This window comes from Coregonus lavaretus (genome assembly GCF_964263955.1).
Source record: "Coregonus lavaretus genome assembly, chromosome: 2".
Lineage (NCBI taxonomy): Eukaryota > Metazoa > Chordata > Actinopteri > Salmoniformes > Salmonidae > Coregonus > Coregonus lavaretus.
Window position 1 is genome coordinate 31,483,200 of NC_139989.1, and position 144,179 is coordinate 31,627,378.

Below are 144,179 nucleotides of genomic sequence, written 5' to 3' on the forward strand. Positions count from 1 at the left end.
GCATTGAAGCTCGTTTGGAGGTTTGTTAACACAGTGTCCAATGAAGGGCCAGATGTATACAAAATGGTGTCGTCTGCGTAGAGGTGGATCTGAGAGTCACCAGCAGCAAGAGCGACATCATTGATATACATGGAGAAAAGAGTCGGCCCAAGAATTGAACCCTGTGGCACCCCCATAGAGACTGCCATAGGTCCAGACAACAGGCCCTCCGATTTGACACATTGAACTCTATCTGAGAAGTAGTTGGTGAACCAGGCGAGGCAGTCATTTGAGAAACCAAGGCTATTTAGTCTGCCAATAAGAATGCGGTGGTTGACAGAGTCGAAAGCCTTGGCCAGGTCGATGAAGACGGCTGCACAGTACTATCTATTATCGATCGCGGTTATAATATTGTTTAGGACCTTGAGCGTGGCTGAGGTGCACCCATGACCAGTTCGGAAACCGGATTGCATAGCGGAGATAGACGGTGGGATTCGAAATGGTCGGTGATCTGTTTATTAACTTGGCTTTCAAAAACTTTCGAAAGGAAGGGCAGGATGGATATAGGTCTGTAACAGTTTGGATCTAGAGTGTCACCCCCTTTGAAGAGGGGGATGACCGCGGCAGCTTTCCAATCTCTGGGGATCTCAGACGTTACGAAAGAGAGGTTGAACAGGCTAGTAATAGGGGTTGCGACAATTTCGGCGGCTAATTTTAGAAAGAAAGGGTCCAGATTGTCTATCCCAGATGATTTGTAGGGGTCCATATTTGCAGCTCTTTCAGAACATCAGCTGTCTGAATTTGTGTGAAGGAGAAGTGGGATAGACAAGTGCTTGTTGAAATTCTCGATTATTGTAGATTTATCGGTGGTGATAGTGTTTCCTAGCCTCAGTGCAGTGGGCAGCTGGGAGGAGGTGCTCTTATTCTCCATGGACTTTACAGTGTCCCAAAACTTTTTGGAGTTAGTGCTACAGGATGCAAATTTCTGTTTGAAAAAGTTAGCCTTTGCTTTCCTAACTGCTTGTGTATATTGGTTCCTAACTTCCCTGAAAAGTTGCATATCGCAGGGGCTATTTGATGCTAATGCAGTACGCCACAGGATGTTTTTGTGCTGGTCAAGGGCAGTCAAGTCTGAGGAGAACCAGGGGCTATATCTGTTCTTAGTTCTGTATTTTTTGAATGGGGCATGTTTATTTAAGATTGAGAGGAAATTACTTTTAAAGAACAACCAGGCATCCTCTACTGACGGAATGAGATCTATATCCATCCAGGATACCTGGGCCAGGTCAATTAGGAAGGCATGCTCGCCTAAAGTGTTTTAGGGAGCGTTTGACAGTGATGAGGGGTGGTCGTTTGACCACGGACCCGTTACGGACGCAGGCAATAAGGCAGTGATCACTGATATCCTGGTTGAAGACAGCGGAGGTGTATTTGGAGGGTAAGTTAGTCAGTATGATATCTATAAGGGTACCCATGTTTACGGATTTAGGGTTGTACCTGGTAGGTTCGTTGATAATTTGTGTGAGATTGAGGGCATCTAGTTTGGATTGTAGGATGGCCGGGGTGTTAAGCATATCCCAATTTAGGTCACCAAGCAGTACGAAGTCTGAGGATAAATGGGGGGCAATCAATTCACATATGGTGTCAAGGGCACAGCTGGGGGCTGAGGGGGGTCTGTAGCAAGTGGCAACAGTGAGAGACTTATTTCTGGAAAGGTGGATTTTTAGAAGTAGAAGCTCACACTGTTTGGGCACAGACCTGGATAGTATGATAGAGCTCTACAGGCTATCTCTACAGTAGATTGCAACTCCACCCCCTTTGGCAGTTCTATCTAGATGGAAAATGTAGTTGGGGATGGAAATTTCAGAATTTTTGGTGGCCTTCCTAAGCCAAGATTCAAACACTGCTAGAACATCAGGGTTGGCGGAGTGTGCTAACGCAGTGAATAACTCAAACTTAGGAAGGAGGCTTCTGATGTTAACGTGCAGAAAACCAAGGCTTTTACGGTTACAGAAGTCAACAAATGATAGCTTCTGGGGAGTAGGAGTGATACTGGGGGCTGCAGGGCCTGGGTTAGCCTCTACATCACCAGAGGAACCGAGGAGGCCTAGAATAAGGATACGGCTAAAGGCTTTAAGAACTGGTCTTCTAGTGCGTTGGGTACAGAGACTAAAGGGAGCAGATTTCCGGGCGTTGTAGAAAAGATTCAGGGCATTATGTACAGACAAGGATATGGAAGGATATGAGTACAGTGGAGGTAAACCTAAGCGTTGGGTAACAATGAAAGAGATAGCATCACTGGAGCCGGTCTCGGGGTGTATGGGGGGTGGAACAAAGGAACTATTTGAGGCAGTTTGAGAGGGACTTGGGGATCTACAGTGAAATTGTATAATAAGAACTAACTGGAACAGCAATAGGCAAGGCATATTGACATGGGAAAGAGGCATAAAGCAATCACAGGTGTTATTAGAGAGAGCTAAGACAACAACTGGTAATGGCGATAAAGTTTGGGCTGAGGCTAAACAGAATAAACAGGACAGGGTACCATTTAAAGGAACAGTCCAGCAGGCATCAGCTGTGCAGCTGAGTGATCATAAGGTCCAGTGAACAGCAATATGTGAGTCTGAGAGCAGTTCAAATTGGTGCTTCAGCACAGCGAGCAGGAAGCACGGTTGTAGTTTGCGTGTGCTAGCGGGCCGGGGCTAGCAGATGGATCTTCGTGGTCGTCGCAACGGGAAACCTGTTGAAACCACAGACGATTACGTCGGCAGATCAGTCGTGATGGATCGGCAGGGCTCCATGTCGACTCTAGGAGGTCCGGGAGATGTGCCTGACTCAAGGCTAGCTCAAGGCTGATTAGCCAACAACAACGTTCATTTGGTTGCAGCTAGCTAGTTGCGATTATCCAGTGTTAAAGGTCCAGTGATTCAGTGATTCCGGCAGAAAATTCGATAGGTTCTGGGTTGATAACTCGCTGTGCAGATAGTGCAGACTGGCCGATAATAGTCCAGGCTAGAGCTGGCTGGTAGGTAGTGCAGGCCACGGACAATGGAGAAAAGCCGCTAAAGGTGGCTAATAGCAAGTAGCTAGTTAGCTGGTTAGCTGGCTACTCCCGTCCGGTAGACAGAGAGGTAGATAGCTGGGGCTAGCTCAAGGCTCAAGGCTAACTGGTGATACGGGGGCAGTGGTGATTAACCTACAGCAACATCCATTCGACATCCATTCGGTTGCGGCTAGCTAGATCCGTTGTTAAGGTTCAGTGATTCAGTTATTCCGGCAGAAAATCCTATGTTCTGGGTGAAAACCGCTAACGGTGGCTAATAGCAAGTAGCTAGTTAGCTAGTTAGCTGGCTGGCTAGTTTCAACTGGAGATTCTAGATAAAGGTGAGTAAATAATAGAATCCGTTCCACATTGAGTGAGGCGGGTTGCAGGAAAGTATATTTAGTAGAAGGATGAAAAGTGTGATAGGGAAATATATACGTAAAATACAAAAAAAATACAAAAAAACAGGCTATTTACATGGACACACAAGCGAACACGACCGCACTGCTACGCTGTCTCTGCTGCAGAGGATAAGTTCAATAGAGTTACCAGCATCAGAAATTGCAGCCCAAATAAATGCTTCACAGTTCAAGTAACAGACACATCTCAACATCAACTGTTCAGAGGAGACTGCGTGAATCAGGCCTTCATGGTCGAATTGCTGCAAAGAAACCACAACTAAAGGACAACACCAAGAAGAAAAGACTTGCTTGGGCCAAGAAACATGAGCAATGGACATTAGACCGGTGGAAATCTGTCCATTGGTCTGATGAGTCCAAATATGAGATTTTAGGTTCCAACCGCCGTGTCTTTGTGAGACGCAGAGTAGGTGAACGGATTATCTCTGCATGTGTGGTTCCCACCGTGAAGCATGGAGGAGGAGGTGTGATGGCATGGGGGTGCTTTGCTGGTGACACTGTCAGTGATTTATTTAAAATTTAAGGCACACTTAATCAGCATGGCTACCACAGCATTCTGCAGCGATACACCATCCCTTCTGGTTTGCGCTTAGTGGGACTATCATTTGTTTTTCAACAGGACAATGACCCAACACACCTCCAGGCTGTGTAAGGGCCATTTGACCAAGAAGGAGAGTGATGGAGTGCTGCATCAGATGATCTTGCCCCCAAAATCACCCGACCTCAACCCAATTGAGATGGTTTGGGATGAGTTGGACCGCACAGTGAAGGACAATCCATAGAAATGACATTTCGTATCCAGTCGTAACACAACTGGAGATTGGGTTTTGTAAGACAATAACTGACACATTTTATACGGGCTTGTTAACGGTGTGGGAAGATTAATGCTTTTTAGGGGACTAGCTAAAAAGCTAATGTCTGTATATTTTGCAGAAGCAAAGTTGGACAGGAAGTTAACGATAAGGTCTTCCCACATGACTGTCTGTCAGGCAGGGATTAGCGTACAATCACAATCTATCTCCTGCTGTAAGTGAGGATCAGTTTCTATTAGAATGTTATTTTTAAGTAACACTGCATACTCCATAACCCCTGAGCGGGCATTGACTGACTGGTCCGTTGTGACAAAGATCTTAAAAGAAAAGGAGACAAAACGAGAATGGACTCTACCTACCTCTACCTGTGTTTATCCTACTGTTTTTACCAAACAAATGTCAATTATTTAACACTTTTTTTTATTCTACAATGTAGAAAATAGTACAAATAAAGAAAAACTCTTGAATGAGTAGGTGTGTCCAAACCTTTGACTGGTACTGTACAGAACAGCGCAAACCAAAATAGAAAGAGGAGTGGGAGGCCCCGGTGCACAACTGAGCAAGAGGACAAATACATTAGAGTGTCTAGTTTGAGAAACAGACGCCTCACAGGTCCTCAACTGGCAGCTTCATTAAATAGTACCCGCAAAACACCAGTCTCAACGTCAACAGTGAAGAGGCGACTCCGGGATGCTGACCTTCTAGGCAGAGTTGCAAAGAAAAAGCCATGTCTCAGACTGGCCAATAAAAAGAAAAGATTAAGATGGGCAAAATAACACAGACACTGGACTTTTTCTTTGCAACTCTGCCAATGTCAGCATTGGCAGAGTTGCAAGTCGCCTCTTCACTGTTGACGTTGAGACTGGTGTTTTGCGGGTACTATTTAATGAAGCTGCCAGTTGATAACCTGTGAGGCAAGGCCCAAATCCCCATCATTCGCATTAGAAAGAGACGGAGATATCGGGGACGTAGGTCGGGGTGCCTTGTAAGGATCCGACGGCGAGCGAGTAAACTGCCTCTTCCATCAATCCTATTAGCCAATGTTCAATCATTTGAAAATAAATTGGACGACCTAAGATTAAAAACTGTAAGTCGTGGCTGAACGACGACATGGATAAGATACAGCTGGCGGGATATATGCTACATCGGCAGGATAGAACGGCTGACTCCGGTATGTCAAGGGGTGGCGGTCTGTGTATATTTGTAAACAACAGCTGGTGCATAAAATCTAATACTAAGGAAGTCTCTAGGTTTTGCTCGCCTGAGGTAGAGTATCTCATGATAAGCTGTAGGCCACACTATTTACCAAGCTGTCTATTTACCACCACAAACCGATGCTGGCACTAAGATTGCACTCAATGAGCTGTATAAGGCCATAAGTAAACAGGAAAACGCTCATCCAGAGGCAGCGCTCCTAGTGGCCGGGGACTTTAATGCAGGGAAACTTAAATCCGTTCTACCTAATTTCTACCAGCATGTTAAATGTGCAACCAGAGGAAAGAAAACTCTAGACCACATTTACTCCACACACAGAGACGCGTACAAAGCTCTCCCTCGCCCTCCATTTGGCAAATGTGACCATAACTCTATCCTCCTGATTCCTGCTTATAAGCAAAAACTAAAGCAGGAAGCAGCAGTGACTCGGTTAAAAAGGAAGTGGTCAGATGACGCAGATGCTAAGCTACAGGACTGTTTTGCTAGCACAGACTGGAATATGTCAATACAGGACTAAGATTGAATCATACTACACCGTCTCCGACGCTCGTCGGATGTGGCAGGGCTTGAAAACTATTACAGACTACAAAGGGAAGCACAGCCGCAAGCTGCCCAGTGACACAAGCCTATCAGACGAGCTAAATCACTTCTATGCTCGCTTTGAGGCAAGCAACACTGAAGCATGCATGAGAGCATCAGCTATCCCGGATGACTATGTGATCACCCTCTCCGTAGCCGATGTGAGTAAGACTTTTAAGCAGGTCAACATTCACAAGGCCACAGGGCCAGACGGATTACCAGGACGTGTACTCCGAACATGCGCTGACCAACTGGCAAGTGTCTTTACTGACATTTTCAACATGCCCCTGACTGAGTCTGTAATACCAACATGTTTCAAGCAGACCACCATAGTCCCTGTACCCAAGAACACTAAGATAACCTGCCTAAATGACAACCGACCCGTAGCACTCACGTCTGTAGCCATGAAGTGCTTTGAAAGGCTAGTCATGGCTCACATCAACACCATTATCCCAGAAACCCTAGACCCACTCCAATTTGCATACCGCCCCAACAGATCCACAGATGATGCAATCTCTATTGCACTCCACACTGCCCTTTCCCACCTGGACAAGAGGAACACCTACGTGAGAATGCTATTCATTGACTACAGCTCAGCGTTCAACACCATAGTGCCATCAAAGCTCATCACTAAGCTAATGACCCTGGGACTAAACACCTCCCTCTGCAACTGGATCCTGGACTTCCTGACGGGCCCGCCCCCAGGTTGTAAGGGTAGGTAACAACACATCTGCCACGCTGATCCTAAACACGGGGGCCCCTCAGGGGTGAGTGCTCAGTCCCCCCCTGTACTCCCTGTTCACCCATGACTGCATAGCCAGGCACGACTCCAACACCATCATTAAGTTTACCGACGACACAACAGTGGTAGGCCTGATCACCGACAACGATGAGACAGGCTATAGGGAGGAGGTCAGAGACCTGGCCGTGTGGTGCCAGGATATCAACCTCTCCCTCAACGTGATCAAGACAAAGGAGATGATTGTGGACTACAGAGGACTGAGCACGCCCCCATTCTCATCGACAGGGCTATAGTGGAACAGGCTGAGAGCTTCAAGTTCCTTGGTGTCCACATCACCAACAAGCTATCATGGTCCAAACACACCAAGACAGTCGTGAAGAGGGCACGACAAAGTCTATTCCCCCTCGGGAGACTGAAAAGATTTAGCATGGGTCCTCAGATCCTCAAAAAGTTATACAGCTGCACCATCGAGAGCATCCTGACTGGTTGCATCACCGCCTGGTATGGCAACTGCTCGGCCTCCGACCACAAGGCACTACAGAGGGTAGTGCGTACGGCCCAGTACATCACTGGGGCCAAGCTTCCTTCCATCCACGACCTCTATACCAGGCGGTGTCAGAGGAAGGCCCCAGTCTAGGTCAAAAAGGATTCTTAACAGCTTCTACCCCCATGCCATAAGACTCCTGAACAGCTAATCATGGCTACCCGGACTAGTTGCATTGCCCCCTCACCCTACCCCAACCCACCCCATCCCCACACCCTCTTTTACGCTGCTGCCACTCTGTTTATTAGCTATGCATAGTCACTTTAACTTTACCCACATGTACATATTACCTCAATTACCTCAATTAACCGGTGCCCCCGCACATTGACTGTACCAGTACCCCCTGTATATAGCCTCCCTACTGTTATATTATTTTACTGCTGCTCTTTAATTTTTTATCTATTTTTTACTTAACACTTTTTGTTCTTAAAACTGCATTGTTGGTTAAGGGCTTGTAAGTAAGCATTTCACTGTAAGGTCTACACCTGTTGTATTCGGCGCATGTGGCAAATAACATTTGATTTGATTAGATTTTTTCACATTTTGTTACGTTACAGCCTTAATCTCAAATGGATTAAATAAATAAAAATCCTCAGCAATCTACACACAATACCCCATTGTCACGCTCTGGCTCCGGGACTTTGTATGTTGAGCCAGGGTGTGTTCGTTTCGTTGTGTTCTGTTTGGTTGGGTTGTCTATGTGGTTGTTTCCTTGTTTGGTCGTGTGACTCCCAATCAGTGGTAACGAGTGTCAGCTGTCGGCTCGTTATCTCTGATTGGGAGCCATATTTAAACTGTGTGTTTTCACCTTGTGTTTGTGGGTTTTTGTTCCTGTACAGTCATTGTCACTGTGGACTTCACGTATCGTCATTTGTTTTGTGGTTTTCGTGTTAGGCTTTAATTAAATAAAGTCATGTTCGCTCAACGCGCTGCGCTTTGGTCTCCCTCATTAGACGATCGTGACAGAAAAACCCACCAAAAAAGGACCAAGCAGCGTGTCCAGGAGCCAAGGGTCTGGACATGGGAGGAGATGTTGGATGGTAAAGGGTCTTGGACTTGGGAGGAAATCCTGGATGGGATGGATCGCCGGCCATGGAGTAAAACAGTGGAGAGGCGACGGAGAGAGGAGCAACGACGTCAGCAGGGCCATCGTCGGAAGGACGAGAGGCAACCCCAAAAAGTTTTTTGGGGGGGGCACATGGCTTGGGCGGCTGGGCAGCAGGAGGCTGCCACAGGGAGACGTGGAGAGAAGGCTACCGGATTACGGGAGCCATTGGCGAGTAGAGGGAGGGAAGTAGTTGAGGCACGGCGTGAGAGACTGAGGTGTGTTACCAGTCCGGTCCGGCCCGTTCCTGATCCCCGGTTAAGGCCAGTGGTGTGTGTTCCCAGTACGGACCGGCCTGTTCCTACTCCACGCACCAAGCCCACGGTGTGCGTCGCCAGCCCTGCCCGGCCTGTCCCTGCTCCACGCACTAAGTTAATGGTGCGCGTCGTCAGCCCAGCTCGTCCTGTCCCTGCTTCATGCACCAGGCCCACGGTGTGCGTCGCCAGCCCTGCCCGGCCTGTCCCTGCTCCACGCACTAAGTTAATGGTGCGCGTCGCCAGCCCAGCCCGGCCTGTTCCTGCTCCACGCACCAAGCCTACGGGGTGCGTCGCCAGCCCAGCCCGTCCTGTCCCTGCTTCACGCACCAGGCCCACGGTGTGCGTCGTCAGCCCAGCCCAGCCGGTCCCTGCTCCACGCACCAGGCCCACGGTGTGCGTCGCCAGCCCTGCCCGGCCTGTCCCTGCTCCACGCACTAAGTTAATGGTGCGCGTCGCCAGCCTGGTCCGGCCTGTCCCTGCTCCTCGCACTAAGCCTACGGTGTGCGTCGCCAGCCCAGCCCGGCCTGTTCCTGCTCCACGCACAAAACCTACGGTGTGCGTCGCCAGCCCAGCCCGGCCTGTTCCTGTTCCACGCACCAAGCCTACGGGGTGCGTCGCCAGCCCAGCCCGGCCTGTTCCTGCTCCACGCACAAAACCTACGGTGTGCGTCGCCAGCCCAGCCCGGCCTGTTCCTGTTCCACGCACCAAGCCTACGGGGTGCGTCGCCAGCCCAGCCCGGCCTGTTCCTGCTCCACGCACAAAACCTACGGTGTGCGTCGCCAGCCCAGCCCGGCCTGTTCCTGCTCCACGCACAAAGCCTACGGGGTGCGTCGCCAGCCCAGCCCGGCCTGTTCCTGCTCCACGCACAAAACCTACGGTGTGCGTCGCCAGCCCAGCCCGGCCTGTTCCTGCTCCACGCACAAAGCCTACGGCGTGCGTCGCCAGCCCGACCCGGCCTGTTCTTGCCACTCGCACCAAACCAGGGGTGCGAGTCGCCAGCCTGGTCCAGCCCGTTCCTGCTACTCGCACCAAGCCAAGGGTGCGAGTCGTCAGCCTGGTCCAGCCCGTTCCTGCTACTCGCACCAAGCCAGGGGTACGAGTCGTCGGCCTGGTCCAGCCCGTTCCTGCTACTCGCACCAAGCCAAGGGTGCGAGTCGTCAGCCTGGTTCAGCTCGTCCCTGCTACTCGCACCAAGCCAAGGGTGCGAGTCGTCAGCCTGGTTCAGCTCGTCCCTGCTACTCGCACCAAGCCAAGGGTGCGAGCCGTCAGCCTGATCCAGCCCACTCCTGCTACTCGCACCAAGCCAGGGATGCGAGTCGTCAGCCTGGTGAGGCCCGTTCCGGCTCCACGCATCAAGCCTAGGGTGCGTATCGTCAGCCAGGTCCGGTCCGTTCCTGCCTCACGCGCCAAGCCAGGGGTGCGCGTCGTCAGTCCAGATCCTACCAGCTGGGTCAGATCGGACCGGGGGCGCTACGGGGGGATTGAAGAAGGGTGGTGGTCAAGCCCGGAGCCGGAGCCGCCTCCGAGGAGTAATGCCCACCCAGCCCTCCCCTGTTTGGGGGTTTTGAGGCGCGGTCGCAGTCCGCGCCTTTAGGGGGGGGTACTGTCACGCTCTGGCTCCGGGACTTTGTATGTTGAGCCAGGGTGTGTTCGTTTCGTTGTGTTCTGTTTGGTTGGGTTGTCTATGTGGTTGTTTCCTTGTTTGGTCGTGTGACTCCCAATCAGTGGTAACGAGTGTCAGCTGTCGGCTCGTTATCTCTGATTGGGAGCCATATTTAAACTGTGTGTTTTCACCTTGTGTTTGTGGGTTTTTGTTCCTGTACAGTCATTGTCACTGTGGACTTCACGTATCGTCATTTGTTTTGTGGTTTTCGTGTTAGGCTTTAATTAAATAAAGTCATGTTCGCTCAACGCGCTGCGCTTTGGTCTACTCATTTCGTAGATGATCGTGACACCATAATGACAAAGCAAAAACAGGTTTTTAGATTTGTTTTCAAATGTATTAAAAATAAAAACAGAAATACCTTATTTACATAAGTATTCAGACCCTTTGCTATGAGACTAGAAATTGAGCTCAGGTGCATCCTGTTTCCATTGATCATCCTTGAGATGTTTCTACAACTTGATTGGAGTCCACCTGTGGTAAATTCAGTTGGTTGGACATGATTTGGAAAGGCACACACCTGTCTATATAAGGTCCCTTAGTTGACAGTGCATGTCAGAGCAAAAACCAAGCCATGAGGTCGAAGGAATTGTCCGTAGAGCTCCGAGACAGGATTGTGTCGAGGCACAGATCTGGGAAAGGGTACCAAAATATGTCTGCAGCATTGAAGGTCCCCAAGAACACAGTGGCCTCCATCATTCTTAAATGGAAGAAGTTTGGAACCACCAAGACTATTCATAGAGCTGGCCGCCCGGCCAAACTGAGCAATCGGGAGAGAAAGGCCTTGGTCAGGGAGGTGACCAAGAACCCGATGGTCACTCTGACAGAGCTCTAGAGTTCCTCTGTGGAGATGGGTAGAACATTCCAGAAGGACAACCAGCTCTGCAGCACTCCACCAATCAGGCCTTTATGGTAGAGTGGCCAGACAGAAGCCACTCCTCAGTAAAAGGCACATGACAGCCTTCTTGGAGTTTGCCAAAAGGAACCTAAAGAGTCTCAGACCATGAGAAACAAGATTATCTGGTCTGATGAAACCAAGATTAAACTCTTTGGCCTGAATGCCAAGCATCACATCTGGAGGAAACCTGGCACCATCCTTACGGGGAAACATGGTGGTGGCAGCATCATGCTGTGGGGAAGTTTTTCAGCGGCAGGGACTGGGAGACTAGTCTGGATCGAGGCAAAGATGAATGGAGCAAAGTACAGAGAGATCCTTGATGAAAACCTGCTCCAGAGCTCTCAGGACCGCAGACTGGGCGAAGGTTCACCTTCCAACAGGACAACGACCCTAAGCACACAGCCAAGACAACGCAGGAGTGGCTTCGGGACACGTCTCTGAATGTTCTTGAGTGGCCCAGCCAGAGCCCGGACTTGAAATAGTTGTGCAGCGACGCTCCCCATCCAACCTGACAGAGCTTGAGAGGATCTGCAGAGAATGGGAGAAACTCCCCAAATACATGTGTTCCAAGCTTGTAGCGTCATACCCAAGAAGGCTCGAGGCTGTAATAGCTGCCAAAGGTGCTTCAACAAAGTACTGAGTAAAGGGTCAGATTACTTATGTAAATGTGATATTTCAGGGTTGTTGGTTTTTAAATAGCTAAAATTTCAAAAAAACTGTTTTTGCTCTGTCATTATGGGCTTTTGTGTGTAGATTGATGAGGGGAAAAAACATTTTTTTCAATTTTAAAATAAGGCTGTAACCGAACAAAATGTGGAAAAAGTCAAGGGGTCTGAATACTTTCCAAAGGCACTGTAGCAAGCCACAGCCACGTGACTCACTGTCTGTAGGAGCGATCAATTTTTGTGAACGGGGTGGTGTACCTAATAAACTGTCCGGTGAGTGTAGATATACAGTAGGTACATTATATATGTATAGATATGCAGTACATACAGTATAAATATATAGGCCTGGTTATGACTAGCTATGACATACAGAGTGGCCATTCCATTCATGTCTGCTGATGATCCCTATCTTTTCAGATATTCATCTCCCTATACCGCTCTCTTTCTCCTACACACTCATCCTTTTCATTCATCTATCCTCCTCTACTAGAAATCACTCTTTCTCTGTTTCTTTCTTTTCCCGTTCAACCTATTGCCCTCTACTGACCCCACAAGACGACAAGGCCCGACCTTTCACCTCAGACTGACACACACACATACAAACACACACACACACACACACTATCCTCTCTCCGCCTCCCTCCCCGACTCCCTGGGATAAGAATAGGTTCCATCAAGTTCATATGTGATTTGCCTTAACACAATTATATCCCTCCTTCTCTCCCATCACTCCTTCTCTCTCTCTCCCTCTATTCCCTGAGTGCTTTATGTGGGCCTATAAAGAGCAGGTAATTAACCGCGAAGGGCAGTTTTATTAATTAGCTTTTAACGAGAGATGAGTGAAGAGAGGAGATAAGGGGGAGGAGGAGAGGGGTTAAAGCTATCTTAAGGATATTGTTAGCTCTAGATATGGGAATAGACGGGATGGAGTCGTTTCTGTCAGGAATCGCTTCCCTCTCTCTCTCTCTCTCGTTCTTTCCATCTCTCTCTTTTTCTTCTCATAGGGTGTGCTCATTTGATTGTCTCACCTTTGTTCTCTGGGTTTGAGACAGTTCTCTATTCTCTTTCTCTGTTCTTCTTTCATTCTCTATCTCTCACTTTCTCGGTGTCTCTGCCTCTCTCTCTCTCTCTCTCTAGCCTCGTTTATACCTGGCGCTAACCTGGTGCCTGATCCTGTGTCCAGATCTTGTCCACATTCGGATTGTGCGTCTACACATGTTATTAAAATGTGTCTCTTATCCGTCCACTGTGTCCACATTTTGTGGCCAGATTTCCTGGTCACTCCTTGTATGCAAATTATTTCACAGATATTCTTTCAAAATAATATTTATTTATGTATTTAAATTCTTGATGCCATAAGTCAAGGGTGCCACCAGTCAATTATTTTAGAGGATAGGAAAATTATTTTTTAAATGGGTTCACTGTCCAGATCTGTCTACACTTGTAAGGGCATGTCTACACTTGACACTTACATGCGACTTCTGCTATCAGAATACGATGATCACATTGAAAAGACAGGTCTAGATGCACAAAAGTCGCATTGTGGTCTAATTGTGTTCAGATCTGGCTGACCACTTCAGGAGGTGGTTATGGACGCATTGTGTGCGTACTTCTCCTCAGTCTGGACGCAATCACGCTACCAAAAGTGCATACAGTGATCGGCGTCATCAGCACTCCGCCCACAAGTCGAGAGGCATCTTTTCATTATAACGTTGGAGGAAAAACGTTCCTAGCGTATGATGAAAGTATTTTCTGGTCTCATAAATACTAGTCAGCTAGCTAACATTTAGAAAAACAAATGTTTGTTTGGCTAGAGTTATGCTAACCGTTTGCAATCCCTTTAGCTTTGCTAGCAAGCTTGCTAGTTAGCTACAAGCTAGCTACAATCATCAAGTTGTTGTTGTATTATTATCATATTTTGCCAGAATGCATACTGGCATTTGAATATAGCGAGGGTGTCACGTTGCTGTGGATTGGTGTGGTGTAGAATCAGGCGCAGGAAGCAGAGGATAAGTCCAACAAGACTTTACTAGAGCACACAAAAAATAATCCAAACAGCCCGGAGGCAAAAAGACGCACACAGGCGTAAAATAGCGAGCGCACACACAGGTGCGAAAATACTCTCCTAACACAAGGAGGAAGCTATGAAAATAGCGTACCGACACGGGTAGCGCAACAACACGACACGAACAATTACACACAACACTAAACTAACAACAAGGAAACTAAATAGGGTGCTAAATGAGACATAACACAAAACAGGTGTGACTAACAGACAAAACCAATCAAACAAGAAACATAGAGCGGTGGCAGCTAGTACTCCGGAGACGACGACCGGCGAAACCTGCCCGAACAAGGAGGAGGAGCCGCCTCGGCCGAAACCGTGACAGTACCCCCCCCCTCCGGCCTCGTGGACGACCAGGAGGACGCGGAGCAGGGCGCGTAGGATAACCACGATGGAATTCGGTCATCAGGGACGGATCCAGAATGTCCCTCCTCGGCACCCAGAACCGCTCCTCCGGACCGTACCCCTCCCACTCCACGAGATATTGGAGACCCCCCATCCGGCGTCTCGAATCCAGGATGGTCCGAACAGTGTACGCCGGAGCCCCCTCGATGTCCAACGGGGGCGGAGGAGTCTCCTCAATTTCAAAGTCCTGGAGTGGACCAGCTACCACCGGCCTGAGGAGAGACACATGGAACGAGGGGTTAATATTCTTGTAATCAATAGGTAGTTCTAACCTGTAACACACCTCGTTCAATCTCCTCAGGACTTTAAAAGGCCCCACAAACCGCCGACCCAGCTTCCGGCAGGGCAGGCGGAGGGGCAGGTTTCTGGTTGAGAGCCAGACTCGATCTCCAGGTGCGTACACTGGCCCCTCACTGCGGTGTAGGTCGGCGCTCGTCTTCTGTCGACGTATGGCACGCTGCAGATGGACGTGTGCAGCGTTCCACGTCTCCTCCGAGCGCCGCACCCACTCATCCACAGCGGGGGCCTCGATCTGGCTCTCATGCCACGGTGCCAGAACCGGCTGGTACCCTAACACACACTGGAAAGGGGTTAGTCTCGTGGAGGAGTGGCGGAGAGAGTTCTGTGCCATCTCGGCCCAGGGCACATATCTCGCCCACTCCTCCGGCCGGCCCTGACAATATGACCTCAGAAACCTACCCACATCCTGGTTGACTCGTTCAACCTGCCCATTACTCTCCGGGTGGTAACCCGAGGTAAGGCTCACCGAGACCCCCAAACGTTCCATAAATGCTCTCCAGACTCTGGAGGTAAACTGGGGGCCTCGATCGGACACTATATCCTCGGGCACCCCGTAATGCCGGAAGACGTGAGTAAATAGAGCCTCAGCGGTCTGTAGGGCAGTAGGAAGACCCGGCATGGGAAGGAGACGACAGGCCTTCGAGAACCGATCCACAACGACCAGGATGGTGGTATTCCCCTGTGAGGAGGGAAGATCGGTAACAAAATCCACCGAGAGGTGAGACCAGGGTCGTTGTGGAACGGGCAGGGGCTGTAATTTACCCCTGGGCAAGTGTCTGGGTGCCTTACACTGGGCACACACTGAGCAGGAGGAGACATAAACCCTCACATCCCTGGCTAACGTTGGCCACCAGTACTTCGTACTAAGGCAGTGCACTGTCCGGCCAACACCTGGATGTCCAGAGGAGGGGGACGTGTGAGCCCAATAAATCAGCCGATCCCGGACCTCGAGCGGGACGTACGCCCGACCCACCGGACACTGTGGAGGACTAGGGTCGGTGCGTAACGCCCGCTCGATCTCCGCATCGACCTCCCACACCACCGGTGCCACCAGACAAGACTCCGGTAGTATGGGGATGGACTCCACGCACCTCTCCTCCGTGTCATACCGACGGGACAGAGCATCTGCCTTCCCGTTCTGGGACCCAGGGATGTAAGTGATCTTGAACACAAACAGGGCGAGAAACATAGTCCATCGAGCCTGGCGAGGATTCAGTCTCCTAGCTGCCCGAATGTATTCCAGGTTACGATGGTCGGTCAGAATGAGGAAAGGGTGCTGAGCCCCCTCAAGCCAATGCCTCCACACCTTTAGGGCCTGTACTACGGCTAACAGCTCCCTGTCCCCTACGTCATAATTCCGCTCCGCCGGACTGAGCTTCTTAGAATAAAAAGCACAGGGGCGGAGCTTAGGTGGTGTACCGGATCGTTGAGAAAGAACTGCCCCGATACCGGCCTCAGACGCGTCCACCTCAACTTGGAAGGGTAAAGTGGGATCCGGGTGCGCCAACACCGGAGCCGAGGTAAACAGGTCCTTCAGTCTCCCAAAGGCCCTGTCCGCCTCAGCCGACCACTGCAAGCGCACCGGACCCCCCTTCAGAAGAGACGTTATGGGAGCTGCCACCTGTCCAAAACCCCGGATAAACCTCCGGTAGTAATTCGCAAAACCCAAGAACCGCTGCACCTCTTTAACCGTAGTTGGGGTTTGCCAATTACGCACGGCTGCCACTCGGTCCACCTCCATTCTCACCCCTGACGCAGACAACTGGTAACCCAAAAAGGAAACTGACTCCTGAAAGAACAGACATTTCTCAGCTTTGACATACAGGTCATGCTCCAACAGTCTCCTCAATACCCTGCGCACCAGGGCTACATGCTCGGCCCGAGTAGAACTGTACACAAGAATATCATCTATGTACACCACTACTCCCTGCGCCTGCATGTCCCGGAAAATTTCATCTACAAACGATTGGAAGACTGATGGAGCATTCATTAACCCATATGGCATGACGAGATACTCGTAATGGCCGGAGGTAGTACTAAATGCTGTCTTCCACTCATCGCCCTCCCTAATGCGCACCAAGTTATATGCGCTCCTGAGGTCCAATTTTGTGAAGAACCGTGCCCCGTGTAATGACTCCGTCATGGTCCCAATCAGCGGGAGTGGATAACTATATTTCACAGTTACCTGATTGAGACCGCGGTAATCAATACACGGACGCAAACCTCCATCCTTTTTCTTCACAAAAAAGAAGCTCGAGGACGCGGGAGAAGTGGAGGACCGTATGTATCCCTGTCTCAGAGACTCGGCAATGTAAGTTTCCATTGCCCTTTTCTCCTCCTGTGACAAAGGATACACATGGCTCCGCGGAAGCGCGGCTCCTGTCTGGAGGTCTATCGCACAATCCCCCTGTCTATGAGGTGGCAACCGTGCCGCTCTGGTCTTACTAAACACGAGCGCCAAATCCTCATACTCAGGAGGAATGTGCAGTGCTGGCATCTGGTTCGGACTCTCCACCGAGGTCGCCCCTACGGAAACACCCAGACATAACCCCTCACACTGAGCAGACCACCCTTTAAGAGCCTTCTCTCGCCACGAAATAGTAGGATCATGGGTAATCAACCAGGGAAGCCCCAGTACCACCGGATACGCAGGAGAGTCGATCAGATAGAGTTGAATCGTCTCCTCATGACCCCCCTGCGTCATCATCCTAAGTGGCGCTGTGACCTCCCCAATCAACCCAGATCCTAACGGACGACTATCTAAGGCATGTACAGGAAAGGGCTTTTCGACTGGAAGGAGGGGAATCCCTAACTTAACACAGAATTTCCGATCTACAAAATTCCCAGCTGCGCCTGAATCGACTAGCGCCTTATGCTGGGAACGAGGTGCAACCTGTGGGAAACAAACAGGTAATGTAATGTGTACGACAGAAAGCTCTGGGTAAGTAGGGCGCCTACTCACCTGGGAGGACTCCCCACTGTATGACCTGCCATCTCCCTCACCAGGGGACCCTCCCCAGCACCTAGCCGCGGTGTGCCCTCCGCGGCCACACTTGGTGCAGGAGACTGCCCCCCTCGGGCTCCTACCTCTTCTCCCTCTAGCGCCAGCACCTCCAAGCTCCATCGGACTCTGCTCGGAGGCGCTGGAGGGTGGAATGGGAGGCCCCCACCTGGGACGTCCGTGGGTCGCAAGCAGGGTGTCCAGTCGAATGGCCATGTCCACCAGCTGGTCAAATGTTAGTGTAGTGTCCCTGCATGCTAACTCCCTGCGGACGTCCTCCCGAAGGCTACATCTAAAGTGGTCTATGAGGGCCCTCTCATTCCACCCAGCATCAGCCGCTAGAGTCCGGAACTCCAGCGCAAACTCTTGAGCGCTCCTCATCCCCTGTCGGAGGTGGAATAGACGCTCCCCCGCCGCCTTCCCCTCTGGTGGATGGTCGAAGACTGCACGGAAGCGGCGGGAGAACTCCGCATAGGTGACTGTGGCGGCGTCTATTCCCCTCCATTCGGCGTTGGCCCACTCCAACGCCTTGCCGGTGAGACAGGAGATGAGGGCGGAAACGCTCTCGTATCCCGAGGGCGCCGGGTGTATGGTGGCAAGGTAGAGCTCCACTTGTAAGAGGAACCCCTGACACCCGGCAGCGGTGCCGTCGTACGCCCTCGGGAGCGAGAGCCGAATCCCACTGGGTTCCGGTCGATGGACGGGCTGGCTGTCCGGTGGTGATGGTGCGATAGGTGGGGCTGTGGGAACCCCGCTGGTTTCCCATCGACGAAGGGTGTCCATGACGCCCTCCAAGGCGTGCCCGATCTGGTTGATCCGGTGCTCTTGACCAAGGAGACGCTCCTCCATGATGTCGACGGGTGCTCCTGCTGATTCCATGTAAGGTGTGTAATTCTGTCACGTTGCTGTGGATTGGTGTGGTGTAGAATCAGGCGCAGGAAGCAGAGGATAAGTCCAACAAGACTTTACTAGAGCACACAAAAAATAATCCAAACAGCCCGGAGGCAAAAAGACGCACACAGGCGTAAAATAGCGAGCGCACACACAGGTGCGAAAATACTCTCCTAACACAAGGAGGAAGCTATGAAAATAGCGTACCGACACGGGTAGCGCAACAACACGACACGAACAATTACACACAACACTAAACTAACAACAAGGAAACTAAATAGGGTGCTAAATGAGACATAACACAAAACAGGTGTGACTAACAGACAAAACCAATCAAACAAGAAACATAGAGCGGTGGCAGCTAGTACTCCGGAGACGACGACCGGCGAAACCTGCCCGAACAAGGAGGAGGAGCCGCCTCGGCCGAAACCGTGACAGAGGGAAAAGAGTATCCTGACACAATGTGGACACAATGGACACATTTAATCGGAATTCCATGATCAGAACTCCATGATCAGAATACAAAAACTGCATTAACTGTCAAGTCTAACACGGCTTGAGATATCCGGACACAATGCATCCCTGACTATCTCCGGAGGTGGTCAGGAAGATCTGATCACCATCAGATCACAATACGTATTTTAATCGTCTACATCAGTCTAAAAATGTGGGTAAAATCAGAATGTGGACAAGATCAGGACAAAATATGCATGTTAGCACCAGATATAAACAGGGCTTCTGTCGTTCATTTGGGGTCTTTCTGTACCTGAGGGTCACTGAGGAGGGCAGGTCATTGGTGATTGGCTCAAAGACAGAGGTCAAACCACTAACCTTCAGGGTCTACTGTACTCCCTGTGTGTGTACTGTGTGTGTGTGTGTGTGTGCGTGTGTGTGTGTGCGTGTGCGTGTGCGTGCACGCAAGCCCTGTGTGTGTGCACAGCAAAATCAATGGTGTACTTTTAACTCGGAAAGTATCAAATGTACACTATTTTCAGTGAACATATGAGTCCCACTGTACTGGTGTTAAAATAAAATGTGTTAAAAATTTAACTCTGTTGTAGTGTTCCCCATTCAACTCTTAAAGTGTTCAAATAAACTTGATTGTGGTGTTTGTATAGCTCTACTGTACAGTAATACACAACACCTACAGTGAAAAACATAACACTTGATTTAGAATAATCTGGACTCACTTTTCTTAGTGCTGACGCTGTTACACTTTCTCAGTGTAGTGTTACAGTAAATCATTTTTGGGTGTTGTTTTAACACTGTATGGTCTAAAGGCTAATTTGCATATTTCCGAGGGTACTTTTCTTTTCGAGTCAATTGTAGAGTTAACACCCATGACTATTTGTTAGTGACAGAGACATGGTTATTGAATTCTTTCCTTTTAAAGGCCTGTGGCTAGGCGAATGCTATCATTATAATTGAACTCTATGACAATACAATACATACACTAAGTATACCAGACATTAGGAACACCGTTTTGCCCTCAGAACAGCCACAATTTGTCGGGGCATGGACTCTACAAGGTGTCGAAAGCGTTCCACAGAGATACTGGCCCATGTTGACTCCAATGCTTCCCACAGTTGTGTCAAGTTGGCTGGATGTCCTTTGGGTGGTGGACCATTCATGATACACATGGGAAACTGTTGAGGGTGAAAACCCCAGCAGCGTTGTAGTTCTTGACCCTGTTCAAAGGCACTTCAATATTTTGTTTTGCCTATTCACTCTCTGAATGGCACACATACACAATCCATGTCTCAATTGTTTCAAGTCTTAACCTGTCTCCTCCCCTTCATCTACACTGATTGGAGTGGATTTAACAAGTGACATCAATAAGGGATCATAACTTTCACCTGGATTCACCTGGTCAGTCTATGTCATGAAAAGAACATACTCAGTGTATATCATGTTTTCCATAGTCAGTGTGTATCATAAGGCTTTACTTTGATGGCTTAGTTTTACCCTAACACAGAGGTGTTAGGAAAATCCTGGTTTACAGGCCACATCAGGCCTGCAAGTCACATTATACTGGCTTGGAAAGTAATGTGTAATTCCTATTGGAATCCAGCATGAGTTAGGATATTCAACAGTTGGCATTTTTATTCACCCACAACCTGCATTCAGAATGACTGTCAGGGTTAGGAAAGTTGATAAGAAGACTACCTAACTAATAAACTCAGCAAAAAAAGAAACGTCCTCTCACTGTCAACTGTGTTTATTTTCAGCAAACTATTTGTATGAACATAACAAGATTCAACAACTGAGACATAAACTGAACAAGTTCTACAGACATGTGGCTAACAGAAATTGAATAATGTGTCCCTGAACAAAGGGGGGGGGGGGGTCAAAATCTAAAGTAACAGTCAGTATCTGGTGTGGCCACCAGCTGCATTAAGTACTGCAGTGCATCTCCTCCTCATGGACCATATTTGCCAGTTCTTGCTGTGAGATGTTACCCCACTCTTCCACCAAGGCACCTGCAAGTTCCCAGACATTTCTGTGGGGAATGGCCCTAGCCCTCACCCTCCAACAGGTCCCAGACGTGCTCAATGGGATTGAGATCCGGGCTCTTCGCTGGCCATGGCAGAACACTGACATTCCTGTCTTGCAGGAAATCACACACAGAACGAGCAGTATGGCTGGTGGCATTGTCATGCTGGATGGTCATGTCAGGATGAGCCTGCAGGAAGGGTACCACATGAGGGAGGATTATGTTTTCCCTGTAACGCACAGCGTTGAGATTGCCTGCAATGACAACAAGCTCTGTCCGATGATGCTGTGACACACCGCCCCAGACCATGACGGACCCTCCACCTTCAAATCATTCCCGCTCCAGAGTACAGGCCTCGGTGTAACGCTCATTCCTTCGACGATAAACGCGAATCCGACCATCACCCCTGGTGAGACAAAACCGCGACTCGTCAGTGAAGCGCACTTTTTGCCAATCCTGTCTGGTCCAGCGATGGTGGGTTTGTGCCCATAGGCGGCGTTGTTGCCGGTGATGTCTGGTGAGGACCTGCCTTACAACAAACCTACAAGCACTCAGTCCAGCCTCTCTCAGCCTATTGTGGACAGTCTGAGCACTGATGGAGGGATTGTGCGTTCCTGGTGTAACTCGGGCAGTTGTTGTTGCCATCCTGTACCTGTCCCGCAGGTGTGATGTTCGGATGTACCGATCCTGTGCAGATGTTGTTACATGTGGTCTGCCACTGCAAGGACGATCAGCTGTCCGTCCTGTCTCCCTGTAGCGCTGTCTTAGGCGTCTCACAGTACGGACATTGCAATTTATTTCCCTGGCCACATCTGCAGTCCTCATGCCTCCTTGCAGCATTCCACGTTCACGCAGATGAGCAGGGACCCTGGGCATCTTTCTTTTGGTGTTTGGTGAGTCAGTAGAAAGGCCTCTTTAGTGTCCTATGTTTTCATAACTGTGACCTTAATTGCCTACCGTCTGTAAGCTGTTAGTGTCTTAACGACCGTTCCACAGGTGCATGTTCATTAATTGTTTATGGTTCATTGAACAAGCATAGGAAACAGTGTTTAAACCCTTACAATGAAGATCTGTGAAGTTATTTGGATGTTTACGAATTATCTTTGAAAGACAGGGTCCTGAAAAAGGGACGCTTCTTTTTTTGCTGAGTTTAAATGTTATCTATCTTTGTGTGGCATAAGATCAATGTATCGATCAATCACTCAAAGTACATGCAAAAACACAAAGATTAAAAACAATCCTAGAAAATAAGCTTCAGTATAGCATGCTGGAAAGTATGATAATGATGGGTGTTGTTTTGATGGGACTGTTTTACTCTTCGAAGTGCAAAACAATAATTATGGTTATTAACACCAACACTGGGGGTTCTTTTACAGCACTGAGTGTTAATTTCAATCTTAACGAGTGAATTTAACTCCTGAATCAACACTAGAAATGTCACACTGAAAAATCAACACTGGCCAATTTGCTGTGTGAAGGAGTGTGTGTGCTGTGTGTGTGTGTGCTGTGTGTGCGTGTGAGTAGTTTCTCTCCACCACAGCAGTACCCCTAGTCTTAAGGTGATTCATGCCTACTGTCGAGGAGCCGGTGTGAGCGCCTGTGGCGCTCGTCTGTGTGTGTGTCTCTGTTCGTCTCTCTCTCTATTCTCTCCCTCTGTTTATTATTCATCCCTACCTGTCTCCCTCCACCCCTCCTTCTTTCCCCACACCCCTCCCTCTCTCACCCATCCCTACCTCTCTCCCCCATCCCTACCTCTCTCCCCCATCCCTACCTCTCTCCCCCATCCCTACCTCTCTCCCCCATCCCTACCTCTCTCCCACTGGTCTCGGCTGTTCATTCGTTATAACTGGGCCTGCTGACACACACACACACACACACACACACACACACACACACACACACACACACACACACACACACACGAGGTAGGGTGCAGAGTAGAATTCTTCATGCAGTACCAGTTAACAGGTCATCAAAGAACAATGACAACCCTTTATTTTTTATGAGACAGACAGAGAGCGAGAGAGAGAGAGGGAGAGGAAGAGAGAGGGAGAGAGAGGGAGAGAGAGGGAGAGGAAGAGAGAGGGAGAGAGAGGGAGAGAGAGAGAGAGAGGGAGAGAGAGAGAGAGAGGGAGAGAGAGAGAGAGAGGGAGAGAGAGAGAGAGAGAGAGAGAGAGAGAGAGAGAGAGAGAGAGGGGAGAGAGGGAGAGAGAGGGAGAGAGAGAGGGAGAGAGAGGGAGAGAGAGGGAGAGAGAGAGGGAGGTAGATTTAAAAGCATACCAACATGGCAGCTAAAAAGCACTCTAAGCATACAATAGAGTGAAAGCCAGAGACAGATGGATAAACCAGCAGTACACTGCACCGAGAAAGAGGGGAGAGAAAGAGAACGAGATGGGGGGAGAAAGGGGGGGGGACTGCAGCATTTTGTCAGCCCGTAGTACCCCAGTGTGTCCTCTAGATGTCTCCTGTACACCACAGTGAGGGAGATGCAGGCAGAGATAAGGAGAGAGGCACTGCACTGTAGAGAGAGAGAGAGATGCAGATACACTACAGTGCATAAAAGCCAGCCACATACTGAGACGGTTGGGTAGATCTCTCTCTCCCTCCAGCTCTCTCTTTCGCTCTCTCTCTGTCAGCACTGTGTCTCCCCAGAGGTACTCATATTTATATGTGGTATTCAATATCTGCATACTTCCCCTTTGAATCCTCCTCCTCTCCTCTCTTTTGCTGTATTCCACCTCTTATTTTGCTGTCTCACACACACTCTCTCTCTTCTCTTCCTTTCCCTCTCTCTCACTTCCTCTCTGGTAATCCCACCCTCTCAGAACCAGTGCATTTTTCTCTCTCTCCTCTCTCTACTATAATCACCTCATCCAGCCATCTTTCTGTCTCATCTCCCTTTTTTCTTGTTCTCTCTCTCCATCTTTTTCGCTTGCTTCTTATACTCTCATTCTTCTCGGCTCACTTTTATCTCTGGGTCTATTCTGATGTTGTCGCATCCCACCATCTCTCTCTCTCTCACACACACACACACACACACACACAGCAAGGATTTTCCTGTTTTCCAGTAGAAGCCTTGTTTTGCTCAGTCAGCACACCTCCCTCCCTCCCTCTCTCTCTCTCTCTCTCTCCCCCCTCTCTCTCTATCTCTCTTTCTGCATCCCCTGTCTCTCTCCATCTCTCTCTCTTCCTCCCTCCCTCCCTCCCTCCCTCCATCCCTCCCTTTCACCCTCCTCTCTCTCTCTAAGCCATTTGTGTTTCTTGCTTTTTACTTCACAATCATTTATTCCTCTACTAATCTCTCTCTTCTTGCTCACACTCCCATTCCCTTCCACACTCTCTTCCTCCCTCCTTCCACCACCCCTCTCTCCCGGTGCAGTGTCTGTACTGATCCTAGTCTCTGGGTTGTTAGTTCAGTCATTGTATTAACCTCTCCCGACTGTGGGCTACTGTGTGTGTGATCCCTGCCTGCTCCCCCCTATCACTCTCATACAGTGCAGGCCTATGCACCTCCTTACTCAGCATGTTAACTTAATTCATATTGTGTGTGTGTGTGTGTGTGTGTGTGTGTGTGTGTGTGTGTGTGTGTGTGTGTGTGTGTGTGTGTGTGTGTGTGTGTGTGTGTGAATGAGTGTACAACCATAGGTGTATCTGAATGGTTGTGACATAGACCTGTAACCTTTTCATCATTTTGTACGGTAGGTGCTGTCCATGGTGCTGAAATGATGTCCCAAGTCTTGATGTGATCATAATCTCTATATTCATGTAGATATGAATATGTTATGATTTAAGTTATTATGGGGAGATGTTTGTTGGCTGTAACATGGTATGCTCTTAGAATGGTCTATTGACCGCAACATTGTTTTGTAAAATATATTTAAAGGGGCAATCTGCAGTTGCTACATCCATATTTTGACTTATAAATTAATGATTTTCAATGACCCATTGATTCTTGAAGAATATAACTTATAAATGCATCATGAGCTTAGTTCAACTGTCGTACCTCATCAGAACCCAAAATATTAGCTTGTTTTACTCCTTTGTTTGTAAACAATGTAATTGTAAACAAACACGGTATAGCCTCAAAACATGGTTAAACAATAATTTTGATATCATGGATGGTTAGTCCATTGCATCCATAGCTGTCTCTATGACTTTGAGAGTGGTTAAATTTATTTTGCCCCATTCCTCTGCTGTTTTCCTGAAAAAGTTGTTATTTTTCGAACTGCAGATTGCCCCTTTACTACTGTTATAATTTAAGTAATTATGGCAACCTGATGTGGGTACATTTTAGTCATTTAGCAGACTCTCTTATCCAGAGCGACTTACAGTTAGTGAGTGCATACAATTTTTTAGATTATGGATTTGTTTCGATAGAGAAAATGATATATATGTTGGTAACATATGGGAAACTGCATTGGTAAACTCTATTGACGGCAGCATAGGTTTTTATGATCTATTAGAATGTGGAACATCCAGTATATTGGAGTTTCCTTTTCAAACACAATGGTGACGAGGCTATGATGAAGTATTTGATCAAGCTTATTTGTTCAGTGTATTCATTTGTTGATAACATCTTTAACAGGGGTCTCCAACCTTTTCTAGCATGAGAGATGCTTTAAAAAAATTAAATATGTCGAGAGCTACTCATTTTTCTCTAGCTTTCAAATAGGCTGCCGAGTGGCGCAGAGTTGGCATTTAATTGAGAAGGTTTTGGGGAAAGTATTTCTGTCAACCCACAAACAAGATGTTTACCACATCAACTGTCTACACACGGAGTGATAGACAAACGCGCACACCACACAGACAGACGGGCAATATTCCTAGAAATTAATTGGCAGATATTGTGTTAGGTTTGGCTTTTTATGCCAATAGTGGTTAACCAGAGGCGGGATAATGTCAATGTTGTGTTGATTAAAAATAAGCTGGGCGCTTGCCGTGGCTGATACTTGTGAGATTTGTTTGACAGTTTGCGATGTAACACGTGAAATTGCATGTACTTTCAGAATTGTTTGGTGAGATACTCATAGGCGGGCTGCAAGCTACTGGTAGCTCGCGATCCACCTGTTGGAGAATCCTGATCTATAACATTGGTGTTTACATTGATACACGCTTTCTGATGTAGTAATTAGCTATTAGGTTAGACCTTTTTCTTATTTAAATGTATTTGTATTGATAGCCTAATGGTTTTTGGAGACATTGCAACAACAGACACATATTAAGGGCATGGTATATTATCTGGAATGTACTCTGTCATTACAGTAACATTCCAACAGAAATCACTGCAAGTCTCGCCCTCGGGTTTCCTTCCTTTACTAGCTCAACTTTATTTCTTCTAAATTTCCGGCCCCGTCCGGAAATAGCCGAAGGTGTCACGTGTTTTCACTGACGAGCGGTATGCACGGTGTCCATGGTGGTGAAACGGACAACCGCGGCAGCTATAGCATTCCCGTGCAGCACTATAGGACAATTCAGCTCACATTTCAATCCCCTTCTCCCACTCCAATAATCTACTATGCAGTCATTTATTCAGAGATGATGTGTGCTGACCATTGTTGACGTGTTTGTATACAGCAAATTAAATGTCATCGTTGTAGAATAGTTTTCAAATCATTTTTTTTTTTTGTATCTCTCCATATCAATTTTCCTTCACATTCCTCAGTTTTCATATATTTTATTATGAAAGATATGAAAACCCCTTCCCCAATACAAAATATGACCGTCCCATTCTTCAACACAATTTGAATCTACAAATTTTACTTGGAGGTTTGTAGCCCCCCCCCCCCATCTCTCTCTCTCTCTCTCTCTCTCTCCACCTTCTCTCTCTCTCTGACTGTGGTTCCCTCCTTCCTCTCAGGGGGACTGTGGTCCGGTCCGTGGCAGTTTGCCTGGACTTAATGAAGCGATAGCATGAGGTAGCATCACAGAGGACATCTGGAGAGGAGGGGAGTGGGGGGGCTTTCAACTCAGAGATGGAGAGCGGGAGAGAGGAGAGGAGGAGGGGGGTTTCAAACAGCACCGCCAGCAAAGTAACGGTCCTGCGGAAGTGAATAGCCAAAAGACAAAAGAACAGAAAGAGAGAAAGAGAGAGAGAGGTGCAGGGATGGAGGGAGAAGGACATACAGAGGGGAGAGGAGGAAAGGAGAGAGGGGTGTGTGAAAGAGAGAGAGAGGGATGGAGGGAGGTAGTAAATGTGATGAGTGCAGTACCTTTACTAAGATGGCGGAAACAGAGATGGAACGATAGAGAGAGAGAGAGAGAGAGAGAGAGAGAGAGAGAGAGAGAGAGAGAGAGAGAGAGAGAGAGAGAGAGAGAGAGAGAGAGAGAGCGGCTAAAAAGAGCATGGGAAGGGCAGGAACATAAAGGAATGGTAAGAGGAGAAAGCGAGGGAAGGAAGGAAAGCAGAGGACGGTTAAGAGGACGGGTTCTGATTCGCCCAGCGAAATCTGATTATTTTATGCGGAACATGAGTGAGCCAGGGGAGGGAAGCAAGGAAGAGAGAAAGAGGGAGAGGGGAAGAGGAGTAGGAGAGAAGAGAGCAGAGCTGAAGTGGATGGATTACTTTGAGTAGGTAAAGGACAAAATGTGACTACATAAGATTGACAGGGCCTTTCAGAAAGAGAGAGAGAGAGAGAGAGAGAGAGAGTGGAGAGAGAGATATAGTGTGAGAGAGAGAGAGAGAGAGAGAGAGAGAGAGAGGAAGCCTCATTCTTGTTTTCACTGCAGCAAAAGATCATTCACTTTTCCAGCATGGACCCGGTCCCCGCTCGCAGTGCAGCTCTACCAGTGTGTGTGCGTGCGTGAGAGAGTGTGTGTGTGCGGATACAGATCCATGTAGCTGTGTGTTAACCCTCCATGTGTGTTGTTACCTCCCTCCTCTGAATCTCCCTCTCCATCCAGACTAATATCACTCCATACACTCTGTAGTGTATCACCGTTCAATAAAGGGCACATACAATGGGATAATGCCGAGACGAATTTCTGCAACTCAGTCATTTGCTTCCTTCTCTCTTCTTCCGTCGTCTCCTTTTCTCATCTCCTTCGCTCGTCTCCTACTCTCGTCCCCTTTCGTCACCTTCTTTCCTTCATCCCCTCTGATCTGTAAGAGCAGGAATAGTGAAAGCCAGTCCTCCTGTAGGCTTTACTAGTGTGCTTCCCTCCACCCTCTCTTTACAGATCAGTGCAGACGAAGGAAGGGAGACTATTGAGATGCACCCCTCATTGTACAAGGGCACTGCATAGCCTTCTACAGTGTACACACACAAACACACACACACACTGACTCTGCAAACACAGCGACGATGTGAATAGGGCTCTGCTTACATACTATAACAGCAGTGTATCAGCTATATTAAGACTTTGCAGTAAAGAGACCCTGTGCTTGTATGTGAAGGTGCTGTATAGCTACACACACACATTCCAACCACTGCACCAAAGGAGGAATGTAGCCACATGCTAAACTAATCCAGTGTAATCAATGACATTGCATCGCCGCAGTAAGGGTTAATACAGTATAATGAGAATGTACTCAGTCGACTACACGGCACATTAGCTTTGCACTGAGAATGAGAGAGGGAGAGGGGAGAGGAAGAGGGAGAGAGGAGAGAGGGGAGGGAGGGAGAGGAGAGAGGGGAGGGAGGGAGAGAGATGGGTGAGAGAGAGGGAGAGAGCGTGTAAGAGTGAGAACGTGAGAGAGAGGAGAGCAATAGAGAGGTAGAGAGAACAGGGTGCATTAATGGTCTGCAGTCTTTTCTCCCCATTTTGTGCAGCTCAGCAAATAATTGTTCTGCCTCTAGCTCTCCTCTCCCCCCTCCTCACACTCTGTCTCTTTCCCACTCTACTCTCCCCTCTCTCCAATTGGATAAGCTTGAAGCTTGGAGAGAGCGAGAGAAGGAGGGATGGAGAGAGAGAGAGACGGCGGGAAGGAGGGGGCGTGAAACACAGTCGTATTCATCTCACTCCTCTCTAATTGAAGAAAGTGTTTTAGTGAATTGAAAGACAGGAGGACGGGACGAGTGGGGCCATGCAGGGGGGAGGGGGGAGAGAGGGGGAGAATAGAGAGAAGAGAGGGACCCATTAGTTATGTAATATCACATTAAAACGTTACCTCTCTCCAATTCAACATTGCCCTACCGGTGTGTCTGTGTGTACGTGTGTATGTGTGTGTGCACATGTGTGTGTTTCTTCACTATTCCTCACGTGTCCACTACGGACCACGCACTAATGATAACACAAGCTTTCTCATGCAGTGCCCCTTATGTCATGCTCCATCTCATCAGTGTATGGTCACCTGCTGTCGCCATAGTAACCTGCACCTGCACCTCTATTGAAAAGGAAACACCTCCCTGCCTCACCTCCTAACCTCCCCTCACCTGTCTCAGGTTCATATGCTGTTGTTGACTAGCCTATAGAACTGGTGAATTAGCCTGTTAATTAGCTGTGGTTTCAGTCACTATTGGGTGAATGGTTTCTCTAACTAGCCTGTAGGTTTAGGTGTATATATGTATGATGCAGTCAGTGCACACATGATAAGCTGTGGTCTATTTATATTTCAAAGATTTGACCCTGATCTGTAGATTTTGCCCTCATGTTAAAAAATCAAAACCATACTCCATCCTTTTCCACTAAATATTCTACCCCTCTCTCTTTCCCTCTCCACAGACTCCTCCTTCCCCCCTCCCCCTTGTGTTCTATCTCCCTTCCTCTCCCTTTCACCCTATGCTCAGTTCGGTGTGTGTCTCCTCTTTCAAAGGACGCAAGGGTGGGAACAAGTCGCCCAACAAAGCATGTTACAGTGCAGACATGACTTGTCAGTCAGACAGCGAGAAAATCGTAATAAACTGCGGTGGGGTGCGACACGAGACTTACCGCAGCACCCTCAAGACGTTGCCCGGTACCCGCTTATCTTGGCTTACCGATCCGGACGCGTTTAGCAACTTCGACTACGACCCCAAAATCGACGAGTTCTTCTTCGACCGCCACCCCGGCACATTCACATTCATCCTCAACTACTACCGCACAGGCAAGCTTCACTGTCCCAACGATGTGTGCGGCCCACTGTTCGAGGAAGAACTCGCCTTCTGGGGCATCGACGAGACGGACGTGGAGGCGTGCTGCTGGATGAACTACCGTCAACACAGGGATGCCGAAGAGGCGCTGGACAGCTTCGAGCAGCCGGAGCCAGAGGAGCCGGAAGACGACCTGGAGCTGACTGCGGACGGAGAGCTCAAGAGGCTGTGCCTGCATGAAGACGGGCGCAAGAGGAGTTGGTGGAGTGTGTGGCAACCCTATTTCTGGAATCTTTTTGAGGATCCGTATTCTTCCAAGAATGCCAAGGTGAGTCCTCCCTCCAACACGATACATAGGTTACATGCTGTTGCGATGCTTGTATTGCGCGCGCTCTCTCGTTGTGACATTTCCTCTTGAAAAAATGTTGCCGTCCCACAAAAGTCTATTGCTGGTGCACTGGAATGTTAAACTGGATTTAGAAGAGGGAGATCACGCATAGCCTACTGCTTATTTAGTCTATGTATTGAATATCCCTGACGTATTTTATAATGGACGTCATGTGTACAGACTGCAGTCTATGAAAGTTGGCTGCTATGTCCAAAGTTAATACGATGATGAGGGAGGGTGTGTTGGAATTGTGTTCTTGTCAGAATGATGGTGATGTTCGCTTTGATAGTCAAGGAAAATTAGTTGGAAAAACAGTGACTGTCATAAACATCGGTTAGGGATTTCCAAAAAGCAGCAAACTCAGACTAGTGCTGGTGTGCCTACAAATGATGTTGCCGATTGGAAATGGACTGTTGTGGCCTATGGTGTGTTATTTTCTCTAATTTTCTAAATGATTTAATTTAGCACCACAGCACGCTATTAAAGTTGTGTGGGGAGACCCTCTCCCATGTACCTCGTTCCCTCTCACGCAGTCACTTGGTCGGTCCTCTATCCCTATACGCTTCTCTCCTCGTCCCTCTCTCCTTCTCCATTTTTACGCATTATTTCCCCGTTACCACTGCGTCTCGAGCGTACTGCACCCCCCCCCCCCCACCCACCCACCCACACACAAGCTTTCCCACGCTTGATTAAACTGTATTTCTTTGTGGACCTCTAGCGCCCGACTTCGTCGTTGTCATCGAGCGCATCATTCAATCTCGATTAGCACAATATCTCTCCTCGCTCACTCTTGTCTTCCACACTGTCCACTCCCCAGTTGCGCATCTCTCTCTGTCTCCTTGCCTTTCACTCTCTCCATCCCACTTTCAACCCTCTCTTTACCTCCTCTCCATTTATCTCTTCACACCAATAACCTTTTGGTTTTAACAAGCCTTCTCATGCTGCTTCCCTCTCCAGTCTATAGGCTACCCGCGTTTTGCGCACCCTGGCAGTGATTTTGGCGCATTTTAAGCAGCTAGTTTTGTAAACTAGTCTAGTGTCCACTTATCTAACTCAAATAAGGTTAAAACCTAAATAAATGAATCGTTAATGAATGGAACCTTTGCCATGTTTGTGCCCTCCACAGAAATTACTTAATTAACTCACCACTTTTCATTCTAATCTAGACCTAAACCTTTGACCATGGTCTCCTGCTATTTGACCAACCTACCTGTCACCAACCTACCTGTTACCATTGCACCTGTCCTTCCCGCCAATCAACGTCTCCATCTCGTCTCCCACAGTCTCAATTTATACAAGTGAAGGGTTATTTCAGGTTTAGTTAGTTTAGGGTTTTGTTTCCAACCAACATTTTGAATGAATGCTTTGCTTGCCTCTATATGTTGACTGACCAATTTTTTTACAGTTGCCTATCAATTGCCTATCTCACTTTGCTTGTGGTGACATACACTAATGGAAAACTGTAAATGATACAGTAATTGTGTGTATTATCAACAGTAAAATACTTTGAAATGTTTTACTGCAGCATACTGTAAATTATGGTCATTGTGGGAAATTGTTGTGAGCGGGAAAAAATTGCTGTATTTCGAACGGTACTGTAATTCTAATATTTGTTTAGGCTATATTTGTTGCACCCGTGAGTGAGAATGCTGTACCGATTTCACTTGTATGTAGTTATAGTGCCCCATCAACTTAAAATGTATAGGGGAGTGGCAGCAAGTCTTAAACCTTAATGGTTAAGCATTTTGCCATGTCCTTTTGGTCTGTTTTGCCCTTTAGTCGCTGACAGTTTGGAAGCCTTTGTTAAGGCCTCTAGAAGTGCAAGTGATATAAGACACAAAATATTCATTAATATGCTGTAATGTTTGTAAACACTTTACCTAGCAGCCAAACTGCTTGCACCAATCCCTTGTAATTACAGTAAAATACTGTGAAATACAAACTCCTAAACTAATTTAATTCATTCATTCATTTATTCACTCAGATTACGGTAGCATTACCTTTTTAAAAGTATAAACAGTCAATTTTACGGTATTGTACTGTGTGTCATTACGCAGTACTTGCTTTGATACTGTGTACTGTAATATGAAATACAGAATTTTACTTGCCACTGAGCTGCCTGTAAGCTACTAACAAATTCACAGTAACCCCTTTACAGTGTAGGCCTAGTCAGCCATGTGGGTGACATACAGTAGGCCTATGTCACATGTGGCCCTGTAGATATGAAGCCCCAGCGGTTGGTTATTCCCCTTCTATAAACATTAATCTCTTCAACATGACAAACCAAATAGCCCATTATCTTCAGTGTGGTGGCCTTTTTATGTAAGGGACATCAACAGGCCTGCACCTGTGACAAATGAACAAAGACACTTCTGTATGAGTATTCAGTTAGGACTACGCATCTGCGGAGATGAGAGAGCATTCATAACCAGGAACTGTTGGCTGAAATGTGTTGACTTTTGAGGATATGCAGGCCAGGCCAGGCCTGTAACCTTACCTGTTACAACGGCTCACTTGTGGACACCTGCACCCAAACACAAATTAACACCTTCACGCGGGTGACACTGAATGCATGTGGTACCCTGGCAACAGGATACAGTGAGGGAAAAAAGTATTTGATCCCCTGCTGATTTTGTACGTTTGCCCACTGACAAAGACATGCTCAGTCTATAATTTTAATGGTAGGTTTATTTGAACAGTGAGAGACAGAAATGTTATAAATTGCGACCCATTTTGAATGCCCTGGCTGAGGGAAGGAGGTTCTCACCCAAGATTTGACGGTACATGGCCCCGTCCATCGTCCCTTTGATGCGGTGAAGTTGTCCTGTCCCCTTAGCAGAAAAACACCCCCAAAGCATTATGTTTCCACCTCCATGTTTGACGGTGGGGATGATGTTCTTGGGGTCATAGGCAGCATTCCTCCTCCTCCAAACACGGCGAGTTGAGTTGATGCCAAAGAGCTCCATTTTGGTCTCATCTGACCACAACACTTTCACCCAGTTCTCCTCTGAATCATTCAGATGTTCATTGGCAAACTTCAGACGGCCCTGTATATGTGCTTTCTTGAGCAGGGGGACCTTGCGGGCGCTGCAGGATTTCAGTCCTTCACGGCGTAGTGTGTTACCAATTGTTTTCTTGGTGACTATGGTCCCAGCTGCCTTGAGATCATTGACAAGATCCTCCCGTGTAGTTCTGGGCTGATTCCTCACCATTCTCATGATCATTGCAACTCCACAAGGTGAGATCTTGCATGGAGCCCCAGGCCGAGGGAGATTTACAGTTATTTTGTGTTTCTTCCATTTGCGAATAAGCTCACCAACTGTTGTCACCTTCTCACCAAGCTGCTTGGCGGTCTTGTAGCCCATTCCAGCCTTGTGTAGGTCTACAATCTTGTCCCTGACATCCTTGGAGAGCTCTTTAATCTTGGCCATGGTGGAGAGTTTGGAATCTGATTGATTGATTGCTTCTGTGGACAGGTGTCTTTTATACAGGTAACAAACTGAGATTAGGAGCACTCCCTTTAAGAGTGTGCTCCTAATCTCAGCTCGTTACCTGTATAAAAGACACATGGGAGCCAGAAATCCTTCTGATTGAGAGGGGGTCAAATACGTATTTCCCTCATTAAAATGCAAATCAATTTATAACATTTTTGACATGTGTTTTTATGGATTCTGTCTCTCACTGTTCATATAAACCTACCATTAAAATTATAGACTGATCATTTCTTTGTCAGTGGGCAAACGTACAAAATCAGCAGGGGATCAAATACCTTTTTCCCTCACTGTATATGCTATGCTGTATTCTGGCCCAGGCTACAGTAGGCTATCACAGGTAAAGGTTTGACATAGAAATATAATTAGTAGAACCAAGGCGTTCTATAGAGAACACAAAGACCTATTTAAGGTGTAAGGTAAGGTGTCAAGAGAAGGCAACTAAGGAATTCCGCTCTTGATTAAAAATGGGATAATCATCAATGGTCTGTATAGGGCTGATTGCTTCAGTTTAAGCCTGAGATCTTCGTACATGGAGTGACACTAGAATATTCACTGGCACACAACAGGAGTAATTTATATCAAAAGTCGTCCTGCGGGCGGCTAAAACTCCTTGTCCTTCTAAACACATGTCCTTGGTAGAATGGACATTCTATCTATGCAATGTGGTGGGTTTTTAGAGCTGTGTATCTGTTCTTCTAAGTCTAACTCTATGAGATTAACTCACCTGATGTTGTGGCCCTCTACCTGACCTCCAAGGATGCTGTCTTCATGGGAACACAATACTGCAGGCTTTTGTTTCCTGGGGGTTTGTGTTAGAGGGCGCAACGGCCTCATAATCAAAGTCTACGTCCTAAAAGGCACATTATTCCCTATAATAGTGCACTGCTTTTGACCAGAGTCCTATTTGTTTGGTCAAAAGTAGTGCACTATAGGGAATAGGATGCCATTTGGGACATGGCCAGTGTGACAGCTCCAGGTATAGAAGTTGCCCTCAGAAGCAGATCTAGGATCAGTTTACTCTCCTCCAATGCTAACCTAACCCAATAGGAGGAGGGAATGCAAATCTAACCTTAGATCAGTGTATAGGGCCAATGTCACCCTACCCCAGAGAGAAATTACAGCTAGGTCTCTTCCCAGGCTTACTCAGCAGGTAGTGTTGCCAAAATAACCCTCCTGGTTTGGGCGTTGAATTTTCCACATTTGGCGTTTATCCCCTCAGACTATAAAGTTAAGTTATTTCAGCTGAATTTTCGAATGCTTGAATGAAATTAATAAATGCAATTGATGTAAGTAGCCTAATGTCAAATTACTTTTATAATCACTTAAAATTAGTTTGGTTTTGTCATTGAAGCCAGGAGAGGGAAAACACTGGATAGACCTATTGCTGCTCAGTACCCCTCTGCTCTATCATCTAAACAACTATCGGGGGCTACTCATAGAAGTATGTACATCATTGGGGCTAGTACTACTACTTTCACAGATGAGGGAGTTTACAGTGTGATGTGCATGGAGAAAATGGCTGGTAAGCTGAAATAACCACTCCATGATTGAGCTTGCATGGTCCTGTCCTGTAGGCTACAATGCTATAGGCCTACTGTGGGCTGATCCAAAACAAGCTGATGCTTCTGAATGGACTTTTGCTTTGCACTGCGTGGTTGATTAGTAACATAGTAAAAAACAGGGGTAAGGTTTCTTGCTCTATAACCAGTGGTTTAAAGTAACTAAGTAAACATACTTTGAAGTAATACTTAAGTAGTCTTTTGGGGGGTATCTGTACTTTACTATTTATATTTTTGACAACTTTTACTTTTACTCCCATTACATTCCTAAAGAAAAAAATTATATTTTTACTCCCATACATTTTCCCTGACATCCAAAGTACTTGTTACATTTCGAATGCTCAGGCAGATCAGCAATATGGTCAAATTCACACACCCATCAATATAACACATTGTCATCCCTACTGCCTCTGATCTGGTGGACTAACTAAACACAAATACTGCATTTGTAAATGATGTCTGAGTGTTGGAGTGTGCCCCTGGCTGTCCGTAAATAAAAAATAAGAAAATCGTGCCATCTGGTTTGCTTATTAATGTAAGGAATTTGATGTATAGCATTTACTTGTGCTTTTTACTTTTACTCAAGTATGACAATTGAGTACTCTTTCCACCACTGTACTTAAGTACATTTAAAACCAGATACTTTTAGACTTTTACTCAAGTAGTATTTTACTGGATGACTTTCACATTTACTTGAATCATTTTCTATTAAGGTATCTTTACTTTTACTCAATGAAAATATGAAAATCAAGTGCTTTCCCCACCGCTGTTTATAACAAAACAGAAGTAAACCAATCACAGATGAGCTTGTGTTGTTTGGGATGGTCACATTTTGAACATCATATTGCAAGACATTGTGAAGAGAATAAAGGGGGTTATCCCAAGTGGGACGTGACACCTGTGCCAATATGATGAATCCACTCGGTAGAGGCTGTACTAAATGTAACTATAGCAGGGTCGCTACCACAATAGTCCTGTTCTCTCCTTCTCTCTCTCGCCCCTCCTCATGCTTAGTTGTCTCTAAAGATCCATATCCATTTACTGAGACAAAGCTGTGCCGTGTCCCAGATTATTGTGTGTTAAGAGTATTTTCTGTCAACTGGACACATCAAGACAGTGTATTGACTGGGCTGCGCCTGCATGCCTGGTCCCTGGTTTGGCCTGTATGAAGAGACTGCATGCAGGGGGAAAAACATTAAAAACCGTTCATAGCCCTAAATATCTCAGATAAACCACCCACTTGGTCCTCCTGCCATCATTCAGTGACTGGATGTTGTAGATGCTTGTGTTGCTGTCTCTTGCAGGCTTCCTTTGTAACAGAGATGTTAACAGAGCCGGGAATTAATGACTGAAGAATGAAAGCATGGTGAATCCTTGGTTTTAAGTGGAGTGAAATCTAGCTGAATGGCATAGTTTGCTGGCCTATAAGTTAGTGAGGGCACAAGTGACCTTGCCTGCCAGGTTCCTAAACAGATGCATTTGCTGTTGATAAGATCGCTAGCAGCATGTCGCCTAATATATTTATTTTACTTGTATTATATAAGCCTAAATCATAATCATGTTGCAGGGCATGTTTCTCTCTTTCTGACATGACTGGATTTATTCCCGCTACACAACAAATATTAATCTACTATTTATCCATCGCTATTAGTAAATAGTCTGGGAGCCTATGACAGTATTAGTAGGCTACAGTGATATTGTGCGATAGGAGCTCGACATAATAACCTGTTTAATCTCAGAGCCTATAGCATGTATTTATCATATATTGATAAACTAAATATTGAACAACAATTCTTATTTTGTGTGGGCTGTAGGCAGCATTTACTTTTAAATTGTTCAATAGACAATCAATCTTGCAGAATGCGCAACCAGTGTTTGGCACTTGCTATAGGCGGCATGCGTTTTTTGTTTGAAAAAGTCACTGCAAAAGATTAAAACATTCTGCCCACAACCCTACATAAATTGCCATTGGCTTTAGAAACTATCATGGCCCAGTTCCAACATCTCCTAATCACACAGCAAATGAGGGTGTTTTTGTTACCATAAAAGGTGAATGAAGGGCGCTTTCCAGCTGGGGTTGTAGCGCTTGTTTTTACATTTACATTTTAGTCATTTAGCAGACGCTCTTATCCAGAGCGACTTACAGTTAGTGAGTGCATACATTATATTTTTTTCATACTGGCCCCCCGTGGGAATCGAACCCACAACCCTGGCGTTGCAAACGCCGTGCTCTACTAACATCCCTGCCGGCCATTCCCTCCCCTACCCTGGACGACGCTGGGCCAATTGTGCGCCGCCCCATGGGTCTCCCGGTCGCGGCCGGCTACGACAGAGCCTGGATTCGAACCAGGATCTCTAGTGGCACAGCTAGCACTGCGATGCACAGTGCCTTAGACCATGAACGCACAAATATAGTATGGCTCTGATTTATATGTCTGTATGCGTATATGTTTGATAAATCCCAATAATTTGTTGCACATGCAAATTGATTGATAATTGAGACCCCTGACCTGTTTGTAACATAATACATGCTGGGGTCCTGTACGGCTCAGTTGGTAGAGCATGGCGCGTGCAACGCCAGGATTGGGGTTTTAAATCCCGGCGCCACCCATGCGTAAAATGTGTGCGCACATGACTGTAAATCGCTTTGGATAAAAACGTCTTTAATATATTATGAAATAATGGAATATGGTGTTGCACGGAGAGGAAAAAAGGACTATAACACAGCATCGATTAGGCTACATAATTGACAACTGAGTCCCCCCTGATAGTGAGAAACAGCATCTCAGTTGGTGGTGGTTTATTCTTCGCACGGTGGGTGAATGTCGTCATCGCTCTGCGGTGCGGACAGTGTATCCCTCAACTCTTTATCATATATGACAAACGACTTGTTTTATTATCACGGATGCAGGGGTGTGCACTGGTTGCTTATTATCACCTTCTAGCCCACTCCCACCCACCCTCCCACCCCCCCCCCCCCCCTCTCCCTCTCTCCTACTCTCTCTCTCGTTGTGCTATAGCGTAGCACTGCGGTGCGGATACTAGCTGACTGCGCGCCGATTTCTGCTGCAGCGCAGCACACGAAGCAGCGGTGGAAAAGGAGAGAAAAAGGGAAAGAGAGAAGAGGAGAGGGGGAGGCGGAGAGATCGGGGGCTGTTTGTGCTAGCCTTTTTAAGACTTCGATCGAGAATAAAAGCACTACAACTATTTTTTTTTTGCTTTGCAAGCTTGGATGTGCGTATCCGCTTATTGATTAATCCATATGTCTCCGTCTGCACCATTCACGTGGCTGTCTCCACCAAATGGTGTTCTTTGTAAAGCGAAGCCCCCACTTTACGCATCGAGTTGCGCTGGCTTTCCAAACCCCCCCCCCCCCCCCCCCCCAAACAACACACACAGACACTGAGTGGGGGGAGGGGTGTAATGCGGGTAGGCGATAGCCGAGTGCCTGCTGTTAGTGGCACTACCTGTCAAGCTCTAGAATGGCTGACTAGTCTCCTTTTTCACATCATGCCGGTAAAGGTTATGTTTTTGTCATTTCTGACCTCCTTTCGTGTACTACGCTTGCGCTGTTTGGTCAGTTTTAATTATTCTGCCATATATTGTGTGTCTGTGTGTGTGTGTGTGCAGACGGACGGGCGCTCAATATCACACCTCTAGAGAGAAATGTCCACCTTGTAAACTTCACGAAGGACCCTGGTCCAGTTTCACTCGTGTTACAATTACGACACACACACACACACACACACACACACACACACACACACTGTGCTTTTGAGAATGTGCTGCTACAGAGGTTTCCCTAGATATCAGAGGGAGCGTGTGATATTTGATGACATGTCAGGAAAAAATCAGTTTAACCTCTGTGTGATCCAGCTCTGTCCATGTCACGCGCCTCCTCACTCCTCTTGGCTGATGACACAGTCGGTCGGTCATAGCTGTGTTCCCCTCTCAGATAGACCAGCGCTCGTGAGGAAGAATAAATGACATCACAAAAAAAAAGAATGTAAATGACTCTCTTTAAGGACTAGGCCAAATATACAGCTGATCTGCTTATAGACCTACCGGTATGTAGTTCTTTGACCCCGGCACCATATTTCCTATAGGCACCTATTAGTACACAACACCAACAACATCCTGCAGGTGAACAGTTAGCCTATTCGTTCTCCCATATGGATGAGCAAGTGTTAAATGGACTTCATTAAATTAAGGTAATAGGCTAACTATTAAATACAACTCATTCGAGTCCCAATTTATCACACAAAGCCCTTAGTAGTAGGCCTACAGTCTTCCCCCAGATGTAAGTGGCCACATTTCTAGGCCTATGGTACTTATAGGTTATTAGTGCTTATTGTTTCACATTGGTTCGCTTTTTTAACTGACATATTGTCCATGATTTATCCCGTTCTGTATATTATGTAGGCTACATGGAATGCTATGGCTGTTTTGGTCAAACGATATGAGTAGAGCCTGTCATTTGAGTCCAAATGAGCAGGTAGAAAGGTGAGTAGGTAAAGTAGTAGAGGCGAGAAACGATGGAGACTAGCAGGCCTAGGCAGAGCTGTCCTCTGAAATGCAGGCCTCTAGAACAGGGGCAACTCCAGTCCTCTGGGGCCTGGTTGGTGTCACACTTCAGCCCCAGCTAACACACCTGACTCCAATAATCAACGAATCATGATTTCCAGTTTAGAATGCAATTAGTTTAATCAGCTGTGTTTGCTAGGGATGGGGGGAAAGTTTGGCACAACTCCAACCTCTGCGGACTGACTTTTTCCATCCCTGCTCTAGAACCGGACAGCTCCACCCACACCTTCTGTATTTCAGCACCAGACAGCGGCAGTCTGTAGCCCTATTTCAGCACCGGACAACGGCATTCTGTAGCTCGATTATAGAACCGGACAGAGGCATACTGTAGGCCTGTTTCAGCACTGGACAGCGCCTAGGCATTTTTACTACTTTACTCTCCTTTCTACTCTTGTGCATTAAAGTGTCTGACTGTATAATGTCTGCTCTTGCAATCTTACTTTGCAGCGACCTATTGTGTTACAACAATGCGACCAGGCAAGTTGGTGTCACTGATAGCCTAGGCCTACTCAATGTGTTGATTGTCCAGGACACGTTATGTCACTGAGTTATATCATTCAGTTCATACCCCTGGTCTCCAAAGTGTTTGAACTTCACTGACTGACTCAACTCTCTCAGGTCTCATTGGCTCCGTAAGATAAGTCACTGAGCGTCAAGGGAACAACTCAGCCAGGTTTATTTTCAAACCACGTGGATCACTTTGTGTAGCCTAGACCAGTGTTTCCCAACTCCAGTCCTCGAGTACCCCCAACAGACTATAGGCCTAAAATAAACAGTATAGCCTATTATAAGTTTAGGGTTATCAGTTTTCCCAATGTTAATGGGCACTCCCCCGAAACTGCATAGCTTGCGAAATCTTTATTTTCTTTCTATCCATAGTGTAGAAATAGGCTAGCCTACTGCGTGGCACATGAACAATACTATTCACCCAGGAATCAACTCATTGGTGACATGGCCATAGAGCTCAAGAGCAAAAATTTATTGGATGGCTTTGATGTTGCGTGTTCCACTTTTTAAATGGGGCTAAATCGTCCTTGTCTCGGTGTTTAGTTATCGGTTGTCTCTTTCTCTCCCCAGGTGTTTGTAAACAATCTGTGAATAGGAGACACGGGTGCCGAAAATAAACCGTCGCGTGTGTGAACTAGAACTAGATTCCTTTGTACTGTATACTTCAAAAGTGTGTCGTGCGCACTCTGACAGACTTACCCGCGCGCATGCTCGAGCCGGCAGGGATCTCACCTTTCCCCGTCAGCAGTTTTATTTATCACCAACCGGTATTTGTAGTGGGTTCTCTGTGGAGGCATTGACCACTGGGAAACCTTTCATTTCCAGGCCGTATTGGTCTGTCTGTGGCCGATTTAAATGTTGCTGCTGCTGCTGCGGATTGGCATTTCTGTGTTGTTCTTTAGTAAATGTAATGGGAAACGCATGTGACAGAGTAGCCTATTTGGAGTGTGGCTGACATTGCGTGAAAAAACTGTCTCAAATATCCCTGCGCATACAAATGTTGCACTCCCCTCCGTTTACACCACCTTGCCGTTTTTCTGCTAAGGTTTCTGTTTGGCTGGATCCTATTTGTGATTCTACCCCCCCCCCCCCCCCCCCATTCCCTCTCTCCTCTTCTACCTCTAAATATAGAAAGAAAAAGGGGAGATGGGCTGCATCTCTCCTCCTCTTCCCCATACTGACACGCACACCTCCCTCCGGTGGTTTTCCCTGGACGTTACTGCACCTCCGTTGCACATTCCCATGCAGCCGAGTGCTTTTCAGAAGCAACCCGCCACCGTGTGCATCATAACCGCCCGTGGTTCTCTCCCATTTCTCTTTTATTTTACCAATGTGCGTGCTGCCCACCCGTGGCCCGCCCTCAGCGGCCGGTTACTTGGCTTCCCTTACACAGTGCTGGCTGGTTTGCAGCGTGTAGCCCAGCCACATCGTTTTCGCCCTTGTATTCGTCGATTGTACCAGCGCCGAGTGTTTCGTGTGAACTGCATCCACTGCGGTGGCAGCGGGGCCCCTCTGCTGGGAGAGATGCGACAAACGTCGGGGGAACTGAAGGATTTCAGCGCCGGTGTTCGCACATGGGGCCCAGTCAAGGGGGCTTTTGAATTCAGTCGGATAAAAAAAGCGTAGTTATTTTGTTAATTATTTATACAGGTTTTTTTTAACATGCGTGAGAGGTAATCTACCAACAGGTGACATGACTTTATGTGTAGCCTGTTTTTGAATGATCTAATAAATTCAATCAATGTAATTTATTTACAGGCAGAATGCAGACCATGGACTGTATGTAGGTTTATGTTTAGAGGTATGAATCATATAGGTTACAGGCCCTGTGTTTCCCATAACAAGATTATGTTGTATAGAGTCCAGGCAACAGTGTGCTATGGTGCTGCACCATATAACTTGTATTTATTCTCTTCCTGAATTGAGTAGCAGCAGGGACCACCTCCTATAGCCTTTCTGTCACACACACACACACACACACACACACACACACACACACACACACACACACACACACACACACACACACACACACACACACACACACACACACACACACACACACACACACACACACACACACATACACACACTTTCTCTCTCTGTCAATCCCTGCATCATCTAATTTTGTATCAACCCTTATGTTCCGCCCACAGATCCTGTTCCTCAGTGTCCTTTCAGTTCATAAGGGATTGTCCCCATTCAAACATTTTAAACATGCATCCTTCCATCCTTCCTTCAGTAAGTTAGTGACTGGCCCCGTTCAAAAACTCTAAACATGCATCCTTTCTTCCTTCCTTCAGTTAGTGAGTGACTGGCCCCATTCTTATACTTTAAACATGCATCCTTCTGTCATCCAATCATACACATCAGTAATAACCTTGAGAAACAGTTGAAAGGAAGGATGCAGTCTGAAAGTATTCGAACCGTGCCCTGTGTGTGCCCTGGAGTCAATGTCATGATAGCTGTGCTAGCCCACTGAGCTAAAGACTTGGAGTTTGCCTCTGGGAGCCAAGTGCCAGGCAAGGTGACTTGTGTCACGTGAGTTTAGTTTGGCAAAGCACCACCTCTCCATTAGCCTGATAGGGGACAGACAGAGGAGAGCAGAGTGCCACGGGGTGCTGCAGTGCAGATGGATCTTCCCACTGGGCACACACTGGATGAATCAACGTTGTTTCAACGTAATTGTCAACGAATTGTGAGGTGGAATTAACGTGGAAAATACATTGGATTTGAAAAAAGTCATCAACCAGTACTGTTTTCATCTAATTTCAACCAGTGTTGTAAACATTGAAATTAGAGTAAAACTTGTACTTAAATACATTGTCTTAACCTGACTAACAGGTTGTTACATCAATCTAATTTCAACATAATCATTAGAACTATGTATACGTTGAAATTGCGTTGAAAATTCCATATAGAAATATATTCAATATATATTGGGTGGTTGAAATGATGTTGAATTTCATCTTTGATAAGACATATGTTATTTGATCTTGTTTCAATGTTGATAGTAAAATGGTGTGTTTGAATTAACGTCATTGTTTAAGTATCATGCCATCAACCGAAATAGAGGTATATTGAAATAAAATGTGATGCCACAGTCAACGATTCCTGCCTGAACAGTGACACCTACTGGTGCATGAGGGGTAATGCACTTCAGTGAGAACAAGTCTACCATCCAGATGCCTACCTCTATGTACCCTGCTTAGCTTTGGAAACAAACTGTGTTTGATTCAGCTGAGCTATAATGTCAACACAGTTAGACATTGATCAGCTTCCATACTCATTTGCGTAGACTACCTAAATAACATTGAATAGTTAAAAGTAACTCCTCTAACTTTTCTTACACAAGCTGTATGTGAAAGTAAATTCAGAGTGAGGTTGGGTTTATGTAGGCTACATTAACATCTGATTTGCCCAAAGGACACCAGGTTGAAGTTTTACCCTAATTTCAATGTTTACAACGCTGGTTGAAACGAGATGAAAACAGTACTGGTTGATAACTGGCGGGGCGGCAGGTAGTTTAGTGGTTAAGAGCGTTGTGCCAGTAACCGAAAGGTCGCTGGTTCTAATCCCCGAGCCGACTAGGTGAAAAAAATCTGTCGATGTCCCCTTGAGCAAGGCACTTACCCCTAATTGCTCCTGTAACTCGCTCTGGATAAGAGCGTCTGCTAAATGTAAAAACTTTTTTCAAATCCAATGTATTTTCCATGTTAATCCGATATCACAATACGTTGACAAATTACATTGAAACAACGTTGATTCAACCAGTGTGTGCCCAGTGGGTTGGCTCTGGTCACTTTATGCCTCTAACAGCTGTGCCTCTATTTATCTCAGTGCTAACCAGCACCAGTTAGAGCAAAAATTATTAAAAGAGGCCTGGGATCAGTTGAGGTATAACGTATAACGTAAAACATAGCCACAAGTAGTTGTTAGGAAAGGATTTCAGGCCAAGGGTCGAGCCAGTCATACAGGCTAGACCCTTGGCCTGAAATCCTTTCCTAACAAGGGTTAGGGTTGGGAAGGTGCCTTTCCTCTTGGCCCTGAGGGAACACAAATTGCTAATTTGGCACAGGACTGGGGGCGAAAAACCCCCAACACCTAAACACCCTCTTTCCCTCTTCCCTTCTCCTCTTCCAATTATCTCTTTCTCTCCCCTCCTCCACTTCCCTTCCAATCCCCTCTTCCAATCCAGTCTCCCCCATTTCCCCCCTCTTCCGTTCATTCCCTCCCTTCTTGCTCTCCTCTCTTCCCTTTTTCTCCCATCCTCCACTCTCGTCTTCCCCTCTTCCCCTCTTCTCCTGGTTATAGGATGATGGGTTGATTCTCGTCCTCCGGAGAGAGAAAACTTGACGCTTTTGGAGATTTGTGGGATTTGTCAGGCAGACGTCAAATTCTCCTTACTTACGGCCCTGTATTAGCCTCTTCACATAGACCTACAGGGCCCAGTTCAATCAAAACTGCTAACCAGGTTTCTGCGGTAAAGCAATGATGTGGCGAGAATACTTTGTATTGATTTGACACTTGAATTGTATATGTGTATTGATACACTCAGTAAAACAATGTTTAGGCCTACATTAGAAACAACATTAATCTTTAGAACGTATCAATGAACGTCAATAGGCCGTATCAAACACAACTGCCTCCCATTTACCACAAAATGGTGGAAAGTATTACCCCAGTTTCCCCTATACAACGTAAAGCACCTTGAGTTTGAGGAAACTGTTGTGTAATCTGTTCTGTACTGTAAACACAAATCATGACCATTATAATGCAGCTGTAATTTCCTGGAAGTGTACTATGTGAGGTGCTGCTGAAAAAGCCAGTGGAGATAAGTGAATGGCACTTGGATTGCCAGTGGAGAAATGACACAGGGTTAGAGAATAATAGTTGTACTAGTTCCCATACTGACAGACACCTCGTTAAGTTCGCTGATGACACTGCCTTGATCAGCCTGTTGCATGATGACGAGGAACATCATGGCCCGGTCCTAGATGACTTTGTAGAGTGGTGTGAGGAATCACACTTGGTCCTCAATACTAACAAGACCAAAGAGATGTGCATAGACTTCAGGAAGCGTACAACACCTACCTCTGCAACATCTATCAGAGGCCAGAATATAGAAATTGTAGAGGAATATAAATATCTGGGTGTCTTTTTGGACAGTAAGCTTCAGTGGAGTAAATGTACAGACCAGATCTACAAAAAGAGCCAACAGAGACTGTACTTTCTAAAAAAGTTGGGTTCTTTTAATATAGACTGTACTATATTGACTCTGTTTTACAAATCCTTTATTGAGAGTATTTTAACTTTTTGTATTGTTTGTTGGTTTGGCAATGCCACTGTCAGTCAGAGAAACATGCTGAGAAGGATTATTACCACAGCAAGTAAGGTACTTGGAGTCAAACAGACAGGCCTGGATGAGATCTTTAAGGTCAGGGCCCTCCGTAAGGCTCACAAAATCATTTTAGACCCAAGTCACCCCCTGTACCTGGACTTTGAATTACTCCCCTCTGGGCGTAGGTATAGGGCACCCCTCAGCAGGAAAAATAGAACGAGACAATCATTTGTGCCAGGTGTGATATCCCTCTTAAATAGCTCGGGCAAATGTTCCCATTGACCCCGTAAGGCCAGCAGGCTAGTCTTTGTTTTAAATGTTTTAAATGTTTTATTTCTTATTTCTTACTTTTATTGGTGCGTGACTGTTATTGAAAGTTGTATTGTCAATCTTGTTTTGTATTTAACGCCACTTTAAATGTGTACATGACACTGCAACAAAATTTCCCCATGGGGACAATAAAGTAAGTAAGTAAGTAAGAATAGTTATTGTAGCCAAGCCATTTAGGTGTGAGGCCCACCTAGTCGAATCGAACATTGCCTAAGGTGCAATGAATTGACAAGTAATATATTTCACACACATAATAAACCTCTCCGTCAATCTCTGTGCACCACGTCGATAACGTGATGATTTCTGTAAACCCTCTCAGTGTGTTCACAATCTTGAAATCCCTCGTGGCACTTTCCAGACAAAAACAGATTTGGTGTGTGTGCATGTATATGTGTGTGTGTGTGTGTGTGTGTGTGTGTGTGTGTGTGTGTGTGTGTGCGCGTGCGCACTGCAGAGAAGAGGTGTGTGAGAGGAAGGGGACTCATGAAATTATGATGACGGTAATGCTGCAGAGCTCCGTATAGGGGAGGGAGAATGAGAGAGAGAGGGGGATGAGAGTGGAGAGAGGCTGGCGGGAAGGAGGAAGAGAGAGAGAGAGTTGCGGCAGAGCAAGAAGGAAGAGGAGGAGGAGGAGGTGGCGAGGGGCCGTTGCTGCCTGGGAATGAAAGAGGGAGGATTTGAGAGAGGAATGAAGGAGAGAGCAGCAATGGAGGGACGATCCTGGGCTTAGCAGTATCAAAGCACCTCAGGCAATGGACTGCTGGGGGAAACAGCCTACATGTGCAGAATAAAGGCGAATGGACAGACAGGAATACAAGACAGGACAGAACAAAGTAGAGAGAGAGAAAGAAGAGAGAGAGATTTGCAAAGAGGGATGTAAAGAGACATATAGCAAAGTTCTGCATTTTAACCAAATCTCTCTCTCTCTCTCACACTCACACTCACACACACACACACACACACACACACACACACACACACACACACACACACACACACACACACACACACACACACACACACACACACACACACATTTTAACCAAATCTCTCTCTCTCTCTCTCTCTCACACTCACACACACACACACACACACACACACACACACACACACACACACACACACACACACACACACACACACACACACACACACACACACACACACACACACACAGTCACTCACTCACTCACTCACTCACTCACTCACTCACTCACTCACTCACTCACTCACTCACTCACTCACTCACTCACTCACTCACACACACACACACACACACACACACACACACACACACACACACACACACACACACACACACACACACACACACACACACACACACACACACACACACACACACACACACACACACACACACACACACACACACACACACACAGTCTGTGAAGCCAGGGTACATTTACCAGCCAACCCAGTCAATCTCCGGGTGGCCCTGTCTCTGACGGTTTGGACACAGTTGGCCCGTGTGTGTGTTGTATTTAATGATGGAGAAGATTCCAGTGTGTCTTTGTGGAATAGCGGCTGCTCCGCTCTCTGCTGACTGTTCCTGTACAAATACAGACGCAATGACTCAGTGCCCAGAGCCTGTGTGTGTTTATTCTCTAGGACAAGTATGCTTTTCTCCCATGCAGTGTGGGTGCTTTACTACAGAACATATGTGTGTGGAGTGGTTGATAAAGTGTTGGAGATAAACAAGGTGGAGGGGGAGGGAGAGAGCGAGAGAGAGAGGAAGTGAGATAGAGAAGGAGAGCGAGGGAGAGAGGTACAATGAGGGAGAAAATGGTAAAAGAATGAGTGATATGAGGGCACAGAGAGAGAAGAGAGACTGACAGAGGGAAATAAGGAGGGAGGGAGAGCAGGAGAGGAGAGGAACATTTGCAAGGACAAACATGCATAGTGCACTGCAGTGATCAGGATTGAATACTAAGCAGAAAAAAATGCAATGCCTTCTCTTTATCTGGTTTCACCTCAATGGACAGGGTGTGTGTGTGTGTGCCTGCCAGAGAGGGAGTGTGTGTGTGGGTGTCTGTGTCTGTGTCTGTTTGCATGTGTGTGTGCAAGAGTAAGGACCAGTTGATGTGTGTGTGTTTGCGTGTGTGTTCTTACGTGTGTGTATTCCTGCATGTTTATGGCTTCCTATTGCACTTACTGTACTTTCCACAGTCTAATGCACGGGAATACAATGTACACGATAAGCACTCTCCAAGATTTAGGGGTTAGTGCTTTACTTACCTGAAGCTAACATTACCCTCTATACTTCACTGTTCTTCAAGAGTTAGTGCTCTACCTACCTGAAGCTAACATTACTTCACTGTTCCACTTTCCTTTCAATAGAATTCCTATGGTGTTCCCATCCCTCCATCCTTCCAACCCTCCATCTGTAAGATGTCCTATTTTCCACAATTATTCCCAAGGCTGCTGGGCGTTTTCTGTTCCCAGTCCCACATGGGAGCATCTCCCTCCTCTTTCTGTCCTTCTTTCTATTCATTTGTCTCTTCTTCTTCTTCTTCTTCTTCTTCTTCTTCTTCTTCTTCTTCTTCTTCTTCTTCTTCTTCTTCTTCTTCTTCTTCTTCTTCTTCTTCTTCCTCCTCGTCGTCCTCCTGCCTTTTCTTCTTAAACTATCTTTCTTTCTGTCTGTCTTCATCTCTCTATCTGTCACCTAGACTCTCTTTCCCAGTGGAAACGCATGTCCACTTCTAAGGGCTCTTAATGTTCCCTCCTTAGGGAAGATAGGAAGTAATGTCTACTCTGGTGCTAAGATGTCTCCACTGACTTCTCTTCAGGAATGAAGTCCGTTTAGGACACAGGGACACGCAGACCTAACGGGATATGTGAGAGTTCATTCCACTCTTTGGTAGCATCAATGCACACTCCTAAGGGCATGGGGATGTTCCCTCCCTATGTAGGGTACACTTTAGTCCCAGGTTTGTGAGGACTGAGCAGTAGTGTCATTACTGTTGAATGAGCTGGTTATATAAATGGCCTGGATGCGTGGGACTGTCTCAACATCTATATGTCTCAATGGGTATGGGCAAAATACAGTATATGGATCAGAGAGAGGGAGGGAGGGAGGGAGAAAGAGAATGGGGGGAGAGAGAGGGGGTGGGGGAGAGAAGAGAGAGGGGGAAAGAAGAGAGAGACAGGAGGGAGAGAGAGAGGTAGAAAAGAGAGAGGGGGATAGAAGAGAGAGCTGGAAGAGAGAGAGAGAGTGGAAAGAGGGTTTGCTTGTCATTAGGGATGGTTCGAAATTTACAGAATGGGGACCAGGAGGGAAATGGGGGAGGGTCATGCTTTTTCAATTTCAGTCATGGGGTGGGTTTAGTATTTTTTTAATCTAGTCCAGGGGAGAGTCATGTAATTTGTAATTGATGCAAGTTCAATATTTCTCAGTGTTTTAGAATTAGTTGCTTATTAGGCTATATATCGATGTATGCCTGATGCTGCCCCTCATCTCTGATTCTCCACTGGGCGGCAATGTAAAGTGTACCTATAGGCTATTTAGTGTGGTCTCAATCAAATGGGATAGGCTATAGAAGCACAGAGCAAAGTTATAATTCTATGAAAATTAACTTCCTTATTTTGAGCGCTGCTATGATCTTGCTGATCAAAACCTTTTTTGTGCTGCCTAACCAATAGCTGTGCTGTGTAGCTCTACGTTGGCAGTTCAGGAAGAGAGTCAAAGGCTTCTTCCGAAATTGTATTTTATTTATAGTCCCCAAAAATTCTATATCGTGGGTGCGGACTAGTTTAGTTTGAGAGGGTGAGAAGGAGGACCGGAAGTCAACTTTGATAGCTCGCTACTACTATAATTGATTTTAATACAAACAATATGTTTCTTGGCCATGATGGAACTATACTGAACAAAAATATAAACGCAACATGCAACAATTTCAAAGATTTTACTGAGTTACAGTTCATATAAGGAAATCAGTCAATTGAATTAAATTCATTAGGCCCTAATCTATGGATTTCCCATGACTGGGAATACAGATATGCATCTGTTGGTCACAGAAACTTTAGAAAAGGAAGTAGGGGCGTGGATCAGAAAACCAGTCAGTATCTGGTGTGACCACCATTTTCCTCATGCAGCGCGACACATCTCCTTCGCATAGAGTTGATCAGGCTGTTGATTGTGGCCTGTGGAAATGTTGTCCCACTCCTCTTCAATGGCTGTGTGAAGTTGCTGGATATTGGCGGGAACTGGAACATGCCGTCGTACACGTCGATCCAGAGCATCCCAAACATGCTCAATGGCTGACATGTCTGTTGAGTATGCAGGCCATGAAAGAACTGGGACATTTTCAGCTTCCAGGAATTGTGTACAGATCCTTGTGACATGGGGCCGTGCATTATCATGCTGAAACATGAGGTGATGGCGGCGGAAGAATGGTATGACAATGGGCCTCAGTATCTCGTTACGGTATCTCTGTGCATTCAAATTGCCATTGATAAAATGCAATTGTGTTCATTGTCCGTAGCTTATGCCTGTCCATACCATAACACCACGCCACCATGGTGCAATCTGTTCACAACGTTGACATCAGCAAACCGCTCGCCCAAACAACGCCATACATGTGGTCTACGGTTGTGAGGCCGATTGGACGTACTACCAAATTCTCTAAAATGACGTTGGAGGCGGCTTATGGTAGAGAAATTATCATTAAATTCTCTGGCAACAGCTCTGGTGGACATTCCTGCAGTCAGCATGCCAATTGCATGCACCATAAAAACTTGAGACATCTGTGACATTGTGTTGTGAGTGGCCTTTTATTGGCCCCAGCACAAGGCTGGGGACAATAAGGCTCACCTGTGTAATGATCATGCTGTTTAATCAGCTTCTTGATATGCCACATCTGTCAGGTGGATGGATTATCTTGGCAAAGGAGAAATGCTCACTAACATGGATGTAAACAAATGTGTGCACAAAATCTGAGCTAAATAAGCTTTTTGTGCATATGGAACATTTTGGGGATATTTTATTTCAGCTCATGAAACATGGGACAAAACACTTTAGATGTTGCGTTTATATTTTTGTTTAGTGTATTTATCAGAGATATTGACCTCGCGATAAGCCAGAATTGAGTAACATGCATTGTGGTGCTGAAACATGAAGCAGTATCCGCGGCACAATCAATTGGACAGCTCATGGTGCTGCAACATGCAATCTAAATAGCCTACCTCCGTGTCAGTGAAGTTAAAACCAAGACTCGAATTGAGGGGGTATGAGAGTGTATGTGTGTGCAATAAGCCTACCCTTTGTTAAAGAAAATGGCAAAAAACATAGGCCCACACCTTGTTAGCTTAAAGGGATACTTCAAGATTTTGGCAATATGGCCCATTATCTACTTCCCCAGAGTCAGATGAACTCGTGCATACCATGTTTATGTATCTGTGTCCAGTATGAAGGAAGTTAAAGGTAGTTTCACCAGCCAACGCTAGCGCTATTTAGTAACTTTCTTCAAACTGCAGGCAGAGACATAAAAATGGTATCCACAAGTTCATCTGATTCTGGGGAAGTAGATAAAGGGCCATATTCCCAAAATCCCAAAGTATCCCTTTAAGATTTTGAAGAAAATAAAACGGATCCGATTATATAATCTATTACAGTGCTTTGGTCCTCGATGCTTTATGCTAGAAACAAGCTGTAAAAAACCTGGGAAAGGCGTGACTCTGATTGCATATGGGGATATATTTCTTTAATTTCTATGACAATCATTGGCTGAGCTACAACCTTCTATAGCCGAGGAGCCAAAAAATTGACTTTGCTTGGGAAGTAATCTAATTCTGTCACTATCAATTGATTGAGCTATTCACTTTCTGGAAAATAGAAGATGTTTAAACCCAGCTTTTAGGGAAACACTTGTGACCTTCTCTCGTTGGGTTAAGCCATGTAAGAAGAGTAGCCAGCAGTTAAAGCTGACAGTTTTCTGCGTCTGTAGGCCTGCTCTGTCTGAGGTGGAAAGGTAGGCCTAACTTTTGAAAGTACCCTGCTCAGATTCATAATGAAGTCTCCGATTTATTTATTTGCAAACAGGGACAGTTTCGTTGCAAACAAGACACACAGATTTGGCATTGGAGAAATATGATGAGATGAACACATAGCCCTATCTCTCTGTCCATTCTTAGCCTGTCATTTTGGTAATTTGTGTGGTATTCAAAAATATTCTGCTAATGTCTCCAGTCATGTAAAATGATGTAGAACTGCATGAAATGTTTATAAAAGGCTTATTTTTCTCAGACCTGCAAATACGATGATAGATTAATGCAATGCTTTTACTATAAAGGAGATCTTTCCACCCCTACTCTTGTCTACGGAGGTTTGCAAACCCACAGCCTTCTGGGCCGCAGCCCTGTGCTATCAAAATGTCTGCATTGCCATGTAATGCTTACAGGATGAAGAACCATTTCTAAAACTGCATATCTAAGTCTCTGGTCCGTGAGGGTAAACGGTAGACATGTTCTCTGCTATCCACTTTGTTTTAATTATTATTTTGGGTATAGGGGAGGATCACTTGTTTCTTTTCAAACGTTCAAGGAGGGGTGGTTTAGTTAAAATATATTTTGCTGAAGGGAGAGCCATCCATTTTTATTTCAGAGAGGCTTGATTTAGTAGAGATAGGTTATACAATTTGCCACTAAGTAATGTTTTTATATAAACTCCTGTATATTTTTCCTGGTCCAGTCACATGGTCAGAAGAGATATATTACTGGCTATAACTGTCCGGGCTCAGAGTTTTCCCTGGCCCTAGACTCTAAAGTTCTGGCCATAGCCTCATTTGATCCATACACCCATCCATCCAACCCCTCCCCCACTCTCTCTCTGGCCCAGGATAGGGACCAGCTGCTGGGCCGCTGGGGTTCTCCAGGCCCCTGGCCCCTGTGGCGCCAACACTCTGTAGCTCTGGCCAGTTCCCACTCCCTCTGGTTTGCTGCCAGGGATGGAGAGAGACAGAGACAGAGACAGAGAGAGAGAGAGAGAGAGAGAGAGAGAGAGAGAGAGAGAGAGAGAGAGAGAGAGAGAGAGAGAGAGAGAGAGCGAGAGAGAGAGAGAGAAGAGTGAGGGGGGAGCAAGAGAGAATGAGAGAAGCATGGAAAGAGTGAAATACAGAGAGACAGAATGAGAGAGCGAGAGAGAGAGTGTGTGGGAGAGATCTTTTTTATTTATTTAACTAGCTTTTATTGGCACTATTCAAATCACACGGGAAACGGAATGAGCAAGAAGCTGAGAGAGAGTAAAATGGGAGAATAAGAGAGGGAATGAGACAGACAGATAAATAGAGAGATAGAGAGAGACAGAGAGACAGAGAAATAGAAAGAAAGCGAGAGAGATAAATATATAGTCAGAGAGAGAGAGAGAGAAAAATAGAGAGACAGGGAGGGACAGAGAGCTGGCTGGTATGGTGCACAGAATGTCCTGTCCTAACCTCCTCCCTCCTCCAGATGGCTCTGATGCTGCTACTGATGATGGTGTGACTGGTCCCTGCGTCTACCGCTTCCTCTCTCTCTCTCTCTCTCTCTCTCTCTCTCTCTCTCTCTCTCTCTCTCTCTTCTTTTCTCTCTCTATTTTCTTTTCTTTCAATCTCTCTCTTTCTATCTCTCTTGCTCGATCTTACCCTGCTCTCTCTTTTGCTCTCTCTCTCTCTTTCTCTCAATCAAATTCAAATTTAAAGGGCTTTATTGGCATGGGAAACATATGTTTACATTACCAAAGCAAGTGAAAGATAATAAACTTCCTCCTGTTCCTTTCACACACTGATGCTATTCACATTATCCCCCCCTCTCGCTCTTTCCTCTTTCTCTCACACACTCTGGCTCTCGTTCCTCGCTCCCCCCCTCTTGCAGGGTCTTTGTATTTAACACACCATCTCTATGCTTTAGTGGGATTCTCTCTCACGTAAACACACTCAAACACACACTTCTCTGCTTGGTGTGGTGCATTCAAACACACACACACACACACACACACACACTGACTGACTGATTGCTGATCAATAGAGAATGGCTTGATGATCTCATCCACATTAAAGTGTCAATAAGAGAGAGGTGGCCGGAGCCTTGCTGTCAATCATCTCAGTACCTGCTCACCGGTCACATCCCACACTAACACAGCCTCTCCCACCACATATGCCTGTACCTCACAGTAGGTGGGTCACAGTAGGTGGAAGTTACCCAGGGTCAGATTTTCTTACATCTCTCTTGTGGTTGGGATTAGAGTTAGTGGTCAGAAAATCTGATCCTAGATCTGTGTTTGTTTGTTAGATTAACTTAGAATCCAATACTGTCCAAAATATATTGTTTTAAAACTACTACTACATGGATATCCCTCTACACATACTGGACACAGAGCTGTGTTGCTTTCGTATTATGATGGGCAAAATAAAGCAGATTATTTCATAGTGGTTGAAGCAGAACAGATGATGTCACAGGGGACTACAGCCCAACCCACAATGCATGGTTTACACCCCACACATGCCTCTCTCTCTCGCTCTCGCTCTCGCTCTGTTAGTACATAGCCCTTTGTACAGGGGCATTATTCGAGTTGTGACTGATACTGCTCCCTATGGTATTCTCCATTCATGCAGCTCTAAAGACCTTTAGCGAACTCTTTCTGGCAGCGCTTCCTTTTGGTTATGGCTGTGTTGTGTAGAAGCCCGGAGCAGCATTTGGCAGGTGGCTGTTCTTGCCGTTCAGAGCAGTAACAGTCATTGTATTAGGCCAACCTCTGCCTTGTACATAGCATTGCACCAATCTCTAACCACTAGCAGAGCTGGAGTGAGCACATTTTCATTCTCTCTCTCCTTTCCTTTTTGCCTCCTCTTCTCCGATCCACATCCTGCCTCTCTTCTCCTTTCATCTCCTTCTTTCCTTTTCTTCTCCCCCTCTTCCTCTGTTTTAGAATAGTTACTCTAATGTTCCTTTTGTTAGCCGCTATCAATATCCTCAGACACAACACACACACGCACGTTCACACATACGCACACATTATGCAGGTTTGCACCGTGGCTTGGGGGTGTTTGCACTTCTATGTACTGTAGCTACTGTACGGATGGATGCTCTCTGTGCTATAGCCCTGACTATGCCACTGCTTCTCTCTCTCTCTCATTTCCCTCTCCTGCCTCTCCTCCCTCCCTGTTCCACCTTGGGTATCCATTGGTCCGTGTCATTATGGTGCAGTAAAGAGAGAGAGAGAGAGATGGAGAGAGCGAGAGACGGGGGAGAGAGAGAGAGAGAGGCAAAGCGCTCAAGGCAATATATTAGCGTGAAGCTAGAGTGCTCCCCCTCCTCCTCCTGTCCCTCTCCCCCTCCCTCCCTCCCTCTCAATCTTTTAGAGATACAAACAAGCTTGCTTAGTAGATTAAATGAGCAGAAAATATGACTTTCCCCCCAATAAACCCTGTGTTTTCTGTTTTTGTCCTCTATGATCGATGGAATAGGATGCTTTTAGTTGATGGCTTTAATCTATTGATTAATAATTAAAGACTTCTCCACCACTCTTTGTTTTTCATCCAAATTATCCTATTGATTTTTGACGTGCTGATTCAGTGCAGCGATCCCGCTTACGCGCTGCTTATGGCCCAAAGCAATTAAAATTTGAGTGCTAGTGGTGGTTGTAGGTCTTTCTTCTGCTTTAATATTTACTTGTCCCTCTGAGGTTTTGAAGGATGGATGTGTAGCTAACAGAAAAAAAAAATCCTGATTTTGCGCTGTTGGAAGGGAACCCTTGTCATATGACTGGTGTGAATGTGGAAGTATAGACCGCTTCAGTGGTGGCTGGTGGCACTTTAAATCGCAGGATGGGCTCATATAATTTCTAGATTCCATGTGATTGATACCATTCCATTCATTCCATTCAAGCCATTACTATGAGCTGTCCTCCCCTCACCAGCCTCCATTTGACCATATAGGCCTATATAGGCTTGTCACGTTCGTTGAAGGACGGGTCAGACCAAGGCGCAGCGTGATATGCATACATGTTTATTTGGACCGAATAAACAACGACAAAACAACAAACTAACGAAACGTGAAGTCCTAAGGTAGACACCAACAACATACCTCACACGGAACAAGATCCCACAACTCAATAGTGCCCATAGGCTGCCTAAGTATGGTCCCCAATCAGAGACAACGAGCGACAGCTGCCTCTGATTGGGAACCACACAGGCCAACATAGAAATACACATACTAGAATATAAACATAGAAAATCACACCCTGACTCAACAAATAAGAGTCAGGGCGTGACAGTACCCCCCCCCACCCCCCCCCCCCCCCCCCAAAGGTGCGGACTCCGACTGCACAACCTTTACTTAACAGGATAGGGGCCGGGTGGGCATTCCGCCTCGGAGGCGGATCCGGCTCCGGGCGTGACAACCACCTATTCTCCGCCTCCCTGTTGCGCCCATGGTCTGGTCTGGACCTCGGCGCGCTGCTTCCCCTCTCCTTCCTCCCACTATACTCCAAGCCCTGTCTGGACCCTGGTGTGGGAGACCCCGAACCTGGAGAGGGGCTGACGTCTGGGTCTGGACTGGAGCCGCTGACCGGAGCTGGACTCGGCACCGGTGGAGCGGACTGCTCTGGCTCCGGAGTGGAGCCGCTGACCGGATCTGGACTGGACCCCGGTGGAGCGGACTGCTCTGGCTCCGGAGTGGAGCCGCTGACCGGAGCTGGATCAGGCACCGGTGGAGCGGACTGCTCTGGCTCCGGAGTGGAACCGCTGACCGGAGCTGGACTTGACACCGGTGGAGTGGACTGCTCTGGCTCCGGAGTGGAGCAGCTGACCGGAGCTGGATCAGGCACCGGTGGAGCGGACTGCTCTGGCTCTGGACCAGGTATGGGGAGTTGGCTCTGCTCTAACACTAGGCTCCGCCAACCACCCTTTTAGCCCCCCCAAATTGTTTTCTTGGGGCTGTCTCTCGGTCTTCTTCCTCGACCGGCGTCCTCTGTGTTGCCGTTGCTCCTCTCCTGCCTGGGCATCTACCTTCGCCCATGGCCCTTTCCCCGCAAATATCTCCTCCCATGACCACCAATTGCCCACCTGTGACATGGCTACTCTCTCCGCCTGGGCACGCTGCTTGGTCCGTGTTTGGTGGGATCTTCTGTCTCGTTCGTTCATAGACGGGTCAGACCAAGGCGCAGCGTGATATGCATACATATTTATTTGAACCGAATAAACAACGACAAAACAACAAACTAAACGAAACGTGAAGTCCAAGGTACACAAACAACATACCTCACACGGAACAAGATCCCACAACTCATTAGAGCCCATAGGCTGCCTAAGTATGGTCCCTAATCAGAGACAATGAGCGACAGCTGCCTCTGATTGGGAACCACACCGGCCAACATAGAAATACACATACTAGAATATAAACATAGATATACACCACATAGAAAATCACACCCTGACTCAACAAATAAGAGTCCCCTGAGTCAGGGCGTGACAAGGCTACTGTAGCGTAATGGCAGTTTTCCCTCCAATTGAGCTGTTATTTGCGAGCTCAGTGGAAGGTTTTGGAAGTCTGTTCAAAACCAGAGGTAAACTTCTCCCTGTCAGAAGCCTCTCTGTCAGGTAAAGGCCGAATGCAGCCGTTTTTATATCAAATCATTTCTGGGTAACAATTTAAGTATCTTACTGTAATAGATTGCCATAATTTAAGAAAAAAACTATTTCTCAAGCAAGAATTGTGCTAGGACTGTCTGGGAGTGGTCTGAGTAGGGAGGGGAAAACTGAAAACAAGCTGTTATTGGCAGAGAGGTTTGGAACTCTCTTTGTTATTGGTCTATTAACCAACTTACCACATGGTGATGTCACCATGGAAAGCCGAAACTCCCGCCCATGCAAACCTGCTGATTAGAAGGTCTTGTGTAGATTGTATTTTCAATCAGTAACTATCAGGAAATAACACTGATCAAATTTATTCAGACTTTTACAGTGTTAGTTTCATCAGCTGTTATCATGCAATATGATACGAAACACAGGAAAACTGAATTTTGTCTACACTGGGCCTTTAAAGGCCATCATCCTCTGTAGCTCAGCTGGTAGAGCACGGCGCTTGTAACGCCAAGGTAGTGGGTTCGATCCCCGGGACCACCCATACACAAAAATGTATGCACGCATGACTGTAAGTCGCTTTGGATAAAAGCGTCTGCTAAATGGCATATTATTATTATTATTATCATACTCAATGCTTTCTAACAATTACAATTCAGAAATTCAAATCTGCCCAGACTGCTGCTATTAGTTCTTCATTTGATCCCACCCTTGAGACGCCCATACTGGGAAGAGGCAATCACAGCACTCTTGTCTGTTTTGAATTGTATGACTTTAAATGTCTGTAAAAATGACCAAGGGCATTTTGATGGTATATAATAGTAGTAGTAGCATATAGTGGTAGTATACACTGAGTGTACAAAACATTAGGAACTGCTCTTTCTATGACATAGACTGACCAGGTGAAAGTTATGATACCTTATTGATGTCACTTGTTAAATCCACTTCAAATCAGTGTAGATGAAGGGGAGGAGACTGGTTAAAGAATGATTTTTAAGCCTTGAGATAGAGACATGGATTGTGTATGTGTGCCATTCAGAGGGTGAATGGGCAAGACAAAAGTTTTAAGTGCCCTTGAACGGGTATGTTTAGTAGGTGCCAGGCGCACCAGTTTGAGTGTGTCAAGAACTGCAACGCTGCTGGGTTTTTCACGCTCAACCGTTTCTCGTGTGTATCAAGAATGGTCCACCACTCAAAGGACATCCGGCCAACTTGACACAACTGTGGGAAGCATTGGAGTCAACATGGGCCAGCATCCCTGTGGAACGCTTTCAACACCTTGTAGAGTCCATGCTCCGAATAATTCAGGCTGTCGTGAGGGCAAAAGGGGGTGCAACTCAATATTAGGAAGGTGTTCCTAATGTTTGTACACTCGGTGTATAGTGCTAATAGTATATAGTAGTATTGACCAGGTTTGGGTTACAGTATATTACATCATACTTATAGCCTAAAATGATTCAGCAGAATATGAACTGTAGTGGGTCTAATGCACAGAATGTCAGTGTCCCCTCCCCAGTTCAAAAGGAGCTGATGTCATGACCGTGTCCTTACAGTGGGGTGAGGCTGACTGGAGCGTCATGGAGGTGACCTGACTACAAATAGCTTCTCTTAACATTTGTATCAGTTATTCCCCATGAGGTGTCAATAAATGCTGTGCCCTGCCTGGGCCTGGCTGTCCTCTGTCCTCTAGTCTATGCTCTATGTTTTATGCTTTGGCCTCAATTGCACACCGGCTGTTGGGTTGGGTCAAGGTGTGTGTGTTTTGTGTGTGTGCATTATGATTGGTTCGATTTTTGTCTGTTTTGTCTCTACACTCTTAGGAAAAAAAAGTGCTATCTAGAACTTAAAAGGGTTCTTTGGCTATCCCTATAGGAAAACCTTTTGAAGAACCCTTGTTGGTTCCAGGTAGAACCCTTTTGGTTCCAATTAGAACCGTTTTGGATTCCATTTAGAACCCTTTCCACAGAGGGTTCTACATGGAACCCAAAATGATTCTACCTGGAACCAAAAAGGGTTCTCCTATGGGGACAGGTGAAGAACCCTTTCGGAACCCTTTATTCTAAGAGTGTACTGCGTCTCTTCACATTACGACTTTCCGCGCTTGTGTGCATGTGTGTGTTTGTTTTACCCTGCCTCCACTTCTTGCTCATGAACTGTAGTTGCGTGTTATGTTGTCTATTCAGACAGGAGGAGGTGGTGCAGTGCATTAGTGTTTAGCAGGCTGGGTTGTTTTAGGTAGCAACTCTAGTCACTCTCTCTCTCTCTCTCTCTCTCTCTCTCTCTCTCTGACTCAGTGCTACCACTCTGGAGAGCCCCTCCACAGCTCTGGAGCTGTCTAAGGTCTGGGATATGAATAGAGCGCAGTGCTAATGCACGACACACTGAAAAAAGGGATGGCGAGAGAGAGAGAGAGAGAGAGAGAGAGAGAGAGAGAGAGAGAGAGAGAGAGAGAGAGAGAGAGAGAGAGAGAGAGAGAGAGAGAGAGAGAGAGAGAGAGAGAGACATGCCTCCTATGCACCCCACACTACAGTACCACCGTAGGAAAATGAGAGGACTAGTCCCGCAACACACAGATAGAGGGCAGTGTTTGTAAGTCTCTTGCTGTTTCTGTTCAATTATAAGAATAACTTCTGCACACGTGTTTAGATGTGCACATACACACACACACACACACACATCAGGCCCTCATTCCTCCTCCCTCTCCACACCTCTTCTCCCTGTATTCAGGCTCTGGGCTAGCCCATGTGTTGTATTGTACTGCAATATTTATATAACTGCAATATTAAGCCCATGTTCTTTCTTTGTTTACATAGAGAGCAAAGTTTTCTGCTCCTCTGTACCGCGGTGTACTGGAGTGTTAGTGACCAGTCAGCGGCTAGTCAAAACTCTTCATTTGGGACACTTCAGCCAACTACAATGACATGTAGTTTTGGAGGGGTTGGGATAAAGCAGAAGTCAAATTTCGGTTGGAACTTGTGTACAACTGACAAATAAAGTAATCATAAAGTACCAGTATAAATAGATAGCTAGATGGTCTCTAGAGCTGTTCACATTCAGTAAGTGATGAGTTTAGTTTAATGGAACACCCTTCTATATGACAGTGCACCCTAGATTACCAGCATTCACATGGTTAGGGTGCACTTAAACCCTGCGTCTCTCTTGCTACCTCTCTTGACTTTCTCTCTCTAGTCTAACCTGATCCCTCTCTCTCGCTCTCTCGCTCTCTCTCTCTCTCTCTCTCTCTCTCTCTCTCTCTCTCTCTCTCTCTCTCTCTCTCTCTCTCTCTCTCTCTCTCTCTCTCTCTCTCTCTCTCTCTCTCTCTCTCTCTCTCTCTCTCTCTCTCTCTATGTCTCGCTCTCGGTTTCCCTCCCCCGTCAGTGATGTTAGGTCAGTGCTGTGCTCTGCTGTGCTGTATGATCTGACTGTGATGACTTGTGAGCGGGGCTCGTCTCCATACAGCCTAATTGATGCTAATAGTCTGTTGTGATCTGCAGTCCCAAGCTCTCTTTCTCTCTCCCTTTACACCTCACTACCTCTTCTTCTTCTCCTCTCCTACCCTTCTCTCATCACAACCTCCTTTCCTGCTGCCTTTCTTTTCCTTTATCCTGTATCTCTCTCTCGTCTATCTTTCTCTCTCTCCCTCTTTCACTCTCTGCCTATTTTTCTGTCTCCCCCTCTCGTTCACGCGCTCTCTCTCAGTCCTTCTCTCTTTCTTTTTCCCACTCTCTCTTTCACTATCTCTCTTTCTCTCTCACCCCCCTTTTTTCAGTACACTGAAGTTATTAACTGAGAGACCATTCATGAGAATGTTGTTAATATCCACTTGTATGTCTTCTTTTGTGCACAAGCAGACCTGTGTGTGTGTGTGTGTGTGTGTGTGTTTGTGTGTATGAACTTCTTGATCCTGAGACCACTTAGTTGCTTCCAAGTAGCCATAAAGGCTTGTATTTTTGTTAAAAGGCATTTTTGAGGGGTGAACACAAGTTTGCCTAATGGCCAGTGTGCATGTCAGCGAACTGTTTCCAAGCGCATGTATTATTCAAACTAAACAATGGAAGGGTTAGAGAGGATAGAGGGAGAAATGAGAGGAGAAAGACAGAAAGAAAGAGGAGGAAAACAAGGTGGAAGCACTAAGAGATCAAAAGGAGAGGCAGAGTTACCATGACGAGGGACGAGAGAACAATGAAAAGAGACAGAGGAAGAGATGGCCGTCCTACTTTAAACAAACAACTTTGGAGCTCATGACCTTTTCTTATAAATGATTTGTGAAGCATCTATGGAGGCTTATAAAGGTTTTATGAAGTTGTTCAATTAAAGTGCGCCAGAGATGGCAAAACAGAAAGGAAAATCAGTGTGAGGAAGATAAGAGCAGAGGAAGAGAAGGAGAGGAGAGGAAGAGAAGGATATGAGAGGAAGAGAAGAGGAGGAGAGGAAGAGAAGAAGAGGAGAGGAAGAGAAGGATATGAGAGGAAGAGAAGAGGAGGAGAGGAAGAGAAGGATATGAGAGGAAGAGAAGAGGAGGAGAGGAAGAGAAGGATATGAGAGGAAGAGAAGAGAAGGATATGAGAGGAAGAGAAGAGGAGGAGAGGAAGAGAAGAAGAGGAGAGGAAGAGAAGGATATGAGAGGAAGAGAAGAGGAGAGGAAGAGAAGAAGAGGAGAGGAAGAGAAGGATATGAGAGGAAGAGAAGAGGAGGAGAGGAAGAGAAGGATATGAGAGGAAGAGAAGAGAAGGATATGAGAGGAAGAGAAGAGGAGGAGAGGAAGAGAAGGATATGAGAGGAAGAGAAGAGGAGAGGAAGAGAAGAGGAGAGGAAGCTATAGGAGAGCTGTGAGATTGAGGAGGCATTAATGAAAATTAGGTCACTTTGACTTGAGTGAGCGGTGATTTAGGGAGAGGGCTAGATTGGAGGGGAGAGGAGAGGAGAGAAAACAGAGCGAGAGATTAACTTTGAGAGAGTAGAGAGAGAGCGAGACGGAGAGAGGGAGGGAGGGCAAAACAGAGAGAGCTATGGGGATGATGATGATGATGATGAAGCCTGTGCTTGTTCCAGATTTAGATTATAAATAGTTTAGGTAAGAAAGTTGGTCAAATTAGACATTGGGGGTAGGCTTGGGTGGTATACCGTATATAACAAATACCGGGGTATTTGGAAATAGCCACAGATGTTTTTTTCAATACTGTCAATACCGTTGAAACTATTTCTTTGAAGTTTTTTTTAAATACATTTGAATATTTGTAGCTACTTTTTAAGTAAATGCCTGCGGTCAACATGTGCAATACGTTAGGAGATAAAGCACATTGCGTTCTTCATTTCACCTGTCACATTATTTTCCATTATGAAGCTTACCGGTAGTCCCCAGTCACATGGTGTTGTTTACAAGCACACAACAACGAGAGACCGGAGCCTTGTGAGTCAATCACTGTTGTGCAGTAAACGCCAGGTGATCTAGTTACAGTATGGAATTCACAACTAAATGTTTGGCAGCTAGATACAGTATCGTATAACTATTAAGTTAATTGTCTAAAATGTGCTAAATGCTCTGCAGTTGTGCATTTGGTTTGCTAATTTAGTAGCCAGTTATCTAGATAAGTGGTGAGCTCCTTGCAAAATCAAGCTTCTCTTGATAACAGCAGAGAATCCCCTCCTGAAACAAGAGCCTTGCTGTCTAATATTTGTTTTGTGTGTGCAGCAAACTGTGAGTAGCATTTTTGAGTTAATTTTATAAATTTATGGGCTGGGATGTCTGTCCTGCAAATAGTTTTGTCAGAGACTGTATAAAATGTTTGCAATGCGATGGTGCAAGGTTGGTGTGAAGCACAGGAGGTTGGTGGCACCTTAATTGGGAAGAATGGTGGAATGGTATCAAAGACATCAAACACATGGTCTCCAGGTGCTTGATGCCATTCCATTTGCTCCGTTCCGGCCATTATTATGAGCCATTCTCCCCTCAGCAGCCTCATGTGGTATGAGGGTATGACAATCTGGATACCGCCCAAACCTGATAAGGGGTCTTAGAAAGGATCACATTGTCTTTCCAAATACTCCTAGCTGTCTCACCTCTCCTGCAATGATAATATATTTCCGATAAGGTCTTTCTGAGCAGTTAATAGTGATTTTAACATTATTAAAATCAATAACTGTTTAGAAACCCCCGTGTCCCGGGAGACCCATGGGGCGGCGCGCAATTGGCCCAGCGTTGTCCAGGGTAGGGGAGGGAATGGCCAGCAGGGATGTAGCTCAGTTGATAGAGCACGGCGTTTGCAACGCCAGGGTTGTGGGTTCGATTCCCACAGTGGGTATGAATAATGTATGCACTAACTGTAAGTCGCTCTGGATAAGAGCGTCTGCTAAATGACTAAAATGTAAATGTAATGTCCATTGACAAACCTAAGACCTTTCAAATGTAATTTCTAATTCTTAAGTATTCCTGCTGGTCACTTTTCCAGGCAGACAGATCTACTCATATCACACGTTCATTTATAAAACTTAAGCACTGTAAATAATCACTTATTTATGAAAACAATCATTTATTTATCAGTGCCGCCTTCATCCTATGTTTTAATTTAATTCCTACTCTCTCTTAGACATCAGTCCAGTCATTTCCCTCTACTTCTCTCTTGCTCTATCTTTTGCTCTCTGTCCCCCTCTCTTTCTTTTTCTCTCTCTCTCTTTCTCTCTCTCACAGTACCCCCCCCCCCTCTCTCTCTCTCTCTCTCTCCCCCTCTCGATCTCTCTCATAGTCTCTTCCTCCCCCCTTCTTTCCCCTTCTCTCTCTCTATCCCTCCTCCTCCTCACCCCACCTCTCTTTTTCTCCCCCTCATCTCTCTCCCTCTACCTCTCTCCTCTCTCTGTTCTCTTCCCCCCTCCTCCTCTACTCTGCTGCAATGTCGAGGGTTTTCATATTGGTGCAGTGTTTAAAGATGTCCTCAGACCATTGCAGTGTTGATGCTCAGATCATCATTCATAATGCTATGTGTGTAGTACTATAGCACTGTTTCGGAAGTCATATTATGATATGTCTTTGTGTCATAGTGGGCTGTTTGTATGGCGATGTGCTCTGTATTCTGATTTGGAAACAGAAGAGGTCTGTGTGTGTGTCTGGGTCTGTCTGTGTGTATGTGTATGTGTGTGTGTGTGTGTGTGTGTGTGTGTCTGGGTCTGTCTGTGTGTGTCTGGGTCTGTCTGTGTGTGTGTGTGTGTGTGTGTGTGTGTGTGTGTTAGAGCTCAGAACAATATAGCCTTCAAGACAACCCCATTGCCTCAGTGTGACTGAAAACCAACTACTAAGTGTTCTCCTCACAGCACTACCCTCGTCACTGTCACTGTCACGTTTACATCTGGTCAGGTAGACCAGGGCTGTGTCTGAAATGGAACCCTATTCTCTATGTAGTGCACACATTTTAAGCAGGGCCCATGCATCCCCATTCTCCACCCTTCTCCCTAAGTGTGCACTTGCACACTTCCCTGCATAAATTTAAAAGCATTGGATTGGTGTAAGCATTGGCTGGAGGAGAGTTTCCACCATTGTTAAACACATACACTTCAGGAGAAGGGTGGAGGTAGAGATTTGGCCATCCCTTTGATTTGACCTCTACCAGAGGGGCTGTCTGCCAGTCCATCTCCATCAGTAGGTGTGTTGTTAGTCTGACTGGGTCCCAAATGGCACCCTATTCCCTATATAGTGCACTACCTTTGACCAGGACCCTGCACCCTATTCCCCTACATGGTGCACTACTTTTGACCAGAGCCTTATGGGTCCTGGTCAACAGTAGTGCACTATCTAGAGAATAGAGTGCCATTTGGGACACAGCCATACTGTATCATCTCAGGAACTCCCTAGGGAGCTTTAATATGCGTTAAGACGTGATGTGATGAATTAACCTACAGGGTTCTCTCCTGTGTCCCCAAAAGTGTCCCCAAAAGTGGAGCTTGAGTGCTTCAGGATGGCGAGGCAGGTGACATCACAGGCGATGGGCGGCGGTGTCTCTAGTCGGCACAGAAACGGGTCTCCTCATCATCAGCGTTTCCAGGCCACAGTGAGATGAGATGAGGCTTGTTAAATGAGTTCATGTTAATAGGCTGGGGGAATTAAGCAGTTCTCCCAGGAGCATCCAGACCACTCATTTGGGCTGTGTTTTTTAAAATTAATCTGTCATGAGAAGATTGACCCGACTGCTGCTATTTGAGACGCATCCTCAAAGACATCTATAATATAATGTACTGTAGTAAAGGTATATATACACTGGAGCCAATGTCGGTTGAGTGTGTGTAGGTTTTTTTATTTTTGGAAATTAGAGGGATGCGTGTGCATGCGTGCCTGTATGTTTAAAATGTGCATAATATGAAATGCAAGCTCCCTATCTGGATATACATGTTTCTCTCTATACTGAGATCTGAGCAGGCATTTTGCAAGACGACTGCTACTCTGCAGCCAGGGCTCTGGAAGGACCCCGATACATTCAGGCAGCTTACTGCATAGACCAGAGAGAGAGGGAAAGGGAGAAAGAGAGAGAGAGACGGAGGAGGAGGAGGAGTGTGGAGGTATGGGAGAGCTAAAGATCGAGAGAGAGAGAGAGAGAGAGAGAGAGAGATTTCTGTGAGAAAGAAAGGGGAGGAGGAAGAGGATAGCGAGGGAACAGAGAGGAGGGGAGGGGAACGCTGCAGAGGGGGAAACAGCAGCAGCACCACACACACACGTATATAAGTGACTGTAATGACGTGTTACATAAAGGGAATTCATTGGGTGGCAGGGACAGAGAAAGAGAGGCAGAGAGAAAGAGGGGCAGAGACAGAGGGTCAGTGAAAGAGAGGCAGAGAGAGGCAGAAAGAGAGGCAGAGATGCAGAGAGAGGCAGAGAGGCAGAGGGAGAGGTAGAGAAAGAGAGGCTGGGCGATATGGCCTAAAAATCATACCTCGATTTCTTTCAAACTTCACAATATGTATCTTGATTTTTTAAAAATGATTTCTCTAAATAAGCTTTGTTGTACAATTAAAGGTAAAATACACTGCATTTGGAACAGTCAGCAACAATTTAATGAATTCAGGGGTTGTGAAATTATACCTTGGCGACCTAGGCCACAATAATAAGACCCACTAATAATGTAATTATTTTATCAAAATAGTTTAACTGTCTATGAAAATGCCCTTTTTGTTACACATTTTACCAGAACCATTCATAATGCACATTCACTAATAATGATCAACTTCTTGTAGCAGGCATTATAGAAAATTAACACAGGTCTCATAAACAATCTCTGAAGTACAAGGCCATGTGCTAGTGAGTAGCCAGCTAATCTTTATATTTAAAGTCTAGCCAACTTGGATCTATTTGCTAACTAACAAGGTAGAACAGTTGAATTGTTATGAACACACCCTTCTGTCCATCTCCTACTGTTTGAACAGCATGCTAGCCTGTCCACTTTGTTCTTAAGTTTTGGTGTTTGCGTCTTTTACTTTTGGTTTTGTACACCAGCTTCAAACAGCTTAAAATACCCCAAAAATTGTTAATGATGGTACAATGATTCTCTACACTATACTTGCTTGTTTTGTCACATAAACTGAAATTAGGCGAACTATTAGAGTTTTAGCAACCAGGAAATGGCGGAGCGATTTCTGCATAGTGCATCTTTTAAGTTTTCCTCTATTACTTTAAAATAATGTCTCAATGTGTTTCGGTGTCCATATGAGCGATTCTGTTGGACCAAACCACAAATGCAAATGGCGAGTTGAAACCGCATGTTGTCAGAGAGGAAGAAGTGATTTCCCCTATTTGTTGTTCTCAGTGGCAGGGGGAGGAGTTTGGTGTTTGTGTGTAAATTGGAAGGTGCACAGTCACAGCAGAAGGAGCGAGACCAAAAAGAGAACACGGTTAGGTTTGGTTGAGGCTGGCCTGAAGTTGGGTTATGTTGAGTTGAAGCTGGATTGAGGTTGGGTTAGGTTGTGTTGAGGTTGGGTTATGTTGGGTTGGGTTGGGTTGAGTTGAAGCTGGGTTGGGTCGGGTTAGGTTGGGTTTAGGTCGGTTGTGTGAGAGAGAGTGAGGTTTCGTGTGCCTGAGATGAACAGATACTATTGATCCAGAGGGGCCGATAGGAGAAAAGGCCTGGTGCTTTAAACAGGCACGCCGGCTCAATCGATAGACATTTATCTATGTGAGCGAACATGACATCTCTGTTTTCATAATGGTGGCCGCGTATTGCCCACAGCGTCGTAACTCACTAACCCCCATCTCTCTCTCTCTCTCTCCCTCTCTTTCTCTCCCTCGCTCTCTATTCATCTCCCTCTTCCTCTTTCCACCTCTCTCTGTCTCTACTGTACAGTCACTCTCCATCTTGAACCCCCCTCTCTCACCGTTTTCTACCTCCGCCTCTCTTTTCCCCCAGCTCTTTCTCTCTCTCCCTCTCTCTCTTTCTGTCTCAGTGCAGTGTCAATGAGATTGCAGCATTCAGTATGCTCATACTGTATTAGCTGCATCCCTCCCTCCCCCCTCTCTCTCTCTCTCTCTCTGGTGTGTATTTTTGGTCTGTTGTTCGTGGTCTCTGGCGCCACCTATCTTCCGTATATTATCAGAAGCACAGGTCTGAATGCACACTACGGTACCACTGCAATGACCCAAAACGCAGCACAGCACAGCCACCCTTCACTGTATATAGCTACCTATCAGAGAACATTAATTTAGCTTTCAGCAAATGTTTATTTACATTCACTGTCAGCTGATAGGCCAAAGCTATGGGTCTATTCTCATTGAAGAGAATTAAGGAGAATTCAGAGAGATTCTAGAGGTATCTATTCTCGAGAGACATTACTGTAATGTGAACTTGCGTATTTCTCACGTCTCGAATGCTACCTCCGGAGGTCACGCACGACACTCGTCCGACAGTTGCCCCCCTCTAATCAGGGGAGTGTAAACAGAATTGACTCCTTGAGCCCAACATTCATACAGGAAAAATACTAATAGCAGAGCAATGTTTTTGAAACAGCTGAAATGTACAGACATTTTCATTATATTTTAAACTAGTTTTATGGCGTTTTCACCTGAAATTGCATTAACAACCTGTTACATTCTGAAATTGTCGCCGTAGCTTTAAAAAAGGGAAGCTCAACTTTGTTGACTTACATGATACTAATAAAAATGTACTTTTATATTCCTATGAAAGGGGTGAACGTTCATGTTTGATATGCTAACATTACTAGCTAGCTAGCCCAATAATGTCTGAAAGGAGCCAAGGACCTTACGTGTTCTGTTTAAAGGGGAATTAGCTCTGGAAGCCAAAACAGCCTAACACTCCATCTCAATTGCGGTACGGTTCTAGAAACATAAATCCCTCTACTTTCATATCACATCAAAATAATTTCACAAATGCAAAGGTTTTAACACAGTTGCAGCAGACAGTATTTTCCAGTGACAACACGTTTGTGGTGTCCATCTTCCGTTTACACACAGGTATTCAGAGATGCAGATAAATAATTAGCACAGGTAGTCCACTATTTCTTCCGTCTGTTTTCCGTAAACATGCGCTGTAACATGGAAATATGGCTGTGTGTGAACCTTAACCCTATTAAGGTGTGTAGTAATTGAACTTATTATTATTTTATGTTTTCCGCTGATATGAAAGATATGTTACTTATGTTTCCAAAACCGTACTGCAAGCGATGCATGTTAATTTTTAGAGGAAGCGTCGGACCTCATAACAAAACTCCCCTGGTCAGAAGATACTATCGTCAATAGGCGATAAATCAGTTACCGTCTATGAATGGGGTACTAGCTAGTTAGCTGTGTTATTGTCTTGCAAGCTACATTTAATGCGTGTACTAACGAGAAAATAAACCCTTTAATTGTCTGCACATGCGTGTGAATTTTTGCATTATTCAAGAGTAATATGGTTTGGTTGCATTATTCAAGAGCGTAGCTAATACGTTTTTGCCACAAAGTCATAAAATCTTAATTTAAACCTAACCCACACTGCTAACCCTAATGCCTAACCCTAACCTTAAATAACCCTAACCTTAACCACACTGCTAACCCTAATGGCTAAACCAATATAGCAGCTCAGTGAAAACAATTAGGCTAATCTATATTTCCATAGCTAGGCCTATTTCCTATTTTTGAAGATCAATGGGTATTAAATTAATTGGAATGACAGAAAATCTGACAGACTCTGTTGTTCAATTTTTATGTAAAGATATAGCCTAATCGTATTATTATCTGTAGTAGAAAGCAATGGGTTAGAAGAAGCCTACATAACCAACCCATGAAGTAAAAATGCAACATCTCTTGATGGCCAGCAATGTAAACTCTAACATTGATTTATCTTGCAAAAGATGTTCAATTGTTAATATAAATGTTTGTCTTCTTCTAATGCCTCTTAAGCAGGTTGACGTTTATGAGTCTTGTCCTTGAGGCAGAACGGAGTGATTTCAGCTAATTTGGTGTGTCATCATATTGGTCTCCGACTTGTGGTCAGACTCGCTTAGGCGGAACAAACTTACATTTGCACCTTTATTCAATGCTGATTTGAATGTCATTGAAAAAACAGAAAGGTGTCAAATAATTTTTTTGAACTTATTTTCTGAATGTAAAAGTAATCCTAGAAGTAATCATCTAGTTTTTCAAAAGTATCTGTAATCTGATTACGATATCTTTGCTGGTAACATAACGAATTACAGTCACAGTTTTTTTTATAATCCATGTAATCCGTTACTCCCCAATCCTGACTGCATGGTTGTTATGTGGTTTGTTCAGTTGGACTATGAAGTTCATCAGAGTTTCTGTGTAATTGTTGGCTTTAGACCTAAAACTGTCTAAAACAGATCAATTCATGCAAAGTGGAAACCATTGGTGTTTTTTAGCAGTTTAGGTTAACCTCTGTTGCTGCATGTTTTCTGTGATACAGTATGTGAATTACATTCATCTGTAAATCGATGTGATCCTTTGGGCTAGGCTTCTGTGAGAATTCAATGAGCCCAAGAAACATAATCCTGTAACAGGCAACTAAGTAAACAAACTTGAACCTAACCGTTTTTCTCTGTCCTTCTCTCTACCTCTCTCCTCTCCTCCAGTACTGTGCGTTCCTCTCACTCCTGTTCATCCTCATCTCCATCACCACCTTCTGCCTGGAGACGCATGAGGCCTTCAACACCATCTACAACAAGACGGAGAACGTGACGGTGGGCAATGTGACGCGCGAGGAGATAGTCTACGAGGTGGTGACCGACGGCTGGCTCACCTATGTGGAGGGAACGTGCGTCATCTGGTTCACCATTGAGGTCATGATGCGCGTGATCTTCTGCCCCTGCAAGAAGGAGTTCTTCAGTAGCACCCTCAACATCATTGACTTTATTGCTATCATGCCCTTCTACCTGGAGGTGGCACTGAGTGGTCTGGATTCCAAAGCTGCCAAAGACGTGTTGGGCTTCCTGCGAGTGGTGCGCTTCGTCCGGATCCTGCGTATCTTCAAGTTGACGCGTCACTTCGTGGGCCTGCGGGTGCTGGGCCACACGCTCCGCGCCAGTACCAACGAGTTCCTCCTCCTCATCATCTTCCTCGCCCTCGGAGTGCTCATCTTCGCCACCATGATCTACTACGCCGAGCGCATCGGCGCCGACCCTGACGATCCTACGGCCGCCAAACACACAAACTTCAAGAACATCCCCATTGGCTTCTGGTGGGCCGTGGTCACCATGACCACTCTGGGCTATGGGGACATGTACCCCGAGACGTGGTCGGGGATGCTGGTGGGGGCGCTGTGCGCCCTGGCGGGGGTACTGACCATCGCCATGCCTGTTCCCGTCATCGTCAACAACTTTGGCATGTACTACTCACTGGCCATGGCCAAGCAGAAGCTGCCCAAGAGGAAGGGCAAGCACATCCCTCGGCCCACCATGCCGGGCTCGCCCAACTACTGCAAGCCAGACGCCCTGGCCATGGCCACCGCCGGGCCGGGTATGGTGGGCTCAGGAAGCCTGGGGGGAGGGGACTGCCCTCTGGCCCAGGAGGAGATCATCGAGATCAACAGGACAGGTGAGTAAAGCAGGGGAGGGAGGAGAGGGATGGAGGGAGGGAGAGAAGGGGAGGAGAGGCGTGCGTGCGTGCGCCTGTGTGTGTGTGTGTGTGTTTGTGTGTGTGTGTGTGTGTGCTGATGCAGTATATTTGAAATCTATCTAGAGTGACTGACTGCTGGTGACCTGCAGCATCCCTCACACTAATATTACAATATTATGATCAAATTACCCCGATCACTCTCTCGACATGATGTGGTGTCTCTGCTTGTCTCTGAGTCCCATATAACTAACCCAAAGTACCAAAACATATACCCCATGTCTGAATCCCTGTACTGTACTTTAACTGATAAAGAAAACCCATAACATACTGGGACAGTCTTAAATAGCACTCTGTCAGATTATGGTTCCCAACCATCAGAATCCTCCCTTTCTACCATGACCGCATGTGTGGGTATGTGGTGTGTGTGTGTGTGTGTGTGTGTGTGTGTGTGTGTGTGTGTGTTTCCATCGCTCTCCAGTCTGTAGAATTAACCCGATTTAGAGAGTGTGGGGAGAAATGAAGTGGATCTGTAACCATGTTAAATAGGGAAGCTGAGGCCGCGCACACACACACACACACACACACACACACACACACACACACACACACACACAAGCTGATGAAGTCATATAGACTCCGTAACTCTGTATAGAGCAGGGTGATCCCATAATCTAACCCCCTCCACCCTCATCCTTCTCTCTCTGCTGGGGAGCTCTCAACACGTCGGCTTTAACGTTTATAAATATTTGGTTAGGAAGATTGGCCTGTCAAAACGCTGTTTGACAGTGGACAGAAATGTAATTAAACTTGAAGAGTAGAGTGGGGGTGGTGGGGGGTGATGGGTGGAGGGGTGGGGGGGGTGGATTGGGAGAAGGATTAGTTATGACAAGAGAGTTGAGAAGCATGTAAAATGGCATTAGAGAGGGCCCTTCAATTTACACACGTAGGCTACTCAGATCCTGATACATACACGCTCGCACGCGTGCACTCACGCGCACACACAGGTGCATGTGCACACACACACACTAGGGATGGGCACGAGTACTCAAGTACTGGATTCGGTGTTTTGTATTCAATTTAATAATTGAGTATTCAAAATGTTCAAATGTAACTATTTAGCAGCTTACATTTAAAAGCGCTGACAAAATGTCTGTAAGATGTGAGTATGTCAAGGGCAGTGAATGTTAAAGTTGTGTATCAGAACAACCAGTAGTTGGAACAACCGATGGCATACCGCAAGCTTTTTTTGCCTTCAACCATGTTTAACGCAAAAATGCAACAGACACACACACACACACACACACACACACACACACACACACACACACACACACACACACACACACACACACACACACACACACACACACACACACACACACAGTCTTGTACAGCTAACCTTGTGGGGACACACAATTCAGTCCCATTCAAAATCCTATTTTCCCTAAACCTAACCCTAACCCGTACTCTTACCCTAACCCTAACCCTAACACTAACCGTAACCCAAAAACCTAACCTTAACCCTAAACCTAACCCTAACCCGTACTCTTACCCTAACCCTAACCCTAACCCTAACACTAACCTTAACCCAAAAACCTAACCTTAACCCTAAACCTAACCCTAACCCGTACTCTTACCCTAACCCTAACACTAACCTTAACCCAAAAACCTAACCTTAACCCTAAACCTAACCCTAGCTCGTAACCCTAACCCTAAAACTAACCCTAGCTCCTAACCCTAACCCTACACACACACACACACACACACACACACACACACACACACACACACACACACACACACACACACACACACATTTGTACATCATATAGGCCTATTTCCCTCTTGCACTAGCAACCCCCTACACTAGTAATAAATAGGCTTTTTTTTGTGTGTGTTTGTGTTTGTAGGGACATGTCAGTGCCGAAAGAGCTCCTTCTGTCAGCACTGCTTACAGCCCAGGAGAGGAGACAAGTGTAGCTCAGTTGGTAGTCCCGTGTAGATCAGTTGGTAGAGCAGGGTTGTAGGTTCGATTCCCACGGGGGACCAGTACCAAAAAAGTATTAAAATGTATGCACTCACCACTGTAAGTTGCTCTGGATAAGAGCATCTGCTAAATGACTAAAATGAGAAGAGGGTGTGGAGGAAGGGAGGATTGGAGGGGAGGATGTAGAGGTAAAGAGGGGATAAGAGAGGATTGGAGGGGTGGGTGTGGAGGAGAAGAGGGGATAAGAGAGGATTGGAGGGGTGGGTGTGGAGGTAAAGAGGGGATAAGAGAGGATTGGAGGGGTGGGTGTGGAGGAGAAGAGGGGATAAGAGAGGATTGGAGGTGTGGGTGTGGAGGGGATGTAGCTCAGTTGGTAGAGCATGGCGTTTGCAACGCCAGGGTTGTGGGTTCGATAAAAAAATAATGTATGCACTAACTGTAAGTCGCTCTGGATAAGAGCGTCTGCTAAATGACTAAAATGTAAATGTAAAATGAGGAGAAGAGGGGATAAGAGAGGATTGGAGGGGTGGGTGTGGAGGAGAAGAGGGGATAAGAGAGGATTGGAGGGGTGGGTGTGGAGGAGAAGAGGGGATAAGAGAGGATTGGAGGGGTGGGTGTGGAGGAGAAGAGGGGATAAGAGAGGATTGGAGGGGTGGGTGTGGAGGAGAAGAGGGCGCTACAAAACGTAACAAATACAAAAAGAATGGCAAGGCTTTGACCCTCATCTCTTTCCTGTTAATCTACCTTTCAATCTCAGTTTCTTTCTTTCTTTCTTTCTTTCTTTCTTTCTTTCTTTCTTTCTTTCTTTCTTTCTTTCTTTCTTTCTTTCTTTCTTTCTTTCTTTCTTTCTTTCTTTCTTTCTTTCTTTCTTTCTTTCTTTCTTTCTTTCTTTCTTTCTTTCTTTCTTTCTTTCTTTCTTTTACTCTATCTAGGCTCAGTCTGTTTGAAAGTTGTAGGGCCGGTTTCCGGGAAACAGATTAAGCCTAGTCCTAGACTAAAAAACTATTTCAATCAAGAATTTCCATTGAACATGCTTTTTAGTCTAGGACTAAGCTTAATCTGTGTCTGGGAAACTGGCCCCTGAAGTCTAAGGCCGTGTCCGAATACCCATACTTAGTCCTAAATAGTATCAAATAAAATAAACTTTTATTTGTCCCATGTGCCGAATACAACAGGTGTAGACCTTACCATGAAATGTCCTTAACAAACAATGCAGTTCAAGAAATAGAGTTAAGAAAATATAGACTAAATAAACTAAAGTAAAAAATTAAATAAAAAGTAACACAATAAAATAATAATAACGAGGCTATATACAGGGGGTACCGGTACGGAGTCAATGTGCAGGGGTACAGGTTAGTCGAGGTAATTTGTACATGTAGGTAGGGGTAAAGTGACTATGCATAGATAATAAACAGCGAGTAGCAGCAGTGTCAATGTAAATAGTCCGGGTGGTCATTTGATTAATTGTTCAGCAGTCTTATGGCTTGGGGGTAGAAGCTGTTAAGGAGCCTTTTGGACTTAGACTTGCCGTGCGGTAGCAGAGAGAACAGTCTATGACTTGGGTAACTGGAGTCTTTGAAAAATGTTTTGGCCTTCCTCTGACACGCCTAGTATATAGGAAGCTTGGCCCCAGTGATGTACTGGGCCGTACACACTACCCTCTGTAGTGCCTTACAGTCGGATGCCAAGCAGTTGCCATACCAGGAGGTGATGCAACAGGTCAGGATGCTCTCGATGGTGCAGCTGTATAACTTGTTGAGGATCTGGAGACCCATGCCAAATCTTTTCAGTCTCCTGAGGGGGAGTAGGCCATTTTGATTATGTGAAAAAAAAAAAAATTATACTATGTGAATTTTCAGAAATCGATTATACATTAAATGCCAGATGTCATACTCATTTTGTTTTTTTTTCTAGTAGAATTCGCTGCACACTATTGAGGAAGAGAATCATATTTTCACACCCACGTGTGTTCGACAACAGCTGAAAATGAATGATTAGAAATAAGAACACGAGAAAGTAAGTAAACTATATACAGGGTCAGTTCCAGGGTCAATGCCAATAACAAATTTACAATTGAAAATATAGCCTGACATGTTGCTCTTGTATTGTTTTGACTGTCACAACAGTTTATGCTGCTGAGGCATCTGGTCTCCATGTTGCCTCCTGACAAAAGCTAGTCAGATGTACTAAACCTGCCATCAAAAACAACAGCATCAAGGAAGATAAAAGATGGCATTTTCTTTTTTTCTAATTTGCTCTGCTTGGCTGTCAACTGGTGCGTGGCTGTATACTTTTGATAAATAATGCAGGTATAAACAGGTAAATACAACAAATGTTTCCAGATTCATCCAGAATATCACAGTGTTCAAACATGTAGCTATTTGGACATGAGAGGGCGGAAGGTAAGAAGAGGTAGACAGGGGGAGAGAAAGTGGTGGAGGGGGAAAGAGGGAGGGAGGTAAGAAGAGGTAAGGAGGGACAGAGTGTATAGTGATCTTCATGAAGCCTCTTACTTTAATGAATATTTGACCTCTTAATGTTCCGACGCCCCCTGGCTCCACTACCAGGTGTTGCAACAGCATCGTGTTATACGCCTGTTTGAACACACACACATGCTCACAGACATATGCACGCACGCAAGCACACACACACGCTCAATGACATCTACTGCACACACACACACACGCTCACAAATACACACACACCTCTCTCCCTCTCTCACCCCTCTCCCTCTCTCTGTAATATGCTATTTACTGAATTTCTCTCTCTTTCTCTCTCACACTCCGTCTCTCTCCAGCTCTCTTTCTCATTTACTCTCTGCAATCTCAGTTCCTTTCTCTCAGTCTCTCTCTCTGTCTCTCTCTCTTTCTCTTTCTCTCTCTTCTCTCCCCCCCCCTCCCTCTCGCTGTCTCTCTGCATCTCTCTGTGTGTCGTTGTGAGGTTTGGCCCTCTGGGTTATTTCTGTAAATTGTTGAGCAGTAACTCACGTCAAATTAGATTTGACAGCTGTGTCGGAAGCTATAAGCACAAGTTACCCCGCAGCATCTCCCCGTGAGTGTGCGCGCGCGCGCGTGTGTGTGATTATCTACTCTGTATAGTATCTCTCAGTTCCCCCTCTCTTTCTCTCCCTCCTCCCCTTCTCTTTCTCTTGCTCTCCCTCTCTCTCTTTTGCTGTGTGTGTGTTAATGTAATGATGCTCAGCTCAGTGTGTGTGTGTGTCAGTGTGTGTGTGGACCTGGAGAGGCTGGGCTCCTGCCTCCCCTCCTCCACTGCAGTGTTTTGGTCACACCTTCTATACACTCTTGCATTTAACAATCTCATCCCCTCTCTTCTATTCATTTCACCCTTTATCTTCCTGCCCCTCTCTCGCTCTTACACATCACCCTCTTCTATTTCTCCTTCTTCATTCCTGTCCTTCTCTACTTCCTTGTTCTTACTCACACCTTAAACCTAATTGATCTTGTTGTCATACCTTTCCCCATCCCCCCCCTTTTCCTGCTACTTATTTATTTCTCTGCCTTCTCTCCTCTCCATTTATCCCCCTCTTCTTACACATTCTTCCTCCTCCCCTTCTCTTCCTTTCTCTTTCTACCTCCCCACTTTATCTTTCTCCTGCCATCAACATATTTTCTCTCTTCCTCCTCTCCATCCTTTTATCTCTCTCCCACCCTTCTCCTTCCCCTTTCCCTTACACCCCACCCCTCCACCTTCTCTTTCTTCCTCCCTACTTATTTCTCCCTCTGTCCTTCCCTACCTCTTCTCCCTTCCACCCCTCTCTCCCACCTCCTCACCCTTCTCTGTCGACCCTCCTTACCTCTTCTTACACGCCTCCTTGTCTCCCCCCTCCCTCCAACTCCTCCCTCCCCTATCTCTCTCCTCCTTCCCCTCTCGCCCCTCTCTTCTTCCCCCTCCCCTTGTCCCCTCCAGATTCCAAGCAGAATGGCGACGCGGCCAACGCAGCCCTGGCTAACGAGGACTGCCCCACCATAGACATGGTGCTTGGGGAGGAGAGAAGTCCTGCCACTGGGGGTCTGGGCACCGGCGGGAGCCGCGAGCGCTATCCCCATGACCGAGCCTGCTTCCTCCTCAGTACCGGAGAGTTCCGTGCCACAGACGGCAACGTGAGGAAAGGTACGCCCGGGTCAGGCTCAGGGTCAGGGCCAGGGTCAGAGCTGGGGTCAGAGTCAGGGCCGGCGCTCCGCCATACCCAAAGGTTCAGTAGCTCGACACTCAGCAGCTCAACACTCACTGTGTGCTCATGACACTCCCATACACACATGTACACATACACATACACACACACACATACACAACTATACACTTCAGAGCTGGTTCAAGTACCTTAGGTCAAATACTTTCATTAAACTTAACAGTATTTGAGGTGTGCTTGATTCAGCTTGGGGTTTGCACTTTTGGAACTATTCCATTGGTTCCATCGTACCAGGCAAACGTAATCAATTGCAGCTCTTGGAATAATCTGACTTCCAATTCACACATACATATACACGCACGCACGCACGCACGCACGCACACACACACACACACACTAAGTAAACACCTCCTCTCCTCTCCCCTGACCCTCCCCCTCCTCATATTTCTCATAATCATTTTGACTGACAGTCACAGACCCTGCCCACAATATCCACAGGCAGTTTTGAGCTGTCTCACTCTCCAGACCTTCCTATATGAACTGGGTTATGCCACATTATGGCATAAGTGAAATATCAATGGATTGATATTTTGTCGGACCAGTTCCCACATGCTGTTTTCAATAACATTGGCACCACACGTCTACTACTGTATATCTAAATGTGCTGTGGTGCTTTCTATTACCATTTTGGACACTGGAGTTATAAAATAACAAATAGGTATTATTGTCTGAGTTTGGTACATATCAATACAATATCAATACATATCAGTACATATCAATAGTGGTCCATTGTAGCTCAGTTGGTTGAGGTTTAATGCACATTTTCACAGCCTGTTCTGAAACGAGATCAGTACAGTACGATCACTGACTGAATAGCTATCACACTGCATCTGGCTGTCAATCTGTCTTCTACTGCCTGTAGTCATTCTTTCTATCTATCTATCTATCTATCTATCTATCTATCTATCTATCTATCTATCTATCTATCTATCTATCTATCTATCTATCTATCTATCTATCTATCTATCTATCTATCTATCTATCTATCTATCTATCTATCTATCTATCTATCTATCTATCTATCTATCTATCTATCTATCTATCTATCTATCTATCTATCTATCTATCTATCTATCTATCTATCTATCTATCTATCTATCTATCTATCTATCTATCTATCTATCTAATCTATCTTATCTATCTTATCTCATTCTGGCTCTCATTTATTGGTCACGCTTTCTTTCTCTTTGTCTCTCTCTCCTCTCCACACCCTGTCTGCTTGCAATTGCTCCACCAATCCATTCCTCCTCCCCTCCATTTCTCCATGCTTTCTCACTGGACATGCATGCTCTTTTTCATTTAACTTTTATCACTCACCTGCTTCTTCTTTCACCTGACATCCCCATGGTTCTACCTCCAACAATCCAACCCCTTCCACCCAACATTTTGTACCTCAACCTAAAACTAACCCCCCGCCCGGCCTTCCCCTGACGTCCCCGGTCACAAATACACTCCTCTACAAACCCCACTCCAACACTCCCCTCACAACAAACACCAGACGCTGCAGCGGCCAGCCCGGCATCCCCCCCAGGAGAGGAGTGGTTCAAGCCAGAGGGGCCTCTGCTACAGCAGGACCTCAATGCAAACTCCGCCTCCTCCTGGATCAAACCATAGCGATACAGAGGTAACACAAAAGACACATACAGAAGTTTGGTTGAAAGCACAATGAGGAAACACACAGTAACACACAGTAACATGGCAAGCGTGCGCACGCACACACATACACACATGCACATGCACACACACACGCACACAAACCACAGCAAAGCACACACACACATGAAGCAACATGGCACCCCCCCCCCCCCCCCCACACACACACACACACACACACTGAAAGGTTGTATGTTTAAGAATGCATGACAGTTAATTGCTTGTTACAGTAAAGCTTTCAAGTTTGGTTCAGCATTTTTATGGTGGATTATGGTCCTAAGTGTAGGGTGGGAGGGTAAATGTATGTGTGTGTTTGTGCCCGGGTGCGTGTGTGCGCGTGCATATTTGTGTGTGTTCGTGCACGGGTGCGTGTGTGTGCGTACTCTATGTGTGTTTGTGTGTGTGTGCATACTGTGCCCTCCTGAATTATTGGCACCCTAGGTAAATACTGTATGAACAAAAAAAGGCTGTGAAAAAATGTAATCGTTGTGTATCAGCCTGATCTTACACTCAATGTATCATATGAATCTAACCTTTAATTGAGTTAAAATTGTTCCAAAAAATAATAATAGTCATCAAGAAATAAATATTTTATTCAAAAACATGCATGTCACAATAATTGGCACCCCTGCATTTAGTACTTTGTGCACCCTCCCTTTGCCAAGATAACAGCTCTGAGTCATCTCCTATAATGTTTGATGAGGTAGGAGAACACATAAGAAGGGATTCGAGACCATTCCTCTATACAGAAACTCTCCAGATCCTTCAGTCCTTGGTCCTCGCTTGTGGACTCTCCTCTTCAGCTCACCCCACAGGTTTTCAATGGGGTTTAGGTCAGGGGACTGGGATGGCCACTGAAAAAGCTTGATTCTATGGTCAGTGAACCATTTGCGTGTGGATTCAGAGGTATGCTTTGGATCGTTTTCCTGCTGGATGACCCAGTTTTAGCCTCCTGGTAGAGGCAGACAGGTTTTCGCCTAAAATCTCCTGGTGCTTGATGGAGTCCATGATGCCATGTATCCTAACAAGTTTCCCAGGGCCTTTGGAAGTAAAACAGCCCCACAACATCACAGGTCCACCACCATACTTCACAATGGGGATTAGCTTATTTTCTGCATGACCATGGCTCTTTTTACGCCTAACCCACCTCTGGTGTTTGTTGCCAAAAAGCTCTATGTTAGTCTCATCAGACCATAGAACCTGGTTCCAATCAATGTTCCAATCAATGTTCCAATGACATTTAGCAAACCCCAGGTGCTTAAGCTTGTGGTTTGGTGACAGCAGATGTGGCAACCCTTCCAAATAACTTGTTGGCATGAAGGTGGCGTCTAATTGTAGTTTTGGACAGTTGTTGACCCCAAGATGTAACCAACTTTGGCAATTCTCCAACTGTGATCATTGGAGATTTGTTTGCCTCTTGAACCATCCTTCTCATTGTGCGTGGGGGCAAAATAAAGTTGCGTCCTCTTCCAGGCAGGATTATCACAGCTCCAGTTGTTTTACATTTCTTAATTATTGCCCTAATAGTGGAGATGGGTATTTTCAGGCGTCTAGCTATCTTTTTATAGCCATTGCCTGATTTGTGAAGGTCAGCAACCTTTAATCTCATTTCATTTGTGTGTTCTCTGGCCTTTCCCATGTTGATGGATGACTAAGGGAGTTTAGCCTGTGTGTCACCTCATATTTATACCCAAGTGAAATAGGAAGTCATGGCTGGACCACTTAAGAGTTCCCAAAGAGTCAGATGAACTTGAAAAAGTAAAATCGGAATATACATGAATTAGATTTAGTTCATAAGAATTTCTAGGGGTGCCAATAAAGGTCAGATTCTGTGATATTTTGAGTGTAAGATCAAGCTGATAAACAACAATGAAATTTTATCACAACCAATCATTCAGGAGGGCACTGTACATCAATGTATGTTTGGAAATGTATGTGTTTACATCTCCCCACATTTAACACAGTTCACCCCAACTATGGCTTATCCTTTGGTCAATTTCATTCAGTTCAACTACTGCACTTAACCTTACATTACACACACGCACGCACACACACACATAAACACACACACACACACACACATAACACACACACATAAACACACACACATAAACACACACACATAAACACACACACACATACAACCTTTATCCTCCTTTTCTGCCTTCTGGATGACCCCAAACCCTCTCTCAGTCCCTGAAGACCAGTGTAGTCCTCTCTGTCTCTTTCTCCTCACTCTCTCTCTTCTCTCTCTTCTCTCTTCTCTCTCTTCTCTCTCTCTCTTCTCTCTCTCCTCTCTCTCTCTCTCTCTCTCTCCTCTCTCTCTCTCTCTCTCTCTCTCTCTCTCTCTCTCTCTCTCTCTCTCTCTCTCTCTCTCTCTCTCTCTCTCTCTCTCTCTCTCTCTCTCTCTCTCTCTTCTCTCTCTCTTACTCAACTCTCTTCTCTCTCTCTCGCAAGCAAAATGCCACAACCGTTTTCCACTGAGGGGTGAGAGAATGTGCCCTGAGCAAACGGGGCCGATTAGACCTACATGACTCATTGGATCCAATAGAGGGAGAAAGAGAGGATGAGAGAGAGGGAGCTGGGCTTAATTGTGGCGATGGGAGGCTAAATGGAGTTATGTAATGTGATGTGAGCGATATGATGGCCACCCCTACCTCCCCCTCCTCATCTCCTCCCTCCTCCATCCTTCCTTCCCTCCTTCCAGAGACCTCGTCTGCAATCTCAGCCCCGGCCTCCACTCAAATTCACCCTCTCAGAACTCTACTCCTCCACACACACACACACATGGTTTCTCACTACATGTACTTGTAGCCTACCCCTCGACTCCCCGTCTTAGAGCCCTGTTACAACCATCAACTGAACCCTTAACGACCCATTTCACCAATTAAGCCACTACGCAACGCTACCAACATAACACAAGATTCTGATCGGGAGTGTGTGTGTGAATGAGCTACAGTACATGTGTTTGGCTGTGGATGTCCCTCTGTCCATCGGCTAGCGTTGTGTGCGTGCAAATGTGTGTGCGTTTGTGTGTATATCTGTGTATGTCGTCAGCGATGCAAGCCCTTGTTCTCTGCAGTGTGTATGTGCGTGTGTGTATGTGTGTTAGGACCACCATGGAGAGGGGTGGGGGTGGGGTTGTGAGGGGGGCCATGTCTTCTGACGTGTCTGTTATTGTTGTGTTGTCTCCTCCTCAGGTTGTGTCGTGTCATGCGTTTGTATGTCGGCTCTTGTTGCTCTGTGTTACACTTGTCTGTCTGTCACGGTCCTCTCCCCAGTCTCTGTCCCTCCGTCCGTCCGTCTGTCCGTGTGTGTCCTGTGTTTTCCTTTGTGCTCCCGTTGTTTTTGTTTTGTGTTGCCGTGTCCTCCTCTCCCTCCTGTGGCTCTTTACTCTGGTACGGTCTCCTCTTGCTTCCTCAGAGACACCAGTACAACTGCCCTGTTTAGCAGGGTACAAACAGTCACACAGCCAATACACAAATCCAAGATACAGTATAATCCAAGATATACAATTGGAGAATACTGGGAGAAAGAAACTGTGACGCATTTAAATCCAGATGATTGGACCAAATCAGTGTTAACATGTTTGTGTCTATATAAACTGGTAGCAGAGTAAAATCCACTGGTGTGTACTGGTTGATTTCTTGAAGTGAAAGCTGGTTACTTCTCTCTCTTTTCTGGAACTGCCCTCCACTCTGAGATGACCAGAACATTGTTTCATCACAGTACCAGGGGGGAGCCCAGGCCCTACGTGCTGGTCCAGGGTCAGTTCTTAGGACCTCAATCCTCACCATTCTCCTTTACAACCCTAAACCAAGACTGACTCTGGATCAAATCTTATGCCTGCTCCCTAATCCCCACCACCACAAATGTCCCTATACGAGTGGCATTGCCTCAAGCTGTCAAGCTATCGTAGTCTACACAGCAGTATATCTATGAATGTTAGTGGCTGGAGTGGGGGATGCATTTGGCTGTGCTGAAACACTGTTCACGAGTCTAGTGCTTCTAAGGTGTGCTTCAGTCCTAGTGGGAGAGCACTAAGGCCAGGCTAGATCAAAACGTATAGGTCTAGTCTAGATACTGTACACACTTAGGGACTGACAGGCTGACCGGCACTGGGCAGGGGTATAGGGCACCCCTCCACACACACAGTGTTACACACAGACACACTGGCAGACAGACTGGCAGACAGACTGGCAGACAGACTGATTTACAAGTAGACAGACAGTCAGACAGACAGATTTACAGACAGACCGACAGAGACTGGCAGACAGACAGACAGACAGACAGACAGACAGACAGACAGACAGACAGACAGACAGACAGACAGACAGACAGACAGACAGACAGACAGACAGACAGACATACATACATACATACATACATACATACATACATACATACATACATACATACATACATACATACATACATACATACATACAGACAGACACACTGCTACGTGCAGTGCCAGGTAAGTGACGGTAGTAGTCGTACGGTCTGTGGGGACTAGCTGACTGGTTTTAGTGGTGACAGAGTGTGTTGAGCCACAGCCCCTGACGGCCCTTTAATAATAATAGAAAATAATAATAGAAGCTTCCACACTCTAAAAGCGAAAAAAGCCATCCTCCAAAGGTGCCCCAAAATGGCTGCCGGCCTTCCGCTTTTAAAGTGGGATATAGTGCTTTAAACCTCCCCTTCTTCCCTTTCTTCCTCCTCCTCCTTCTGGCGCTTCTCCTTTGTTTATGTGCCCAGAGTGGTTCTGCTGGTTTATGGCTTTATTTTATTGTGGTTTATTTTATGACGCGTGCAGCTTTGACCTCTGTTGACAAATGCTAAAGTGCAGAGGTCAGGAAAGGTTAAAGCTTGGAGGGTTGGGCTCCTTACGTCTATACCCTGCGTCCCAATATCTGTCTTTACTCCCGAAGTGTGCACTTGTTCACTCCCCCTCATGGATTTAAAAGAAAAAGATTGGTATGCCTAAAACATATGGTGGAAACTCTGTCTAGAGCAAATCCAATGGTTACACAAATCCAATGCTTTTCAAATGAGCACAAGCGTACACTTCGGAAGAAAGGACATATTGGGAAGCAGCCTTTCTCTCCCTCTCTCTGTAATACTTTCCTCTTATAAATATTGTGTGTAATTGGTGTGTTTGAGGGTGTGTGTATGGATATTGTGTTGTGTTTTATGTACATATGATGTGTATATAATTTATTTATTGGTGGTTATTATTTTCGTGTCTGTAATGTACTGTGGGGTTTTCTTTCTTGTGAGTTTTATTTTTCACCTCCTTTCCTTCTTCATCTTTACCGCTCTGCCACTCTCTCTCTCTCTCTCTTTCTGTGTCTCCTTTTTCTCCTTATTTCCCACTGTTGCCAAGGGAACAGTGGAAGAGAGCATTCTGGGACTTTTGTGCAAAGCATTCTGGGTTAGATTATTAAAATGAATGATTGCATAATTATTTCACTTTAATAATGTGTAAATATGTTGAAATGTGTAAATATGTTGTACTAGTAAGTCATCAAATCAGAAAATACTACATGTAGTCATGCTCCCACGATGCACTGAGTTCAAGTTGTATTATTATTATTATTATTATTATTTATTCTACAGTGTTTGTTTATCATTTTAGTATTTTGCTTTTTATTCTCATCATGTACTATTAATTAGAATGTATTATTTGGCGAAAGACCTCATCAAATCCAGAAGTGGCCTCTATCCCTATTAACCCTAAAGCAGACAGCAGTGAAGCATCCGCCCAAAGGGGCCAGCTGGGTGAATCACTCCCTAAGGACTCTTATTGGAGCAGAGTGTCTTTGTCCTGTAAGAGCTGATCCTGGACCAGGGTGAATCCCCTCCCTAAGGACTCCTAGTGGAGCAGAGTGCCTTTGTCCTGTAAGAGCTGATCCAGGAACAAAGTGTTCCCCTGGGGCTCTTACACTGAGAGCAGCTTGAGTGGCACTTACAGTCTGTTAGGCTCTGCTTTTAAACACTGGAGTAGTCCATGGGTGCTTCCCAAATGGCACCCTATTCTCTATGAAGTGCACTACCCTCTGTGCAATGGTCAAAAGTAGTGCACTATAAAGGGAATAGGGTGCCATATGTGACGAGTGGGTTCGTTTAGAATCAGGGGTCCGTTCAATTAATCTCTCTCTTGTGCACTGTTCCAGTTGATCTCTTCTACCATTGATTTTCCCTCATAGACACAAAGCACCACCGCCGTTAGGCTGCTGCTCTCTCTGTGCTGCACTCGGTATCATTGATGGACGGAAGGAGATGCCGTTCCATAATGGTGTTCTCTCTCTCTTCCCCTCTCCCTATTTCTCTCTCTGCTTCTCACTGACTGTCTCCCTCTTTCTCTCTTTGCCACTTCCCCCCCCCCCCCCCTCTCTCTCTCCCCCCCCCCCTTCTCTCTCTGGCGCAATAACCCATACATTTTAATTAGCAATCTCATGGCACCTGTTTTGTTATTCAATGGCCTTTTAGAATGGACTTTGATTATTGGCAGCAGACCAGAACCCTTTGCCTGAGGTTTGCCTCAGAAACACTGGAGGTCTATATACCTGGGTATGTGCTGCAGTGATGGTAAAACTGCAAATTAAAGACAAAAATAATTTTGCGCTTATATTGCTAATATTGACCATTGAACAACAGCTAATATAAAAAATAAATCCAATGCTGTACATGACAATACACGCTCAACCCCCCTTGATCTAAACCAATATGACGTATTTTAGAATCAGCAGGTGGAAATACTGTATGTAAAATCAGGCAGGCACGATTATGCATTATGTCAACAAATAGACTGGGACATACTGTATGTGACAGTGACATAGAGTCCTGGAGGGTGTGTGTCTGTGCGTGCTTGTGTGTGTGTTATTTATTGTCATATCTCGGTCATTGAAGCCAACATGGAATCATCTCTACTGTATATACTCTGGTTATCGTCTGTATATACAGAACATATATGTGTAACATACATCTATGGGTTATGTTCATTGTAGCAGTGTCAGTACAACAAACTGTTTCCTGTTTCTTAGATGTGATTGCGTCCAATATTACCTTAATACTAAACTAACCTTTTTCACCTCATAGAATATCTCTCTTTCTCTGTCTGTCCTGCCCCCCCTCTCTCTCTCTTTCTCTCAATCTTACTATTTTTCCCCCTCTCTCTTTTTTTCCCCCTTTCTCTCTCTCTTTCTCCCTCAATCTCTCTTTTCCGCCCTCCCTCCTCTCTCTCACTCATCTCTCTCTCTTTTTTTCTTATTCTCTCTCTCTCTCTCTCTCTCTCTCTCTCTCTCTCTCTCTCTCCCTCTCTCTCTCTCTCTCTCTCTCTCCCTCTCTCTCTTTCTCTCTCTTGGGCCACTATCAAGGTACAAGCAATATGCATGAGGAAAAGAACAGTAGGATTAGATTCTTCAATCAGGAGGAGATGTAGTAGGTTCATTCATTCATCTATAGTGCCCCTCTCCCTCTCCCCATTGTAAGTAATGTGTGTTCTGCATGTGTGTTCATGTATGTTTCCATGTGACATAGCAGAGAGCTGGCCATCTAGGCCCCAGCGTGGTTTCCTATGAATCAACTCAATGTTCTTTGGGGATATGGTGTTTGTGTGTTAAAACGTGGTTCAGTTTGTCATGCTATGTCTGATACATACAGGTTTTGTACTGTATGTATGGTTACTGTATCAATTGTGTTGTTGTCTGTCATACATCCATAAATGTGAAAAATGTGTTGCAAATATTGCCTTGGGTGATTACAAATCTACATGTTGCTTCGTAATGTGCCATAACAATAATCAGCCAATGCAAATATATAATACTTTGTATATAATATATAATACAAAAAAAGTGGGAACATAATAAGAAAAATGTATGCAAATTAAGATATTTAAACCTATTAAATGAAAATGTACTATACTTTGGCAGTTTAAAACAATCTACAGTATATGCATGTATTTAAGCTGCTTGCCACAGTGATACTACAGTGATACGGTACTACAGTGATACCACAGTGATACTACAGTGATACTACACTAATACTACAGTGATACGATACTACAGTGATACTGTACCACAGTAATACTACAGTGATACGTTACTACAGTGATACTACAGTGATACTACACTAAACTATAGTGATATGATACTACAGTGATACTGTACCACAGTAATACTACAGTGATACTACAGTGATACTACAGTGATACTACTATAGTGATACTACAGTTGTATTACAGTGATACTACACTAATACTACAGTGATACTACAGTTGTATGACATTGATAATACAGCACACATTTTATTGAACTCTATTGCTACAAAGGTATCTACTGCACAATACTGGAGTATATAGCCTATACAGTATCTGACATCAACTACCTGAGCATGCATATTTATTTACATCCACTACCAACCATCCAAACACTAGATGTAATACAAAATGGCTGCCATAACAAAGTATATAACAACTCTGATATTGGAAACCTTATCTGCATGTAGATTTGCGCTGGGGGAAATATTTGCCCCCTTGTACCCCCTTGTTTTCCTCCCTCACTCCCCTCTTCCTCCCCCCTCCCCTCCCTCCCCCTCTCAGACTAACTTCCATGTTCCGTTCCATCCCATCCCCAGGACATCCCCAGTCATTGCACCTGCGTAGCATAACTAAAGTTTGACCTGAGGTACGTACAACCGACTAGCTTCCTGCCCTCCTCCTCTGTAATACTATCTTCACACTATCAAGCCGACCCGAACCATACTGCGCTGGCTCAGATATCTTCTTTTCACATTGTCCTTTCCAGCAGAGTTCCAGCAACTGTAGTGGATGCGTAACCACTAACCAGGCCAGCATAGTACAGCTTGGTTTGGCTCGGCTCTGTTTGGCTTGGTAGTGTGAAAAGGGTATAGGAGGAACAAGCTGGTATGTCACGGCTTTGGCAGGAACAGTGCTGCATTCTGCTGCATTAAACAACCAGGCTTTGCCGTAAAGTCATGTAGAGTGACGTGAATGTGTTCAACCTGATATATGTAAGGATGCAATGCAAGAATGGAGTAGAATGACATCCATTAGCTTTTACAAATCTAAAAGTGAATCCAAATAGATTTTTTATAGTCTGAGATCTAGTAGCATTGATAATCTTTGATGGTGATGCACAATGCATGTTTCACAGCAAGAAAGCTTCGGCAATGCATATTGTGTGACCTCACAACTTCTTGCCCAAACTATAGATCACATACCAGCAGGCCAGTTTTAAATCATCTTGTTTTATGGTGTGTGTGCGTGCGTGCATTTGTTCGAATGTGTGTGTGAGCATACAGTATGCATTTGTGTCAAAATTAAGCTATGAAACAGTATAAGTTCTCCAGAGTGCTAATCAAACAATAGGAGTTCCCGATAAAGTCAATACAAAAAAGAGATCATATTTGTACAGTTTATTGGCTAATTTATTATTATTATTATTATTATATTATTATTTTGCTCTCTTTGTTGATATTTATCGTTTGACATTTCTGGCGATAATTTAATTAACTATTTTTGCTTGTACTTCTATCTCTATCTCTCTCTTTCTCTTTCTCTCTGTCACCCCCTAGTTGTAAGGTGCATGTTGCATGGCGTGTTGGGAGCTGTGAAGGAGGTGATCTGGGTAACGTTAGATGAACAGTACGGCCAATAGCCATTAGCCAATCAAATTGTCACTACCAACCACATATTCGCCTAGCTATTCATTGTATTTACACATAGCCTAGTTCTAAGTCATTATATAGGGCTGGGAGTTTTGTCCAGACCACCTGATCCGACCAAGAAAAACCCAAGGCTCTAGTTCAGAGTTATAAGCTAACGAGGGCCCAGAGTTTTTCCCAACCCTGTGACCTGACAAAGGAAAACCTCCCGGCCCTGTATCATGAGATTACAATTTCACAAATGAATCATTACGCTAGGTATGGCTGGAATCCATCCAATGGTTACCAGCCGTTACCAAAGGCTACCAGTGGTTACTCATGGTTACCACTTTGTTCTTTCCCACCTCAACCTTTCCTGATCAGGGCCTCCGTCCCAGTCCTGTCCTGGTCGCAGCAAGCTGAGCTAAGCAAGGCTTCGTTAAAGCCTGAAAACAAACATGGCATTACTGTAGGACAAGATAGGCCAACGGGTTGGGAGGTATCGATTTCAATCAAACCACCCCCCTACGGTCTGTGGAACCCTAAGACCACACACGCACCCATGAAAGAACACAGACAAGCGTACACACGCAAACACGTGCGCACACACACTCTTCCTAATCAGCTAAGAGCTGCAGGGCTGGGATTGATGAGAGCTGTTACAAGGGTCAACGTCTCAAACACAAGAGTTTGAATAGAGAGAGACCAACGCAGGAGGTTATCCTAATAATAATAATAATAATATGCCATTTAGCAGACGCTTTTATCCAAAGCGAAAAATGTTTTGTGTATGGGTGGTCCCGGGGATCGAACCCACTACCTTGGCGTTACAAGCGCTGTGCTCTACTAGCTGAGCTACAGAGGACCACACAGCCATGCACTGTACCTTTGAATAAGGATGTGTGTACTGTACCCTACACCTAAAGTGATTCTAGTCAGATGCATATGTAAAGATATGAAAACGGTAATTAATGCTAATACGTAAATATGTTGTATTTAGAGAGTAGACATTCACATATAGTTACACAACATACATTTGAGACATTAGAGGTACATGCTCAAGTTTTAATACAGAATCCTTGAAATTACTGTACCCTCAAACAGGCACACAAACCATTAACACACATGCACATGAACACACACACACACACACACACACACACACACACACTCTCATCACACCCGCTCGGCCAAAGAAGAGTGGTCAGGTTGTGAGGAACACGATGACCCAGATCTGTCGCGTAGCTGTAGCATACTACCCAGGCAGTATTACCCAGCATGCCTCCTGTTCACAGCATCAGCCCATGACTGAGTGGCTCCTATAGGCTGTGCATTAATGTAAGAGCCTGGCGTCAAACTAACTTACTAACTAATCCGGCCGCAACAACGTTAGCCCAGTGCTCCCCAACCCCAAACCTGCCCCTCAGTGTGGTGTTCTAAGTTCTAGGTCTAAGTTCTAAATTCCAGAGAGGCCCAAATAATCTGTTTTCTAGAGAGGATGGAAGTATAGTAATTATATATGAATACCTGGTAGTTGTGATAGGAATTCAGCGTTGTATTATTTGGTTTTGTGTTCTTTTCAGATTTTGATTTTTTTGTGATAACCCATGTTTTGTCTCTCATTTTGTTTGTTAGTTTGTCAGTGTGAGGAGAGGGATGGGAGCCTACAACCTCTCCCCATGCTGTTGGCGACTATGGCCCACATTTAATCAACTACAGATATTGAAAGAAACCGCAATACCTGCTGAAAAAAAACAGCATAGACCAGCATTCATTGCATTTTCTCTGGTGACCAGCCTTCGTTGTGCTTTCACTGGTGACCAGACTTCGCTGTGTTTTTGACACTGATGACCAACATAAGCTGGTCACCGCAAAACCAGCATCAAGTCACATTATGCTGGCTTGCGAAGTGATTTCTTATTCCTATCGGAATCCAGACTGAGTAGGGATATCCAATAATTGGACCTTTCACTCATTCATTCATTCACTCACTCACAATCTGCATTCAGCACAACTGCCATGGTTAGAAAGATGAATGAATGAGACTACCTAACCATCTAAACTGGAACAAACGTTTCTGTAATGGGTGCAATAAATCCAACTAACAGATTGGATTAGTTTAGAAAAATGTATGTTATTTATCTTTGTGTAGTATAAGATACATTTATTGATTAATTAATCAATCAATGTACAAACAAACAATTCTAAATACAGCAATAGAGCATGCTGGGAAATATGATAATGATGGGTGTGGTTTTGCAGACCAGCTGGACCAGCATACACGGGTGATATGTGTAACACTTTTATTTTTTTGCATATCAGGAAGGGTTCTCTACTGCTGTGATGGTTGTGAAGAACCACCATGTTTTCCGTTTATGCCATAAAATACACTGTTAAAAAGTTCCTGTCATTTTACGGTACACTACAGGCTACTGGTTGCAGTGAAAGTAAGGTAAACAACAAGTTACTGAAGTTTTACAGACTAATAAAGTGTTATTGCTGTAAAAGGATAGTATGCTGCTGAATGTTGGTTACTTGAGACTATACCTCCCTTGAGATTTGAACTCACAACATGTTGGTTGTTAATGACCTGCATGTCCTGCTAATCCCACCAGGTCTGTGGGCATGACAGAGATTGTCCACAGATTTAAAGGCAAGAATACATTTCTGCACTTTGCTAAAAGTTGCCAAGAACCAAGTCAATAATTGTCAGATTATCTGACAACACTAATAAAAAATTAGCAGTGCTCAGCAACACTTGATGTAAAGTGTGCATAAATACTTTGGGGATTTGAACTTGCAGGCTTTTGGGAGGAAGTAAATTAATTTTTCAGCAGTGCCACCAGGAACATCTTTATTACCAAGAACATATATCCACACACTCCCAAATTTAGGGTACAGTTAGAGTACAGTCTTGTTCCCTGGAGTACAAAAAGGTCAAAGGTACACATAAGGTATCTTCAGAGGTACTCAAAGGACTCACATGGTACTGGTTGGTTCCTTTTATGGTACATGTATGGATAATCTAGTATAATGGTACATTTTTCTACCCAATATTTTGAATATAAGGTACAATCATCACTGCACTTTGAAATGTAGGTGGGGGTAATGTACATGTGTGTTTGTGCCAACCGTCAGTTGAAGTGTTGTACCAGTTTAAGGGGGTGATGGGTAATGTTGTCAAAGGTTGAGCACCTCTTTTAACACTGTCACTTCTGCAATCTTTGTAAGAGCATGGGACATTAAAGAGCTGCACTGTTAAGAGGTTACTGTGCATTTCACTAGTGATGGGAAACCGAGGCATTCTGAAGGCTTCAGCGCTTTCACCAAATTGTGCCGAAAAACGGTTCATTACTCAGAGCTTCATTATCTGTTCACAATGTACATTAGTTAGCTATGAAGTCAACTTTATTCATTATCAAAGTGTCCTTTGATTCAAGAGTGCAAGATTTCTGAACAGGCCTCGAAACCATGCCAGGACCAGCAGAAACACCACCCCTGACATTAGGTCCACTTAATACAGGAGCATCCATGGAAGCAAAATAATTCCACACTGTAGCGCCACCAATCTGTTTTACAGCCTCTACATACGATACATCATGACTCATTCTATATCTCTGAGCCTGTCTAGCCTCTCTCTTCACCTGGCATCCACTAAATGCTGTACTATGTTCCCCCACACAATTACAACACTTAACCTTCACATTGCTCCCACATTCACCGTAATCATGTTCCCCTCCACACTTGGCACATATTTTCCTTCCTTTACATTGAACAGCTACATGTCTCATTCTTTGACATTTAAAACACTGCAATGGGGACGGGAAAAATTCTCTGACATTGAAACTAAAGAATCCTATCTGTACTTTCCCAGGCATAACCTTCTCAAACATTGGCAGCACTGATAGGCTTTCACTTCTTTGACCTTCTTTCCTACTGATCAACCTTTTGGCCTCAATCACTCTTCCTCCCTTCACATTTTCTTTAATACCATCTATAGACATAGATATTAGGACCCTAGTGATGACTCCCCTCAATCTAGCATAAGCACCAGGGACATGGCTTTTAATCTTCTTCCCATTAAGCGTTTCCATTTTCAGAATCTTCTCTTGCTGAGCCTGGCTACCACACAATATTAACAATCTACCATTTCCAATGAACCGAGCTAATTTGACCTACCTCTTTCTCTACGGCATTAGTTAGTCGGATAGGGTGCTAGCCCCCCTACCTCTACGGAAGCACAGTTCCCGCTCAGCCCAGCTATTCGCTGCTCTGGCACCCCAATGGTGGAACAAGCTCCCCCACGACGCCAGGACAGCGGAGTCACTGACCACCTTCCGGAGACACTTGAAACCCTACCTCTTTAAGGAATACCTGGAATAGTATAATAGTAATCCTTCTACCCCCCCTTTACTACCACTGCCTTTTGTCTAAACTAACACCTGACTTATTTCACCTGCTAGCACTGACTTGTTTAAAGAAATGTACTTATTGTGATCGAGATGTAGTTGTCCCTGATTGCACTGACTTTGCTCACAGCTGCTTGTTTGAAGAAGTGTACTTACTGTGATCAAGATGTGGTTGTCCCACTGGCTATCCTAAGTTGAATGCACCAATTTGTAAGTCGCTCTGGATAAGAGCGTTTGCTAAATGACTTAAATGTAAATGTAAATGTGGCCCTGTGGTCTCATCAAATACTATCACCACTTTCCACTCCAACACGTTATTACTCTTGCTTCCTACCTTGGCCCTCTTTATGCTTTCTTTACTAGACACTCCACTGCTTTCTGTACCATGATCGCTCTTCTTCCTAATGTCTTTCCACTACCGACCATTTCAGTCCTTGACCCTCATCCTCCTGCACCATACCATCAGAACTGACACCCATATTGATCGCATTCCAGCACAGCTGTTGCTTCACCAACTTTTTCTCCATTTCGTCTGCACTACTCGCCGCCATTTTCGACTCCCAGATACGACACACTACACTTAGAAGATTGCACTGGTTTTCAATGTCTATGGACTGCACTCATTGAGCAGTGATCGCGGCAACACACTGCACTGTACGATAGTTCTTCCTCCTCAACCTTTATCAACATAATGATAAAACCACTTAAACTGGTACAATACTTCCACTAACAATTGGCACAAATACAAAATATTTTAGACCATGCCCCCAAATATGCTAATGAGCCTCGCCAGCACATTGCCCCCACCTACATTTCAAAGTGCAGTGAAAGTAAGGTAAACAAGTAATTTCACAAAAATAACACCTTAATTCAACTGTAAAAAAGCAAGTGTTTAAAGTGTAATGGGTTCTCATGCACAAAATGTGTATCAGCCAATGAAAAGCGTTGATTTACATGCATGTGACCGAATGCTAAATTGTAGCTGGTCCCATCAGATAACATGGTACAATTTAACCCTATACTAACTTCAACAGGTGGTACTGATTATATCCTGGCACAGGTGCGTCAGCCAATTAAAATTGTCAAAGTTGATGGACGCGTTCCAACACTTGTTCATGGATGGAAGTGTCCTTAACATAACTAAGTCCAACAGCATGTTCTGATCATCAAAGCAACTCTCACGTGTATTTGACTGACTGGTCAAATTGGTCTCTGTGTAAAGTGCCACGTAATTGTCACAGATTGTGGCAAGGGTTTGAATCTCACATGAGTTTCCTCCGCTTTGAAATTTTGATTTACATGTATTGTGTTAGTGTGAAGTGCTTGACATGGACTAAAATAGGTGCCGGTACTCATTTTGGGTGCCGGTACTGTTTATATTTAAGTACATGAACTGTACAATACAGGAACTCAAGCAGTAGAACATTTGAGGTGCCGGTACTCAGTTCTGGTGAGCTCCTGCCCAAGTCAAGCCCCATTTCCCCCATAAAAGCACATGGATGTGTATGAAACTGGTAAACAAAAACGTGGGGTTTTGTCATATACAGTACCAGTCGAAAGTTTGGACACACCTACTCATTCAAGGGTTTTTCTTTATTTGTACTATTTTCTACATTGTAGAATAATAGTGAAGACATCAAAACTATGAAATAACACATATGGAATCATAAACAAAAAAGTGTTAAACAAATCAAAATATATTTTATATTTGAGATTCTTCAAAAAGCCACCCTTTGCCTTGATGACAGCTTTGCACATTCTTGGCATTCTCTCAACCAGCTTTACCTGGAATGCTTTTCCAACAGTCTTGAAGGAGTTCCCACATATGCTGAGCACTTGTTGGCTGCTTTTCCTTCACTCTGCAATCCAACTCATCCCAAACCATCTCAATTGGGTTGAGGTCGGGTGAATGAGGAGGCCAGGTCATCTGATGCAGCACTCCATCACTCTCCTTGGTCAAATAGCCCTTACACAGCCTGGAGGTGTGTTGGGTCATTGTACTGTTGAAAACAAATGATAGTCCCACTAAGCGCAAACCAGATGGGATGGCGTATTGCTGCAGAATGCTGTGGTAGCCATGCTGGTTAAGTGTGCCTTGAATTCTAAATAAATTACTGACAGTGTCACCAGCAAAGCACCCCCACACCATCACACCTCCTCCATGCTTCACAGTGGGAACCACACATGCGGAGATCATCCGTTCACCTACTCCGCGACTCACAAAGACACGCCGGTTGGAACTAAAAATCTCAAATGTGGACTTATCAGACCAAAGGACAGATTTCCACCGTTCTAATGTCCATTGCTCGTGTTTCTTGGCCCAAGCAAGTCTCTTCTTATTATTGGTGTCCTTTAGTAGTGGTTTCTTTGCAGCAATTCGACCATGAAGGCCTAATTCACGCAGTCTCCTCTGAACAGTTGATGTTGAGATGTGTCTGTTACTTGAACTCTGTGAAGCATTTATTTGGCTGCAATTTCTGAGGCTAGTAACTGTAATGAACTTATCCTCTGCAGCAGAGGTAACTCTGGGTCTTCCTTTCTTGTGGCTGTCCTCATGAGAGCCAGTTTCATCATAGCGCTTGATGGTTTTTGAGACTGCACTTTAAGAAACTTTCAAAGTTCTTGAAATGTTCCGGATTGACTGACCTTCATGTCTTAAAGTAATGATGGACTGTCATTTCTCTTTGCTTATTTGAGCTGTTCTTGCCATGATATGGACTTGGTCTTTTACCAAATAGGGCTATCTTCTGTATACCAACCCTACCTTGTCACAACACAACTGATTGTTTCAAATGCATTAAGAAGGAAAGAAATTCCACAAATTAACTTTTAACAAGGCACACTTGTTAATTGAAATGCATTCCAGGTGACTACCTCATGAAGCTGGTTGAGAGAATGCCAACAGTGTGCTAAGCTGTCATCAACGCAAAGGGTGGCTACTTTGAATAATCTCAAATATAAAATATATTTTGATTTGTTTAACACTTTTTTGGTTACTACATGATTCCATATGTGTTATTTCATAGTTTTGATGTCTTCACTATTATTCTACAATGTAGAAAATAGTAAAAATAAAGAAAAACCCTTGAATGAGTAGGTGTGTCCAAACTTTTGACTGGTACTGTCTGCGAAAACGTGAAAATGTTGTCTAACGTTAGTAGTAGCTAGTAGCCTAATCAAGGATGCATCAGTGCAATATTGGCACACAACATTTTGTTACAGACCAACGGAACAAGTCAATCTTGAATTTGTAGGTTTCAAATATCCCTCTAGTGGCCAGGGTTGACCTATTTTAAGAAATTACATTGGTTGGTCGATATAAAGTCTAAGATCTTTCATAGGCTGATGAAGAAGTTGTGCTAGGACATAATCAGTACCATTTGTTGAGGTTAGCATAGGGCTAACGTGCCATGTTATCTGATGGGACCAGTACAATTTAGCATCACATGCAAGTAAATTGACACTTTTCATTGGCTAATACACATTTTGTGCGTGAGAACCCATTTAACTTTAAACGCTTGCTTATGTTCACAAGTATGGCCCCACTGTATTTTTACTGCAACTCAGTAGCAGGTAACTTATACTTATAGGATACTTAAGGAACATCTGAAGTATCCTATAAGTATAACTGTAGAACCTGTCATTGGTTCTACCTGGAACCAGAGGGTTCTTCATGAGATGGTCCTAAATGGAACTCAAAAGGGTTCGCCTACAGAGGCAAATCAAAGGGTTCTACGTGGCACCCAATGGTCCTGAACAGTCATTCTGAAAAGTACCTTTTCTCTCATGGCTAACTACCAGGAAGTTTGAAAAGACAGGATGAGTGGGTGGGGAGCTTATATTCATGCCTTGACTAACAGCTCTTTGAAACGCCTATGTCAAGCAACTTGGATGCAGTGAGTAGTGTTGCAGTAAAATCATCTAAAGCTAATTTAGTGATTCACAAAGCAACTCAAACATTGAAATTGCAATAATGATATAATTTATATATATATATATATATATATATATATACATCTCCCATTTGGGATGTCTCTTGTGATGCAGTTCACAGCAGCACTGACGGATGGGTTGACTTGACAACTGTGTCGCAGTTTTGAACGACCCTTTCCCCTCATCTTCTAAACCCTGGCAGTCATTCTGAATGCAGACTGTGGGAATCCACTCTGGTTGGATTCCAATAGGAATTAAACATCACTTTGTAAGCCAGCATAATGTGACGTGATTCTGGTTTTGCTTTAGCTTATGCTGGTCACCAGCAAAAACACAATGAAGGCTGGTCTGCCAGCATAACCAGCTAGACCATGCAGATCAGACCAGCTTGACCAGCTAGACCACACTGGTCAGCCAGCAGAACCAGAACATGCTGGTCAGACCAGCTTGATTTATGCTGGTCTATGCTGTTTTTTTTCAGCAGGGCTGCAGGTTTCATTCAGAATGTTGATGCTGTATTTTAAGGGTAGATGTGTTTTTACAAAATCCAAATATCCAATGACAATGTCTGTGAGACCTTGTATACAGTGTAAACCACAGTGTGGTTACCCTTTATCTGTGATTGATTGAATTGGATCACAGGTTTATGTTTGATGACATGTGATGTGACTGCCTTTCCACCCTCATTCATTCCTACCCAAGGGCACATTCTCTATTATCAGTAATGATGAAACAAAGTCATTCATGACAACAAAAACAACACAAAGAAAGGACACATTAGGAGGAGATATGGCTGCTTTGAGATTAGAGAACAGAGGATGATCAAACCTATCCTGTTATCCCACCTAACCTGAAGATTCTACTGCTTGGTCATGTGTGGTGTTTGTAACTTCACAACACGCATACACACACACAAAGTTAAGTGATATAAATATTTTAGCTCCCCCCTCTTTCGTCTGAATCGTATCTGGGAAGAGATAGACTCACTCTTAAAGGGGTGGTGTTCGATTTTGGCTTGCTCTTAAAAGGGTGGTGTTAGATATTGGTTGTGTTCCCCTGCTCAGAAGTTGCTGACAGCACAGTCAATGACGTGGCACGCAACCATTGGTTGATGCATGCAACGTCTGAGCAGGGGAATGCGACCTTTGGGTCACTCTTAAAGGGATGGTGTTAGAATTTGTCTCACTCTTAAAAGGTGGTGTTACATTTTGGCTCACTCTTAAAAGGTGGTGTTGAATTTTGGCTCACCCTTGAAGGGGTGGTGTGAGATTTTGGCAGATGCAACAACAGCTTGAGCTTGTGTCAAACCTCGATCTATTTTGCTCTACCTGATCATTCTCCAGGTTATTGACATCTGTTCTCTAAAAATGTCAAACAGACCGACACAAGTTGTAGGAAATGCTGAGGAAGCAGGGATGTACAGTACTGGCAAAAACTCAATTCTGAACAGCTGTCAAAATGACTAGTTGGGAGAAATTCAAATTCGAACACTAATCTGGCGTAATAATATGTGCATAGAGACTATTCCACAACATGAAAAGGTGCATAAACTGTGTTTTATGTTTACGTTCCACAACATCCCTGGGAAGGAGGAGGAGGAAGGGAAGAAGGCAGGCTTGGACCATGAGAGGAAGTATGGGCCTGCATTCACAAACCGTCTCAGTAGGAGTGCTGATCTAGGATCAGGTCACCTTTGTACATTAAAAGCTTATCTTATTATTTTTATTAATTATGATCTAAAAGGTCAAACTGATCCGAGATCATTACTACTGTGATGGGGGCTCTGAGAGGAAGGTGTAAAGGGTGAATACGGGGGAGGCAGCCAGGTTCTGTTGGGCCCGGTGAAGCTGTCAGTGTTTTCATAAGGTGTTTTCCACACACACACACACACACACAGTAAATGTTCTGCTTATGTTCCTGTTCCCTAACCCTGACGACTTCACCAGGTCCAAGTTGGTCACATTGTTGTTATTCTGGGGAGGTGCTGAATAGAGCTTTGACTGTATGTACAGTCGTGGTCAAAGGTTTTGAGAATGACACAAATATTAATTTTCACAAAGTCTGCTGCCTCAGTTTTTATGATGGCAATTTGCATATACTCCAGAATGTTATGAAGAGTGATCAGATGAATTGCAATGAATTGCAAAGTCCCTCTTTGCCATGAAAATGAACTTAATCCCAAAAAAACATTTCCACTGCATTTCAGCCCTGCCACAAAAGGACCAGTTGACATCATGTCAGTGATTCTCTCGTTAACACAGGTGAGAGTGTTGACGAGGACAAGGCTGGAGATCACTCTGTCATGCTGATTGAGTTAGAATAACAGACTGGAAGCTTTAAAAGGAGGGTAGTGCTTGAAATCATTGTTCTTCCTCTGTTAACCATGGTTACCTGCAAGGAAAATCTTGTCCGGAGAAGACTAGGTGAGCGCTACCATCAGTCCTGTGTCATGCCAACAGTAAAGCATCCTTAGACCATTCATGTGTGGGGTTGCTTCTCAGCCAAGGGAGTGGGCTCACTCACAATTTTGCCTAAGAACACAGCCATGAATAAAGAATGGTACCAACACATCCTCCGAGAGCAACTTCTCCCAACCATCCAAGAACAGTTTGGTGACGAACAATGCCTTTTCCAGCATGATGGAGCACCTTGCCATAAGGCAAAAGTGATAACTAAGTGGCTCAGGGAACAAAACATCGACATTTTGGGTCCATGGCCAGGAAACTCCCCAGACCTTAATCCCATTGAGAACTTGTGGTCAATCCTCAAGAGGCGGGTGGACAAACAAAAACCCACAAATTCTGACAAACTCCAAGCATTGATTATGCAAGAATGGCCTGCCATCAGTCAGGATGTGGCCCAGAAGTTAATTGACAGCATGGCAGGGCGGATTGCAGAGGTCTTGAAAAAGAAGGGTCAACACTGCAAATATTGACTCTTTGCATAAACGTAATGTAATTGTCAATAAAAGCCTTTGACACTTATGGAACGCTTGTAATTATATGTCAGTATACCATAGTAACATCTGACAAAAATATCTAAAAACACTGAAACAGCAAACTTTGTGAAGACAAATACTTGTGTCATTCTCAAAACTTTTGACCACGACTGTACTGTTGCCCTGTCCGTCTGTCTGTCCCTCTGTCTGTCTGAAGTCTGTCTGTTTGGAGGTTTAGAATTCAGTGTTGTAGGCTAAAACATCTGGATGCTGAGTCTGCCCTCTCTCTCTCGATATCGCTCTCCCTTTTTCTGAGAGACAAATGAGTGTTATTCCCTCTCTTTGTGTATGCCAGAGGGAGCTAAAAGTCACTGGAGCTTGACACCAGCTGTTTTATCCATCAGTACTCGCCCACCTTCTATATTCTACTGTACTGTACTGTACCTTACTGTGTTGTACTGTGTATGCTGGCGCTACTGACAGAGAGCACCATTTTGTATTGATGTGGCAAGATTTTGATGACATATTTTCATAACTCATTTTCCTGTTTTGTCCTGTCTCTCCCGTCTGTCTGTCTCTGTCTGTCTTTCTCTCTGTCCCTTGTCTGTCTGTTTGTTTGCTTTGGCCTTAAAACTTGATTTGGATTTTTGGTTTGGCTGTTGATTTGACTTGATTCGGTATGATTTTATTTTAATTTTTTTTATTCAACCTTTTTATTCAAACAATCGGTATTCCTTGCTATTTCTAACCCATTATATATTTTAACACGACATCTTTCTCTGTCATCCAAATTATATCCATGTCCTCCTTAAACAAATAACATTAACAATCGCTAATAATCATTCAAACATTTAAATTAACCACAAACATTTATGCCATTATACTTTATCCTTATTTTGTATGAAATGTCTTGCATTTAAACTGTTTTTAAACCCTAAAACTACTTTTCCCAAAACACCACTGTTGATAACCTTTGCCATCTCTACGATAACCCCTTGACCTTTAACCTAATGTAACCCTGTAACCATGACAACCTGGTCACCACAGCGACAGGCTATGAGAAGTCCCGCAGCCTCAATAACATTTCGGGCATGTCAGGAGCCCCTATGCGCCTCACCCCCATCACCAACCCTTTCGAGCCCCCGGGAACCAACCTCCGCCGCTGTCACTCCCCCATCCCCTCCATTTTGTAGTGTCATGATGTGGAGAAGCAAGCCAACAAGTCAACTGCAGGAGGAGCATCAGGAAAGAGAGACATACCAACACCACTGTAATCCCAGTACTCCCACTGATATTAGTCATATAGTGATAATGATAATGAACTGTAGGGGGTGCCATTTAGCCACATTTAATAATGCTCTATATTGAAAGCCCGGTATAGGGGGACATTCAGTGTATAAGGGACTTAGAATGAATAGCAAAAATATCCACTATGACTACATGCACTTTCCCACCACATCCAACGTGCAAAATGTTAAGCCGAAGCAAAATGTCAAGAGGTATTCGGCGTTAGTCTACAGCAAATTTTATTTTATTTGATGTTACGCCTGATGGAGCAATGAGAACACACATCAACACAGACACACACACACACACACACACACGTATACTCTCTCACACCTGCCTTATTAACAGGGATTGAGTGTAGGTTAGTGATTTAGACTGATAAATAATGTAGTGAGCTACAGTAGCAGGCCTCCCTGTATTATAATAAATGTGTGCTGTTCTTGCACTCAGTATTACCACTAATCCTAAAGAGCTCCTTAGTCAAAGGAGACTTCTTCTGATACTCTACACCACCACACGTCATCAAGCCTCAACAGCAAACCCACTCACTCACACACACACCGCTTGTATTTGGGAGAAGAACACACTTACAGTAACTAACACCAACAAAATATCTAATATACTGTATATATATATATATATATAAATGCATGCAATCGTTTTTTTAAAGAAAACATCTAATGAAAAACAGTAGGAATAAATTCACACAAAGAAATTCTTATATTTAACAGAAAATCTTTGAAAAGAAAGAAAGAGGTAGTAAAGTAAGAAAGGTATTTTTTAGTAGCACCCACAAAACAAGCCGTGTACTGGTTAGTGCTAGATCTCCCAGGGGTGTTGACTCATTGGACCGTTAAATGTGTTTCTGTGTGATGAAAATCGATTGTATCATACACACACAGGCACACACATACACAGAGACCACAAACACAGAGACTTAACTGACCGCTCAAACAGCAATGTATCATTTTCAAAGCTGGGGGTGGGTGCTAGAGAGGTGTGTGTGTGTGTGTGTATTGTACTATACTAGAGTTCATTCACGACTACTATTATTATCATTATCATTATTGATATTATCAGTGCCATGTAGAGAGCTGGGGCTTTTGTGCAATACACAGACTCTGCTGAAAGCCTGGACAACGGCCATCAATGTTTTAAAGAAGAGATTCCGAGTAGCATCCTAACCCACAGAGAGGGAGGGCGTAATAACAAACTATTTTTATAATGGTTGTGAGGATTAAAGGGCAGAAGGGATGGAGGGATTCTCCCGTTTCTCTAGGGGGCGGGGTTAGGGGTGGTAGAGAAGAAGGGGTGGGGGGTGGGACTCTCATTCCCATTGGTTGGGAGCAGTAAAAGGGGAGGTTCCATCGAAGCAGGGATCAGTATTTCTCATCATTGAACTTGTGCCCATATACCGGCCCTCCCTGCCCTCTTGTATGCAGGTGCATGAAATGAAATGTAGCTTCTTTCTCTTTTTCTAAATATGGCTCCTCAGAAATCTGTACACATATCAAACTATACCCTTCAGTCTGCACATGTCAGTGTCAGGAGGGTGTGGCTTTATTCAGAAGTGGCTTCGGGTCACCCGTTAGACGAGAGATCAATTTCTGTATTTTTCATCTTCATCATCGATCTTCCTCCACTTCCTCAATCCTTTGTTGTCTTCCTGTATCGAGCATTTCACCACATCGGCACTCTCACAATGACTCTTATGATTTGAGTGTAGTGATTTTTTCAGTTTTCTTTTTTTCTTTTTCTCTTTTGTCCTTTTTGACCCTCCTCCCACCCCCCTCCCCCCACCTTCCGGTCCTGGCTGCTGAACCATCGCTCCTCACATAAAAAGAGGGCACCGTGAATGGAGGATGGACCGACAGCGCTTGGTAGAAGATCAGAACGATCAATGACAAAATGAACAAAAAAGGCAACATACATATATAGAAATATGCAATGTATAGAAATATATTTGTATCTATGTATAGTCAATCCTGTGGAGATATGCTGTATATCTGTGGCGCACATGGGAGTTGTGTGGTTTTGTGTGCACAGACATGCATCTACCTCTGGCCCAAGATGCAAGAGTGCCAATTCATCAGAAATACAGATCATTCCTTTCTTTCTCACTGTTTTCTGGGAAAAAAGGAGGGAAAAGGAAGTGTTGAAGGAGGACAAACGTTTTCCCTCCATACCAGACATCAGAAAAAAAGAGACCAAAACTTCTTAAAATCCTAATTTATTTTGAAATAGTTTGTTGAAATGTAGAAGAGTACGAGGTTATAGTGACAATGTTAAGACCACTCTATCTTGATACACACAATGTCGACCTTTTAATTATTGGCACTCTTATGGATTGTATATTTTCATTTAAGCGGTTGATTTACAGAAATGTTTATTTTTGTATTTTCTGATGTTACTGTCGATTTTATTATTGATATTTATTGGCATAGAATGTTGCCATCTATTAAGTCGCTAACTGGTCGTATCCAGTACTGTTGCTTGAAATTTGTCCTTATGATTTGATGTGTTTTTTTTTTTGTTTGACCCTCCCATCTCTCCCCCTCCTCATGTCTCACTCTGCCACTTTCTCCTCTCTCACTAGAGACAGACAGAGGGTTGTGTAAGGACCGAAGGTGAAATCTTTTCACATTTTGTAGAAAGGGCATTCTCTATGACTAACATTAGCAGTAGCCTTATACAGGTGTGGACTGCATACACTCTAGATACCGTTAAGCTAAAAAGGCTATTAGGGCAACCTGGCTCAGCGATCGAAGTTTTAAAAAAGACAATAAGACAAAACCATTAGATAATTCAAAGCTCAGGACTCGTTAGGTTGAGAAGTGTATCCTCTACAGGCTCAAATGATGCTGAGGAGGTTTGACGTTTATTAGATTAGAATATGAACTGTTGTCGTGAGTCACGTGACACAACTCCATATCTGCACTCCATATCTGCACTATCCAATAGTAGCCTGAGTGCCAGTCTGTTCGTGCTCTATTACCAAGTCCTTGTCACTCATTGTCACATCAAACATGTCATGTTTAGCTTGCCAATGACATAGGAGTTGGCTAGACAGCACAAACAGATCTGGGACCATGCTAATCCAATAGTAGTGGGTGAGAATCCGAAAAGCCTTCATCTGTGTAGAGTTTAAGTTTGAGGTGGGAGTGTCAGGGAGGGTGAAAGCTTGACCTATAACTATGGTTGGGGTGGATTCCATTTTGATTGCAGTCAATTCAGGAGATGCATTGAATCTCAATTCATTAATTGAAAATCGCCTGTTATATTAAATGCAGATTCTTTTCAATTCATGGTTTGTATTTTTATTCACCTCCAGAGTTGATATAATATAAATGGAATTCACCCCAACCTGCACTAGTACTCTGCACCCAGAGTAATATATATGATAATATAGTTATATATGGTAGTATACATAGATATATTCCCTATAAATGGTTCTGTTGACACCCAGACACCAGTCTACAAACTACCAAATCTATTTTTTCTCTCTTCATCCGTACATCCCTCCCTTCCTCCCCTGTCTTCTCCCTTGATCTAGTGCTTTGGGTGTTTGTTCTTTAATGATAGGAATTCTTCTTATACCTGTTATTGGTCCAAATGTTCTGTACAGTTGTAAAGTTTTGACTTATTTCAATCTGCATGGGGTTTCCATTGCAAGCAATAAGGAATTGATATGTCTATATCCATAATCAAGGAAATATGATTTGAGAAGACATCAGATTTTATCATAAGCTTAATGAATGTGTATATATTTACTGTATATATTAAGTGAATATGAATGTGTATATTTCTATACACATAACATATAGACTAACAGCATGCTATTAGGGGAAATAAGCACTCGCCTCTCACAGTTTTGTCTGAGAAGAGTGGAGCTTATATATGCATGCTAAGATGCTATAGGGTGGAAGAGATCATTTGTACCCTGACGGGGAGGGGGGTTTGGGAAAGTTTTATTTTTTAACGATGAGGAAGGGTAACTAGTGGTCTTGTGTAGCTGCTGTGTTATTTCTTACAGACCTTACTAGACTAACTGGTAATAATAATTACTTTATGATTTATAATTTTTGTTATCTTTTTACAGAGAACTATTCTGAGAGCCCAGTGCTTATCAGGGATATGCAAAAAGAAGCAGTAACTGTGAATTAATACTAGAGAAAAAAATAATAATCTACTTCTTCCTTTTTCCACGTTAATCAGAACACGTCCTCAAAACTCAAATTCCCTCTGTGAAACCACATCGGCCAAAGCCCACCCCAACCTTACCGTCTTTTCTACACACTTCATCACTTCCTCTCCTCTCTGTTCTCCCTCTCTCTTGTTCCATCAATCCATCCTGTCCTGTCCTGTCTTGTACCCATCTTACTTGAAATATCCTGAGATACAGTACATACAGAACATTTAAGGAGTTCAATGTTTGAAAGTAACAGAAGTTACTCTACTTTTGAGTAGGTTACAAATTCCCCTAACCTCCACTATGTGGAAGGAAAACTCACACAACGTTTGCATTATTAGTGATAAAAGAATTGTGATAATAAGTAACCACAAGGTGTAGCATAACGAAGTAGCATTTAAATGCACATCATATCCCAGGTTTCAGGTTATTAGTTTATGACACTTATTGAGTCATAGCAGATAGCAAAACGAACCTCGACTGTCACTAACAATCTACAAATAGACTATACTTTCCCCTCTGGTGGTAGAATTGACACGTACCCAACTGTAGGCTACAGACATGCATGACTCATTGTTGAGCAAATGGCAACCTACTCCCTATATAGTGCTTTCTGCATTTGAAATGGCACCATATTCCCTATATAGTGCACTACTTTTGACCAGAGCCCTATTATAGGGAATAGGAATAGTCAATACAAACTGGGCACACACTGGTTGAATCAACATTGTTTCCACGTCATGTCAATGAAATGACGCTGAACCAACATGGAATAGACATTGAATTGACGTCTGTTCCCAATGGGTAGTGAATATTCCCCCATTGTAACTGGGACAGGAGGGTGCTTCTCTTTGACCAGCAGTAGGAGGTGAGCATGTGCCATTCTAGAATGGATCAGTATAGGTTGTTGTGACAGGTGGTTATATTGCTCATTATTGATGGGCAAGTTGATGGTTTAGTTAGTGGTTTCAGTTAGTGGAGTGATGTTCAGGTCTGTGCATCATAGCATGTTTTCGTTCAATCATTGCAGATAAAAAACTCTGGGAAGAAATTATTAAGACACTTTTTATCAATCCTAAGAAGAGAGAATGACTTTAAGATGCTAAAATGGAGGATGTTTGTAGTCTAGCCAACAACTGACGTAGAAATTAATTTAATAATATCATCAATGCAATGTTTTTGACTACACCTCTGTCTTCCCCCTTTTCCACATTTCCCCTTTCCCTCTCTTCGTCAGTCTCCTTCCATTCACAACTCAGGTATATCTGTCTATATGTTGGTTAAAATCAGTGCTTCCAGACGTAATGTCTATCAGAGCCGAACAGAGAGAAGGTTTGAAATGTTTTGCTTCCTCTCTACTGTATGTATGGACCTGTAAATAGTGTATGTCCTGTGTCCTCATCCCAGCTCACCTATGTACCCCGTTATGTAATTCTGAGATTGTTTTGTCCCTCTCTCCTCTCCCTCCACACACGTTTCACCCCATCTCAACCTCTCCATCTTCTCCTATTCATTTTTAATTTGTATTTTGAGATGTGCTATCTCTACTGCTTCCATTACAAAACCCCAAAATTAAACAACAGACTTTGGGAAAATGAAAAGACCACCACCATAAATGTTGAAGTTCCATCTTCCCTAAAAGCGGATTACAAATGTCTCCGAGGATAGGAGTGGACAGAAAAAAGGACAGAAAGACTGTCAGACGTTACGTATGATGTTTTGGGGTGGGGGGAGTAGGAACTGTATATTTAAAAAAGGATTGTCATCAAAGGAAGAACCATGAAATGGAGGACAGTTTGGGGAAGAAAGAAAAAAACTAAAAGAGAGGAGGAAGGAAGCTGATCGCTTCTCAGTGTAAGGATGCGTGTTTTGTGTTCTGTGTGCTCTTTCGCTCTGTGCTTCGTGTGCTGTGTTTCCGCAGTGTGTGTGTAACTGTGTTATGTGTTGCGTGTGTGTCTTGTGTTTCCGTGCTTCGCTCTGTTTCATGTTACCTATCTCTGTGTGTGTGTGTAGGCTGTAGGATACATACAGTGCCTTCAGAAAGTATTCGTACCCCTTGATTTATTCCACATTTTGTTGTGTTACAGCCTGAATTCAAAATGGATTAAATATATATTTTTCTCACCCATTTACACACAATACCCCATAATGACAAAGTGAAAACATGTTTTATAAATTTTTGCAAATGTATTGAAAATTAAATACAGAAATATCTAATTTACATAAGTATTCACACCCCTGAGTCAATACATGTTAGAGTCACTTTTGGCAGCGATTACAGCTGTGGGTCTTTCTGGTTAAGTCGCCAAGAGCTTTGCACACCTGAATTGTACAATATCTGCAGATTATTCTTTTTTAAATTGTTCAAGTTCTGTCAAGTTGGTTGTTGATCATTGCTAGACAGCCATTTCCAAGATTTTCAACCCAATTTAATTCCAAACTGTAGGCCACTCAGGACCATTTAATATTGTTTTGGCAAGTAATTCCAGTGTATATTTGGCCTTGTGTTTTAGGTTATTGTCCTGCCGAAAGGGGAATTTGTCTCCCAGTGTCTGTTAGAAAGCAGACTGAACTAGGTTTTCCTCTAGGATTTTGCATATGCTTAGCTCTATTCCATTTAGTTTTTATCCCCCCCCCAAAAAAAACTCTCTAGTCCTTGACAAGCATACCCATAACATGATGCAGCCTCCACCATGCTTAAAAATATGAAGAGTGGCACTCAGTGATATGTTGTGTTGGATTTGCCCCAAACAAAATGCTTTGTATTCAGGACATAAAGTACATTTATTAGCCAATTTTTTTGGCAGTTTTACTTTAGTGCCTTATTGCAAACATGATGCATGTTTTGGAACATTTTTATTCTGTACAGGCTTCCTTCTTTTCACTCTGTCATTTAGGTTAGTATTGTGGAGTAACTACAATGTTGTTGATCCATCCTCAGTTTTCTCCTATCAGATCTATTAAACTCTGTAACTGTTGTAAAGTCACCATTGGCCTCGTGGTGAAATCCCTGAGCGGAAATTCAATGTCTGCTTTTATTTAATTTATTTTTTAAATCTACCAATAGCTGCCCTTCTTTGCGAGGCATTGGAAAACCTCCCTGGTCTTTGTGGTCGAATCTGTATTTGAAATTCACTGCTCGACTGAGGGACCTTACAGATAATTACTGAGATGAGGTAATCATTCAAAAATCATGTTAAACACTATTATTGCACACAGAGTGAGCCAATACAACTTATTATGTGATTTGTTAAGCAAATTTTTACTCCTGAACTTATTTAGGCTTGCCATAACAAAGTGGTTGAATACTTATTGACTCAAGACATTTCAGCATTTCATTTGTTATTAATTTGTAATATTTTCTAAAAACATAATTCCACTTTTACATTATGGGGTATTGTGTGTAGGCCAATGACACAAAGTCCCAATTTGATCCATTTTTAATTCAGGGTGTAACACAACAAAATGTGTAAAAAGTAAAGGGGTATGAATACTTTCTGAAGTGCTCTCAGCTCTTGGTCTGTGTTTAGCTAAGCTAACAGTCCTGGTGGGCTGTAGTCCTGTGTGGGAATGACCTCCAAAATCACTGACTCAGTCCTTTTTGCTGGAAAAGCACCCTATTGGACTATGACTAACCAATGAATTAAGAGGTAGACAAACACCAGCGGACTAAACAGCCCACAAGGACTGAAACCACCCACGCCAATTGTGGTGCGTGTGTTTGTGCAAAACTTATAGGCTTTTCTGCCTTTTCGTATTTTGTGTACATGCATGCCAGATGTGCTTTGCAAAATACAGGTCTTTCGTTTGCTTTATCGTCTATCGATCAGTTGAATAATTTGCTTTGAAGAGTTGTACTCATCATAAGTAAACCCATCCAGTCATACAATTAAACACTTGACTATAACATTTGAGAATATGAAATGAATTCAAACTCCCATTCAAGCTCATGTTAGGTTAATAATATCAACTAAACTACCCTGGATCATGTAGGTTTTTAAACATCCAGTCGTAGCTGGTTGATATTCTTGGTTTGCTGGAACTTTCCACTGATTCTTCTCCTTGTTTCTCTCCTCCTTTTCCCCCAGTGTTGAGTTTCTAAAATTCCCCTTTCTGTCCAAGAAGAGGAACAACCTTAGGACACAATTCACCCAGAGCTCCCTACTGGATTCACTGTAGGCTGAAGGGATACGTAACCAGAGAGAGAGAGAGAGAGAAAAGGAGAGAGAGCGAGAGGAAGAAAGAGAGAACTGAAGGTGATGATGAGCGGATGATGAGCGGACAAAGAGATTTGGTCATCCCTCCACACCAGAAACATCCTTCATTCCTGTGGACTCCTCAATCAGCACCATCCCTTAGAAAACAAACTCCAGACCAACTTGACAGACTTACAGTGACTCTGACTACCTGGAAAACACTGAAACACATACCTTATGTCACCCTGCTTTACCGAGTCTTATTATACTAGGTCGTTGACAATGAAATCCCAGACAGATAATAAAATAAACAAACAATAGAGCAAAATGGCCCTAGGAAAGAGCCAAAGGGTCATGGGACAGTAGGACAATGTTCCACAACTTGGTTTGTCATCCTACTGTATCATAGACAATGTATGCTCTTAACCACTGTCAAACGTTCCCTTAGACAAATTACATCTTACCGGCTCTCAGATACAGTATATTCATTTTTTTTTTTTTTTTATCTTCCTATTTAGTACTTCAAAAATCGGACATATAGTAGGGTAGGCTATATAAACAAACTAATGCATTGTTCTGAGATTACTCAACATAGTCAGCGTGGATGTGACTACAGAAAAGGAGAGCCAGGTGCTAGCCAATGGCAAAATACATTTACATAACAGTAATTTGACTGTTTTACAGCCAAACACTATGCAAAGCGATGAGGCTGAACGACCACTGGGTCCAGTGACTCTTGAGTCGGCCCACTATGTTGACACTACCTTCTTATGTTCAGTCAGTCACACCGGTTGGACTGTTTTCATTGATTGACAGCCCTCCTCTTACCTCTCACAAGAGACACAGTTCAGAAGATACTGAATTATGGGCCCCAATAGTAGATTAACCAGTCATATAGGATACCAGGCCATTGGCCATTTCATATAAACCTGAGATCTGACATACAATACACTCCCTGACTGACTGATGCTGACTCGTGTTGCATGAGAGAGGGTGTCGGCTGACCCGAACAGACCTACTCATCGACCACCTTGAAGGATTTGGACCCAAAGAAAACCAGAGTGTGTGTGTGCGCGTGTAAGAGTGTGTGGAGGACGCCAAAGGAGAGAGACACTGGAAGCATGACCGCAACGCGCATGCCAAGAACGGAAGGACATACATTGCCCTCTCTTTCTCTCTCTCAATCTCTCCCTCTCTTTATCTCCACCCCTCTGCATCTCAGCATTGCTCCTCCTCCTCCGTAGCAAACTGCATGGCATGATCGAAAAAACCTGAGGGACGAAACGTAGAGAACAAAAGGATGGAGAGAGAGACCAGAGACTTTATTTTTTAAATTAAACAATCATAGTCACATCAACCTTTTTCAAAAATATCCAATTGGTAACTATCTGCAAGTGTCAAGATGACAAACGGTCGACTGCTCGTTGAGAGAGTGGCTACTGTAAGGGTCTCTCTCTTTTCTGTAGAAAGGAGGAAGCTCAAAGAGCACTGCACCTCTGGGGGCGTCAGAGAGGTTCACAAGGAAGTGCGGGAAAAGAGCGGTGAAAATGCGGGTGAACTTTGATAAACCATTCCGGGAAAAAAGTGAAAATGCATTGTTATTACTTTGTTTACCAGCATGACTATTCTGCATGACTCTACTTCTGCAAGCCCTAATTCCCCCCCCCCCCCCCCAAAAAAAAAGAGGGCTAGGAATTCAAAAAATGAACAAAATCGAGACTAAACAAAAAATATTTATGTTATATGCAACTAATTTAAAAAAGAGCAGGATTATATTAAAAAAATATCTATATTTTGTTTTGGGATAATAAAAAAGGAATAACTAAAAAAATATATAGGATTGCAAGATACACATTGAACAATGTTTTCTTAGATAAATAAGATACAAACACCACAAAATCTACCAGAGATTAACTGTGCGAGGAATTTACCCTGATACTACAACTACTACTACGACTTTGATGACTACTCTTCTCACTCTGCTACTTCTTCTTCTACTGCTCTCACTCTCTGGTCCTACCGCCCTGATTGCGCCCCCTGCTGCCAGTTCTCTGTCTTCCAATCCACTGTCCATCCAGGCCCCCTCTCCACTGTCTGTCTGCATAACTCTGTTTAGTTGGACTGTATTCAGATCCGATGGGTCATATTCACTAGGATCCAAACGGAAGCAAACGGGCCGGAACGGGGAGAGACTATATTTGAACTTGTCTGACAAGTTTTCCGCTGCAAATCGGTTTGCTACGGTGTGCACTAATGAATACAACCATGATGGACTCTGTTGTTGTTCTTTCAGTCTCGTGCTCAAGGTGGGAGATGGCAGCTTCACCACCGGGACGCTGTTGTAGACCCTATAAGGTCTCGGCTAACTAAGGCAGTCTAGCCATGACCTCACCACGTCCCCAGGCTCATTGCCCACAGCGCATTGGGAGAAAGTATCTGATCTGGTGAACGAGATTAGCTATGACCTAACACACAATAAATGACATTGATTGGATCATGTAGCCCAATAATACTGTAACTCTGTCACTGTACTGTAGCTAGCTAGCACCTGTAGCGCTGCACTGACTGGCCATAGATGGCATCATTTAGCTCAGCCCTGATATTGTAGCTATACGATGCATAGCTTTGTATTGCTATGTGATAATATACTGTAGGCCTATCCCCATGATTACGGGGATGTGCATAACGCATCGTTGTGGTATTTAACACAATTCCCCCCCCCCCCCCCCCCCTAACTCACTAACTCTACAGCACATGTGACAGTCAACAGTGTTTGTTTCACACATGCTGGTGCCCCCGGCGTCGGTGAAGCAGCCATCTTTGCTCCATTTCCTCAGGTGGGGATAGCATATTGTCGGGACAACTGCTGTTCAAAGACGTGTGAAGGGAACGCCAAACTGTCTGTCTATGCTATCATAATGAGCTTATCTAGATACATTGTTGTTGTTTCTGTTGATGAACAAAAGCTCTTGTTGACCTTCCACCACCACTGCCTGTTTTGCAGTATGGCTGGATGAATCACACCAGGCACCTCACCACACTCTCAACAACAACAGATTTATTTCCATGTTTTTCCATGTTTCTTTGGCAAGTGAAAACTAATGTTGCTGTGTTCTAAGACTGTATGTATAGAGTCGTATAGGTCATATCTCACCAGTCACCGCACACCCTTAGCTAGGTCTACATCAGAGTTCAGATAATATGCTGCTGATGTAGCCTATTCTTTGTCGCCCTCTACTGGGCTCCAGTGCATTGCGGGGGATGTAGTTTATCCCCAGTGAAGAGTGCCATCATCTGAGCCGTGATTAGTCTCTGGTGACTTTCTGGTCTAGCAGAGTGTTCCAGCAGAGCAGGGTTCATATCAAGGGTGTTATTTAATGTTACAGTGGGAGAGGAGGAGTGGAGTGTTAATTATGTTTTTAAATGACGTCACTTCGGACCGTGTCAAATACAATTTGGGTCACACAATTTGCATATTGCTCAATTATATTTTTGTCTCGAAAATGCGTGTTAACTTGTGTTCACTTGCCAAAACTGTTCCTTTGTTTTTGTTTGTTTATTTGTTATTACGCAATGATTAAGATTTTGATGATGTTCCAGAGATGTTGGGGCGGCAGGTAGCTAGTGGTTAAGAGCGTAGTGCCAGTAACCGAAAGGTCGCTGGTTCTAATCCCTGTGCCGACTAGGTGAAAAACCTGTCGATGTGCCCTTGAGCAAGGCACATAACCCTAATTGCTCCTGTAAGTCGTTCTGGATAAGAGCGTCTGCTAAATGACTAAAATGTAAAATGTTGGGGTCTAACTGTACTGAGAACTGAGCAACTACCTATGCAAGAGTTTGACTGTAGCATACGATTATACTTCAGTGTTTCATTGTGCCAAAGGAGTTCAGTGTGTTGGGTCTGTCTGTCTGTTGTGTGGGAGGGCAAGAATGGGGCAGGGGAAGGGTGAAAAAAGGGGGCAGCTACTATATCTAGCATGGCGCATTGTTTACTGAAGTGTGTGGGGGTTAAAGTAATTACAATAGGGCTCCCCTAAAGACCCTGGAGTTTGCCACTCAGGATATGTCCCTGTACTCACAGTTTTCATTTGATACACTGGATCTCCGTCATTCATCACCTTATGTCGGATTCCTCGCCCTTTTCCTTTTCCTCCTCGACCCCCATCCCTTTCACATTCATTCCCTCTTTCCCTCTCTTTCAACTCCAGCCTACTCTTTCTCTCACTCTCTCCCTTTCCAAAAAAGTTTATTATGGCACGATGTTTGTTACCAAAATAATGATTTGAAATGATAGAGACATAAGTAAGCATAGACTATGGAAGGATGCATCACTACTAGACATTTCATTCTGAAGATGGAAATGATTGTTTGTGGGGTAGAGAAGGAGAGGGATCGGGTGCAAGGTGGATGGGAAGAAGAAGGGAGGGGATGGGCACAACTGGCTTAGATACAGCTAAAGACAGAGGTGAATGGATCATACACCCCCCCCATCATCCTTCAGGTAGCACAACACACACAGACATGCTAAATGGAAATATAGACTGTTCCATTTACAATGTCAGGGGGGGTCTACTGTCAGAGCAATAATTTGTTCCAAACCCTCTATTTTGTGGGCCAGTCCAATGCCATTTACCTAAACTTACTGTCAAAGTAACCTTACCACCTGTGAAAAAAAATAATAACCCACAAAAAAACCCTTAAAACTTTATTCTGTAATGTTTTCGTCTAGATTTTAAAGCATGCAAACACATCTAGTCTCTCTGAGTTGTGGGATGGGTTTTCACAAAACAGGTGATGAATATACTGTGAATAACCTCCATCTTATGTGAATGACTGTACTACCACAGTTGTGAGTCTGACTGTATGTCAGTGGGAATGTGTGTGTGGGCTACCAGAAGACACGTTGTGCAAGTGGGGGTGTGTGTGATCCTGCTCCTGAACTTGGCCACGCCCACTTGAGAGGATTGACAGCTCAACACTTGCATAACTTTACTTGAAACCCAAATACAAAACATATCAAGAGGAGCAGAGTAAAGCCAGAAACCCCGCTGTCATATATTCTCTCTTTCCCCGACGTCTTCCTCCCTCTCATCCCCGTCTCTTATCCCCCTCTCCTTCTCTCCCTCCTCCACACATTTTTTGAGGAAGAAGCTATTTTTTGCATCCTTGTTCTTGTGTTTTTCTAACATATTGTTTAAAGTTGAATTCTAATGCATGCGTGGGAGAAAAAAAAGACGACTTGACTTATTTGTGAATGGCCAGAATGAAGTAACTCTCTTTTCGCCTGCAATCTGTCTTCCTCGTTCTCTGTCAGCCAGTGGTGAGATGATGGGGGGGGAATATGCAAACTGAAACAGACTCTTAAAAAAAAACATATTTTTCTATATCGCTGTTTTATGTTAATTTTTTTGTTGTCATATTTTTGGTTTACTGCAGTGTGGCTTGACTGAATTGGTAGAAATACACTGGCTATCTTTCTATGTGTATTGCACTTGGAAGGAAAGGGAGGTGAAATAGGCTCAGTTTCATGAGTCCAATATCTTCCCTGATACACATACAACAGTCTGGGAGATCTCCGCAGTGCTTTTGGCATTGCGTCAATCTGTCCATTCTGTTACATTTTTACATGTCTTTTGCATCTGTACATCTCTATATATCATTCTGCCTGTCTATAACAGTAGGTTATATATCTATTAATCTACCCGTCTAGGTACAGATACGTCAATATCATTGTTTTACTTCATTTGTATCTGTTGTTTTATCTGTTAATTTTCCTTATTTGGTGCTTTTATTTATTTATTTTTTCATTTGGTGCCTTGTTTACTCTTTTGTCTGATTCGTGTTTTTATCGCTGATTTGTGTTATGAATTTTACATTTGAAAGAACATTGCACTACTAACGCCAATGCAGCTAATGTTTCTATTGGTCCTGCCAACTGTTGCGCTGTGACTACATCGCCGCTAAGCGAATAAGGCACTGGGTGCAGCCATGCCACTTTCCTATCAGGGGAGAAAGAGAGGGAAGACAGAGACGGAAGAAGAGAAGGTTACTACAATAACACTGAATGGGGTTTATGCTATAAAGACTGATGCTGGATACAATTTTAATGTCATAACACAGGAAAATAAAAAAAAGAATCAAGAACTGTATAAAATATATTTCAATGGAATGTTTATTATTTACCTTTTATATTTTTGAAACGTGTAAAGAAAAAAGATTAATAAACAGTAATAATTTAACAAACAAGTTTGTGAAAAAAAGAGACTTAAACACAGTTCTATTATTAAAAGTATGAAAGTTTGAAAGTGAATGCTAATTAAACAGAAAAACTATTCTCCATTACAGTTAGCAAAATAAAACAAGAATAATAAAATGAAAAAACACACAAAATTAACTGGAAAAACAAACAAATCCAATTTAAAGAGAAAACATAAAAAACTCTATAAAAATATTAAAAGCTTATGCCAAAATTTTCAATTTGTGTCCTGTGCATTTTTTGTACATTTAGCTAACTATCATGACTGATATTATGGAGCTGACTGACTGACTCTCATGTTGAGTACTTTTAGGGGTCATAGTTAAAACATGATTATTGCAGCACAAACATCATTGTCCACTCATATTTATTTTGTTTATCCTAATTAAATGGCACGTTTAATATATTAAATTAAAGTCAAACGTCCCAGACGTTTTTTATTCAAGATACATATTTCATACATTTTCATAAACTTAAAAAATATCTAATCTGTATTAATGTGTTATTTCTGTAAAATATTGTATTGAAAAATAATATGACCTTTGTAAAAATCAATCACATAACATGATGTATGGCTGTCTGTTAGGATTACACTGGTTTCTCATTTCAGGCACAGATACCCTAGTCTAGCAGGATACCAACGAACATGATGACATACCCTTACGTGAAAAACCACATGATTTCACATGTGAAATTTCTACATGTTTTGCACATGTAATATTTTATTTCATTTGAAACCAGGTGGTTTTGGAACACTTCATGTGATGATATACATTTATTTCATTTTATTGCAGTTTCACATGTGAAATCGTATTTACACGTGAAATAACTGTTCACATGTTGAGCTGAAATGTCACATTTGAAAACAAACGAGACGCATGCGAGGTCAGTTGTTCACATGTGAAACCATTTGTTCACATGTATTCAATATAGAGTTCACATGTTAACACCACCCTTTCACTTGTGAGAATAACATGTTTTCACCTCACATTTGAATTGCAGTTTCACATCAAATTTGGACTTTCACGTGCAATTTCATATTATCACGTGTTGCTTTTACATGTTGTCACGTTATCACTTAACTTCCCATAAGATCACATGTTAAACACATGATCACGTGAAATTCATGTGGTTTTTCCGTAAGGGTAGTGAGACAAAATGTACTGAGCACTGCCCCAACACTTTGGTTTCATTACTGTAAGTCAATATATACAGTGCCTTCAGAATGTATTCACACCCCTTTGTGTTACAGCCTGAATTTAAAATGGATTACATTGAGATTTGGTGTCACTGATCTACACACAATACCCCATAATGTCAAAGTGGAATTATGTTTTTAGAATTTTTTTAAACAAATTAATCAAAAATGAAAGGCTGAAATGTCTTGAGTCAATAAGTATTCAACCCTTTTGTTATGGCAAGCCTAAATAAGTTCAGGAGTAAAAAGGTGCTTAACAAGTCACATAATAAGTTGCATGGACTCACTCTGTGTGCAATAATAGTGTTTAACATGATTTTTTGTGATTCAGGAGTAACATTAAAACAGAATAATATGCCACACCAACATTAGACAACTATACAAAAAACCCTCAAATTGCTGAGATAAGTAAATTAAATCAATGATGAGAGAATAATCAGATGAACTGATAACTAAAATAGCAGTGCAGATGGCAGTATTTTTCTAAGTGCAGAGATGTATACAGAGTATTTTGTGTAGATCGTTGACATTTTGTAAAAAATGTAATCCATTTTAATCCCACTTTGTAACACAACAGAATGTGGAACTGAAGGCACTGATAAAAATGAGTTTTATTTTATTTTACCCTTATTTTACCAGGTAAGTTGACTAAGAACACATTCTCATTTACAGCAGCGATCTGGGGAATAGTTACAGGGGGGATTAATGAGCCATTTGGAAGCTGGGGATGATTAGGTGGCCATGATGGTATGAGGGCCAGATTAATTTTGCCAGGACACCGGGGTTAACACCCCTACTCTTACAATAAGTCCCATGGGATCTTTAGTGACCACAGAGAGTCAGGACACCCGTTTTAACGTCCCATCCAAAAGACGGCACCCTACACAGGGCAATGTCCCCAATCTTTGCACTGGGGCATTGGGATATTATTATTTTTTGACCAGAGGAAAGAGTGCCTCCCACTGGCTCTCGAACACCACTTCCAGCATCTTATTTATCCTGAGCAAACCAGAAGGTACAGTGGGGAAAAAAAAGTATTTAGTCAGCCACCAATTGTGCAAGTTCTCCCACTTAAAAAGATGAGAGAGGCCTGTAATTTTCATCATAGGTACACGTCAACTATGACAGACAAATTGAGGGAAAAAAATCTAGAAAATCACATTGTAGGATTTTTTATGAATTTATTTGCAAATTATGGTGGAAAATAAGTATTTGGTCACCTACAAACAAGCAAGATTTCTGCCTCTCACAGACCTGTAACTTCTTCTTTAAGAGGCTCCTCTGTCCTCCACTCGTTACCTGTATTAATGGCACCTGTTTGAACTTGTTATCAGTATAAAAGACACCTGTCCACAACCTCAAACAGTCACACTCCAAACTCCACTATGGCCAAGACCAAAGAGCTGTCAAAGGACACCAGAAACAAAATTGTAGACCTGCACCAGGCTGGGAAGACTGAATCTGCAATAGGTAAGCAGCTTGGTTTGAAGAAATCAACTGTGGGAGCAATTATTAGGAAATGGAAGACATACAAGACCACTGATAATCTCCCTCGATCTGGGGCTCCACGCAAGATCTCACCCCGTGGGGTCAAAATGATCACAAGAACGGTGAGCAAAAATCCCAGAACCACACGGGGGGGACCTAGTGAATGACCTGCAGAGAGCTGGGACCAAAGTAACAAAGCCTACCATCAGTAACACACTACGCCGCCAGGGACTCAAATCCTGCAGTGCCAGACGTGTCCCCCTGCTTAAGCCAGTACATGTCCAGGCCCGTCTGAAGTTTGCTAGAGTGCATTTGGATGATCCAGAAGAGGATTGGGAGAATGTCATATGGTCAGATGAAACCAAAATATAACTTTTTGGTAAAAACTCAACTCGTCGTGTTTGGAGGACAAAGAATGCTGAGTTGCATCCAAAGAACACCATACCTACTGTGAAGCATGGGGGTGGAAACATCATGCTTTGGGGCTGTTTTTCTGCAAAGGGACCAGGACGACTGATCCGTGTTAAGGAAAGAATGAATGGGGCCATGTATTGTGAGATTTCTAGTGAAAACCTCCTTCCATCAGCAAGGGCATTGAAGATGAAACGTGGCTGGGTCTTTCAGCATGACAATGATCCCAAACACACCGCCTGGGCATCCCAAACACACCGCCTGGGCAACGAAGGAGTGGCTTCGTAAGAAGCATTTCAAGGTCCTGGAGTGGCCTAGCCAGTCTCCAGATCTCAACCCCATAGAAAATCTTTGGAGGGAGTTGAAAGTCCGTGTTGCCCAGCGACAGCCCCAAAACATCACTGCTCTAGAGGAGATCTGCATGGAGGAATGGGCCAAAATACCAGCAACAGTGTGTGAAAACCTTGTGAAGACTTACAGAAAATGTTTGACCTGTGTCATTGCCAACAAAGGGTATATAACAAAGTATTGAGAAACTTTTGTTATTGACCAAATACTTATTTTCCACCATAATTTGCAAATAAATTCATAAAAAATCCTACAATGTGATTTTCTGGATTTTTTTTCTCTAATTTTGTCTGTCATAGTTGACGTGTACCTATGATGAAAATTACAGGCCTCTCATCTTTTTAAGTGGGAGAACTTGCACAATTGGTGGCTGACTAAATACTTTTTTTCCCCACTGTAGGTAACTAATAATACATAGACTAGGTAAACAAATGTATTTGTGTGTGTGTGTGTATGCGCACGCCCACACGTTTGCATGTATTGCTCTTGAACTGGAGTGGGACTGTGTGTGTGTGTCAGGTCCTCCTGGACAGTTTCCAGGTGATAACACTACCCAGTATGACACCTCCGAGGAAGACCAGGATGAGCCCTGAGGACCGGGCTCTCATAGAGGACATCCTCTCCACCTGCACACGTGCCAGCGCAGCGAAACTGTTCACCTGGGAAGAGAGAAAGAAAGATAGGGGGGAGAAGAGAAAGAGGGGGAACAAAGAAAGATGAGGAGAGAGAAAGGGGGTGAAGAAAAAGAGGAGAGAAAGAAAGAGGGCAGAAAGAGAGAAATCAATGACAATCCAAGTTCAGTTTTCTCTAACAATAGTTAATACCACATCATACACTTCAACCATGACCAAGTTTATATCAATATAGAATATTGCCCATTTGGTTTATTTTAATACAAAGGGGAAACACTTGGGGGACTGCCTCTAATGGTATCCATATCTTACCCATCCTCCATGTTTCTGGATCCAGTCCAGTAATTTGCTTCTGAAGTACTCCAGAGTCCACTTCAGAATGGCCTTCACTAACTGGGGGAGGTTGGCAATCACCACCTAACAGAAACGAAAAGAGTGATTTAATACACACACACACACACACACGCTTACAAACAGTGATTGTACTGTACGTCCAATAATAATAATAACAAAGTACCAAGAACAGTGTATAACATACCTTGACAGCTATCCTCCCTGCTACGTAGAACAGCACAGCAATTCTCTCCCAGGTGATTTGACCATCCTCAAATACCTTTTCCACCAACTTCCAGTAGTTGGTCTTGCTGGTCATTTGCCCCACCATTCCATCTATCGCACTGTTGCTCGGACAGACGGGTTGAAGGAGGTAGGGTAGGAATTAGACTACTGACTTTAGACCATTGTAAACTAACACACAGAGGGACACACATACTCTATATTCATATGTGTTTATCTACCCAGCTAACCAAAATTGGTTCTGTGAAAGTTCCCAGAACATTCGTTAGGTTGCGGAAAATGTTCTCATAACACAAAAACTGTCCACTTGTGCTGATGATTATACAGTGTTTGTATATAACATTTGCCTGATGTTGCAAGAATGTTCCCAGAACACATTTCATTTTTGTTATTACATTACCTGGAAACCTAATGAGAACATTTGGGGAATGTTCTGTTGTGATTATTACAAATGTTATGCACAACATTTTAGTGAATGTTAGGAGAACATTACAAGGATGTTCATTTAAAACATTTTCTGAAGAACAAAATGGTTAATGTTAGATAAAACCCTAACTAGAACTTAATGTGACTCTTAGATAATGTTATGGGAATGTTCCTGGTTTGCTGGGTAGTCTATTGCATCAAATTCATCAACGTGAATTCACATGAATAACAGTTTGAGAAATTGAACAGGTACTGTAAAACACAAAGCAATGGCTCTAATGTCAACTGACTCGTCCAGCTTCCCGTCCTTCTTGAAGGCGTCTCCGATGGTCCGTATCATCACAGCCAGCTGCAACACCATCTTCTGCTCCTGATCACTCTCCACCTCCTGGGTTTCTGTGGGGTGCGCTACCAGGACTTCTGAATACAACACCTCCTCCAGCTGCTCCTGCATCACTCTGGGGACAAGAGAGCATTCTGGTCCAGAACTACCCCTTATTAGAGCACATAGCCTGCTGTAGTGTGTCAAACTAAACTACTGTTGTCACGACACACAGTTCCTGCCGGTTTACATTTCTTCCTTGCACTTAACTGATAATGTAGAGAATACTTTGTTTTTTTGCTGTCTGTTTTTGTCAATTCCCAACCCCACAGGTTTACAGCTAGGTGTGTCTATAGGATGCGTCTTTGTGGTTCGTTTTATGAGTATCTGTGAAAGTGAAAGTGAAACTCACCTATTCAGCAGCACCTCTCCTACTCTGTCATCTGTAGAACGAATAAAAAATGAAACCAAAACCAGTTTATAATTCTAAATGTCAAATAGAACAGAATCATGATAACTAGCATTGACAATGTACTGAAAACGTGGTTATATTGTTGCAGTGATGAGATATTGCACTGGCAGACCTAGCTACCTGATGTCCCTACACACGCCATTGACAGTCCACACCCAGGCCAAATGATAGCTTGCTAGCTGTAACTTCAGACAACTTTAGTACAGTAATTGTAGTTCTCTTATTTTGACAGACGATGGTTGCTGCTGTTTTATCTCTATTAAGAAAATATGACATTCCTTAGAGATATCTCTTATTTTGACAGACGATGGTTGCTGCTGTTTTATCTCTATTAAGAAAATATGACATTCCTTAGAGATAATATGCAGAATCTACAAGCGCAAGAAATAAGAACGACCCCAGACGATAACAAGACTGGACAGTGGAATGAAAGACGAGAGTCGAGAGAGAGCAGACGAGCAGCCGACCGGAGACAATCAGCGCGTGCGCATTGTCAATATGGGTCCACACGCTAATGTATCTTCTGCTTCTGCTTCTTCTTCTTCTTCTTCTTCTTCTTCTTCTTCTTCAGTGGGGATTATCGGCGGTTGACATCCAACGTTATGGTGCATTACCGCCACCTACTGTACTGGAGTGTGGGCCAGAGACCTGCCAGCCCCGTTGCTCTTAAAAAAGATAAAAACATATTTTAGACTATATCTAATGACGTTCTACTCAATATACTCTTTAAACGAATGTCCTGTATCCCCTTCTCCCTCATACTAGATCACATTCTATCTCTTTCCCTCTGATACTGCCCACACTGTAGCAATACATGCTCCACGGTCTCTGTTTCCTGACAATAATCACACTTTCCTGTTGGATGCTTTCCTATCACATTTAATGTCTTATTCAACTGGCTGTGTCCCACCCTTAATCTAGTAAAAATAGCCTCCTCTCTTCTGTCCCTTCCTGCCGTCCTCTCCTCCCCGACTTTCCTCTGTACTTGAAATAAATGCCTTCCCTTATTATCTCTATTCAACTGCTCCTACCATCTCTGCACCATCACTGTATATATCAGTATTTTTGCCTTGCTCATTGAAACTTCAACATCAACATCCCCACTACTAAGTGCTTGTTTAGCCTGTTCATCTACTGCCTCGTTCCCCTCCACCCCCACATGGAACTGGGACCCAAGTAAATCTTATCTGAATACCCATCTGTTTAATCCTGCCATGGGTTTGTAGCACCTCATAAAGCAGGTCTTGTCTGCTACGTGAGCTAAAGGACTGGAGACTCATTAACACTGCACATGAATCAGAGCAAATAACTACTCTGTCTTGTTTGACTTACTCCACCCACTGCAAGGTCAACAGTATGGCCACCAGCTCCGCCGTCTATACAGCCAGATGATCGCTCATGTTCCCAGCATGCCTGTAAAATCCCTTTCGCAGGATGAGACACCCATGTCCTTGTAGGTTGAGCCAATAATTCATTGCCAGCTGCTGTCTCCTAATCTGCAATGGCATATCCCCCATCTCCACCTATAATGCAGCTACTGGGGACGTCCGAAACGCCCCACTACATATTCTGAGTCCTTGCCCCTGTATGACATCTAGCCTTTCCAGTGAGGTCCGGGCTGCCGAACCATATGCTATACTGGCATAGTCTATTACAGATCGGATCAATGCAACATACATGGTCTTCAAAGAGGAACGCCCAGCCCCCACGCTAATGTGAATTGATTGCCCCCCATCTATCCTCAGAGTTCGTACTGCTTGGTGACCTAAATTGGGATATGCTTAACACCCCGGCCATCCTACAATCTAAACTAGATGCCCTCAATCTCACACAAATTATCAACGAACCTACCAGGTACAACCCTAAATCCGTAAACATGGGTACCCTCATAGATATTATCCTGACTAACTTACCCTCTAAATACACCTCCGCTGTCTTCAACCAGGATCTCAGCGATCACTGCCTTATTGCCTGCGTCCGTAACGGGTCCGCGGTCAAACGACCACCCCTCATCACTGTCAAACGCTCCCTAAAACACTTCAGCGAGCAGGCCTTCCTAATTGACCTGGCCCAGGTATCCTGGATGGATATAGATCTCATTCTGTCAGTAGAGGATGCCTGGTTGTTCTTTAAAAGTAATTTCCTCTCAATCTTAAATAAACATGCCCCATTCAAAAAATACAGAACTAAGAACAGATATAGCCCCTGGTTCTCCTCAGACTTGACTGCCCTTGACCAGCACAAAAACATCCTGTGGCGTACTGCATTAGCATCAAATAGCCCCCGCGATATGCAACTTTTCAGGGAAGTTAGGAACCAATATACACAAGCAGTTAGGAAAGCAAAGGCTAACTTTTTCAAACAGAAATTTGTATCCTGTAGCACTAACTCCAAAAAGTTTTGGGACACTGTAAAGTCCATGGAGAATAAGAGCACTTCCTCCCAGCTGCCCACTGCACTGAGGCTAGGAAACACTATCACCACCGATAAATCTACAATAATCAAGAATTTCAACAAGCATTTTGCTACGGCTGGCCATGCTTTCCACCTGGCTACCACTACCCCGGCCACCAGCTCTGCACCCTCCGCTGCAACTTGCCCATGCCCCCCCCGCTTCTCCTTCACACGAATCCAGAAAGCTGATGTTCTGAAAGAGCTGCAAAATCTGGACCCCTACAAATCATCTGGGCTAGACAATCTGGACCCTTTCTTTCTAAAACTAGCCGCCGAAATTGTCGCAACCCCTATTACTAGCCTGTTCAACCTCTCTTTCGTAACGTCTGAGATCCCCAGAGATTGGAAAGCTGCCGCGGTCATCCCCCTCTTCAAAGGGGGTGACACTCTAGATCCAAACTGTTACAGACCTATATCCATCCTGCCCTGCCTTTCGAAAGTTTTTGAAACCAAAGTTAACAAACAGATCACCGACCATTTCGAATCCCACCGTACCTTCTCCGCTATGCAATCTGGTTTCCGAGCTGGTCATGGGTGCACTTCAGCCACGCTCAAGGTCCTAAACGATATTATAACCGTGATCGATAATAGACAGTACTGTGCAGCCGTCTTCATCGACCTGGCCAAGGCTTTCGACTCTGTCAACCACCGCATTCTTATTGGCAGACTGAATAGCCTTGGTTTCTCAAATGACTGCCTCGCCTGGTTCACCAACTACTTCTCAGATAGAGTTCAATGTGTCAAATCGGAGGGCCTGTTGTCTGGACCTATGGCAGTCTCTATGGGGGCGCCACAGGGTTCAATTCTTGGGCCGACTCTTTTCTCTGTGTATATCAATGATGTCGCTCTTGCTGCTGGTGACTCTCAGATCCACCTCTACGCAGACGACACCATTTTGTATACATCTGGCCCTTCATTGGACACTGTGTTAACAAACCTCCAAACGAGCTTCAATGCCATACAACACTCCTTCAGTAGCCTCCAACTGCTCTTAAACACTAGTAAAACTAAATGCATGCTCTTCAATCGAACGCCGCTGGCACCCGCCCACCCGACTAAAATCACTACTCTCGACGGGTCTGACCTAGAGTATGTGGACAACTACAAATACCTAGGTGTCTGGTTAGACTGTAAACTCTCCTTCCAGACTCACATTAAGAATCTCCAATCCAAAGTTAAATCTAGAATCGGTTTCCTATTTCGCAACAAAGCCTCCTTCACTCATGCTGCCTAACATGCCCTCGTAAAACTGACTATCCTACCGATCCTTGACTTCGGCGATGTCATTTACAAAATAGCCTCCAACACTCTACTCAGCAAATTGGATGTAGTCTATCACAGTGCCATCCGTTTTGTCTCCAAAGCCCCATATACTACCCACCACTGTGACCTGTACGCTCTTGTTGGCTGGTCCTCACTACATATTCGTCGCCAAACCCACTAGCTCCAGGCCATCTATAAATCACTGCTAGGCAAATCCCCGCCTTATCTTAGCTCATTGGTCACCATAGCAACACCCACCCATAGTGTGGGCTCCAGCAGGTATATCTCACTGGTCATCCCCAAAGCCAACACCTCCTTTGGCCGCCATTCCTTCCAGTTCTCTGCTGCCAATGACTGGAACAAATTGCAAAAATCTCTGAAGCTGGAGACACTTATCTCCCTCACTAACTTTAAGCATCAGTTGTCAGAGCACCTTACCGATCACTGCACCTGTACACAGCCCATCTGAAATTAGCCCGCCCAACTACCTCATCCCTGTATTGATATTTATTTTGCTCATTTGCACCCAGTATCTCTATTTGCACATCATCTCTTGCACATCTATCATTCCAGTGTTAATACTAATTGTAATTATTTTGCACTATAGCCTATTTATTGCCTTACCATTTGCACACACTGTATATATATTTTCTGTTGTATTTTTGACTTTATGTTTTGTTTTACCTGTTAAGTTGCGTCAATTCAAATCTGGTATTTGGGACAAAAGAGGTCATTACACAGTATCCAAGTTAGTCTAGTATTTATTAATGCAAATACTTCAATGGTAAATATGATGTTCGTATATACGGGCTCACTGAAATACCACGCAGGGCAGACAGAGAACTAATCCATTGTTACAGATTCTTCTTCAAATACTCGGGACAGTTTTTAGTTCCCGCTCTCTGCTGGTGTCACGGTTTCGGCCGAGGCTGCCTCTCTCCCTTGTTCGGGCAGGCTTCGGCGTTCGTCGTCTCCGGAATTCTAGCTGCCACCGTTGTATGTTTCATGTTCGTTTGCTTTTGTCTGTTTGTTTTCACACCTGTTTCTATTTTGGCGTAATTAGTGTCCTATAAGTTTCTCGTTGTGTTTGTCTAGTGTTGTGTGTAATTGATTTTACGTCGGTCGTGTGTTTCGCTCGGTTGAGCTTCTCTCCACTGCGCTGGAGTATTTTCGCACCTGTTTGTGCGCTGTTACTATTTCGCCTTCGTGCGTATTTTCGCCTTCGGGCAAGTTGTCCTTTTGCCTTGGTTTTGGCTTTAATACAAGTCTTTGGATTATCGTTCTGAGTCCTGCGTTTGATTCCACCACTACACCTACAGCACGCCCTGACAGCTGGGCCTATCAGAGTAGAGACTGAGCGTGGTTTAGACTTACTCAGCCAATCCGTTGGCGCACCGGCTGGTCCCAGGCCCTTGGCGCTCCACCGTTGCACACTGTTGCCAGGCATAAGTTCTTATCATAACAACCTGTCATGGTGAGAAGAGCCAGCTCCCCTAGACACCATTCCTACGTCCAAGGACGGTTCACAGATCACAAAGAAGCAGTGTAGTCTAGTATTTGGAGACACTAATTCTTATCTCATCTTACCCCCTAAAACAGCTCCTCACATTAATCACAGCTTGCCAGGTGAAACAACCCACATCAGCATAGTCCAGACCTTTTATGCTTTAATCATTAGTGCATTCTTTCTAAGTTAGTCATCCCATCAATTATGAGAATAATAAATCCCCACATATCCCATATGTAACTCTGTGTTGTTGTTTTTATCGCACTGCTTTGCTTTATCTTGGCCAGGTCGCAGTTGTAAATGAGAACTTGTGCTCAACTGGCTTACCTGGTTAAATAAAGGTTAAATAAATAAAAATTATGTGTCCGTGTGGAAACTGGCTAACATACACAACATGCTAGCTGATTATTTGGCTGCTGTGCAAGCTAGCTAGGAAGCTACTGTAGCTAGTTGATTTTTGTCCGGCTAGCTAAAGCAGAGAGGGTAGCAACTAAGCTAGTAAAGTGGGAGGGAGTTAGCGCGACAGGGCAGAACAATCTTTCTTCAGGACGTTGTAGTCGTCGTGGGGAACTTTTCTTTTGATATCTGAACTGTCAGACCACACCACAGATTTAGCGAAGCTAGCTAGCATTATTTCTGGTTAGCACGCTGACGGACTACAGAACAAGCAAGCCAGTGTCATTCCATCACTGATACATAGTGTCATGTTGATGATCAACACAAGTTAAAAGTTACTTCTTGCAACATTGTATCATTCATTTTCATTTCATTTTAGTCATTTAGCAGACGCTCTTATCCAGAGCGACTTACATGAGCAATTAGGGTTAAGTGCCTTGCTCAAGGGCACATCGACAGATTTTTCACCTAGTCGGCTCGGGGATTAGAACCAGCAACCTTTCGGTTACTGGCACAACGGTCTTAACCACTAAGCTACCTGCCGCCCTATCAACTTGAAAATCTGTAGCTTGGTCCCAGATCATTGTCGACAATGACAGTACGAGTTGGCTAGACAGCACAAACAGAACTGGGACCAGGCTAGGAATTCTGTATTGTGATGTTGTCCTTTTGATATTGTGTGTGTGTGCTTTTCTCAGGATTCTGGCAGCACCACCAAGACAGTCCACGATATCTTTCAATCTATGGAGTATGGACCGAGTAGTTCCAGCACTGCTACTGCTCAGGTAAAAACAAAACAAAAAATATGTATTTGCTGCACAAGTGTCGAGATATTTGTTGCATAGGTCTAAGTAGTGGTAAGACATAAAACCACCTTTGAGGTGAATTTACTCGAAATAACATTTTGTTAGAATGTCACCCATGTAATGACATTTTAACTTCACTCTTGTACATCACGTTTTACAGTATGTCTTAGAAAATATGATTTCTGTTAGCTGGCTATTACCATGTGAAGTTTATTACTGTAACTTACTCACAAGGCGTGATTGTCTGACAATGTGTGATGGGGTCTGTGTGGCCCTGGGGGTCAAGTTGGGTGGGATCTTCTGTATAGAACAGCAGTCTGTCTGAACAGCCCGACTCTTTCAACAGCTAACCACCTAACATGTCCAGATTGCATTTCATAAATGTAGCTTTTGCTAGATTATGTGCAGTAGGATGTGCTTGGAACTGGTGAAAAGTGTACCATGACCTGACTACTCTGTCAATATCTGACACCCTAATCTTTTTATTTTTTGCCCTATTCTTTTATTGGTTACTCTGGGTTGGAGGTGTCAGTCTCTGCAGCCAATCAAATGTGAGCATAGCACAACTCAGAATTGGTCCCATTCATGTCTACCTGTCAACATTTTAATAGGCCTACATTATAAGACAATTATGTCAAATATATTGAAATTCAGTCCATGCCACACATTTCTTCCACAACACTGGGGGGAGAAAACGACTACATTATGCTGCATTATGATGCTGCTGAATTCTTATTTTATTGTTACTACAATTGTCACTATATCTTATAGATATACAGTGGGGAAAAAAAGTATTTAGTCAGCCACCAATTGTGCAACTTCTCCCACTTAAAAAGATGAGAGAGGCCTGTAATTTTCATCATAGGTACACGTCAACTATGACAGACAAAATGAGATTTTTTTTCCCAGAAAATCATATTGTAGGTTTTTAATGAATTTATTTGCAAATTATGGTGGAAAATAAGTATTTGGTCAATAACAAAAGTTTCTCAATACTTTGTTATATACCCTTTGTTGGCAATGACACTGGTCAAAGGTTTTCACACACTGTTGCTGGTCTTTTGGCCCATTCCTCCATGCAGATCTCCTCTAGAGTAGTGATGTTTTGGGGCTGTCGCTGGGCAACATGGACTTTCAACTCCCTCCAAAGATTTTCTATGGGGTTGAGATCTGGAGACTGGCTAGGCCACTCCAGGACCTTGAAATGCTTCTTACGAAGCCACTCCTTCGTTGCCCGGGCGGTGTGTTTGGGATCATTGTCATGCTGAATGACCCAGCCACGTTTCATCTTCAATGCCCTTGCTGATGGAAGGAGGTTTTCACTCAAAATCTCACGATACATGGCCCCATTCATTCTTTCCTTTACACGGATCAGTCGTCCTGGTCCCTTTGCAGAAAAACAGCCCCAAAGCATGATGTTTCCACCCCCATGCTTCACAGTAGGTATGGTGTTCTTTGGATGCAACTCAGCATTCTTTGTCCTCCAAACACAACGAATTGAGTTTTTACCAAAATGTTCTATTTTGGTTTCATCTGACCATATGACATTCTCCCAATCCTCTTCTGGATCATCCAAATGCACTCTAGCACACTTCAGACGGGCCTGAACATGTACTGGCTTAAGCAGGGGGACACGTCTGGCACTGCAGGATTTGAGTCCCTGGCGGCGTAGTGTGTTACTGATGGTAGGCTTTGTTACTTTGGTCCCAGCTCTCTGCAGGTCATTCACTAGGTCCCCCCGTGTGGTTCTGGGATTTTTGCTCACCGTTCTTGTGATCATTTTGACCCCACGGGGTGAGATCTTGCGTGGAGCCCCAGATCGAGGGAGATTATCAGTGGTCTTCCATTTCCTAATAATTGCTCCCACAGTTGATTTCTTCAAACCAAGCTGCTTACCTATTGCAGATTCAGTCTTCCCAGCCTGGTGCAGGTCTACAATTTTGTTTCTGGTGTCCTTTGACAGCTCTTTGGTCTTGGCCATAGTGGAGTTTGGAGTGTGACTGTTTGAGGTTGTAGACAGGTGTCTTTTATACTGATAACAAGTTCAAACAGGTGCCATTAATACAGGTAACGTGTGGAGGACAGAGGAGCCTCTTAAAGAAGAAGTTACAGGTCTGTGAGAGCCAGAAATCTTGCTTGTTTGTAGGTGACCAAATACTTATTTTCCACCATAATTTGCAAATAAATTCATTAAAAGTCCTACAATGTGATTTTCTGGGAAAAAAAATGCTCAATTTGTCTGTCATAGTTGACGTGTACCTATGATGAAAATTACAGGCCTCTCTCATCTTTTTAAGTGGGAGAACTTGCACAATTGGTGGCTGACTAAATACTTTTTTCCCCCACTGTAGATATAGAAATAGATGCTGGGGTTGAATTTGAAGGCAGAAGATGCTCTTATCTCTATCAGTCTCAGTGTTTGGGGACCTTCCTGTCTGACTTATTTCTCTTGCGGAGCTGTATGTCTGCCTCTGGGCTGCTGGGGGGGCTGATGGTTGACATCATCATCATCACTCCACACCCTCTCCTCTTGCACAAGGGACTCTGGCTGGGGGAACTCAACCCAGCATATTCAGTTCCAGGGCCCAGACCCTTACTACAATCCCCAACAAGTGTAGGGCTTTCTCTACCAGGGGTTGGCTGAAAATGGGGCCGGTCTAAAGGTACACCCTCACCTGAATTGAGAATAGTAATGGAGACATTATCAGTCTTTTCAACCTTTGAACTCCTGCTGCAGTTGAGCTCATCCTCATCTTCTGTGTCATCACGGCAGCGTTTTGACAGCAGCATTTCAGAAGTATATTTTGGGATTGGGTCCCTTGGAAGTATGTAGGAAGTAAAAGATACTGTGCTAGTGTGGCGGGCCACAGGCCTCCTTTTGAGAGGCATTTCCAGCTCATCATCTCTTGGCAGGTGGATCCAGAGAGTTGGTTGTAGGCTCAGGGAACTTGGTATTGTAAGAGCTGGGCAGGTTTTAAGTACCTTACACTGGGTAGGATACTATCATCACCATCCTCATCTTTAATGAGCCCTGGGCTAGTGTATGTTAGACGGTCTTCGGACCCTTTGCATGTCACTAGGGCTTGCTTGGGGAATTGTCAGCCCATTTAGTCACTGGATCAAGCTCCTGACCGCATGTTGGCTACAGCTCAATCTCCTGCAGCTGCTCAGGAGAAGGCTCTGAAGACACCTCAAACACTTGACACAACATCGGAGGTGTCGTGGTCTGAGGCCAAGGTTGAGGAGACTGCTTTGTGTCTCACCCTCAGCCCCTTTTGGTAACTCAAGGGATATCCCACTCTACTGCAGGGGTTCAGTGGGAATGTCAGGCAGTTCTCTGATTACACTGGACAGCTCAATCTCATTGCTTGTACTAGGCTTGGGCGGTATACCGTATATGCTGTATACCGGGGTATTTGGAAATAGCCACAGGATGGTTTTTCAATACAGGTAATACCGTTGAAACTTTCTGATTTTTTTGGTGCTACTTTTTTAGTAAATACCTGCAGTGAACTTGTGCAATACATTAAGAGATGAAGAAGAGACGCGTTCTTCATTTCACCTGTCACATAATTTTTTAGGGCTGACCCCAGTTAGTCGACTGGTCGATTGTTTGGTCGATAGGCTGTTGGTCGACCAATATATTTTTTTTTGAGCAGTAGCAAATATATATACAGTACCAGTCAAACGTTTGGACACACCTAAACATTCAAGGGTTTTTCTTTATTTTTACTATTTTCTACATTGTAGAATAATAGTGAAGACATCAAAACTATGAAATAACACATATGGAATCATGTAGTAACCAAAAAAGTGTTAAAGAAATCAAAATGTATTTTATATTTGAGATTCTTCAAATAGCCACCCTTTGCCTTTATGACAGCGTTCCACACACTTGGCATTCTCTCAATCAGCTTCACCTGGAATGCTTTTCCAACAGTCTTGAAGGAGTTCCCACATATGCTGAGCACTTGTTGGCTGCTTTTCCTTCACTCTGTGGTCCAACTCATCCCAAACCATCTCAATTGGGTTGAGGTCGGTTGATTGTGGAGGCCAGGTCATCTGATGCAGCACTCCATCACTCTCCTTCTTGGTCAAATAGCCCTTACACAGTCTGGAGGTGTTTTGGGTCGTTGTCCTGTTGAAAAACTAATTATAGTCCCACTAAGCGCAAACCAGATGGGATGGTGTATCGCTGCTGAATGCTGTGGTAGCCATGCTGGTTAAGTGTGCCTTGAATTCTAAATAAATCACCCCCACACCATCACTCCTCCTCCTCCATACTTCATGGTGAAAACCACACATGCGGAGATCATCCGTTCAATTACTCTGCGTCTCACAAAGACACAGCGGTTGGAACCAAAAATCTCCAATTTGGCCAAAGGACAGATTTCCACCGGTCCAATGTCCATTGCTCGTGTTTCTTGGCCCAAGCAAGTCTCTTCTTCTTAATGGTGTCCTTTAGTAGTGGTTTACATTTTACATTTACATTTTAGTCATTTAGCAGACGCTCTTATCCAGAGCGACTTACAGGAGCAATTAGGGTTAAGTGCCTTGCTCAAGGGCACATTTACATCATTTAGCAGACGCTCTTATCCAGAGCGACTACAAATTGGTGCATTCACCCTATAGCCAGTGGGATAACCACTTTACAATTATACTTTTTTTTCTTTTTTTTGGGGGGGGGGGGGAGGGGTAGAAGCAATTCGACCATGAAGGCCTGATTTCACGCAGTCTCCTCTGATCAGTTGATCTTGAGATGTGTCTGTGACTTGAACTCTGTGAAGCATTTATTTGTGCTGCAATCTAAGGTGCAGTTAACTCTAATGAACTTATCCTCTGCAGCAGTGTTAACTCTGGGTCTTCCTTTCCTATGGCGGTCCTCATGAGAGCCAGTTTCATCATAGCGCTTGACGGTTTTTGCGACTGCACTTTCAAAGTTCTTGAAATGTTCTGTATTGATTAACCTTCATGTCTTAATGTAATGATGGACTTTGGGATGGGGAGAACAATTGGAGGGTTACTTAGTAGCAATACAAATATCATGGTACAGCTATATGGACACAATCACTATGGTATTTTTTATTGGTAAATTTACAAACATATATAATGATAAATAGATTTATGGTATATGGTGAAATAAGTATAGCCAGTTATAATTGTAATGGCTTAGCAGATAATAACAAAAGAAGAACAATATTTACATGGCTCAAAGAGAAGGAATATAATATATATTGTTTACAGGAAACTCATTCAACAATTATAGATGAAGTTGCATGGAAATAGGGGGGGGGGGGGGGGCAAATATACTTCTCCCATGGGCAAAGAAACTCAAAAGGGGTGATGATATTAATTAACAGTAATTTCGATCCGAATGTGCAAATTGTCCAAACAGATACGCAAGGTAGATGGATTATCAGTGAACCCTTCACCTCTGTCTAGGGTTCACTGATACACACTACAACCCTTCACCCCTGTCTAGGGTTCACTGATACACACTACAACCCTTCCTCTGTCTAGGGTTCACTGATACACACTACAACCCTTCACCTCTGTCTAGGGTTCACTGATACACACTACACACCTTTACCTCTGTCTAGGGTTCACTGATACACACTACAACCCTTCAACTCTGTCTAGGATTCACTGATACAACACCACTTCACCTCTGTCTAGGGTTCACTGAGGCCCACCAATACAAAAACGAGATTCCTGTGTTCTATACTTGAAAATATATATAGAAAATATAAAAAAGTTGATAAAAACAATGCACATTAAAAACACTTTAAACAAATAATTACGTATAATTTTGCAGGAGTAAACTACCAAAGCTGCCACTAGGCTCCATGGCAACCATAAACACAAACACTACACTACAGACCACAATTTAATATTTAATATTTATGCCGGGCAAATTCAAGTTAGCATTTGAGAAATGTTCTGTATTATCTGTATCACGTCTGTTGTCTCTTCGTGTATGTGTGCTCGCGTGTGTGCATCCATCGGTCCGCGTTTGTGTGTGTGTCAGGTTGGTGAGTGGCCTCCAGAGATGCGGTCAGTGTCTGTCAGAGCTGTGCGACCTGGCCCAGTCTCCCAGTTCCCCTTCAGCACTGGTCAGACTGCTGCAGTACTACTCTACTGGGCTCAGCTCAGAGACTCCCTCATTCCTGACTGGACACCACGTGGTAAGGCCATTCGTACGCGCGTGTGTGTGCACGTGTTTGTACGTGAATCTTTATCTGTGTGTGCATGTGCGTGGTGGAGATCTATCCTTAGTATTGTACAACTGTGATTGTGAAGTGTGTGTATTGAATGTACTCTGTGTTTGTGTCTTTCAGGTGTGGTGGCAGTGGTTGTCTCTGATGACTGTTCTCTCTACTTTCTCATGCTGAAAGTCTTACCTGCACTGGCCATGGGTATGACACAAACACATACACACACACAGGTAAAGATCCAGGCTATCTAATCAATATGACCAAAGGTTAATTTCCGAGAAAGTCATGAAAACAAACCGTTTCAAAATGGACCCTGTCACATTCTACCCTGACAAAGATACCCTACCGTTTGTGACCTTAACGTTTCTGTTTCCCAGGCAACGCAGTGGTGGCGATCCCTGGCGTGGGGACAGCTCCTCCTGCTCTCTTATTGGCTCAGCTGTTTGTGGAGGCGGGACTTCCTGCGGGGGTGCTAAATGTGGTGACGGGCAACGTTTTGTCACTGGGTTCTAAAGTGGCTCAAAACCCCCAAATTTAAAAAAAAAACATTTTTAGTCATTTAGCAGACGCTCTTATCCAGAGCGACTTACAGTTAGTGAGTGCATACATTATTATTTTTTCATACTGGCCCCCCGTGGGAATTGAACCCACAACCCTGGCGTTGCAAACGCCATGCTCTACCAATTGAGCTACATCCCTGCCGGCCATTCCCTCCCCTACTAGACGCTGGGCCAATTGTGCGCCGCCCCATGGGTCTCCCGTTCGCGGCCGGCTACGACAGAGCCTGGATTCAAACCAGGATCTCTAGTGGCACAGCTAGCACTGCGATGCAGTGCCTTAGACCACTGCGCCACTCGGGAGACCACATCAGCTATGTCACTTACAGTGGCAACAAAAAGGTGCGCACACACACACACACACACACACACTCTCAAACCAATGTTTTAGTCAATAGGGCGTATACTTCCTTTTGATGTATTTTTCCTGTATGCATCTTCTTGCACCACTAACACTTGTCTCTTCTTACTAGCACTAATTTTGCTGATAGCTTCTTCATTGAGGAATGTATTTACTTGCTATGACTGTGATATGCGGTTGTTTTATCTACCTTTAGTTGAATGCACTGACTGGATAAGAGCATCTGCTGAATGACCAGAATTCTATGTAAATGTTATGGGACTAATTAGCTGTGTGAAGTGAACATTTTCTATTGGTGCAGCAGTGAATTGACAGTTGTCCCACGACAATCGTGTGTGGTGTGCTTTGGATTGTGAACTTCCTCTTTTCTTATTTTTCAGGATGGAGAGATGCTGTGCAGGGCCACAGCAGGCATGGGTGTTCCCGTCTCGCTCTCCCTCTCCCTCGGAGCCACCTGTCCCTTCATCATCTTTGAGTCTGCCGATATCGACAGCGCTGTGGATGGAGTGATAGAGACCGCCTTTAAGAAGAACAGAGAGGTGAAACAGATGGCTTTCTTCTTTCTTTTCTCACTCGTTATTTGAAGCCAAATCAGAAAATGAATCAAGAGATTCCAGTGAAATAATAATATGCAATCCGAAGCATGGCCACAGTGTTGTACAGTATGACAGATCTGGACCTCTCCCTCGCTCTAGAAACTAGCACAGAAATATATACATTTAAAGCCCTCTCTCACTGACTCAATAGGCCTATATGACTGATCTGAACAGTAGACTAATCTAATGAAACAACCTGCCCTCTCTCTCTTTCTCCCCCCTCCCCGATCTCTACATCTTTATCTCGCACCCTCTTTCTCTCCCTTCTCCCTCAGTGCCAAGGAGTCAGTGTGGGACAGTGTTGTAGCCCGTCTGAAGGTTATGATGGCAGGGATGAAGAGTGTTCCTCTCCTGGCCGAGGGGGACCGAAGGCTGGTGGACGCTGCAGTACAGGAGGCCCAACAGCAGGGAGTTACGGTCAGTCACTACATTTACATTACCCTTTCGGTTACTGGCCCAACACTCTTAACCACTAGGCTACCACATACACTGAGTGTACAAAATATTAGGAACACCTTCCTAATATTGAGTTGCACCCCCTTTTGCCCTTAGAACAGACTCAATTCGTTGGGGCATGGACTCTACAAGGTATCGAAAGCGTTCCACCGGAATTCTGGCCCATGTTGACTCCAATGCTTCCCACAGTTGTGTCAAGTTGGCTGGATATCCTTTGGGTGGTGGACCATTATTGATACACACGGGAAATTGTTGAGCATGAAAAACCCAGCAGTGTTGCAGTTCTTGACACACTCAAACCGGTGCGCCTGGCACCTAATACCATACCCAGTTCAAAGGCACTTAATATTTTGTTTTTCCCATTCACCCTCTGAATGGCACACATACACAATCCATGTATCAAGGCTTAAAAATCCTTCTTTAACCTGTCGCCTTCCCTTCATCTACACTGATTGAAGTGGATTTAACAGATGACATCAATAAGGGGTCATAGCTTTCACCTGGATTCTCCTGGTCAGTCTGTGTCATGGAAAGCGCAAGTGTTCCTAATGATTTGCACACTCGGTGTACACACTAACCTGTGAAAGTAACTGCCCCTTCCCCTTTACTTCCAGGTCATGTCCCCTAATTTTTTTATGGGCTTGACGATTATATCATGAAATGTGTGAAAACGCAGTCATTTAAGATATACAATTATATTAGTGTTTGTGGAAGAACTTACTTCTCCAGATGCCTTTTGTGAAATATTTCACTTGAAGACCATTCAAAAAGCCTACAAAAGTTCAAAGACTACAAGGCTACTTCCTGGTAAATTACGTGTCACTTTCATAGCGTATAGCCCTTAGTACAGGTGGGGGGCATCAGTCATTCAATACCATATAGGCCATAGGAGGGCAACATTTTGTACAAGCCCTGCAGTGAGCAAAATAATCAAAACATTTCAAAAAGTCCTGAAGGCAGTAAATTCAATGCAAGTTCCAAATACTGCAACTCGAAATTCCATCTTGGACTATATGGACTATTTCCTCTTGCTTTTTGTCATTTGCATTTTCTTTGTTTATACCATCATTTTGTTAGATATGGTGTTGAGCAGAATGAAAAAAAAGTCCCTTTTTAATAAATGTTAACATAATTATGTGTTTTGCTTGTATCAGCTGATCCAGCCGTGTTCCCAGCCCTCCTCCGGTGCTACCAATCCCCCCACGGTGCTGTGTGGAGTAGCCCCCTCCTGCCCCTGTGTGGTGACCCCATCCCCCGGCCCTCTGCTACCCCTCCTCTCCTTCAGGAGCCACGAGGAGGGCGTCACTCTGGGTAAGGAGGACCATACCATTTCTATGACCACACCACACTCAAACATCAACCACTAATGAAACAGTTATCTATCCAACTCTATCCGTCTGTCTATCTGTATTGTCTTGACAGGGAACCACATCCCTCATGGCCAGGCTGCCTCTCTCTGGACTGAAGACCTAACTCTGGCCCTGGAGGCTGCCAAGAGGTACAGGACTTACACACACACACACTTTCACACACACTTTCACACACACAAACACACCCACACTTACTTACACACACACACACTATCTTGGTCTCCCAATATAAATCTCAAGTCATCACGGCTGAAAACATTTTGTGTGGTGTATCCTCTCTGCATTAGATTTATAATTCCTGTCACCCAGAACCTACCTGATGGACTATGAATAATGGAATATGAGATATACAGTGAGGGGAAAAAAGTATTTGATCCCCTGCTGATTTTGTACGTTTGCCCACTGACAAAGAAATGATCAGTCTATAATTTTAATGGTAGGTTTATTTGAACAGTGAGAGACAGAATAACAACAAAGAAATCCAGGAAAACGCATGTCAAAAATGTTATAAATTGATTTGCATTTTAATGATGGAAATAAGTATTTGACCCCCTCTCAATCAGAAAGATTTCTGGCTCCCAGGTGTCTTTTATACAGGTAACGAGCTGAGATTAGGAGCACACTCTTAAAGGGAGTGCTCCTAATCTCAGCTTGTTACCTGTATAAAAGACACCTGTCCACAGAAGCAATCAATCAATCAGATTCCAAACTCTCCACCATGGCCAAGACCAAAGAGCTCTCCAAGGATGTCAGGGACAAGATTGTAGACCTACACAAGGCTGGAATGGGCTACAAGACCATTGCCAAGCAGCTTGGTGAGAAGGTGACAACAGTTGGTGAGATTATTTGCAAATGGAAGAAACACAAAAGAACTGTCAATCTCCTTCGGCCTGGGGCTCCATGCAAGATCTCACCTTGTGGAGTTACAATGATCATGATAACGGTGAGGAATCAGCCCAGAACTACACGGGAGGATCTTGTCAATGATCTCAAGGCAGCTGGGACCATAGTCACCAAGAAAACAATTGGTAACACACTACGCCGTGAAGGACTGAAATCCTGCAGTGCCCGCTAGGTCCCCCTGCTCAAGAAAGCACATATACAGGCCCGTCTGAAGTTTGCCAATGAACATCTGAATGATTCAGAGGAGAACTGGGTGAAAGTTTTGTGGTCAGATGAGACACAAATCGAGCTCTTTGGCATCAACTCAACTCACCGTGTTTGGAGGAGGAGGAATGCTGCCTATGACCCCAAGAACACCATCCCCACTGTCAAACATGGAGGTGGAAACATTATGCTTTGGGGGTGTTTTTCTGCTAAGGGGACAGGACAACTTCACCGCATCAAAGGGACGATGGACGGGGCCATGTACCGTCAAATCTTGGGTGAGAACCTCCTTCCCTCAGCCAGGGCATTCAAAATGGGTCGTGGATGGGTATTCCAGCATGACAATGACCCAAAACACACGGCCAAGGCAACAAAGGAGTGTCTCAAGAAGAAGCACATTAAGGTCCTGGAGTGGCCTAGCCAGTCTCCAGACCTTAATCCCATAGAAAATCTGTGGAGGGAGCTGAAGGTTCGAGTTGGCAAACGTCAGCCTCGAAACCTTAATGACTTGGAAAAGATCTGCAAAGAGGAGTGGGACAAAATCCCTCCTGAGATGTGTGCAAACCTGGTGGCCAATTACAAGAAACGTCTGACCTCTGTGATTGCCAACAAGGGTTTTGCCACCAAGTACTAAGTCATGTTTTGCAGAGGGGTCAAATACTTATTTCCCTCATTAAAATGCAAATCAATTAATAACATTTGTGTTTTCAGGATTTTTTTGTTGTTATTCTGTCTCTCACTGTTCAAATAAACCTACCATTAAAATTATAGACCGATCATGTCTTTGTCAGTGGGCAAACGTGCAAAATCAGCAGGGGATCAAATACTTTTTCCCTCACTGTAACACATACACACCTTATTAACACTTCCTCGACCTCTCTCCCCAGCCTGTCTGTAGGTTCAGTGTGGGTAAACTCCCATTCTGTGATGGACCCTTCCCTGCCTCTCTCTGGCCACAAGGAGAGTGGCAACTGCATCGACGGAGGGAAGGAGGTATAGACAATAGCCATTTTCTGTCCCTGTCCAGGGGGAATTTTGTTGATAATGCTTGTAATTATCCAATCTTTTCCGATCTTCACACATACCTTCTAGGGTGTCGGGCTATAGGTTGTTTGTAGACAGAGTGCCTTATGTCTGAGTGTCTCCTAAATGACTCTTTCCTCCTCTTTTCCAGGGTCTGTTCCAGTTCCTCCGCCCTTCCTCCTCTACCCCGCTACTCTCCAGCCTCTGTTGATTACTCCAAGTTTGGAACAGCGGCATCAGCGGCCATCATTCCAGAGGGATCTAATTCATCCAGGTGTGTGTGTCTTCCTTGACTTCTTTTAAAGATGCTTTTGTACTTATTCAGTCACTTGTAATGTTCTTCATTATCTCCTCTCTTTCTATCTCTCCCTCAGTACCCCTCGTTCCTACCTGCAGTATGTGGGGGGGAAGCGGTGTAAGTCGGAGTCTGGCAGCAGTGTGTGTGTCCTGGCACCAGGGGGAGCTGTGCTGGCCTACTGTCCTGATGGGGGGAGGAAAGATGTTCGCAGCGCCGTGGAGGCGGCCATTAAAGTCCAACCTGGGTGAGCTCTGCTCTGCTTTAGGCTGGATTTTTATCCACCAAACGTCACCGACACTGTCGTCAAGGCCATATGGTACTGGGGCAGTACGGAGGTGTGTTTGACCCCTGTATACTCACATATTGGGGACACACACCAACAAATGGCACTTAATTGGATTCCAGTAGAGTATTAAGTTAGCTGTGTTTTAATGTTAATCTAGCTTGGTCTCTGCCCCCTGCACCTCACTGATTCAGAGGGGTTGGGTTAAATGCAGAAGACACATTACAGTTGAATGCATTCAGTTGTGCAACTAGATATCTCCCTTTCCTTTTACCTCTGGCAAGCATCAACATCTCTGTGCAGACCCCTCTGTACAGTGTGTGGTGAAGGCGGTTACGGAGTACGTTTAGTGGAGCATTAATCTTACTCTTGGTTCTATACAATATGGACCATCACGTATAAATGCCTTCCTTCTCTCCTTCGAAATGACTGGCAAGAAAGGAGTTTGAAAAGAAAATGCATATGGGACTGGGTCTCTGTGTGTGATTTACACAGAGTATACCAAACATTAGGAACAGCTTCCTACTATTGAGTTGTATCCCCTTTTGCCCCCAGAACAGCCTCAATTTGTCGGGGCATGGACTCTACAAGGTGTCGAAAGCGTTCCACAGGGATGATGGCCCATGTAACTCCAATGCTTCCCACAGTTGTGTCAAGTTGGCTGAATGTCCTTTGGGTGGTGGACCATTCTTGATACACATGAGAAACTGTTGAGTGTGAAAAACCCAGCAGTGTTGAGGTTCTTGACACAAACCGGTGTACCTGGCACCTACTACCATACCCCGCTCAAAGGCACTTAAATATTTGTCTTGCCCATTCACCCTCTGAATGGCACACATACTGTACACAATAAATGTCTCAATTGTCTCAAGGCTTAAAAATCCTTCTTTAACCTCTCTCCTCCCCTTCATCTACAATGATTGAAGTGGATTTAACAAGTGACATCAATAAGGGATCATAGCTTTCACCTCGATTCACCTGGTCAGTCTGTCATGGAAAGAGCAGGTGTTCTTAATGTTTTGTATACTCAGTGCATATTTTCTCTCTCTCTCCTGACAGTTGGATGAAGAAGAGCCCTGTGGCCCGAGCTCAGTCCCTCTTCTCTCTGGCTGAGACCTTGGCACTGAAGAGGCGGGACATGGCCGTGTCACTCCACTCCCAGACAGGCCTCTCATTGGAGGAGGCTGACATGGAGGTGGAGCTCAGCATCGCCCAGCTCTGTGATTTGGGCTGCCCGCTGTGATAAGGAAAGGGGCGGAGTTCCGGTGAGAATTTGTATATTATGTATTATGTCCTATAGTAGTAACTTTTGTATAATACTATTGGCTGTTTATGTTCAACACTTACTCACTCACCCGCAACGCTCTGGCTAGCACACAGGGCACCAACAAAGCCTCTCCACTTCAGGCGGTCACACTGTAGATAAAGTGTCTCTTCTCTAATCTTCTGTTCTCTAACCCATCCCACAGTCCGGTTCGGCTCTGTCCATCCCTGAGGCTCTAGGAGTGGTGGGTGTGGTTCTCCCTGACTCCTCCCCCCTCCTCTCTATGGTCTCCCTGCTGGCAGCTTCTGTTGCCATGGGCAATGCTGTCGTCATGGTGCCCAGTCCAAAGTACCCCCTGCCTGCTCTAGAGTTCATCCAAGTGAGTTCTGTCCTGCCCCCTGACATTTTGATTCAACTGTGTGTTTGTGTGCACACGCTTGCTTGTGTATGCTGTTGCGTGTGTGTGCGTTTGCATGTATTTTCCCCTAAACACATCTCTTCCCTGTCTCTCTAGGTTCTCCAGTCCTCAGATCTTCCAGGTCAGCATTATAACTGGTGGCAGAGATCAGCTGACCCAGGCTTTAGCCAATCACAGTGTCATCAAGGCCATATGGTACTGGGGGAGTATGGAGGTGTGTTTGACCCCTGTATACTCACACACAACAACAAATAGCACTTAATTGTATTCCAGTAGAGTATGTAAATGACCTGTGTTTAAGGTTAATCTATCTTTGTCTCTGTCGGTCTCTCTCTCACACACACACAGGGTTGCCAGTTCCTCCAGCACACATGTGCCAGCCCTCTGAAGAGCCTGTGGCTCCACTGCCAGGAGGAGGAAGATGGAGGGAGAGACTGGACCCAGCCTCATCCCTCACTCCTGGAGGAGATGTGGAGACAGGACGTCCAGTGGAAGACTGTCTGGATCCCCACTGCTTAGAGAGAGAGGGGGGGAAGAGGGAGGGAAAGAGACAGATACAGTGGGGGAAAAAAGTATTTAGTCAGCCACCAATTGTGCAAGTTCTCCCACTTAAAAAGATGAGAGAGGCCTGTAATTTTCATCATAGGTACTGTTAGATTAATTTGGATTTTAAGAATAATGACTAAAGGATTTCACCCCAAATACAGTATAAATGTTAGAATTATCATGTAGTGTCAACCCACTAACAGAGGGGGCGGTACTAAACATTCAAGGGTGAAGGGGAAGGCGGAAACTGTTTAGAAAAGCCACCTAAAGGTGGGAGGAGTCAAGTTCAGGAGGTATAAAATCGTATGTTTGTGTTTTTGGCGTCAGAGCTCTTCATGAATAAACATACAAAAAATCCTTCTTCGTGGTTATGGACCTTGAATCATTTATGATTAAAACCAGAGCCTTACAACCTCTGGTAATGATTCAAGCTTAGGTTGAATTAGAGATAGAAATTCACATGACAGGTACACGTCAACTATAACAGACAAATTGAGGAAAAAAAATCCAGAAAATCACATTGTAGGATTTTTAATGAATTTATTTGCAAATTATGGTGGAAAATAAGTATTTGGTCACCTACAAACAAGCAAGATTTCTGCCTGTAACTTCTTCTTTAAGAGGCTCCTCTGTCCTCCACTTGTTACCTGTATTAATGGCACCTGTTTGAACTTGTTATCAGTATAAAATACACCTGTCCACAACCTCAAATAGTCACACTCCAAACTCCACTATGGCCAAGACCAAAGAGCTGTGAAAG

At 44.4% G+C, this 144,179-nt stretch overlaps 2 protein-coding genes and 1 pseudogene across 6 annotated transcripts; 2 read left to right on the forward strand and 1 right to left on the reverse strand.

The window, feature by feature from the left end:
* Positions 1–29,745: 29,745 nt before the first annotated feature.
* Positions 29,746–106,149, forward strand: LOC311103052 (voltage-gated potassium channel KCNC1-like; the record flags this gene model as incomplete). Of its 4 annotated transcripts, XM_084144565.1 has the most annotated exons (5): positions 29,796–30,413; positions 70,921–71,881; positions 77,817–78,020; positions 82,953–82,973; positions 101,746–101,891. In XM_084144565.1, 5 exons carry the CDS (start codon positions 29,796–29,798, stop codon positions 101,889–101,891), a joined length of 1,950 nt encoding a protein of 649 aa, XP_084000691.1. The 4 variants fall into 4 exon arrangements, with proteins under 4 accessions (XP_084000694.1, XP_084000691.1, XP_084000693.1 ...); XM_084144568.1 differs by lacking the exon at positions 82,953–82,973 and having other exon boundaries at positions 29,746–30,413; XM_084144567.1 differs by lacking the exons at positions 82,953–82,973; positions 101,746–101,891 and adding an exon at positions 106,085–106,149.
* Positions 106,150–118,989: 12,840 nt separating this feature from the next.
* Positions 118,990–123,008, reverse strand: LOC311103113 (apoptosis regulator BAX-like). The gene is made up of 6 exons (XM_084144650.1): positions 122,620–123,008; positions 122,440–122,470; positions 121,996–122,163; positions 121,242–121,380; positions 121,016–121,120; positions 118,990–120,730 (listed from the first exon to the last, which is right to left on the reverse strand). The coding sequence occupies exons 1-6, from the start codon at positions 122,639–122,641 to the stop codon at positions 120,587–120,589; spliced, it is 609 nt and encodes a 202-aa protein (XP_084000776.1). The 5' UTR covers positions 122,642–123,008; the 3' UTR covers positions 118,990–120,586.
* A 9,052-nt stretch (positions 123,009–132,060) lies between these two features.
* Positions 132,061–143,392, forward strand: LOC311138727 (aldehyde dehydrogenase family 16 member A1-like; annotated as a pseudogene). Its single transcript has 16 exons — positions 132,061–132,203; positions 134,954–135,110; positions 135,264–135,341; positions 135,518–135,677; positions 136,012–136,039; positions 136,439–136,614; positions 136,930–137,071; positions 138,265–138,421; positions 138,533–138,608; positions 140,475–140,580; positions 140,762–140,884; positions 140,985–141,152; positions 142,251–142,456; positions 142,661–142,834; positions 142,970–143,087; positions 143,222–143,392. The product of its transcript is annotated as an aldehyde dehydrogenase family 16 member A1-like (transcript).
* Positions 143,393–144,179: the final 787 nt, after the last annotated feature.

Bases quoted from the DNA above. Each gene is read 5' to 3' on its own strand.
- LOC311103113 (XM_084144650.1), bottom strand. From the start codon at position 122,641: ATGGCGTGTGTAGGGACATCAG. The intron at 122,164-122,439 runs GTGAGTTTCACT...TCTTGTCCCCAG, and splicing joins GGAGAGGTGCTGCTGAATAG to AGTGATGCAGGAGCAGCTGG. The intron at 121,381-121,995 runs GTCAGTTGACAT...TCCGAGCAACAG, and splicing joins AAGGACGGGAAGCTGGACGA to TGCGATAGATGGAATGGTGG.